Raw genomic sequence first — 141,913 nt, forward strand, 5'->3', positions numbered from 1 at the left:
TTAAAAAAATAAATTTTAATCAAAAAGAAAAAAAAAATGATAAAGGAGTGTACTTTTTGATTGAAATTTATTTTTTAATGAAAAGAGGGAGAGAGAGGACGGTAAAGTGTCCCCTCTGTATCATTTCTCTCTAGAACAAATTATCTTTTGTTTTGGGCGGTCACCATAATCTAATGTTGCTTAATTAAACTGTCATAAATAAGGGGTACCACTCGTGTTCAGGTCAAGTTCAAGTTATATCAAGACATGGATATAAGAATATATAGATAAATTTTACCCGACCCATTTAATTAAACGAGTTAGATCCTTCAACCCTAACCTACTAATTTCATATTAGCTTCATATTGGGTTTGTGTCAAAAATTGCCGACACTAAATGTCACGTGTCAAATTCGAATTGTGTTAAGACATGATAATAAAATTATATAAGTCAATCATAACCCAATCTATTTGATTAAACGAGTTAAACCCCTCAATCTTGATAAGCTAATTCCTTGTTAGATTCGTATTAAGGTCGCAAGTCGTATAAAAAATTATTAACCCAATCATACATCTAGCTTCCGTTTGACACTGACTGTTACGAGTTTGGGCCCGTCGCTTGAATTAATTGAAGGAACCACTAAAACAAATTCATCCAAAAAAAAAAAAAAAAATTCTCACCGGCGCTCAAGTTTTTACCTTGAGTATCAATAGTAAAAATACTATATCTTAACCGTAGCTCTGGGGCAGTTGCATATATGGAACGTTTATATGGAAAGAAAGAGAATTGAAACAAATTTCCCTTCCAGGAGTTGCTACATCAAGATTACTGATTCAATATTTTTACCAAACTCTAATAACAGATATGTACATTTATTTAATCTCTAAAGTATTCACCCCACATGTTCTAAGGATATAAAAAGCAGCATAAACGCATGCTTGAGGAACAACAACACAAGCATGCACAGTGAATTTCAAATTTAACATTGAACGGGCCTATCATAATTAGGAGGTAAGGAGGGGCAATTCTCATTCATGCTGGCATATGGCTCTACCGTGTTATACTGAGGCAGTTCCATCCAATACTCACCAAGAATCTGGCAGAATGGGAGCCGTCCATCCTCATTGTTGCACCAACTTGGTAGCCGTGTTTGATTATCATCAAAAATCTTAAGCATATATGCGTCGCGAATCTGCAATTAATTGATAAAGCCCATGTCATATACAGTGACCATGATGAGAAAACATTCAATGGTGGAATACAACTCCAAAAACAAAACATTACAGAATAGAGAGAGAGAGAGAGAGATTCAGAAATATGACTCACAGTAAACTCCGTTACTTGAATAGAACTAGAAATAGGTCCCAAAATTCCAGCCTCTTTATACATTGCAAGGATAAATGCGACACAGGTTGTCGATTTCCCATCGCTATACACCCATTCATCTTGTTCTGGAATGGTAAGCAATTGATCAAATGCTATGCCACGCTTTTCAGTTTCAGCTAGCATGTCATACAAGTCCAAATCCTGAAAGAAAACAATGGAGCAAGAAGCTAATAAAGGCAAAATTTGACAATGAAAAGTTACTTGAGAATTTTAAACTAAGACTAGCACAGAGTTAAGAGAATACTTCTGGCAAACCATTTTGACAATTAAACAGATCGGTGCTGCTTAAAATTTCCATCCTGTGTGTATAATCATCTAGTCTCAGAAAAATGCTCATACCATCAACTTGCTGTGGCACTCGAAGCAAATCATATATACAAAACCAAGAGCACAAGAACTCAAAACCTCTTGAGCAACAGCTTTAAAAAACCAAATAACCCTTTTTATAAGTGGATAATTTTTCAATATGAAATTCCATCTGTGTATTTTTCAACTATAAGGAAGCTAGTCAACGTTCAGGAAAAAAAAAAGATTAGGCACACTAATTCCTAACGAGATCCATGGACTGGCATAAATTATTAAAAGAGAAAAAAAAAAAAAAAAAAAAAGCTCACGCACTGGCACTGCTCATTATCCATCTTTGATCAATATCAAATATCCCTTCATATTGCCTTGTTGCAGATGACTTCTTTGGTGCAGTGTCAAAACACTATATTCCACAGAACATAAATATGATCTTCAAATACAGCAAATCAGCAATGGATGCCAATTACAAATGATCCCCCCATAATAAGGAGATAGAACTCATGATAGATATGTTAAATAGTCTATCAACATTTCAAAGCAAGATACTGATTGGCTTATAAGCAGTTTTTCTCTTAATACTGCATTTGTAGGTTTCTGGATGATGCATCATACACCCAGGTTGACTAATTTTTATTTGAAATTGGAGCAAAACAATATGGTTTAGAATTGAGACTAATGTTGAATAAATACCCATAAACAGTAAAATGAGTGACATAAATGAGCGCAACTACCTCAGTCCCTAGTCGCTTGTTTAGAGCTTCATTCCACATATTTGCAGCATATGCTGGCTGCATTCTAGTCCACATAGACATGACAGAAATGACCTGCAAACAGAACCAGTTAGTGTAAAACTACTGCAAAATTCTCCATGCACAATCCTATGGATTACATGCTTAACTGTACAAGAGGTGCATACTATGAAAAGTGTAGCGGGGAAATGGAGAAGTGATACCTACTATGAACGTGAGAGGAACATTGACAATAATATATGGGTAAGATAATCATGCAACACACCTTTTTCATATATCAAATTGTTGACAAAAGATTATAACAATAAGGTACTGTATGAATCAATATATTCCCCTCTAACAAATATGAGGATATGGACATGCACGCATAAACTCAACTATTGCAGTCATTCAGAAATACCTAAACAAACACCACCTGAGCAATAAATTAACCACAATGCCAAAGCAGAGAGAAACAACGTGTCACAATAGCCTTAAAACGTTAATAACTCTATATATGAACCATTTGTTTAGCAAGGATGTGCAACATATTTTCATAGCACACAATACCCTCCCATGGAAACACAAGTTCAATAAAGCATATTTATATTATAATTAGTGAAGATGCATACCAAGTGAGCATCAAGAGGTGGAGGATAGTTGTCAGTCACAGTGTCAATCCAACTAAATATCATGTTGTGATAGCCATACGGCTTGCCTGCCATGCTCCGAGCATATTCCCATGCTGCAGTGGAGTTGAACTTTGCACGCAACTCCGGATGCAAGGGAAGCAAGGCTATCTGTGGATTAGAACTATCCTTTAGTGCCAACTCCCACCATTCATCCCATGGAATTACCACAATAATTTCTTCACCCTGCAACGTCAGCAGAAGTATGGTGTAAAGACAAATCAATCTGTGGGTGACTGAAAAAGAAGAGGAGAATACGCCAAAATAATGTTGAATCCAAAATCCATTAAAATAATTCAAAAATACAATTGAAGGAATGGATAAAAATCAGAATGATATCCACCTAACACAGTACTCCTGAAGCAAACATCATCTACAAGCAAGTGTCCACATGCTAAAATATATGAATGAACTCAAAACACACATTTTACAAATTTTACATATATTAAGTGGTAATGTATGCTTTATGTCATTTATGTCATACCTCTTCATTCTCATGCCCGGATTCACCAACCCAAAGATTACCCATTTCATCCTTCAAACAAACAGCTGTATGACCAGCAAAAGCACCAGTTACCCATTTTTCTAATGTCTCAAATCCACCCCACCGACCACGGATCTTTGATACGGCTAAGAAATCACCAGAATGAACATCATCAGGATTTATAGTTGCAACCCAAGGCTGAGGACGTTTTTCAAATGAGGCACCCATGTGATTCTTCAAAAAAGCTAGGTTAGCATTCTGACCCCATACAGTGTTTGAAAACAAAGGCAAGACATCCACTAAAGAAAGCAGGGTCCCAAGCATTCCTGATGGCATAAGAAATACAGAAATCCCATGCTGCTTAACCTGCTCAGTAGAGTCAAAAAGATCACCTTTATGCAATGATGCTCAAAAGCACAAGATCTAAACAAACAACAGAGAAAACAAGCATACATATTCTAACTCTGCATGCTCTTCCCATGAATCAAATTTCAATGTATGTTCTCTAGCAGAGAAGTAGTAATCCCATGTAATCCTGTAGGGCGTTGCAAAGACATACAGATCCATGCAGCTCCAGCTGTGCGCTGCAGATGTCTGTAAAGGAGCAGAAAGTCAATCCAGGGAACCTTAGCATACTGTCAAGATAAAAATAAAAAATTTGAGAGGTTGGTTGATTAACCAATCTACTAAACACTTCCCTGTACTTCTGATGTGCATTTCCCAAGGAAAATCAACACAGCTTCAATGAAATAAACATGGGTCCTTTAAAACCTTTTAGTACTAGCTGATTCAACTTGATAGCACCACCAGTTATAGTTCTAACTTATGCCACATGTGACGCAATCTATTTAAGTGTGAAATTATATTTTTGGTCACTCCCCAACATAGGTGATACATCAAACTAGATGGTTTTACAATAGGCCAATGAGCAATCCGTTTCAGCTACACACCTTATCTCTCTCTACTGCATGTCACAGCTAATTTTTTTTTTTTTTTTTTTGAGGCCTAAAATCAGAACATGGAAGTTGAAAAGATTAATACAAGACGCTACCTAAATCCGAAACTAACTCCGATAAGATAAGATTAACAATCAGAAGGCATCAAATTTAAAAAAAAAAAATGTCCTTATTTTACAGCCCAAAATAACATGAGAATCTAAACATTTCAACTAATTGATTTATTTACGCTGCTTCTATAATTATTTTAAGGAAACAAATGCTCTCAGGAAATAACAAATTTAATAACTTTCCAAAAAAAGAAAACAAATGCCTTATAACTGGCCACGAGTATTTAACTTTCTTAAAAAGCAATCTTGAATCGGTATCCAATTCAAGTTTCGTAATTGCAGCGAACTACAACTCACAATCCCTATTCAACCAAATTATACAATACAACACATAAAACAGCGCAAAAAACCACGGTAACAATCACGATCGTCAAAAACCCTGACCTTGAGATAGAGAACGCCGCCTCCCAAGCCCTCCGGCTCGTCCCGGTCGCCTTCGGTGAACTCTAGGCGAGCCTCGTTGCCGTAAAAGCACGCTCCCTTCCACTCAGCCGTGCCGTTGTATGGACTCACCGATCCCACGAAAGCCGGCAACAAGTCCACGGCGCTGTGGAAGTTGTTCAGCACCGGCCACGATATCTCACGTGGGAGCACGGGAAGCACATCCTTGACCCGAAACGGCACCTTCAGAGCGTGCCCGAAATCCGACCCGAACCCTATCCCCAAAACGCACAGTATCAGCGGCAGCCATACGGAGGATCGGTGGGGGAGGAGGGACATGGATAATAGAAAACCCTAGGACTTGCGAATTGGGAAAGGGAAGGACTGGGATTTTGATCTTCTACTCTTTCCGTGCTGGACTACTTCCCTTTGTTTTTCTCGTTGTTATTGCTGTCGTCGATGTCGTTTGTCGTTGTGAGTTTAGAAGGAGGAGGAACTAGGAAGTTTCATTCTTTTGGTCCACGTCAACGGCAATTACGATTTCTATTTTTTTTTTTTTTTTTTTTGAAATGTTGTAAATTACATCTTTATCCCACAATATCGGTGTTTTAATCTCAACCAACACTTAAATGTTTATATTTTAACTGTGATTGATCTAAATATTCGTTAGTACTCATAGTTCAATAATATGAAATAGTTGCAAATAAAAATATAGTTTTTAGTATTACTCTTCTTCTTCTTTTTATCTTCGGCAATTTTGTAGGCATTATTTTTTTTTAAAAAAAATTAAAAAAAACATCCCATTGAAAAGTGCATGTGAAAAAAATTAGCTTTCAATTTCTTTACGTTTTTAAATTACAGACAATTTAATACATATTTTTAAAATGTATAGTGTTGAATTACCAATTTTACCAAACACTTGAAAGGCATTTTTGAAAATTATATTTTTATTAAATGCGTTTTAAAATCACTAATTTCTTAAAGTCTTTCAAAACTCCTAAACCAAAACGGACACATAATTTACGAATTTTCATACGCACTTGATCATTGCTTGATATCGAGATGATAAAAATAACAAAAAAACCTGAATAATTTCCTACCAAGTTGTGGCAATAGTTTATACTACCGGTTTGCGCTTTGGAAGTAAGCTAAAAATACAAAGAAAAATCCCAAACGTCGTCACCTTCAACCAAATTCAATTGTTCTTTTAGAATTTGGACAGCTTAAATTAGTATTACATAAGAAAGGTACTCATCCAAAAAAGTATTACATAAAACAGGTTTAAGTTTGAAAGGTCAAGTATGGTGGGAAAAAGGCCCTTTGTGTAGCATAAAAGGGAGAAAAGGAGAAACAGATTTAACAGCTTTGATTTGTCCAAAAGTCGCTGCAACAGGTAAGAGCCAAAGAACCATTGGTCGCATATCAATCATGCCCAATGTTGAGAAACTTCCTTTGATATCTGTCTTCTTTTCTTTTCTTTTTTCTTTTTTGGATTGGATAGATAAGGTTGCATCAAGACTCTTGATCTTGATCTTGATCACCAGAGTAAGGCAGGCACATGGTGATCACTTGCAACAGCCCTTCATAAAACCTCCAGACTGCAACATCAGTGAACATGTCTTTATATGCATTGATAACCCAATGGAGTGATGGTTTGATTCAAGAGTTCCGGAAATCCATCTGAAGAAGTCAAATGACCAGTCCTCAAACTGACGTTTAAGACCATTTCAAATCCCGAAAAGGAAGCAATTACTATAGCAAGGAAGAAATAGAGCACTGTTTTCAACCACCATTGGCTGCCTGAATGGGTTTAATTGAATCTACAAGGCAGAAGCATCATTTGGAATCAAATCAAATTAAGCAGCAAAATTCAATGCTTTTGAATGCAATGATACAGTAGCTTAGAGAGAGAGAGAGAGAACAGAGAGAAACAATGGAGCAACATGGACATACAGGAAATGTGGGAGGATGCCCAGTTACAGTGCTTATGCAACAAGCTCCAAGATGACAAGCTTCTTCACAGTAATCGGAGAAGACTGCTGGGACATTTATCTCCTTTATTAGCTCCTGAAGTGCTCATCCGAGCAACCAGAAGGATTGAGAGAAAAAAAAAAATATATAAGGCTAATTCAGTTCTTTGTTCACTGACAAAGGTAACAGCTTCTAGGTAGGTTAGCTAACACAGCCAAATATATACAAACAGTGAGACTGAGATGTTCAGAGTATCAAAGGCATACAATTGTTGGCAACCAACTTGAATAAGCAGCAATGCCAGCATTTGGAGCAATCACCAAATGAGGAGAGAAATCCTGTTTAAAGAAGTCAGGAATTACTGCCAAAAGGAGAATCAAGCAGACAAAAAAAGCCTAAATGATAGAGTTTAGACAGACAACTTGAGTACAAAAGACATAATCTAACATGAGTTTTTGAGTGTATGTGTGTATGTGTCTGTCTATCGAGAGATAGATCAAGAAAGAGACCTTTGCTATATCCTTATAACGGTCATGATAAAAACCTCTTCGAAGCTGCAATGTCACTTTTGACGTTCTACGAGTCTGTACATCCCAGCTCAAATTCTCACTTAAAGATTTGCAAATGCAATCTGTCTCAAGGCAATGAGCATAATTGCAAAGATTAATCCTCTCACCATCCCTATTTTTATCCCAGTGCAGGAAAAAGAAAAAAATGATGGTTAGCAATAATGTTTTTAAGTATCACAGTATTTTTCAATAATGGTTTTAAGTATCAAAATGGTTAACAGAGAAGGAACACTTCAAATGCTAACTAAATTTATCTTCATGGGCTGAAGTTCTAATAAAAACTACTCAACTAAATGAATCCTCATAATACATCCATTACGAAGTGCATAACTGACCTATTTTGTGGAATTTCAGGTCCAACAAGCTCTATATGTACATGCACGCCAGGAAAAAGTGCATGCAACTCAGCAAAGACAGCGAGCTGCAAAAGCTCTTTCTCAGGCCCTGTAAATAACAAAAGTTTCAGTGAAACAATGATGATATTATAGATGGTCAATCACCTCGTCATTACCAAAAAGGCACATAAGACTGTTCCAACGGATGCCATCAGCATTTTGTAGAAATCTTAAGCTTAGCACAGGATTAACATCATACTTCAATAAAACATTCGTACAAACATTTTTTGCCCCAACTCAAGAAAGTTCTGTACTTGTTACAGTAAGCGTTATAGCAGCTGTAGGGAGGTTGGGCACAAATCTTATCTCCTATAAACCCAGTTTCACGTCCATAAGCATAAAACCATTATATTAGAACACTTTTCACCCCAGCTCAAGTAAGTGCCGTACTTGTTACAGTAAGACTTATAGCAGTTATTGGGAGGATGGGCCCAAAGTTCATATCCTATAAACCAGTCTAGCGTCCATAAGCATAAAACCATAATATTAGAAGAATCGTAAGAAATTTACCGCTTGCAGAGTTGACAATTGAAGGCAACATACCAAGATAGTGTATATAAAGTTTGTCCCTTATTTCAGGAGTCGAGCTTCCCAGAATAGCTTGAGTGGCATGATATATCGTAAGTGGCTGGAGGAAGAAAAAAAAAAAAAAAAAACTTATGTATATGATTCTGATGAAAATTTCAATATCCAAGAAATAGCAATTAGTTAAGATTGTGCTTGGATTCATAAATCTTTTGGTTTGGATGTGAAATCAACTTTTTGGCATAATTAGCAGCCAAAACATATACCACAATTCTGAGGATTGAAATATAGCAGAGAGCAAATTGTAATCCAAATCACAGATTTTAACATTATAATATTATATTCCAAGAAGGATCCTAGCAACCATAAGCAACCCAACAAATTAATGATTCCAAAAAGAACATTTTTCTTCACATGTAGCAAAAACACTTAGGTGTTGATCCCTCAAGAATATTTACATCTTTGCCACATAAGAAATAGTGTAGACTGGTCTTTCAAAAGTAAAAAGGCCATAGTTGAACATGAGTGATATAAATTCCAACTCAACCGACTGTAACACAAAATATCATACCCAATGAAGAAGCAAAGCAGCAAGGGAATGAAGTGGAATGCACCTCCACTCATAGTAGTCTTTCCAACTACTTAACTGCTTTGATATTGGATATTCAGGCTCTGCATGTTCATATGTGAATTAAAAAACATCAACTTCTACTCCAAAACAAAGAGCCAGAAGCAAAAGCTGATACCATTACATGGGCACAAGATTCTCGGAAGATGCCAAACATCATTTGACCTGCTAATTAAAAAAAAAAAAGTTGGCCAGAATTAAGAAAAAAAGCATGACCAAATAATGTTGATAATTCTATATGTACGATGCAGATATAAAAGATTAAAAAAATAGATAACCTGGAACGATCAGAGGAAGTAACTGACTCCCCACAACAGCATTCATACAACCACATTCCCTCTTTATGGACGCCCCTTTTGCTCAAGAATAAACATCGACTCTCCTTTTCAAGGACCTAACAGATTTGATCAAAAGAAGTACATAAATAAAGTCACAAAATTATCACGAATACAACGTGAAATAATTACCTGAAGTGTAGCTTCTTGAGAAAATGTGAAAGGAAAGTCATTCAAGACATCTACGCATTTCATTTGTTGTTCTAATCTTTTGCACTCTTCTTTATGATCATTCCAGTGCAAAATCTAAAGGCAGAAGTTGAATCTTTCAGCCAAAGAAAAGAAAAAAGACAATAGCATAAAATTTTAAGAATTAAGAAAAAATCATGATACCCATATAATTTTTTTTTACCTTTTTTCTTTTTCTTTTGGGAAGCAACCATATGAAAGTCTTGTAAGATAAACTACAAAATCAACATAAGTAAATAAACATTGAAAAGTGGTGGAATAAAACAACAACAGGTCCCATAGGTATGATGGGAAGTGTTAACAGCAGATTGTGGGCAGTCCAGGGCAGTCGTTGAAGACACATGCATAATTCTATTAAACCAAATAAGTAATCTCTATCTGAAAAAGTTTCAGTCCAGTAATTAAATCACCTTAGTAGTCATATTGATACTGAAGTAACTTTTCACCCCCAATAAATCAATGTAGACTAGTAGGCAGTGGGAAGTTACGGATTGTGTAATATAGTTCATTTCCTTTTAGGCTTTGAACATGACCGATTGCATCTTCAACGTAGATATTGAAGTCATAGCAATTTTTCATCCCACATAAGCCAATATAGGCAAGAATTTGAATTAGGTAATAAGCACTCAGTGTCCAGGAAAAAGCATGTAACCAGCTATCTCACATTCAAAACCTCGTACGAGCATTACCCAGGAGGGTAAAAGCATGAGAAATACTAGGTTGCACCAAAAACATCAATTCTAGTTTCTTTTCAGCTGAAGAGTTTACTCTTCTCATGTGGGCATGCGCGAATAAACCGTTTCAGACTAATGAGCGTAACTTGCAATAGTATTCTTTTTGTGGGCACGAGCTAAGTCTAACGCAAATTAGGAGCCAATTTTCCTTTTCAAGCAGAAACCAATTCTGCTCAAACTGAGACAGACCCAATTGTTCCTACACGCTAAAACAATTACCACTGACAACAAAAAAGTACAACATGAAATCCAATTGGGTGTTTTGTAGAACAACCAAGTTCAGACAAGGAAGTGATTAAAAAACACACAAAATCTAAAGTAAAAAGCGCTTGTGTATATTGGGAACCTGGTGAGAGGCGGAACAATAGGCAACGGCTCCGCACCGGTCACAGCGCCTTCTGGGTGGGCCTAAACACCGAGCTCCCCTCCCTTTTCCGGCACACTCCATGGTCACTTCCTTCACAGCCAAAGTCATCCCTCTATCGCTCTTTCTGTCTATATATGATTCCGATGGTGCAGAATTCAGAGTGGAGAAGCTTGGGCCTGTCTAACTGCTGAAATCCACCTACAACTAGCCCAAAATTATTACCCAGCCTATTTAGACTTTTTTTGCCTGCAGAATTTGGGCCCCAACGAAAAAAAAAAAAAATATGGACAATTGGGTTAAGGTTACTCACTTTCATACACAGGTTTTAACCATGGCGACTTTATTGTGGAACGTGACTGGGTAAGCACAAAAATTATCTTCTGGCGAGATACCACTTTCTCAAAAAATCAGACCTACAGTAGGGTTACCAAATGCTACCTCAGAGCACCCACACAACACATTTTTCTATTTTATTTACTCTTCTTTTTTTTTTAAACTACTTATATCATATTCAATATTTTAGCTATTCATTTTTTAGATGTGATTAGTGTCATTTTACTATTGTATTACGCATTTCTTGTATATTTTTTCTTTTTTGTAAAGAAAAATTATCATTGAAACAGTGAGATTCACTTATGGATTTCACATATTCAAATATAAATTTACACATTTCTTATACAGAGATATGTAAGATAATAAAAATAAACATTTTTCATCGGCTTTCACTATCCTATTAAAATATTTTTATTTATCTATTTTCACTATTTCCAAAGATAAAGCAAAAATTAGATTATTTTTTTTTTATTAATTTAACTTATGCATTATCGAGACGATCAGCAGATTTTCTTAGCACTATATGAGCTAGTCAAATCTTTAACTAAAGTTGCCGGATGAAAAGCTTTTATATATATATATATATATATATACTGGTTACAGGAGTAGCCAAAATAAATAAATGCTCTTAGCATGCAAATGGTATTCATTATACAAGGAAAAAAAAAAAAAAAAGTTACAAAAGCTCAAGATTAACATAAGGAAAGAGCATGTTTGTTAAAAGTTCCCTTTCTTAGAACAAAAAAACAAAAATTTTAAAAATAACCTAAAATACAACACTTTAAATTATTAGAGAAATGGAAATGCTATATATATTACGCCCTAATTCCACTGGGCTGATGTGACAATACCCAATAACATTTGAATTTTTTTTTTTTTTTAACAAAGATTTACGGACAAAGCAAAAAAAAAACAAAAACACTATTTGTTTTAGCATTACTCAAACTACTTTTACTTTAGCATTACTTAAACTACTTTTACGTTTATGTCATATCGTAACACTTTTTCAAACTAAAAACAAAAGCTCCATACAAAACACATTAACAAAAATACGCAATTCATAATTTTCATTCATACTTCTTTAGGAAAAATTCTTTCAGCTTAGCTTATTAAATTGATGAGTTCAAAGTATATGTAATTTTTACATACATTTTTAAAATAAACATGTAATTTTCATATGTATTTTTAAATATATGTTAGTCACATGTCATTTTGATTGATATCCTCATCAATGGGACGAATCATTTACTTGGTCAATTGGGGGTCATTAGCTCATATAAAAATAAAAAAGTAAATAAGTAATGTGGGTCATTAAGAATGGCTTCAACAATAATGTAAGAGTTGCCTTCACATTTATTATATCATATTTATTTTATACTGATTGACGTGGCATGGGACGTGAAGTCTGGCATTGCCTTATAGGATGACGTGATCAATATCCAAAATCTTGGCTTGTTTTGGGATCCACCAAGGAAAGTTTGGGCTACATTTGCTTAGCATATGCATGCACAAGATGCCATGAACTTCATGTGTGGCTAAATGGACAGTGCAATGCCTAAATGATTATTTCAACCAATGGGAGTAGGGCAAATGTTGGATTCACGACCCATCTAATGATGACTCTAAAAAGAATATATCAACGGTAAGTGATACTCATCTTTCAAGGCCATCAAACCGACCCTTTTTCTTTCATAGTCTTAACCAATACTATTATTCCCATAATATTATAGCATATCCTTAATCCTCTGATGTACCCCTCCAAATATCCTCTAGTCCTGAAGTGATAGTGTTTGAAATTTTTGGAAAGATGTTCTGATTACCTGTCTGGTAAAGAGGGATCCAAAGCTCCTGTGGATTTTGCTCGTACAACAAACAGCATGCAAAAGATGCCCCAAATCACCCTCCATTTTGAAAAAGGAGATGCCATATCTTACAAGAAAAAAGAGGGATCATTCACACGGTCATTGTTCTCTTTTTTTTTTTTTTTTTAACCTTTAAAGTTGTTGAAAAAGATGATTCAGCTCTTGCATTTGAACCTTCAACGCATGATCGGATCTGATCCATACAACTAGTTCAATTGGTCGGCCATACACTTGTACTCCTAATATATGATTTTAGTGTTGTGAACATGTAACATATCAGCTATATATACCCATTTCTCGTTAAAATAAATAATATGATATGTCTCTCTTTCGATCAAATTACCACTTTATTGGTAATGTCCCTCTCAAACCGAGTGGATTATGACTTAATGTGGGTGGCTCGGCCACCCCCTTTTAAAAAATAAAAAATAAAGAATTGAGAGGATGGTCAATCCCATTTGGCCAAGGGGGTGGATTTTTCTTTTAATATTTTATTTTTAGTTTTTCTTTTCTTTTCTTTTTGGGGATTTTTAAGGATATTTTTATCTAATTAAAAAAAAAAAAATGTCATTGTTGTCTTTTTACTAGCCTTAGCAGGTACATTGACAAATTTTAGTAGTTTGGATGGGCATTGACTTAATCAGTAATTTGTGATGGACATTAACAATATAATAATAGTTTGAATGGGATATATGTACTTTTGTCTATGATTTAGTGTTGTAACATGCAACATTAGCCATACCCATTTTTCTGTTAAAACAAATAATGTGACATCAATTTCTTCGAAACTAGGTTCTAGAAATTGTCGAACTCAGTCTATAAAATTATAATGTATCTTTTTAGTATATAAGAAGCGCATGCTTTTTTAATTAGCATGCGAGGAGCATAAAAATGAGATATAACAGTTTTCATATTGGGTTTTAGGAAATTCCTCCAACTCAGTTTAGAAAAAATTTATGCCTGAAATAATGAGTGGTGTTAGAAGTACAATAAGCATGTTTGTTAACGTGTTTTGGAGTGTATTTTTTATTTTCTGTTTGGAAAAAATGCTTTGATATGGCATAAAGGTTTAAATTGTTTTGATGTTTTGAGTTACACTAGAGTATTAATAGCAGACATCCGACCATTTTCCCTAAATTTACTTTTTACTTCCCTATCTAAAAATATTTCACAATAGTTTTTCTTAATTTTTTCCTAAACCAATAAAATATTATTTTTTTACTTTTACTTTATTTATTTATTTTTTTCTTTCATTTTATTATTATAAGCACAAGAGAGATGAGAGGTGAGAGAAGAGAGAATTAAGTTTATGATTATAATAATCATCGGGAATGCTACTATACTTCTCAATGCATTGGGAAGCACAGTAACATTCTCAATACTCATGAAACCTATATAAAATCTGCTGCAAGTGATTTTTTGTATTTTTTTTTTTTAATATATTTTTCCTATATTTAAGAAATGCAACCATGCACCTATAAGGTATATCTGCTATAAGTGCTCTTAGTATTTTTGTTTTAAAATTTAATTAATTAGTGTCTAACTTGTCAATTATACATTATTAATCATTTTACCCGTTATAAACTATTACCTAAGTTTGTAAAAAAATTCAAGCATTTTTTTTTTTCAAATAAATCTTAAGCCGTTGAACCCGGCGGTAAGTTACGGCCCCACGTAATTTCAATGGCCTCTTGGTAATCATGAAAAGGCGAACGGCGCTTTATTAAACTGTGGCTTCGTTGGTGCCCGAAATTGAGATTCTGTTTGACTAAAGTGAAAATTGGTTCTTATTTTTTTTTATTTATGTCTCCTTATAATAAGCTCTGTTTGTTTAGCTTTGCTTTTCATGATTACAAAGTCAACCAATTCTTAATACTTTTATCGAATTCTAGGCAGCAATTTCGTATGCAGGTGTTATTGATTACAAGATTTCGAGATACAAACAAAATTAGATAAAAAAGGGTGTTTGAATGCATTAATCTCCTTGTATTTTGACATGTGTATGTATTTGGTGATATCTTTATACGTAGTCATCTATCACATGACTCCAATGTATCTTACAATAAGAACAAAATGATAGTTTATTTTAGAACATTAGACCAACTTCTTTCGACATTTAGAAAGGAAAATAAAAATAAATATAAAAATGGTACCCTATGGTCCCTATCTTTGAAGCTACTATTTTACATTTTTTCTTTTTCTTTTTTATCTTCATATAAGGAATCTAGTTAATATTTTAAAAAAATTTCGCTTACTATATTATTTTTGCAATCATATATTTAAATTTTAAAAAGTGTCAATTTAGTGTATCAATCTTTCAATTTTTTTTTTTCCAATTTCAACCTTTGTTAAAATTTCCCGTTAAATCCTAACGAAGGGATGTTAGAATTCATCAAATACCCAATTTTTAAGGAAAAAAAAATTACAAAAATTTAGGTGTTGGTTAGGATTTAACAGAATTTGCAAAAATATCAATACCTGCATCTTTGGAAAAAAAAAAAAAAAAATGTAATTTTTTCTTTCTTTTTTTTTTTAAAAAAAAAAAAAATACAAGGGTATTTTGAAAATTTTGACCAAATTTAACGGAAACTCTTAACGGATTGTTGAAATTGAAAAAAACTAAAAGATTGATACATTAAATTGACATTTTTTAAAGTTTAAGAGTATGATTGTAAAAGTGATAAAAGATCGTAGGTGATAAGTGAAGTTTTTTCAAATGTTTTACTTTGGGTGAAAATTTAATTAAAAATAATATATGTTATCACATTTCATAATAATTAAGTATGACAACCGGTGAGTTTTTACAGGACACACGTTTTTTTTATCATACTTTATTTTCAATAAAAATTGGGTGTAAACTCAGTCATTTACACCCTCTAATAGAGAGCTGTCACATCAACATTTTACACAATAATAAATAAACCTCTTCTCACACAATCAAATCACTCTCTTTTCCTCCCTCACCCTCATTCCCCTTAAAAAATACGGCTATGTTGGGTAAGTTGTACACATGTGGGATTTTATATGGTTATGTCGGGTAAATAGTCAAACAATAATACTTCAAATATAAAGCAAAAACAAAAACATTGTCTATGACCACGGGCGATGTAAGGTGAAAAAGAACGTTACCGATGATTTCACTTCAACATCAATACATCATCAATTTGCAACTTGCATTGGAAATTGTCTTCATAGGTTTTTGGACAAACATTTCATATATATATATATATATGACATCATCAATTTCACACCGAAATCTTTTTATGACATGTTTTTTACGCATTTATTTAGAGAACATGGCTTTGATTTCTGACCTTGTTGGATTTTCTAGTGGGCGAATATTACTCTACAAACTTTAATTTGTATCTGTTGAGTGTTCTTGGACCTCTCTTAAATCTAAAAGTTAGCTCATGAGATGAAACTTTTCTTCACACTTATAAATTGACCACACAGCCCCTTCCACAACCGATGTGAGATAAATTCCAACATTTTCTCCTCTCACACATTGAGCATGGATCTGCTAACATCGACCTCTTTTACGGATTGGGTTGTAACTTGAGCTTTTATAATAGTGTTGAGTGGTCTTGGCCCTCTCTCAACCAAAAATTAACTCATGAGGTGATGCTTTCCTTTACATTTATAAACTGACCACTCAGCCCTTTCCACAACCAATATGGAATAAATCCCAACAGTATCATCTAGGATTTTTAGGCTATGATTTTTACTATTGACAATTGTAAGATTTGATTTATGTTATGGAGGATTTATGGTCGAGTTATGGAGTTACTTGATGAATATTATCTTACAAGTTTTAATTTTTATTATGGAGGATTTTTGGCTTAATTATGGAAAATCTCATTTGATCAAAGAACACACATTTTAAGGAAAAAGTAATGAATAAACAATCTATTTATCTTAGAAAAATATTGAAAATCACACTTTTACAAACATGTCACTGTGAATTAATTATTGGATCAATTATTATTTAAAAAATAAAAAAAGAGTAATGATTCATTATTATCTTTTGATATAATTTTTTACCACTTTGTTTATGTGGCAAGGTGGTTCTCCATCTTATTTTATTTTTAAAACTCAGAAAGTAGTAGAGAACCACCTTACCACATAAATAAGGTGGTGAAAAGTTGTATCGAAAGGTGATACCGAATGATTACTTAAAAAAAAAAAAAAAAAAAAAAAACACAATAAAAAAGAAAATGTCACAAACTGCCAAATTCTGAAATAAAGTTAGTGCAAGAAAAGAGATGTGAGAAAGATGCGAATAAAATTTATATATATATTTTGACTTTTAAAGACGGAGAAATGATGAAAAGGTTTATAAACATGGAATGAGAAAGAATATCTGACGTATTTTTTTATGCGAATGTCACTGTTTTAAAAGATACACAAGAACGGTGTTTACTGGTGAAAGAATGCGAGAGGCTCAACTCCCACTCCGAAGAACGTTGAGGACTACCACATCTACTTGTCAGAATTTTTATCATACTTTATTTTCAACGCATGAAACCCGCCCGTATCCAATACGTAATTTGTGGCTGTCATGTATTCAAATACGCGGTCCTTTTTGGGTATATATCCTTCAAGTGGAATCTCAGGGCTGTACGTGGAGGGTGATATTGTGATGACAACCATCAAATAATCGCTGTGAGATTAGCTCACCTCTGGTCCACACCAATCGCCTTAAATCGGCGATACGGGGGTGATCTGACTACGAGAGCGAAAATCAATCTTGGAAAGACAACTCGAGAGAAATATCCCAGATTTGATCTGCAGTGTCTGAAAGTATGAACTTTGGTTAGCAAAAGTCTAAGCACAGAAAAGGAATACTTGGTCCCACCTCCAGATTTCCTTGGGACTTCCAAATCTCCTCAATTCTGTCCCCTGTCGCGTTGGCTCTGCCACAAACTTTTTTCTTTTTTCTTTTTTCTTTTTGTAAGTAAACTCTGCCACAACTTAATTTCACTTTAAAATGTATACCATACTTTTTTTTTTAAAAAAAATAATAATTAATTAATATAATTAATAAATTAAAATTTAATAGTAATTTATCTCATATTTAATGATAATTTTAAAAATCATATTAATTTTGAGAGAACTTAAAATGATAATATTTCTTTTAACTCTACACTTTGTAATACGTTGCAACATCTCAAGACTCTTATCCTATACGCTTCTTTTTGTATTCTTATTTAAGCATGAGGCCATAAGCATCTTTGGTAATTTTTTATTTTATCAAACTATTATCTAGTAAATATTATGAAAACTCAATTATTTGAGTAGGTTGATTTAATAATTTTATGCATATACTAGCAATTTAAACAATATATATGAGAGATCTTACGCATTTAAGTAGGTGGCTGGACCTCGGCCAAATCTCCCACTGTCTTGAGTTAACACAAAAAATTTAATGGTTTATCACACATAAGAATATAAAGAAAAAAAAAAAAATACTAAATGCCATAATTTTATTTTATAATTATTTTAGAATATTGATATGATAGTAATATACCTCAAACTAATTCTTGTATTAATCATTTAAAAAAATTAAAATTATTTGAAATTATTTCAGGAGTATTATGAGATTTTGCTAGGGTTTGGGTTGGAAATTTTATTACTTCACGCCCTTTATCATTAAGGTTTTTAATGATATGGTTGGTGTTCACATCATTAGGTGGAAAGTGTGCGATCAAATGGAAGAGTAAATTGATTTGTATTTTTTTTGGCAAGTGGCTCACCTTAAAATCAAGTGAGGGTACATGTTTAAATGCATAGTTTATTAACGTAAGGAATTAAAATATCTTTTATTGGCAGTAAGAATCGGGTTAGGATCTCTCCTATTTTGTGGATTTTTTTAAGTCATAATTATTATTTTTAAATTAAACGATTTAAATCTTATCAACTCAGCATATATTATATTTAAAATTTAACATTGATTAAAATATTGCAGGAATTACATCTTATAGAGTAGTACCATAAAAATTTTAGAGGATATAGATCTATAAAAATCAAGCCTAAATGATAGCTAGGGAGATTTTTTTTTTTTTAATAAATTTATTACTAGCATTTAATTTCGAAAACATGTTGACAAATGTACCGTAAATGGGTCGTGCTGTAATTGTATTATTTCACTTTCTAAAAGGGAACTCTAGAGTTGAATTAATAATAAAATTGATATTCTTGTAACACTTGTAAAAATAAAACTAGAAAAAATTGAATTTCCATTTAAAATTCATAAATGCAGATCACAAAAAAGGTGGCTCAATGCAAATAATCTCGTATAACAAGCTAAACTCTCACAGCAACATTTATCTACCGGTGGCTGAAATATTTAAGGGATCAGTAAGAGCTAGAATTACGTCAACTAGTATTGTTGGAGCATTGTTTAAGAAACATTTATTATTCTAAATCAACAATTTTTTTTTCTTTCTATAATTTGGTTTGAAAATTCATAGAACTCACGAAATTTCCCTTAATAATGATTGAAAATAATTGAACCATATATACGGATTACGGACCTCACAATCCTTTAATATTTGATGAAGATCACAAGGGAAATACGGAGCACGAGGTAGCACGTGTATAAGTGTGTATGAGTCGGCGGGGGTAAGCCAGGCTCACAAGATAGGCAAAGATACTTGCCTGTGGTATCGGCCTTTATTGCAAGGAAAAGGAAAAGGAAAAGAAGGATAAGAAAGACTTGGGACGTTGGGAACTCACCTGTCAGACTGTACGAACCGCGTAGTAAATATCCACCGGCAAAAGGCGGTAAAAATCTTCCCTCTTTTTCATGCCGCCGGTTCCCGAGCCCCTCTTGTCGCTCTGTCTCATTTCTTTTTTTTCCCACCTACGGATTTGACGGCGCGGTCCTCTGTTGACCTGCGGTCAACTCCCCCACACTCAACCAACCACTGTGGCACACGTCCCTAAGATTGACCAAAATCTCGCGTAAAATATCGGTCAGGGTCTGTTCGCGATACGATCAGGACAGTCGCGAGATATGGGGGCCGTGATTTGGAGATCGCACCAAAGTGGATATCGAATCTCAGCGTAATGGCTTCAATTAAAAAAAGCAGATTTGAGATTTCTTAGAGAGAGAATGATCGGATTTCAGAAAGGGACTAATAGAGAGAGGGTGTGTGTGTGAGAGAGAGAGACCGAGACAGGTAGACCATTTACATTTGCAGCTTATAAGAGAAGATTAGCCACAGAGGCAGAGGGGAACCTTTGTTTTGTTTCTTTTTCCTCCTCTTGAAGAAAATAAAAAAATTTAGAAAGAAAAAGGAGTACGTTCGGTGAATATTTACTGACTCGGATATGGACGGTAACTTTCTCGTTTCACGGCGGATGATTGACGGTTTTGATGTTTCGTCGTCTGATTCCGATGAAGCTCACGTTCTGGCCGTTGATGACAGTCTCGTTGATCGGAAGGTCATTGAGCGGTTGCTTAAAATTTCTTCTTTCAAAGGTTTGCCTGTTGATCAGAAATTTTACTTTTTCTTATAGGTTATGTTTGTTTCATGGAATTTTGAATGGAAAAACGGTCGGAGTGTGCAGTGACGGCTGTGGATAGTGGAAGGAGAGCCCTGCAATTCCTGGGGCTGGACGAGGAGAAGAGCGCCTCCGTTGGTTTTGATGTGAGTTTGAACAGAATGAGATTAATTCAAACAAACTAGGTTGCCAAATATTTATTTCCAGTATAGGATTTTGTTGCTGTGTATTTCAGGTTCTGATTCTTAGCTCTGTGTCACCTTTAGGGCTTGAAGGTGGATCTGATCATCACAGACTACTGTATGCCTGGAATGACTGGATACGAATTACTCAAGAAAATCAAGGTTAGAAATGTTTCACATAATTCACTTTCTCCGCAGAAATTTAACCAATTCTTGTTAAATGTAATTCGATCCTGTTGTTGGAACAGGAATCCTCTACATTCAGAGAGATTCCGGTGGTGATTATGTCCTCTGAGAACGTCTTAGCGCGTATTGACAGGTACTTGAAATAAAAAATAAAAAATAAAAAAGAAGAAAAAAGTGAAGGATATTTATTAGTTAGAGAATTGTTAATTTTTTTTTAAATTTAAAATTTTTTTATGATATAGATGTTTGGAGGAAGGGGCAGAAGATTTCATAGTGAAGCCGGTGAAGTTATCGGACGTGAAGCGGTTGAAGGATTACATGATGAGAGAGGATGGAGTTGGAAGTGAGAATAGAGGAGGGATCAACAAGAGAAAGCTCCAAGATTGTTGCGATCTGAGTTCATCAGAACCGTCAAATTCATCATCACCATCATCTTCTTCATCAGAATCGCCATCACGTTCGCCTCCATCGTCGTCATCGCCACCGTCTATTCCCACACCTTTAGATTCTCCAATCAGGCGGCTTAAAATGACCACCACCGATTTGATTGATTAAGATCGTTCACACCTCTCTCAAGTCTACAGTTGGAAATCCTGCAATCTCTGCAATTACCTTTTTTCTTTTTCTTTTTTCTTTTGTTTCACTTTCTTTCTTTTGGTAAAAACTGCAATTGTCCGTTACGTGTAACGGTTTTTGTTGCATTTTTGTTTTTTCCGTTATTTATTCTGCTTGTTGGCGTGAGGGGGTGAGCTCGAGTCACTAAACCGATTCCGTGACTATACTAAAGATGAATCTCAGCCCTTTGATTTAAATTTGGTCGCTAGCTAATGTATCTTTTAGAGGAAATGGGAAATCGTGTGAACAATATTTTCCTGAAGCCAATTTTAAAATGGTGGCTTGAGAGGTGCCACGCGATTGATTTGTGCATAGAAAAAGAAAAAGAAAAAAATAAAATTGGGTTGGAATTAGGCTGTGCAGAATGTTGTATATTGGGATTGAATTGAATTGATTTGTCAGGGATTGGCTAATGGATTTGCAAGATCTTGTCTGCTAGAAAGAATATTGGAATGGATGTGAAATGAAGATAGTTTGAAATGTTCCCTTTCGCATGGACTGGAAGTGGGGCTGGGATGTACTGTAGGGTTTGTCTAGTTGTCTCTTTGGGAGTGGCGTGCTTGCATATGCCCTGCTGGCTAAAGGGCAAAAACCAATCCCACCCTACAGCCTGGGGGGGAGCCTGGGGGCTTAGCTACCTTTTCCAGATAAATCATTCGACCCGACGGAGACGGAGGCGCCTCTTTTTGTAGCAGGTTTAGGTACCTAGAAGTAGGGTTGTAATAGGATGGAGGAGTATTTAATGCTCGGATCGGAACACAGTGCGAGATACTGCTCATGAGCAGTGCTACGGAGAAGTACACTTTGCAGATGAATTTTCGAAAAAATGCTTCTCCCAACCATTACCGTTTTGCTCCTTTAGCAACTTAATTTTGATGTGCACAAAAATTGGTACATCTATTGTTGATGCTATTTTTTACTTGATGATGTGACAGCTTTTGATTCTTCTCTTCTCTCCGCCTGTAACTTGCAACAAAGCAAGCAAAGACCCGTCGAGAGTTGGCCGGCGGAACCTCTTCCGATGCTCAAGTCAGTTGAGAGAGAGAGAGAGGGAGAGGGAGAGGGAGAGGGATGCTCATATATTAGATAGATCCATACCTCTTAGATGATAGGTATATATATAGACTTCATTTTACTGTTGATGCATAGCAAAAGTCTTGTTATTGTACAGTGTGAACAGTGATCAGTAAGGTGTGAAGATATTAGGCATGTGCTACATGCTGATTTCTGACCTGATTTGACAAGTACTAAGATCCTAATGAATGCTAAGGATCCTGGTGATTCCCGAACAACCATATAATCCCGAGACTTTGGTTATTCCCGACCAAGCATATAATCCGAGTGGTCATTACCGACAGACCGCATAATCCCGACCAAACGTACCTTCCCGAGCGCATAACCCGAGTGGGGAATAATAATTCCCCAGCATCTATAATTCTTCAAAGTTGATTGGTAATATAGTTTTTGATTTGGTGACGTGTTAACTTGTAATTGAAATTTTTTAGGAATTTGTAAAATAATAAAGACTTGTCAGATATATTAATGGAGTCTCATTTCAATGCTTAAGTCAATTGACATTTTTAGGAAGTATTGAGTATAAATAAGATAATTCAGAGTTTTGTAATACTTGGAGTCGCAATCTATTTATAGGCACATAGGTGCGATTGTACTGTTCAGAGGATTCCGGATCCCTCGGGATCCATGATCTCTTCATGGAGATAGTGACTCATGATCTCAGTGGGTATTGATCTTCCGGGATTTCGAATTTTTCGGGAACACTATCTCTTAAAGGAGATAGCGCTCTTCAGATCCTGAGTCTTTCGGAATCCACGACCTCTTCAGGATAATTGAATATCCCAAAAAATTCATTCCCGAGACCGACTGGATATGGACACTGTGCATGTTCTTCTCATATCCCCGGGCACAGACCTTTCCGAGCTAGAGTACACCCCTGAAATTGGTGGACAAGCATGTATACAAGATTCTTTAATAATCTTTCGAGATCCTTATGACCGATCGGGCCTTCTTGGGTCAGTCGAACTAACAGGGCCCAAAATTTGATCGCGAGCTTACTTAGGCTTTGGGGATTATAATTACCCCAACACCGACCATATTGAGAGGTAAAGTAAATGAATTTTGACATTAGAGAAGGCATAATAACTTCATGAATCACTTTATTCCTAGAGAGCCAAATATGATACAGTAAAACTAACACTGAAAGTTGAAAAATGTGAGCTTCTTTGGGGAAATACGGAAGGAAGCACACGGGTGTAGTAAAGCTTTAGTCCAGTTGGCAGTGGGCTGTAAACTGAGAGCTGAAGTGTTCAAAGGCCAAGAGGAATTATGCCACGATCTTCTAGCAAAAGGACAACCGAAGAAAATATGCTGAAGAGTTTATTGGGGGGGAGCAAAAAGGGCAGCTAAGCATTTCTTCACTAGCATTGGGAAGAAATTCGGAGATATTGGTGAACGAGTTTGTGTTTTGAAGGAAATTGTATGTTATTGCACACTTATGTTAGTGATGGTACATAGGTATTTATACAGAGTTGCCTATACAGAAATGGGATTGCATGATTACAGGGAATTGCTTGATTACAGGGATTGAGTATTCTCTATTTATGTTGCACGCAGATTTGGGATCACAGCAGCACTACTTTCCTTGTGCTGCTGTGATGCTTTCCTTTCTTGTATGGTGTAGACAGCTGGGATGAGCGTGATGCAAGGTTGACATTGATGCTATGATGGAATGATGCGCGGGCTCTTGGGAGGCTGCATAGGTAGGACTTGCCTTGTTGGGAGGTGCTGCATGGGGAAGACTTTCCATGTGAAGCTTGGATGATGTGTGTACACTAACATCCCCCCGCAAGCGAATGGGAAGGGCAGTGACCATAAGCTTGGACTTGAGTGCAGCAAACCGAGCGGAGGACAATCCTTTGGTGAAGATGTCAGCAGTCTGATCAAGAGTGGATATGAATTTGAGAAGAATGTCGCCATTAACTACCTTCTCTCTGATAAAGTGATAGTCCACCTCGATGTGTTTGGTGCGGGCGTGATAAACCGGATTAGAAGCAAGGGCGAGTGCACTGACATTGTCACACCATAATATGGGAGCTTGAGGCAAGCAAATGCCAAGCTCCTTGAAGAGCATCCGCAACCAAAAGAGCTCAGCAGTGGTAAGTGCTAAAGCTCTGTATTCAGCTTCAGTGCTGGAGCGAGAGACCACGGCCTGTTTCTTGGCACTCCAAGAGACGAGACAAGGACCAAGGAACACCCCAAATCCAGAAGTGGAGCGGCGATCGTCCGGACTACCAGCCCAGTCCGAGTCGCAGAAGGCTTGTAGTTGAAGAGGACCTTTGGTGAAGAGTAAGCCATGGTCAATAGAGTTCTTGAGATACCGGAGGACCCTCTTGGCAGCAGACCAGTGAGTGGAAGAAGGGTTGTGCATGTGTTGGCACAACTGATTGACAGAAAAAGCAAGCTCAGGACGTGAGAGGGTGCAGTACAGGAGAGCACCAACCACCTGCCGGTATTCAGTGGGGTCTGGGAGCTGAGTGCCATCAAACTTTGACAGTTTGGAACCGGAGGAACAAGGAGATGTCGCTGGTTTAGCACCAAGCATGCGGGTGCGGTGCAGCAGGTCAGTGATGTACTTAGTCTGACTGAGGTGCAAGGCATCTTGAGACCGGTGTGCTTCAATACCAAGGAAGAAGCTGAGAGGGCCAAGATCTTTTACTGGAAATTTGAGCTGCAATGCAGAAATCAGTGAGGTAATAGCTTCCTTGTGAGTTCCTGTGACAATAATGTCATCCACATAGATTAAGAGATAGATTTTAACATCATGCAAGATGAAAATGAAAAGAGAGGAGTCGACCAAGGAGGCCACAAAACCAAGTTCCAGCAGGGTGGATGAGAGACAAGTGAACCAAGCCCGGGGAGCTTGTTTGAGTCCATAGATGGACTTGTGAAAGCGGCAGACATGGTCTGGTTGGATGGGGTCAATGAATCCCTGAGGTTGCTCCATGTACACCTCCTCCATTAGAGAACCATGTAAGAAGGCATTGGAGACATCCAATTGCCGAATGGTCCAATCAAAGTGAACTGCCAGTGCTAGAACAATTCGGATAGTAGAGGCTTTAATGACTGGACTGAAAGTTTCAGTATAATCAACACCGTGTTGCTGCTCAAACCCCTTGGCTACTAACCGAGCCTTGAACCTCTCTATACTGCCATCCGGTTTGTGCTTAATGCGGTAGACCCACTTGTTTCTAATAACTTTCTGATGAAGAGGTCTTGGACACAATGTCCAGGTACCATTGGCAGTTAAGGCATCAAATTCCTGGGACATAGCAGCCCTCCATCGAGCATCAGAGACAGCCTTAGAGTAGCAGGAAGGCTCAGTCTCAGTGGAAGCTGTAGGCAAAGAAGCTGGAAAATGTTTGGAGGTGTAAAACATTTTGTAATTAGGATAGGTTTTGGGTTTAGTAGACCCTGTTTGTGACCGAGTGAGCATATGATGGGTGGGAAGGGTAGGGAGAGGTAAAGGAGAGGTAGAAGGTGAGGATGAGTCTTCAAGTGTGTTGTTTAAAGGGGAAGGGGAAAATTCGGGTAAGGGGTTGGAGAGGGAGAGAGCAGGAGAGGCAGGGGCAGAGTTGATTGAAGAAGGAGGGGTATGGGATAGAGGTGCTATAGGAGGATAAGGGATAGGGCTGCTAGGTGACTCAGTGATAGGAGCAGGGGAGGGTAGGGATGGTGAGGATGGTAGTGGTAAGGGAGGTGGGACAGCAGGGTTGACAATGGGAAGAGAAGGTGATGTTGGTGTTACTGCAGGAGTTGCAGAATGAGAGGTATGTGGAACAGTGGGTAAATTGATAGGGGAAGAGAAATCAGGAGGAGAGAAACTTACAGACTGCAGAGATGGAACATCAGGAGCAGCAGTACCTGTGGCAGAAAGATGTGACATGGCTGTCCCCTTTGCTGGAAATGAGGCTTCATCAAAGACCACATGCCTTGAAAGGTAAACTTTTTGAGTAAGAAGATCGAAGCAGCGGTATCCTTTGTAGGAGTAGCCAAGGAAGATGCAGGGTTTGGACCGGAAATCTAGTTTGTGAGAAGTGTAAGGACGAAGCAAAGGGAAGCACTTGCAGCCAAAGACTTTGAGGAGGGAGTAGTCTGGATTTCTGTGATAGAGTTGTTCAAAGGGTGAGGAGTTGTTGAGGACAGGTGTGGGCAACCGATTTATGACATAGATGGAGGTGAGAAAGGCATCAACCCAGAACTTATTAGAGAGACCCGAGTGTGCTAGCAAGGTAAGACCAGTTTCAAGAACATGCCTTAGTTTTCTTTCAGCTATTCCATTCTGCTGGGAGGTATGGGGACAGGTTTTTCGATGAAGAATGCCATTTTGTGTGAGAAAGGTTTGAAATCGGGTGGAGTTGAACTCCCCACCACCATCAGTTTGTAGTTGTTTAATGGGAGAGGAGAATTGATTTTCTGTTAGAAGCTTAAACTTGATAAAGGTGTCATAGGCATCAGATTTATAGTGGAGTGGGTAAAGCCAAGAAAACCGAGAGAAGTCATCGATGAAGATTATATAGTATTTGCAGCCACTCATGGAAGGAGTAGGGGAGGTCCAAATGTCAGTGTGTATGAGTTCCAGGGGTTTAGTGCTCATTCGAGAAGAAGGAGAGAAAGAGAGTTGTTTACTTTTGCCAAGTTGACAGAAATCACAAAAGGAAATCTTATTGATTTTATTTGATGAAAGAGGCAAATGATGTGCCTTTATTACATGATTGACAGTAGAAAAAGAAGAATGGCCTAGCCTAGAGTGCCATACATCAGGTGTGGTTCTGAAGCCAAGTAGGGCTGTGAAGGTTGAAAAAGTCTTATTGGTGCTTGTGGGAGAAGAGCCTCGAAACCTTAAAGGGTATAAGCCATGTTCACTCCTTCCTTCCAGCAGTGTTGCATGCGTCCAAATGTCCTTCACAAAGTAATGAGATGAAGTGAGAATAAAATAACAATGATTATCCTGACAGAATTTTTGGATTGACAAGAGTTTAGTGGCAGCATGGGGACAATGCAGGACATTTTTAAGGTGAAAATGATAGTTTTGAGAGTTAAGAAAAGTGGAACCAGTATTCTCAATTTGCAGGCCAGCTCCATTGCCAACAGCCACCGAGTCATTGCCTTTGAATGGTTGCTGAAGGGAGAGGTTTTCCAACTCATTTGTAATGTGGGCATTGGCCCCACTGTCGGCAAGCCATTGCTGATTTTCAAGTTCAGAGTTGATGTGTGCCACCATTGCTGTCAACTGAGATGGAGGGTGTCTTCCTTGGAAGGAGTAATCCATCCGGTGGAAGCAATCTAAAGCTTGGTGGCTGGTTTTGCCACAAATCTGGCAAGGGGGTCGATTGGTGTTGTTGAAAGAGGAGCCAGGTGGAGGAGGGGTCGGCAGCAGTGGAGGAGCTTGGTGTCCACCAAAATTGTTGAAGGGCTTGGGAGGTCCCGGCCTTGGTGAAAATCTGTTGAAGGGTATGTTCTTTGCTTTCCTGTAGTGTGGAGGACCTGATTTGAAAGGCCGATTTTGCTTCTGCATAACAAGAGCAAAGGTGCTGCTATCCGAGGAGACTTCTTGTTGTTGATTAAGCAGCATCTCATGGGAGAGCAATTCATCTTGAAATTCAGTAAAGGAAGGTGCCTTGTCTTTGGAGGTCATGGAGAAGACTGTGACAAAGGCGTTGAAAGAGGGATTAAGGCCACTGATGATGTAGGAGATGAGATCCTCATCATCAAGGGGTTTGCCAATGGCAGCAAGTTGATTGGACCAAGATTGAGCAGTCTTCAAGTACTCAGAACAAGTTTTGGAGCCTTGCTTGAGTGTCTGAAGTTGCCGTTTCAAATGGGAGACATGGGATCGGGTAGAGGAAGCAAATTTTGTTGCCAAGGAGGTCCAAACCTGTTGAGAAGTTTGGAGTCCATAAATAGTGGAGAGGACAGATTCACTGAGATGGACATTGATCCAACTCAGAACATACTGATCCTTCTTTTGCCAAACAGAATAGGCTGCATTCAGCATTTCCTTGCCATCTTCACCGGGCAGGAATTTGGGTGGGCAGGGTTCAAAACCATCCACAATGCCTATGAGATCATGTGTTTTCAGAATAGGTGCAAGCTGAGTAGTCCAGGGGAGATAATTCGGACCCTCAAGTTTGATAGATGAGAAGTGAGTGAGGTTTGGGAGAGTGAAAGCAGGGGTAGCAGCAGGGGTTACAGATGAGGAAGCCATTTGGAGAAATTGAGAAGTAGAATAATTGAGATAGTAAAGGCGTTGGCCTATGAAGGCTCTGATACCATGAACGAGTTTGTGTTTTGAAGGAAATTGTATGTTATTGCACACTTATGTTAGTGATGGTACATAGGTATTTATACAGAGTTGCCTATATAGAAATGGGATTGCATGATTACAGGGAATTGCTTGATTACAGGGATTGAGTATTCTCTATTTATGTTGCACGCAGATTTGGGATCACAGCAGCACTACTTTCCTTGTGCTGCTGTGATGCTTTCCTTTCTTGTATGGTGTAGACAGCTGTGATGAGCGTGATGCAAGGTTGACATTGATGCTGTGATGGAATGATGCGCGGGCTCTTGGGAGGCTGCACAGGTAGGACTTGCCTTATTGGGAGGTGCTGCATGGGGAAGACTTTCCATGTGAAGCTTGGATGATGTGTGTACACTAACAATTGGTACGTACCGGCAAGATGCTCCACGAAATCCTCCAGAGTTAGAGCTTCAGCCTATATTGGATTTGCAGGGACCAAAGAAGCCTCCAATCAGTTGGAATAAGGGGGAAATTATTCAGAGAGGTTGGGGCAGAGGCCAACTCATGGGCAGACTTGACAGAAAAAATTCCATTGGGAACAGGGGTCCAAATCCAGCGGTCCAAGGAGGGGATACCGGAAAGGTGTATGGCTTTGATTTGGGTGGCTATGAGGATAAAAAATGAGTTGAATAAGGCCAGGGGTTGATTCCAATCTCTAGATGAAGAAGAAATGAGATCGGAGATATTGAGAGGATGAATAGAAGACAGTGAAAGGTTGGGTGTAGGCTTAAAACCATCCAGAATGGGGATCCAAGGAGAATCCCATATATTCAGTTCAAGTCCAGTAGACACCGATCAATAAGCACCTTTCTGCACAACATCTCTACAGTTGAGGACTCCTTTCCACAGCCAAGATGCAGAGGGGGGAACATGGGAAGACAAAAAAGTTATGGTTTGGAGGTATTTGGCAGATAGGGAGTGCACCCACAAAAAGGTATTGGTTAGTCAACAATTTCAACCAATCTTAGCCATCAGAGAGCGATTTTGCATTCCATATTCCTCAGCCCAAGACCACCAGCAGCTATAGGAGAGCATATTCGATTCCAACCAAGTAGTAAGAGGCATTTTGCGCTTGTCTTGAAGGAACCCCCACCATAATTTCCTGAGGGAAGAATCAATGTCACGACACAAAGCCTTGGGAAAGAGAAATAAAAACATAGATAAGAGTAGTGAGAGCTGCTTGTGAAAGAAGCTTGGCCTTCCAACCCGAGAGCCTATTTTGGTCTTATGGTCTTCAAAGGCAAGACTCTTATTTCTATGGAAAAAGAGAGTCAATCCAAGGTGCTTGGCATTGGAAGGAATTACACGAAGGTGAAGGATGGATTGAATGGCAGCCGAGGCAGAGGGATTGCAGTTCTTACTAAGAAATAGAGAAGACTTAGCAAGATTAACTTGCTGACCAAACCCTGCTGAGAACTTAGAAAGACAATCCATAATACAATTAGCCTTAGATATATTGCCCCTAGAGAAAGAAAAATGATTCTTTCACAAGCTTTTTGTACAACTTTTATACAATCAAGACATATGGGTGAGACTTATGCATGGCGGGACCTAAATGCATGGATCTCACTAATGTATCTTGATTGTGTGAAAGTTGTGTAAAAGGGGTTGTACAAGAATCACCCTATAGAGAAAATCATTAAGTCATCTACAAAGAGGAAATGAGATATTGGGGGACTATTTCTCAAGATTTTTATACCGTGAAGCTTGCCTGCAATCTCCTCTTTGATGACAAGTCTAGAGAGCACTTTTGATCTAAGCAATACGAGAAAAGGATAAAGAGGGTCACCTTGCCTAAACTACGATGATGGGAGAACTTGCCGAAAGGAAAACCATTTAAAAGAATAAAAAAATACACCGTAGAGATACATTACTCAATCAAACGGACCCATTTTGAACTAAACCCCATGCTAGGTTTGGTTTACTTAATTTTATTTATAACATGAGCTGGATTGAGCTTATTCTCGCTGGTTAACTTGTTTAAATTCAAGTCATTTATCTTTTTGAACGAATCGAAGTTTATTCAAGCTGTCATTCCTGTCTGGTTAGTTAAGATTTGAATTTTCAAACTAACCTAATCTTTGGTGTTCTAACTATCTTAGTATTTGGGTATGAAGCAATTCAAATGTTCAGGATTTATGTGAGTGTTAATATAAATTATAAAAAATAAAGAGAAAAATATTAAAAAGCCTCATGAATTAACAAACAGTCGATTTTAGAATAGCCCATTGAATTTTAAAGTATACTAATGTGACTCATTAAACTACCAAAATGTGTCAAAAATGCAACTTTTGTCAAAATATTCTTATAATACCCTTGTTCTCTTAAAAATTTATAAAAAACAATAAATATATTTTAAACAATATTGATATAAAACTAAAAAGTTAAAGAAATTAAGAAATTAATTTTTGTGGCTCAGTCACCACCCCCAAAGGTGGTTGGTGTTGATGTTGACATTAACAAAATTTGTGAAGTATTTTGGCGGAATTTAACTACAATGACTAATTTGTTATTTTTTGCCCACCTGAAAAACTTTTGAATTATTTTTTATTCCGCAATGAGCAATTTGTAATTTAAGTCAACCACATGGATTGATTTTGCATTTACCATTTTTTTTTTTTAAAAAAAAAATTTAGTTTAGTTGTTTTCTTTTTAAAATTTTTAAGAGAATAAGGGTATGATAGGAATATTACAACAAAAGTGGCATTTTTGGCACACTTTAATAATTTGATATATGTCACATTAGTACACTTGAAAATTCAAGAGTTATTGTAAAATTAGTTGTTAATTCAGGGCTTTTTTATATTTTTTTTCAAAAATAAATAAATATATTTGGTTTGTTTTCATCGGTACATAAGTGACCAAAGTCCAAAAGTGCCTCTTTACGAAAAAGATTCGAGGGTGTGTAAATGGCAAAAACTATATAATTGGTCCGATTGTGATATAAACTGAAATTGAAATAAAATCAATTAAAAATTAGAAAATCAAAATCAAAATCAAAATTCGGACACTCTAATTATAGGCTATGCTTATCCTCTAGCACCTGGGTATGGGTTCATTGGGTTGCTAGTTGAGTAGCATGTAGCAATTAGGGGTGTGCACAACTCACATAAGCCGACCTGATCCGAAGCCCCCTGCCCTGCAAGCAGACGAAACCTGTAATTTTTTGACGGTTTTCGGTCCTAATATAGTAAACCTGTGCGGTGTGGTGCGGTTTGCGGGTTGGGGTTTTGAAAAATCCCGAGACCCGCCTCGCACCGCATAAATAAATTAAAAAAAAAAAAAAAAAAAAAACCCTACCACTTAACCCTAGCACGCCCCCCCGCCCCCCCTTCTTTTCATTTATTTTTTTCTAGAGATTTTGCCATACTGCTGCACAGCCTCCCCTTCTCTTCATTTTTCTTTTCTCTTTCACACTGCACCAATTTTTGCCTTTCATCTTCTTTGACCTTCACCAAAACCCTAAATCAGTCACCTCCTCCCTGCAAATTATCCCTCCCTCATGAGTCCCCTCTTTCTTCATTTTTGTAATTTTTCGACTCTTCAATCTTCACTGGTGATTTTCTAGTGGTTTGTTGTTTGGGTTTGCAGGTTTTATTGGTTAAATCTTAGGGTTTGATTTTGCAGGTTTTTTGGTGGTTCTTTATTTAACTTCGATTTTATTGGTTTTGTTGTGGGTTTTGATTGGGATTTTGGGGGATTGCTTTGAATCTTAGAGTTTGATTCATCGAGCTTTTAGAGAAGATAAGAAAAACCGCTCCACTCCGCCTCGCCCCGCACCACCCCTCCCCACACCACCCTATCCCGCACGGATACAACTGATTTTCAACGGGCCACGAGTGTGAGTTTCTAAAACCGCAAGTTTGCAGGACGCGGGCAAAAAGGGTTGAAATCTGCCTTGCTCCGTCCCGTGCACAACCCCAGTAGCAATAAGATAGCGAGAGAGATAGTTGGCTTTGTTGTGGATATGGGCTGGCCCTATAAATGGAGTGCGGAAAGTGAAAAGACAGGTGGGCTTTCTAGTGGCTATCTTTGGGCTGCCTTTGATTAGTCTTTCGTTATTCTAGAAAGTGAATGGGCTGGGCCTAATATATTTAACTTATAGTATATGGATTTATAAGGCCACTATGACCCTAAAATTGGAAACAACGGTGAGGATGCCACAATGGCCATTACAATTTACATATACTTAATCTTTTCTACATATTCTCAATCTTTGATTACGTGGCAAACCATATGCCTTCGATGGAACAACATTTTTTCTTATACAGTGAACAGTAATAGGATGAAGAACTCTACAGATTACAGGGGCCCAAAGGATGAAGAACTCTGCCCGTGGAATAACCAAAAACATGATTTGGGAATGTTTACTAGTAACTTTTCATGTTGGTTATTTTCACTAATTAATTATGGGATGTTATACAAAAATTCATTGGTACTTATTTACTTGATAAATAAGTTTTGGAAGGAGGATTGATTTAATTAATAAGTTAATTAAAATTTAGAGGCGTTACATAAAGTTAATTGTTCAATTAATGACGTGAATGAGCGATGCCCATTGCCGCCACTACCAACGGACTATCTAGCGGTGGTAGTGGACGCAGCGGCAAGACGTGGAGCCACTACGCGCGTAGTTGGTGAATGGGGCTAAATAGATTAGTGTTTAGCATGTCATCCATGATGGGTTCTTTTTTATTTTTTTTAAAGTACATGAAATACATAAACAAACCAAACTAAGCAACTACCACGGGAGAGATGGGTGGGTATTTCCCACTGACAATGCGAATTGAAGGTGGTGGGGGGGATATGGGAATGCGACAATAATGTGAAATATGAGTTTGACTTTTTTGTTTTTAAGAGAAAAAAGAAGTAAATTGGCAAAGAGACTCGTTATTCGCTGAAGGTCAATTTGTTGAGCGTGTTGAGATGGCAGCTGTTTTATTATTTATGTATTTATCATTATTATTATTATTATTATTATTTTTAAGTAAATCAGTTACACAGAAGAAGAAAGAGGGGGGGTGGTAGATCTCTTTCCACAACAAATGGGAAAAGAGCGGGATATTTGCAAACGTGCAGAGTGTCAGGCGCTAATATGTCGCTATTCATCAATTATCTGACGCGTCTTTAGTTATCTGAAAGCCACTGGTGTTGGGTCTTGACTCTTGAGGGTTGAGGTATCAGCGTCTTCTGCACTACACGCTGGTTTTCTTATCAATATAGACACCCATTCAAGAACCCCCCCCCCCCCAAAAAAAAAAAAAAAAAAAAAAAGGAGAAAAAAAATTGACATGTTGATGGAGTTATGCGTAAACTTAGAAAAAAAAAAAAAAAAAGAAGAAAAGAAGAGAAAACAAAATAACTTCAACTGTGCGCGATGAGGCCCTTACATTGACAATAATTTGCATATTTACCAAATAAAGATCTTACGATCAAGGGGTTGTTTGAGTTTGCAATTTTACGAAGTGTGTTTTAAAATATATGAATTTGTAAAGTAATTTTTAAAAACGCAGTTAAGCCTTTGGTAAAATCGCAGTTCTAACCTTTAAAATTATGCGTTTTCAAAAAAGCCTTGAAAAAACATATTTTTTACGTTTTTAAATCGTAATCTTTAAAAACTCAATTTTCAAACGAATCATTTTTTATGATTTGATTGAAAATCGCACTTTTTATCTATGAAATCGTAATTCAAAAACGAACCCTAAAAAGCCTATGCACTGCCCTCTCAAACTATATATGAAAATTTCTTTTGGCACTCATTATTCTTTTAGACCTGTATAAGCTTATCCTAGATTCATGCCATTGTTTTGCTTCCATTTATGTTAATAATGGCATTATTGGTGCTGTGTGATACGAGACATTGTGTGTTAGTTTTTGTGGGCTTTGAATATATATATATGTAGGAGTAATGCTAAGAGTCACTATTTTGTCATTCTTGTGTGACTTTTAAAATTACTATTGAGCTTGTAATTAATCACTATCAAATTTTAATAAAATAAAAATTTTAAACATTACATCATTCTTGAAAGAATATAAGAAAGACATAAAAGTAACTTGTAAAATTACTCATATATGTAGTGATCATTATTTGTACTATTTGTGTGTGTTACACACTTGCATTCTATTTTCATGAATCATGTGATTGCAAGTAGCACCGTATCGGTATATTCTTGACTTGCTACTTGCAAACACATTTGGATCAGGTTGTGTCTTGGAATGCCTATTTGCCTTTTGTTCTGTGTTTAAATGAAAACAGGAGATTGTTGTGTTTATTTTCTTTTGGGTGGATTGATATAGTCATTTTATTATTGGTTCATAATAGGCTGGAGTCTGGACTCCATTTTGTAAGCACTTGAGAAATTCATGCACTTTCACCGTACATATGAATAGAGTGAGCCCATTAAAAAACCCGTCGTCAAACGATAGAGATACATTTGTCTCTTTCCCTTGTTCTCCACATGCTATAGAGAAAAAGACGTTTATTTAGTTTAATTATAACGTACTTTTCATAAGATTTCTTATCCAATTTGTTCCAAATGTATCCTCGTAATTGTCAAATCTGAACCCTTGTGGATAGATTACTTACCAAGTCCAGTCCATTTTGACATTTTGTTTTGACCAAGTTATCTAAATGACCTGATCCGAAGACAGCTTAATTATAAAAGATATATACCTTAAATTAACACTGAATAAATCGTGATTATAAGATAAGTCTAGCTTTTATTTTATTTACGAAGTTATCTAAGTTGCAAAGGCACACCGTGACCGGATCAGAAGAAAGCTTTAAAAATATATATATATATATATATATATGTGAAGCTTCTTCTCAACCACTTCATGACTCGGCGCTGGAACCCAACAAAGAAAAAGTAAATGGCGTCACTTGCAGAATGAGCCCAACTTGTCCAGAAACAATTTGGTGAGCAACTATTTATTGAGAGCCCAGAAGAGGTCCACTTTTACATCATTTTAAATTTTTTAACAACCATTTCTTTCTCTCAAGAAGAAATTTTCAAACACAATCAATCATTACATAGACAACAAAAAATAAAAAATAAAATGATGAAGTCTTCCTTCTGACTTTTGGCCGCAAGTTTTTGAAAGAGTCAACCACTCCTTCCACCGCCAACCTGTTTTTAGATTTTATTTTATTCTATTTAACCGTTTGTTTATATTTTGCCACGTTATTTATTACATTTGTAAAATATAATTTAAACTATATTTATTATGAGACAATATATATATAATAATTAAAAAAAAAAAAAAAAGTAAAATAGAAAAAAATACATTTTACAGTTCATATTTTATTTTATTTCATGTAATAATATACATAAATATCACGTTATTTATTAAATTATAAACATATGGGAAAGATACAATTTATTAATGAATAGCGGTTGAAGATAGTAAAATCTGGATATTAGAATAATTAAAACACAAGGGTATTTTGGTTATTGACCATGGAAAAACCCGGGAAAAAATATATGGGATCGCAACAAACTACCCTTTCTCGGAAATTGTCAGCAACCATACCAAATGCCTACGACAACAGATATATAAACCTCCAATGCATAAAATACAGAAAAATAGAACGAATTCAGTTTCATGAATCTTTTGCAAAACATTCAGAAACAACATGGCTGTGATGTTTCAGCCACGGCTTCCTCTGCTCCTATTCCTTGCGATACTCATTTCTGCTGTTCCTCTCTCTCATTGCCAATACGGTTCTCCCCAAAACATCGAGACTTTCTATCCATCTGATCAAGCTCCATCTCCTCCACCGACGCCGGATTCTCTCTCCCATCCTCCAGCGAAGCCACCGCAACCGCCATCTCTACAGCCGAGTTCATCGCAACCGGCACCAACAAATTCTTCAACGACCGGGAAGATTGCCATGGCTGTGGCTGCTACGGCGGCAGGCACTTTGTTTGTTTCCGGGTTGCTCTTCTTTTTCGTTCGAAGGGGCGTCGCTGCAAGACGGAGAAGAACGCAAGGCAGTACTGATTCTAGTGATGAAGGTCGGCCTCCAGTGCCACGCAATGAGTTTGCACGGGTTGATGGGGATCTCAAGGGGTTCATTGTTGATGAAAATGGTTTGGATGTGCTTTATTGGAGGAAACTTGAAGGGAAAAACTCCAGGAAGAGTAGTTTCCGTAAAGAGGTATTTCAGAAACAGAAAAAAGAAGAACAAGAACAGGAAGATCGGCGAAAGAAGTCTTCGCCTATACAAGAAGTTCCTCTGCTCCGAGGGAAGTCTTCAACTTCTCATGTTAAAGTTATGCCAGAAGTGGATGATGCGAATCGAATTAGTCCTGCCATTCTCATCAAGGATGTTGAGAAGCCAGAGCCATTAATTATCCCATCAACTCCTCCCCCTCCTCCTTCCCCACCACCAACGCCACCCCCACCACCACCCCCACGGCAGTTCTTGGCTGTTTCTACGGCAAAAAGGCCTGCACCGCCTCCCCCTCCACCAATCCCTGGGAAGAAAACTCCCACGCCACCACCTCCGCCGCCTAAGACAGGTGGTTTGAACACGTCATTAAAGCCGGCCCCGGCGCGGCCAAAAGGCGTGCTAGGGAACAACAAGCCAGGAGAGTCTTCATCTGGAACCGACAATGGTCAGGTAAAAATGAAACCATTGCATTGGGACAAGGTGAACACTGACACAGATCATTCCATGGTGTGGGACAAAATTGATGGCGGTTCTTTCAGGTAACAATAATTTGCATATTTGAATTCAGATAAAAGTCTTATGTAATATGTAATCGAAATCACCTATGGTTTGGTTCTTGCTGATTCTCAAAAATTTCAATTCGGTACTTTCAGGTTTGATGGAGATCTTATGGAACACCTCTTTGGCTATGTTGCCACCAACAGAAAATCGCCTGAAAAAAACAATAACTCGGTGGATCGAAGCAGTCACAACTCTAATCCGCCAGCACAAATATTTATCCTCGATCCTCGAAGGTCACAGAATATTGCAATTGTTCTGAAATCTCTGGCCATCTCTCGGAAAGGAATCGTTGAGACGCTCATTGACGGCCACGGCCTTGACACCGATACACTTGAAAAGCTGGCAAGAATTGCCCCAACCAAGGAAGAACTGTCCCAAGTTTTAGAATATGAGGGAGACCTCACAAGACTGACTGATGCTGAATCCTTCCTCTACCACCTCCTGAAAGCTGTTCCATCAGCTTTTACTCGTCTTAATGCCATGCTTTTCAGATTGAATTACGATTTGGAGATTCTGTACCTCAAGGAGTCAATACAAACACTTGAATTGGGTTGCAATGAGCTTAAAACACGAGGGCTCTTTATGAAGCTTTTAGAAGCAACCCTCAAGGCTGGCAATCGCATGAATGCAGGAACTACCCGAGGGAATGCCCAAGCCTTCGACCTTAATGCCCTTCGAAAGCTCTCTGATGTTAAAAGCACCGATGGAAGGACTACTTTACTCCATTTTGTCGTGGAAGAAGTAGTCCGGTCAGAGGGAAAACGGTGTGTTTTGAGCCGGAATCGTAGCTTGATCCGTAGCAGCAGCCGCAGCAGTAACGGCAGTTCTTATCCTCAGAGTTCAACAACAAATGAGGAAAGAGAGAAGGAATATAAATTGCTAGGATTGCCAATGGTAGGAGGCCTCAGTGCTGAGTTCTCTCATGTAAAGAAAGCAGCCACCATAGATTATGACACCTTTGCTAGCACGAGCTCAGCTCTCACAGCCCGTGCAGCAGAAATTCGAGAACTTGTTTCCCAATGTGCCAATGACAGAGGAGGAGGGTTTTCGAGAGAGATGAACGGGTTTCTTGGAGCAGCTGAAGAAGAGCTAAAGGCATTGAGAGAAGACCAAACAAGGGTAATGGAGCTTGTAAAGAAAACAACAGAATATTATCAAACAGGAGCTTCAAAGGACAAAGGAGCACCCCCACTTCAACTATTCGTTATAGTTAAAGATTTTCTAAGTATGGTTGATCAGGTCTGCATTGAAATTGTGCGAAGCCTCCAGAAGAGGAAGACAGTGACAGCAACTTTGGGATCATCATCACCAAAGTCACCGCCGCCAAGGAGCCCTGTCAGATTCCCAAACTTGCCGGAAAACTTCATGTCAGATAAGTCAAGGAGTAGTTCTAGTGAATTAGATGATTTTTGAATTAGACCCTTATCACAACAGGATTTGTTCTGTATAGGAGTAGCGGAAGGATTTTGTTCACTGTATATATTAAATGCAAAACGCATGAATTGTGAATTGAATAGCTTGAGTATTTTTTAATGCAGCTAGTTCTTGTCTAAATCCCTTAGTCATTAGAAGGCCAGAGGTTTGTCTAATGAACTCAAAACATTAAGAAAATGTGATCAAGAATCAAGATCAGGGAAACAGTGAATCCAAGACAAATAAACGTAGAAAACAAGTACAGTCGATTGATATTGCCATATGGTCCTTCTTGAGCCTGGATAATCTGAAGGCCTTTTACCATTCTATTACCCCCCAAGCCCAAAGACTCAACTTCTGAACAGAGATGTACTGGGAAGTTCCTGTGCCTTAAGCCTCTGTCGCATTTTGCACTGACAGCCCGCCATGATGGCATCCACCATCTTTCTGAGTTAATTCTTTATATTCTTACTTAATATTCTGGACTAATTGCCAAAAAACATGTAAAACCCTGTTCTTTGCAGAGATTTCTGAGTCGATGGGGATTACAATAAATTGAGTATGCCTTTGATTCCCACTTAAATGAAAACCCAAGCAGTTCCAACAGAAAGTTCGGTCATTCCACCATGTGCTACATGAGCAATATATAATCTTAATCAAACTTCAACGGTTCATGTAGTCCATATAATAAGGATCAAACATCATATACTTTCAACACAATAACTGAATGAAGAGTGCCAGAACAATAGAATGGCAACCAACTACAAGAATTAATGCATTTCTAACAGTTTGACACTTTATACACAGCATTTTCTTCTTTTGCTTTATCTATATTTGGTTTGCGAGAGAGGAGTAATAAGTTGTCAATGGAAGATAGCAGCTGTCCCAACCTCTTCTTTTTGCCCTACCTAGCCAGATGATATGGGTTGTCTCTTCTACCCATTCAGAAATACTGTCTGCAGCTCCTCAGTGACTAATTGCTTGTTGGCTAAGTCATATATTATGGCACGAGTCCACACTGAGAAGCAATTCCTTCAAATATATCTTCTGTCTCTACCTAAGTATTTAGCTTTTGAAGCAGATGTATTTCTTAGAACGTGATGTATGAGTCCCTAGCCAAAGAACATTGCTCACTGATGAACCTCATTTTTGGAAACTTCCTGCATAATTTGACCGAGTAACATGATTAATGGGAGAAAAGGTTAAGAACAATAATAACTTGACATATGTTGCAATAACTCGTTTAACAGAGAGAAGTTCTCATATCACATATAAAATTCTATCCCCCCCCCCAACAAAAAATAAAAAATAAAAACAAATCCCCCTCAAAGCTGATGTTCTAAATGATGTATCATGCTCTCCATATTTTTAGTCTTGATCCCAAGTAACTGAACATACAGAAAACTCTTCACTTAATGGTCTAAATGACAGGAAACTAAAATCTGACTTGGTAGGTTTGGGTGTTCATTCGGTAAAAAAGATAACATTAACTACAATGAACTTCATGGAAGAATGGCTTCTGAGTATTGCTAAAATGATTTCTAATCAGTTGTGTATTTCCTAAAGGAATAACAAAAGGCCAAATGGGCTAAAAACCCAATGTTTTTGTCAAGATCCATGGACACATTAGTCAAATTTGTGCGATACCCTAAAAAGACACACAATTGATAAAATTCTTTATAATCGTTTATATAGTCTAGAACAACTAGATCAACCAAGTATACGCCTGATATGGAATTCAACACATGCTCACATAACACCTTCATAATGCACATCCATATAATTTGGAAAACAACAAATAACTCCCATGCAAAACATACATCTTTGTTATGAGAACCCAAGTTGTGCTGGAGTATGGCCAAGCCACATGACATTATCAGGTTGGCCCTGATACTATTTTGTCATGACCGGAACACGCGCTAACCAAGCGATACCTCAAAATGACTATTCAAAATGCGATGCATGAGAATTGGTAGTTGCGAAGTTGTCAGATACTAAATTAGTGGCGCTGGAATATCATGACAGAGAAGATCAGCACAAAAATGGCAAGAATCGGCAAAATCAAGCGTAATTGGGGCAATATCGCTCAATGTGCAATAAATTGGGAATAATTTTGTCTACAAGTATCAAAATCACGCATAAGACCCCAATCCAGAAAGTTATTTTCGGTGCGCACGTCGTTTTTAGGATCAAATCCATTGTTTTAAGTTATTTTTTTTCCATTTTAGAAAATATTTCTTTTCTCGTTTCAATAGGGATTTTATTACCGGATTCCGCCAGATTTTTGGCACAATCTTTATTTTGATTCACAGTTTGATTTTATACAATAATTAGAGTTTTGCAGTTTTTGGCAAAATTCGGTTTCCCTCGGCTATCTAAGCCCATCTTATGGGATTAGTTCAGTACTTCGATTGAGAATAATATTTCAGCATAGAGAAATGATTTTTTTTTTTTTTTTTTTTTTTCCATCTGTTGCATATTTACGTACAATTTTTTTTGTAAATCAACCATTAGATTTGTTTCTCTCTCTTCCCGACTTACCTTACAACTTCAATCCACATTTTCAAATTACTAACCTATGCTGTTAGAACCATTCTAGTTATATTCAGCGTCAAAATGCCTTTAGAATCAAATCCACACAATCATGGGTACTACACATTCGGGCTAATAAAATATTTCTTCTAGTTTCTAAAACACTCATTTTGGCTTCTCCCAGAAGGGGGACAATAAAACATGCGGCATTTTCTTGTCTCACATTATCACTAATTAAATTATCTTAGCGCAGAAAAAGAAAAAGAAAAAGAAAAAAGAATGGCACTTACCTTGAATATTAAACATATAGCTAAAAACAAAAGTTTACATAGAAGTTTACATAGAAGCCATTCTTCTATGGTTCTACGAAATTGCTGCTGTTCAGAATCAAGGAACACTTCTAACAAGGCCTGATGGGTGATGTTTCCAAAGGATCGAAATATTATGATGAACTCATATAACTCCCATGCCTACAATTCTAGAACTGTTGGTACCAAATGCATCTTACTTTTGGAGGAAATAACACAAAAGTTGTACCAAATGGTCAACAGTGAGAAACCATCATGATTATTGTGGCCAACTAAATGTGAAGCCAACTTGACACAATACTTTAAACAGCAAGGCAAGACAGCACCCTCACCACTTCATCTAGCACCACTGGTGGTAACTTGTGGAACACTAGTGCTAGTTGACTTAATTAAATACTTAATTTTTCTATTAAATCACCCAAAAAAATCAAGTAAAAACAATAAAACTAAAATATGGAGAAAAAAAGGAAAACTAGCCAAAGAAAAGGAAAAAGGAAAGGCAGATCACATTTAAGTAAGGAAAGACAGAGAGATATGATATACCTTATCTGAAGTGCTTTTTGACATTTTTAGTCCCCGATAAAAGCCTGGCACGGGTGTGGCTTTGAAATTAAGGCTCTGCCTTAACTTTCTGATCTCTCCCTCTTTTTGTTCCTGTGTCAATCATAGGATGTTGAGACATGCAATTTATGTAGACTGAATAAAGTTATTCTTCTGATTAATCAATGATGGTAACAATTGCTCACAGAAAGTGAATGTTTGGGGACATTTTTGAAATTATATTATTCATTAGGAGACTGTGCAGCCATACAACAGATGATGACATAAAGGGAATGATATGCCTTTTCCAAAGAGAACTCATTGTAAAGTGTACCTTTGATTTTGATTGAAGACCAGTGCTCACTGCCTCTTTAGCATTTGGTTTTTCCTCCAATTTCTTTGAAAACTAAAATCAAATTGTTAAATAGAGATGATCACATTTGAGGTCAATAGAGGACAATATTGTATCTTTAAGATATTAAAAAATTATGTATGTGAGCATTAGTTTTTTTTTTTTTTTTTTTTTTAGGGGGGGGGGGGGGGGGGGGGGGGGGGGGGGGGGGGTGTTCATTGTGGGTACCTCCTTTGTTTTCTTTGTCCTTTCATCGCTTTTCAAGCCATAAGAAGAAGGGACCGCCTTAGCACTTCTTTTATCCACACTACCTGCTTTTAGTGACCTATTCCAGGATAATAATTAAATATTGATCATTTTATAGAAATAAAAAAAAAAAAAAAAAATCAAAGATTTCAAAAATGAACCCATCCCTAATAATTTCATTAATGCTAAACATATCAGTGGACGATATTAGGGTGATTTTGCATTGCATAAGGTTAGAGGCATTCAAAAGCATTCTTTCAGAATCTTTTCTTCATTGAATTGGAATGGATTGGACAAACTGATGAATTATTATCCAAAATTATGCTTAGTTCATTTAGGCCCAACAATTTAAAGGAAACTTATGTGCGTTGATATCAAGACAAGCCACTTTATGTAGATACATGTTGGACATGCAAGAAACATAATTCCATATAATGAGCATAATTTTAATGAGGGCATTGAGATGACTGATATAAACAAAAAATGATAGAATTAAATCTCCTTGCATTTGTGAGGTACTGGTGGCACCTACAGTTAAGATTGGACATTAATAATCACATGTAAAATATGAGAAACTATTCGGATTTCCCCTTTTCCACTTGCACTACCCTCCTTGTTCTGTTTTGTTTAGATTAGATAAAAGAACAAATTTCAAAGCAAACACTAATTAACTATGAATCAGCGATAGCAAACACAAAACCAAACAGTGTTAAAATGCAAGCATCACAACATTTAAGCAGAAATCTACAACACAAAATACACGACAACAGTATACAATGGTAAATACATTCATCATAGGAAAAGTGTGAAGCCAAAACTTTACCCTCCATTCTCTTTTCGTGAAGTCATAGAAGTGGGAACCTTTGGCCCCGTCCCCTTTGCAGGCACCTAGTCCAAAAATTTGGAAAACAAAATGTTCCACAAAATGAAAATCGATGTTAGATAAGCCAATCACTACCTTAACGGTAAGTAAAAAGGTCTCTTCTTTTAGGAAAAGATAATGTGATAAACCTGTTTTGGTACTGAAGATCTCTCTTCACCAGAAGATTTCAGCTGGTTGAAACTTTTTTCGAATGTCTTAAATGCTCGTTTGACAATGTCCTTGTCCCCCATTTTCTCCATAATGAAGGATTTTCGAGTGGTGGTAAGCGAAGTTGGATCAGAATTTGTAGGATCCAAGCTAAGGGACATGTACAGAGACTTGGGAGCAACTTTCTTGCTTTCACCAATAGAAGAATTTTTTCTCCTTGGTAAGGATGAATCAGTTCCCTTCTTTGTTGAAGATCGTGATGCAGATAATGCAGTGGAAGTTGGTGTAGGCTTTGACACTTTAGGGGTGGAAAGGTGTGATGCCTTAGTTACAGGTGATACTGGTTTCTTCTTTACCCTTGTCACGTTTCTCTCCTTACTCACTGGAGGAACCTGTCCAGGCAAAACTACGAAAAAATATGAGCCACCAGATACAACCAAACAAAGTTTTTCTGCATAAATTTAAGTTCGACAATAAAGATCAATCAGTTAAAGAAATTAATCACTTGACCTTCTTAGATTCCTTTGGATGGTCCAACTTCGCTTTTTCCTCTTTAACTTTTGGAGCATTTCCTATCGCATTATCCCAATTGTGCGAAATTTCCTTCGTGTCTTGAGATTCAACCAAAGCAGTTTCTTTTTCTTCTTCTTCTTTTACCAAAACGGCCTTTTCTGGTTTGCTTGACTCGGGGCTATCTACCGTGCTACCCATTTCTTCTTCCACTCCCTCAGATAATGACCTTTGACTTTCTGTACTGATTGCAGCATCCTCCTTCAGATCAGCCACATGGGTGCTAATCACCTCACTGATCAACTTGGTTTCTTGCTTAACAACTTCTTCTGTGGGACTGTGGCTATTAGAGGGATCAAATTCAGAACCGGCACTACTAACATTACCGGTCAGATCTCCAACATTTTGATTTTCTGACCTCAACGGATCATTGTCCATTTGATTTGCTTCATCCATTAGCTCAGCTCTGCGAGCAGCAATCTTCTTGTAATGAGCTTCGAAGTAGGCCTTCTTCTCAGCTACTGATCCGGGTGTTGCAAACTTCTCGACTTCTTCCAAGTACTTATTGGGCGAGAAAGCTGACCATTTCTCCCAAGACAGTGAATCATTCTCAAACCTACCGAATGAAACCGACACTTCCAAGTCAGGTTTCGAGGAAGCTTTCTCTCCCATCTGTTCATATATTAACTGAAAAACCAAAACCCAATCAAATTTTCAAGCAAGAAACAGCACGACAGCTCGCAATAACACAAACAGTAAAGAAAATTAGGAATTTGTAGGTGGATAATCAATCAATAAGCCTTAAAACAAATAAATAAACATGGAAAAAAAATCATAACTTAAACAAATGGGTCACTTTTAAAGGACTAAAGGACAATTTAGGTGTACCTTATCTCCATCTCTGGATACATCTACTACAGGTTCACCCATCTGAGTGTCAAAACTCAGGTTTGAATTACCAAAGAGCTACCACACAAAGACACGAACTGTGTATACCGTGGCCTGTAACGAGCATGAACATACCATCAATGCACTGGATCTCAATAAAAGACCAAGAATAAGCTCATTCAATATGGAGACAAAAGAAAACACTAAAAAAATGTAAGCAGTGCAAGGAAAAGCTCAGGAAAATATGTAGCAAGGAAAGGATCACATGCCCATGTGTTGGGTTCTACTCTTTTTCCTTTATCCCCCAATGATTCAATTACCAATTTCAACTTTGTCCGGTAATGACAAATTTGTCTGTTTCACGTACGTCTTCTGGAAGGTCCTAAATGGTAAATCCAATCAACAAGAAGAAAACAATTACACTAAAAGAGAGAGACAACCCATATCCTGTTTCCAAAGATGATTAACTGTACTGTTTCCAGTTTGATAAAAAGTTAAAAACTTTTTGAGAAAGAAAGTATGATTAATTGGTAAAAAGAGAAAAGATGGGGTAGTATTTACCAAATCTTCAATGAGGAATTAAGATTGGTTGGCATAGTTATGGAGGTTCAACAAAACAAAGTGGGCACACTGAATAAACTACGACATTACAACCAATGCGTTACGATTTGCTCTGAAAATACCTTCAAATGTCTTATTCAGGGCTTCAGAGAGAACCATACACTAAACCCAAAAGCCAAGGGCATCGAGCAGATCAGCCATGGAATTATGGAAAGTAGATGGTAAGGAAGGCCCACTTGGAAAAGCTGTGCAGTAGAGAGAGTGTCTGAGAGTGACTGACGGGTGTCCCCGAATTAGATTATAAAGACTGCTCAGGCGGTCAGGCCATGTATGGACCCTACAATGGAATTGCTTGAACAAAACGTAGAAACTTTATCGTCAAAGAAATATCGTAACGGGAAAGAAACGACATCGTATGATTTGAATGCTGAGTTCATACGGCGTTCCTTTATTAAAACAAATAAATGCATGCTAACCAAGTGGTTGGAAGATGATAAAATTTTGAAATAATATTTAAGTGACTCTTTTTTTTCTTTTCTTTTCTTTTTTTTTTTTGCAAGCTTTAAGTGAGGTCTTATATAATATGTAAAGACACTATTTTAATTCAAAAGTTTATGCTTTTGGATAGATTTATGTCTATAGAAAAATGAAAGAACTCCTTCTAGTGTTTTTTTAGTGTCTTTCTGGATGATGTAGCTTTAATTTTTATTTTTGTTAAAAATTACATTTCGTAGGTCACATTTTGAGATTTTTTATTTATTTATTAAATCTATGTCATTCAGTAAGACACCAAAATAAACTCTAGCATTTCTCATATCTATAATTCGTAATTCCTATAGTTAAAAATTGGCTATGATACTAATTAGTGGTAAGATAGACAATTTGGGAGATAATAATACCAATAAAATCTTGATTAGGAACATTATCTTAATCTAAAAGCCATATTGGGTAGTAATTGAACCAATTTTTTTTTTTTTTTTTTTTTTGGGGACTAAGATAATGTCTAAAAATGTTATATCAATGTCTCACTTAGACAGAATGGAAGACAGGAGGACCCCATATTTGAAATTTTTCCTTTTATATATATGGGCCTAGAAATTAAGTTTGGCCCATTATTCATGCTTTGATCTCTCCAATAAAAATAAACCCTTGATTTCGCCCCTATACTTCAAGAGTTTGTTTTATCTTTTTATCATCAAAATTCTTCAACATTCGTAAAAGAGTTGTGATCAAATGGGCCCAAGTTCTATGAGCTAATGAGTTTGTAATAGTCAATTAGACCACAAAAAAAAAAAATTAAATTAAATTAAAATAAATAAATAAACAAGTCGGATAAATTCCCTTAACTTGCCTTGCATTTTTCCTCTCTAATGCTCTTAAGCTACTCAATCACCTTTTCCCGACATAAATTTCAAGCTCACTAAACATCAATCTCCAACATTCGCGGTATATATATAACTTATAGTCTTTTTACTGGTCATATCGTCAAACCCAGAAACTTTCTTGTTTCATTTCAATGGAAACCAATTGCTCTTCCCCATTGCTCCAATTACTCTTCGGACTGGCTCTTCTGTTGGGCCTAGCAAAACCCGACCCGGATCCGCTTCAAGATTTTTGCATTGCAGATAACATAAGCCCACAATCTCTGTTCCTCAATGGTGCACCCTGCATTGACCCAAACCAAGCAACCGCTTCCCACTTTGCCACATCCGCTCTATCCAAACCAGGTAATACGCGCACCAACAAGTTCGGGTCCAATATCACAGTGACCAACAGCGTCAATTTGCCTGGGTTGAACACCATGGGCTTGACCATCGCCCGAGCCGACATAGAGGCCAATGGCCTCGTGCCACCACACTCACACCCGCGGGCTTCGGAAGTAACCACTTGCCTCAAGGGTGAGCTCATTGTGGGCTTCATGGACACCTCTAACCATCTCTATATACAAAAACTACAGCCCGGTGACTCATTCGTGTTCCCGAAGGGTTTGATCCATTTTCTCTCCAACCCCAACCAAAGGATCCCGGCGCTAGCCATGTCCGGGCTCAATAGCCAAAATCCCGGCGTCCAAATAACATCAATAGCCACATTCGCAACAATCCCTGGAATTCCTGATGGGGTGTTGGAGAAGGCGTATCAAATTAGCAATCAAGATGTGGCCAAGATTCGGAGGAACCTTGGAGGGTGATTATGCTTTTGGATTAAGGTGACAACTCCCACTATCAGATTCAGAACACTTATTATTTACTCTTGGAATTTATGTTTGCTTGTGGTGGTGGTGGTAGTGGTGATGGCAAGCCCCTCTTCTTTTCAAGGTAAAAAAGACTAGGCCAACTGTCACATTCTGATCCTTTTGTTTTTAAATTTACTATTACTATCAAATAGCAGATGTTTTCATTATGTATGAGATTGCGTCAATAATATCAATATGGAAATACGACAATAAATGAAGGCAAAATGGACTGATTGCTTTGGATCATTTAGGCAAAAATCAGTGGAGTAAAATGCTTTTTTTTGGGAACCTGTCACCGTGTATATTAATAGATGTAATAAAATAAAATAAAATTTAACATTAAAATAGAGAGAATCCCGAATTCAAATCGAATTCCACCAAACGAAATTATGGTAACATTAATTATGTAACTCTAATCAATAATCATCACCTTCAGATCTTTTCCGATGGATCTTTATAAATTTTGAATTATTTTGGCCGAATGAATTGGGGGCCTGGGGCATATTAATTACCGAATGAAAATGTATCAATTACCTTGGCCAAATGAACTGAACCCACAGTGACCCAAATACAAATTTCTCATGAAAAATTTGAAATTAAATATGAATCATGAGCGAAGCACTTCAGCCAAATAGGTGACACAACACCAGCCCTCACAATGCCCCAATATTGTTGTACAATAGCTCCATGATAATGACATTTGGAGAGGTATCAAAAGGATAATAATGAATTCAACTCCTGCTCTTGGGACGGAACAAAAAGAAAAAAGAAATGTGAATGCACCAAAGCCTCCAATACCTGTTCAATAACCCTAGAACCTACTGGCGTGAGAGGAATATTTCTTTTCTGATATTTTCCCATTTCTATTCATTTCTTGGTAGGTGAGAGGGATACCTCTGGCATATCTCATTTCCCTCTCTAATCTGCTTACCTTATGTCATGACACGTCGTCTTAAAGAAATTTGCCTGTCATTATCAGTAGGAACTTGAAAGAAACAGGCATGAAGCTTCCTAGCAAATTGAAAGAGAAAAGAGACATGGCTTGTTGACTTGGTCCCAACACCACACATTTATATGTTATACATACGTATAAACACACGTCCTCACGTCCGGTAGAAAACAAACAAACAAGCCCTGGGTTACTGGGTATCCAAAGTGGTTGAAAATACTTATCAATGGAGGGGCGTGTCAGGGGACCCAAGGCTGAACAAAGCCCCGTGATCGTGATCGTGATCGTGATCGTGATCGTCTTCTCGTTGGACTTGTGGGCATTGTTTCTTGTTTCTTCTCAACTTCCCATCATATGAGCTTCGAGGTCACTGTGAATCTGTGATCAATTCAATCATAAACAGATAAAGTGAATGTCTACCTTTCCCTTTTCTTTTCTTTTTTTCTTTTTCTTTTTTTCTTTTAAAGTAAAAAAAGTAGAGTAAACGACAAAACACAGACCTGTCAGTTCTGTCACGACTTGATTAGCCAAAACCAGAAAACAATACGGAATTAATTAAATAAAACAAATTGGAAACTTGAATATGGGAAACCATTTATTATTCTTCTCCTCCCCAAGAGTGTCTTTCCAGAGACCCATTACATTTTACATGAAAAGAAATTCTTTTCAACCCAGCAAAATTGTTCCAAAGAATTGGAACTCCAAGAATAGGAATCGAGATCTCAGATGTAAATACAAGAATTGAACCAAGAAATCAAAAGGATGGAAACAAGAAGGGGAAAAAAAAAAAAAAAAAGAATATAGAAAAAATTGGAAAACCCAACAGAACCCCACCAATCCTCCTCCAGTCCTCCCCAAACCCCTCTAAACCAATCTGTACACGGCTAACAAAGAATTCTCTGAACAATGTACCAAAGAATCAGAACTAGTAACCCGAATACCCAACCAATGCCGGAGACGACGCCGTAGAGGAGAACCCAGAAGGCTGATCCTTTGCTCTGTAAAGATCGTATGGCTTCCAAAGACTGTCAAGCGGGCAGGGCTTCTTGGCATCGAGGCGAACCCAGGGCTTGCCCTTCCCACTCCAGTGCAGCAAGCTGACGGGACCGGGGTGCAAAGACCTGCAGCTACCCTTGACATTGTCGCCGCCTAGACCGTGCTGGTTCCACTGGTGATCAATGGGCTCTACGTTCCCGGCGAACACTAGCAAGAACGGTGGGAGCGAACCCAGATCGTAGATCCTTCTTTTCCTTTGCAATTCCATCCAATTCTCGATCCTCCTCCTAAAGTTACCTGCTCTCCACCTCACCAGGTCCATCACCATCACGCCGGTGTTGAAATAACACGGACTTCGCGAGGCGAAGACCCGGGATAGCAACGGGTCGGACCAGAACGAGTCCGTGAAGTATTTGGTGAAGTTGGCGTGGCAGTACTCGGGCGCCCCGATGACCCGGGAGCCGGTGAGCTTGGTGCTCCAGAGCCTGTGAATGTCGTCGACCACGATGACATCCGAGTCCAGGTAGATGACGCGGTCCACGCACTGATCCAGAATGTCACCCAAGTAATTTCTCGCGTAGTTCAACGGGTTCTCGAGGGCTTGCCGGATCGACGAGGAGATGAGGTTGATCACGGTGTCCTCGCGGAAGATATAGACCTTGAAGTTGAGCGAAGGGAACGTGGATCGGACGAGTTGGGTCAGGACCCGTGGGCTCGCCGGGTCGAACTCCGCCGAGATGAAGTGGAAGAACACGTGCTCTGGGCACGAGGCGTGTCGCAGAACCGAGTGAACAGCTGCCATGGAGCCACGTAAATACTCCGAGTCCAAAGTCATCGCGATGTGGACCAACGATGTGTCACACGACGACGCGTATTCTCTGTTGGTCGACACGGGGCACTCCGCTCCGTTACGGTAGTCCGGCGCCTCATCGAATCGGGCCAACCCGTCGAGGCCCGGCCCCAATCCATCCCCACCGTCGACGACTCTAAGCCGAAACGACCGGATACCCAGACAAAACGGCGGTAACAGAAGCGAAACTAGAATTAGTAAAACGGCGGCGCTTAATCGGAACTGAACCATTTATGGCTTTCGCTTCCAAAAACGCCAAGAAGGAAATGAATGGGCTTTCTTTGTGGTTTTCTTGAAAATGAAATACAGGTTGATAGTTATAGCGATAGGGAAATGTGAATACAATGAAACGGTCAATGCGTAATCGAAACTGCTTGAAATGATAACAATGGAAAGAAAGACGAAAGAAAAGCCCCAACTTCGTCAATTTTTCTTCGTCTTCCCACTGCGTTTCAAACGCGGTTTTTGCCTTTTCTCTGATGGAGAGAAGGAAGAATACTTCATATTTGGGAAGGAAATAGGAATTACCTATTTATATGGGATTTGATTACTACCTCTACCTCTCTCATTTTATTTTTTTTTATTCTCTTTTTATTTTATTTTTTTTTTAAAGAGGAAGGGAATGGGAAAAGGAAAGGAGCTGATTTTATTTTATGAACTGAGCGGGACCTTAGGGCAGAAGAAGTAGTTATTTTATGTTGGTTCTTTTTTTTATATTTAAAGAAAATTTTATGAAAAATATTAAAAAAAAAAAAACACACATTTTACAGCAAATGTTTTATATTTAAATGAGGAGGTTAAAAATGAATTGTAAGTTTCTATATATATACATGTCTGATATTCATTCCTTATGTATTATTTTAATATAAAAATATATATTTAATTGATATAAGAAAGAAAAAAAAAGTATAAAAAAGATAAAATAATATTTAATTGATATGAGGAAAGGTAAGGAAATTTATTGTGGGATGGTTTTTTTATAGGGAAGCAAAAAGTAGTTTTATTTCATAAATATAAAAAAAAATGATTGAGAATTTGCTACTAGTGCTATTAGTTATAAAAATGCAAGGAATAATTTTTTTATTTTTTTTGTATTTTTAAATGATATTTAATTATTAATGTATTTGAATTGAGTTTACATTTGAATTAATTTATTAATTTTAACATATTTACTGTTTTAAAAAAACGAAATTAATGGAAATATTCACACGAAACAGTCGTTGTGTTTGTACTCACTATTTGTACATGGGCTGATGGGCGTGCACGCAGCTACTTCGACAGTGGAAATAAGTTCATCGATATGGAATATTTTTCAGATGTGAATGTTCGTTTTATTTTTATTTCAAAAAATAAACAATATTATTACTAAGAACAAATCCGTTTAATATAATTATTTTTTTATATATATATTTTCGTTATTAAGTATGATACTTTGAATCATACTGTGTAATTTGAAATTGAAAAAAAAAATATGGTTATTATGTATTTTGAATAGAAAAACAAATAATTTCGAGTCTCGAATTCATTCGGATTTAGGACATCAATGCTTAGGTTAGACAATAGGCATGTGTTTGGCCTCTTTGACAGTTGGATTGCAGCTCCTTTAACGCATTGATGGGCACGGGAAGTTCTATGTATAGCTTTAAATATTGCCCATCTTTTCCTCCGCTCGTACAACTCGACAATAAAAATTAAAAAAATTAAAAAAATTAAAAAAATTAAAAAAAAAAAAAAAAAAAAAGTACGATAAAAAATGATAGTTAAATAAAAACTAAGGCTTAATTTGGTTTGACGTATAAATATTTTTTCGTAGCTTGTAATGTTTGATATAATCAAAAATGATAGTTAAATAAAAAAATATTTATTTTTAAATTTCGTAAATTACTAACCAAAAAATCATCTTTAGCTTCAAAAAATAATCTTAATTTTTAAATTTCATAAATCATTTTTTCGAATTTGAACTTCTCCTTGAAGTATCGGAGTTCGCCAAACTCCGCTACTCATTTTCTATGAGTTAAATGCTAAAAGTTATTTCAACGAAGAACAATCTGAACATAAACAATAAAACAAAGTCATTCGTGTAATTTCCCTAGACGTCCGTTTTCATGAGATATTGAGAATCTGAGATGTCCTTCTTGACTAAGAAAACTCATATTCCCTTTCAAAAAAAAAAAAAAAAAAAACTCATATTCTCTAATAAAATAGTGTCGAATAAATTTAATGTTTTTTATTTAAATAATTTTAAGGGACTTGGGTCACTATTATTAAAACAAAAAGGTCCTACCTGTACAAATTTGATTATATTTAGTAAAGACATTCAAAGTGACTTAGTTAAAACATTTTTTAAGGATAAATTTTTCCCTTAAATTAGGTCATAGAAATTAAAACACATTTAAAAATTACTTATTTTACAGTTGATGTCAATTTAATATATTGAATTAAAAAAAAAAAATTGTCTACCAAACAATTTGAAACAAAATTTTGTCCGAGCTAAAACACGTTTATGACTTGGGGGGACCAAAGAAAAATTATATATATATTTATTAGGTAGATTCTCAAAAATTAATTTTCTTCCTCCCAATATTTTTTTTAAAAGTTTTACCGCTACAGTCAAATTTCTGATTTTGTCCATTATGAAATTGGACCCTTTTTTTACCATATCTGTCTTAAAAATTCTGGATTTCAATTTTGTCCAGGACTAGTTGCTCAACTTGCTCTACATTGGATTCTCGGTGAAAATACGGTAAAAATTAAAAAAAAATAAAAAAAAAGAAAAAATAAAAAAAAAAAGAAAAAGAAGAAGAAGAAGAAGAAGAAAAAGAAAAAGAGAAAGAGAGAGGAAAACTAGCCATGACAGGCAGTAATTCAGTGGCGGGTCACACAATGCAGCAAAGAGAGAGGTGGACCAGCTCAGCGGTGTGGTGAGGCAATCACTTCCTCTTGTTTCGAACAAACAAAGTAATGATATTCTTTTCCCCAGTAATGATATGCCAGCTGTGTGTCCATAGTAACCAGCTGTGATTCCTAATTGCGATTGATGCTGACGGCTGCGATGAGTGCTCTGAACGTCTGACCTCATTGGCTCCTCGGCCCATGTCATCACGTGCTCTCCAACATCGGCCTACGCTTCGTATCCTTTGCGCATTTGAAAGTTTTGGAATACGCTGTGCCCTCCACGTTATTAATAGCTGAACAGTCTCTTTCTCCTTCAAGGCTCAAGCATGCATATCCCACAAAAAAATTCAAAGTATTTGATAGATATAGTTCAATAATTACAATATAAAATCTTATAATATGCAATTATTCAGGCTCATTCCTTTTATTAAAGTCAGTATGTGTTATTCTTTTCATTATCCGACTTTTTTTTTTTCTTCTTCATGTTTTTAAGTAAAAAAATATTAACAAATAAATTCAAACGAAAACTTGTTGTCACTTTTTACGTAACATCAAATAATGGCAAAAATGCGAGCAGATTATAAACGTCCACATTCGTTATCGGTATCCGCATATCTTTTATATATAATATATATTAAATACATTTAATTAAATTCTTTAAACGACATCTCTTTTGTGTTACCTTATATACAGATAGTGATTTTTTCATTTTTATTTTTTTTATATCTATAAATAAATGATGCAGGAAGCTAAATAATGTATGAGATGAAAATTTAATGGCGAAATGTTTAGCAAGTGTGATCGGATTAAGAATATTCAACTACAAATAATGCATTTTTTCGTATTTATTGTAAACACGAATTACAATTTTAACGCTCAAAACGTTCATTCTCTCATATGTAGATAGCTGATAATAACCACGTTTAATAATCGTAATAAGTAATAACCGTGCGGATGCGGTTACAAATACAGATGCTTAAAAGTGATAACTGCATTATGCATATACAAATATTACTAATAACCGCATCAACATTCTCATCCCTAACATCAAAACAATTTTTCAAACCACAAGCAAAAAATAATTTCAAAACACATTAAAAAAATATACCCAAAGATGTCATTGTATTAGAATGTCATACCCAATAATTCTTTTATATTTTCTTAATAAGAGTTACCCATACGTAACATTATTCCTCTTTTCTTTTTTTTCTTTTTTCAGAGGTATTAACTGAAGATTAACATATATATATATATATATATTGAGATATTAAAAAAAGAGTAGTTGTGTGAATTGAAGCATTTTGTTGACTTGGGAAGAAGTCGTAGGCTTGTTGAGTGCACCCTAAGATTTGAGACATCACATCCCATTGTCGCAGTGCATCATCTATTGGAGGATGCAGTGAACTTTCCGTCTCCAACAAATGAAGAGACGGAATATTTCAATAGAATCGATCATTGATCCAATTATGTGTTTCTCTTGACTCGCTTTTAAGTCTAAATAAACACGACGCGTGTTGCTTTTATACCCCTAAAGCAAAGGAAAGGAAAAGAAAAGAAGGCGGCTGTTCCGTGGCTTGACGCTTAAGCTCCTTTATACAACCGACAGATGATCCCACCCATAATTGGTCCATATAATTGATTTTCCTGTGCAATATATATAAGAAATGATTTTAAAAAATCGTTAATAAATTATAGAATATGAAATTAAACTAAACAAATATTTGGCTTCATTTATTCTTAGACAATAGGTGAAATAAAAACGAGAAAAAACATTGAGTTATTCATTGATCATGAGCTAGTTAGTGTACCATCTAATGAGGTCTACATACATATTGATTATGATTCATTCATCGAATCCCACGATTATTAATTGTTATTTCATTTTAATGTTTTAGATTAAACGTATCTAAAAATTCTCATAAATATATAATGATTGATGAGTTGGCGGACCATAATTCCCTACAAATTATTTTAAAATTATGTGAATTTAGACTGTTCTTTATATCGGATGGTTTGAAAAACACTATCTATTAAAAATGTGACATGTATTTTCAAACCATTTCATATAAAAAAATATATAAATTCACATAATTTTAGAATATACAATTAAAATTGTAAGAGATCCTTATTCTGAATTGTCAGCTTTCAATTTCCATTAAGTATGAAAGTTAATAACAAAGATGGATTAGATTTATTAGAATTTCAAACAATTTACCATTTAAATTGTTAGTAATTTGAATAATAATCGTTAAAGATTTTTACGTACCCAAATAAAAATTAAGTTGTCATTAATCTAAATAGATAAATCTTATATAATCTCTCCCATAATTACTATCTAAATAATTACAATTTAATCAGCAAAACGGTGGACATTAATCCTAGAATAAAACAGATGCTTTGGCTACGGAACAGTCTTTAAAAATAGAAAAGCAGTGTCGGCCATCAAATTTTGTTGTTTTGTGAACAGGTATTGTAAGGTGGAGTCAGGTGAAATAATTGATAGTAATCAATTTGGGGTTGGATGGAATTAAATTCCAGCACCGACCAACTTGTAATAAATTAACTCTGAAAAAATTAAAAAGCTTACTTCCCCAATGCCTCGTTTGGGAAGCAATTGATCTTCCCTTTATAATAAAAGCAAAAGTCAGAGTCCCAACGTGGCTTCTGAAAATGGATTCCCTCGCTCTGAAATATGCTCAAAAGTCACTGCCCCCAACCGCAATATAAAATGAAACTGGTCAGGATGTTTTGAGCTTTAAAAAGAAAAGCTAAAAAAAAAAAAAAAAAAATGGAAGTGAGGTGCTGCACGTGTGGTATAAGGCAGGTAATTTTGTACTTTTGGGAGATTCAAAGGACGTAAAATAAGATGAGAGCTCTTTCTATACAGTCATGTCAGAAAATAATAGTTTTTTGCTCACCAATAAACACTCAACACGTCAGTTTAGCACACCAAAGCACCATAGTTTGAAAACACCCAATCACACCTATTAAAACCTATCCCCATTCTCCATCACCGCCTACCCAACCCAACCCGCCACCACTACCACCACAACCGACGTCGCCACTAATGGGCCGAGCGGCGAAGTCGGAGTCGGAGTTGACCCGGACAGAAGGGTTGGCCCGAAGGCCACCCCAAACCCCGGGGATGGCCGCACGGCCACCCCATGGACTGGGGGTGGCTGCACGGCCACCCCCGACCAACTTTGGGTCCAAGAAGAGCGAGCGGGATTACCCACCTCGTTCGGCTCAGTCGCATTGTCCATGGAGTTACCGATCTCGGGTGTCTAGCGTGCAATTGCCGATCTTGGGTGTTCGGGAGGAATTTTGGTTTTTGTTTAGGGTAAAATGAGGGATGATCCGGTGTTTTGCCGATATTTATTTTTTTTGTATTTTTTTAATTCCATGCTAAAATGCCAACCTCTTATTAGGGGCATTAAGACATTAACTTTTGCCACCACCGAATAGAAGTTGTACTTAAATAAGATTGTGTTGCGTCGTTCGGTGAATAATGAAAGTATTGGGTGGTGGGAAGTTGACAAAGTTAGGTGTGTGTCAGTGTCTGTGTAGGGTGTGATGCATAGGATACTCTGACACCTGATGCTAAAACTGACTCAGTAAATTAGTTATTAATTTTAGTTGAAAAAATTATATAGAGAAATGCTTGGTTGTACACTCTTATCTCATTCCTATCCCACCCTTGTCTACGTGGACCAATAATGTTGTTAAAAAAATAGGGTCCCATTATACTCTCTCTACTATCTCTCACATTATTGGTCCAAGTACATAAGGGTGGGATAGGAGTGGGTTGAGAGTGTACAATCAAGCATTTCTCAATTATATATGTAATATGTTATTTGCACAACTCTTACACAATAATTACACAATAATATTGAACACGTCAATATTATTGTACAATTATTGAGATTTAATTCCTACACAACACCACCACAACAACTGCACAACACTCCTTCACATGGGGGTGGGCCCCACCCCATATGAGGGGGTGTTGTGTAGTTGTTGTGATGGTATTGTAAATCTATCATTTTCCGCATTTATTATACAGTTAACATATATATATATATATGGAGAGAATAATGATTCACCACCATTCAAAAAATCATTTTTCATCACATTGTCTATGTGGCAAGATGGTTCCCCACTTAAAAATAAATAAAAAAACTCAAAAGATAGTGACAAACCACTTAACACATAAACAAGGTAATAAAAAGTAATTTTTCTTTTTATAGTGGTAAATCATTATATATATATATATATATATATATATATATTTTCAAAGAATAATAACGCATCTTTTACATATTCCATACACATCTATGTATAATTAAATTTTAAATTTATTATTAAATTTATATAACTCAATGTGAATACCGTAAATCCAACAATGAATTTAAAAATGAAATGTATTGATATTATTTATCTTTTTCAAAATATTTACCTTCGACTCTATTTTTGCTATATATTTACATTATTTCATTTAAATATTATTTATTTTGAAGTGAGAGTATGTTAGAAGTTAAAAAGTAAAAAAAAATGCTAAACGTGCTTATAAACTTTTAGAAAGACAACTTTATAAACTAACATGGCATGTGACGTGGCATTTTATAAATTAAAAAATTCATTTAAACTCATTTAAAAAAAAAAATCACGGTCTCTTTCTCCCGTCTCCCCCCTACCACCCTGCCAGACGGCCGGGATCCGGCCAGCCGGCCAGGATCCGGCCGTTTTGGCCGGGGAACGGGGTCGCCGAGGTGACGTGGCTGGAGGACCGGGCGGCCGGCGAGATCTGGATCTTTTTCCGGCGACGGGGAAGAAGATCTGGATCTGGAGGCATTTTCTTAGGGCTGTAGATTTTTCTTAGGCTGGTGAAGGGCATTTTCAATCTGGCGTTGGGGTTGGCCGGATCTCTGTTTCCGGGCGGATCTCCCCAGAGCTCCAGTCGCCGGCCGTCCATAGCCTTCAGGAATGGACGCTCGGCCAGATCTCTCTTTTCCTCGCCGGTTCTCTCTCTCTCTGTCGCCGGTGATCGGAGTCTGGGTCAGAGTTTTTTTCCGGTAAACCTGCCACGTCAGATTGTAAAAATACGCCAGATCACTTTTTTACCAAAAATAACATTTGGCTTGAATGAGAATGCTCTTCAATAGAACAAAAAAATTTCTGTCCGTGATGGAATGACTCTTTTTCAGTTAATCCCGTGAAACAGGCGTGTTTCGCGCTTTCTTTTCCACAAAAATTACGTGTGAGAAACTTTTATAAACCACCGAAAGATACCTTAAATTAAGCGTTTAGTGGATCGTTTTGTTATACAATTGAAGAATGCCGTAGGTTGTCATAACTCCATTTGTTGTAGTTGTTGCTATTGGTTCATTTCTCATAATTCAAAGCATGTGAAGCGGCCTCGATCTTCTAGGTTCTTTAAATTAGCATCAGCTGTCAACTTTTTCGACTATAGCTTTAAATATAAAGAAAATCCTTGCTCTACATTTAGCATTTAGGTGTTGGGAACTAAAAACCTCGTGTTTCAAAATTGAAATGGGGAATGGCATGCATGAATCCAAATGTATATTACTATTAGAGCCTTAGCAGCAATTTTCTTTAATTTTTTTGTTTTAGTTTAAATAATTAAATTGTTTTTTTATTTCTCTATTTAAATGCACTCCATAATAATTTCTCTTATATTATTTAAATATTCTTTAATTAAATGTTAAGAAAAAAATATGAAAGAGAAATCATTTAAAAATTGTTTCAAATAAACGCTAGAGAAAATAGAAAGTTTTTTATATTAAAATAAGGCTAAAAGAACCATTCTAACTCTCCTAGATTTAGGGTAGAACTTTTAGTTCCCTTAGCGTTTCCTTAATTTAATAATAGAATCTAATTCAAGTAATTTTTTTAAAAAAAAATCCCTATATGTAATGTAAGAGAAGAAAATGAGATTTAGAGAAGCTGCTGCTAGTGTTCTCATACACTAATGTGTTCTCATACACTAATATACAAGACTGGAAAATTTCTTCACTCATCTCGGATTTTTCTTCTACTATTCCATCAACAACTAACTGGTCAGCTAGTCATATCAACCGAAGTACTAACTTCTATGCCCATCATATAGGAAACTGGGCCGCAACTAAATTTATTTCTAGCTGTATTCCCAATCCTTCCTGCTTACCGATTTCTTTTCCACCCTGTTTAGTACAGAAATCTTCTACTTCTTTTTTTGTTCCTTGAGTTTTTTTGTGCTTTGTTCTTTCTGGTTGTACTTATAAAATATATATATATATATACACACACACTGTTATACCCGATTATCCACCCGACTGGCCTCGGGCTAAGAAGACTTGCCTGGGCCAAACTATTGGGTCTAACCACAGATCCCAATGGGCTAAGCACACCAGCGGCAGCTAGCCACACATCCAGAGAACAAAGGAGAGTGCACCACAGGTGATAACTATCTTGTGAATTGTCACCTCATTTCAACTGTTTAGATATTCCTGACAATGAACCAGACAACGCCCTTAACCTGCTAGCAAGTACACAACACCATATGTTCAAAAAAAAAAAAAAAAAAAAAAAAGTACACAACACCATATGATCTATTGGGTCAATTTCGGGATTTCCAGACCTTTTGGTTAAACTCATTCGGTTCGAATTTTTTACCTTACCTACTTAAGCAGAAACTGACTATTGCTTAAAACCCATGGGAACCAATACCATTAGATACCAGAATAAGATTTATTAATTTATTTTGTTTCATAATTAAAAACTGATCGATGTCTATCAGTTTTGGGTCAACAGCGCATATACCACAACCACCTCGAATTATGAAGACATCCCCCAAGGAAAAAGAAAACTAGTATGAAAAATGTCAATACCTTTTATTTTATTCAAAAAAATGCAAATACAGGATGCCCACTAGTAAATATAGGAGGCAATAAGAAAACAATCCCGCAACTTTAAACCACCCCCCACAAAACTAATGACAGAAACCGAACAATACTAACAATTAACAGAAATAAGGGAGTTGGGCAGGAAAAACTCCTCATCCTTAAATGTTTATACTCAGATATTCTAGGGCACGAGTCTATTAAAATCAATCACAGAAATATCAGATTGTAGGCTCCCCAAAAAAAGAAGTCAGAATGTAGCAATTCTGCCACATAGCTACAAGAATCAGTTCCCTATACAAAGAGTAAAATTCAAAAAACCAGGAAGAGATTACCATCTTCACTCAAACCTCTTATTGTTCCTAATTTAGCGGGCTTGGTTTCTCCGGGTGTTCAAGGGGCTTTGGCAACTTCCAACATAAATGTCAAATTATGGAAGCACAGCTCTGACTTCTTTCCGATCTGCTCCAAAAGCCTGCAACCGAAATTAATAAAATCAACACCACAGCACACAGAAAGTTTGATCAGGAGATCTATAGCTTCATCCATAAATGCATGATCCAGAAACCAATTTGTAAAGGGGGGAAAAAAAAAATCTTCATTCCAAGGAGGTAACAAGTCACACATAGATGATCAATGGATTTATATCTTGATAAATTGATACCTCATTGCATTAAGTGATTGGTTTCAATATTCAGGTCTTAAAATGGAAGAAACCAGGAACAATAACAATAAAGAAAGTGGACAACAAAAAAAAACAGGAATGGTGGAAAGAAAGAGTACCTCAACTCCATAACCTTTCGCATACACATTGGTAAAGAGTTCAGAAGGATCAGGCATTGGACTCTCCTAGAAATATTGGAAGGATTAAAAAAAAAAATCACCATCAGCAGTTTGAAAATATTCAATAATGTATCTTTAGAAATTGCAAAAGATATAAGTACGCAAGCTACAAATAGGAACAACTGCAAAAAAATTTCAAAACTACAACTGTAATCATGCTTCTTACCTTGGCTTGAGCAATGGCTTCATCAACTTGTTTTCTTATTTCCTTCTCCATATCCTGCAGGGGGACAAAAATTAATTCAGTTCTGTTCAATCATTATATCCAATTTTCTAACTTCATCCCGAACATGAAGTTTACTTCCAGGAAGACAATGCTTGTCAGGAACATCCCCAAACATCAAGTATGATGAGGAAAAGGGGAAATTCAAAAATTGCATCTAAACCCCAATCATTGAAATTTTAACACCAAACCAAATTTCAAAACATTGAATCCCAATCATGCAAAATAAAGTACGAATTTAAGTGTCATAAATTACCTTTAGCTCCTTTTCAGTAGCTAGATCATGAGATAATACCAGCTTTCTTACTCTTTCAACTGGATCACGCTCCTAGAATCAGATTGGCAAATTGAGAACTCTAAGACACGAATCCTTCTGAATAAAATTAACAGATGTTTCCATTAAGGGAAATGAGTGTCAACCAAGAATCAACCTGTCTCACACCAGTAATCTCATCGCGAGTGCGGTATGTGCTTCCGGGATCAGACATGGAATGACCGTGGTATCTGTAAGTGTCCATTTCAAGAATCTGACACCAGCATCACAAAGAATGAACCAGTTAACAAGTCTGTAGATTGTAGAAGGAACTAAATATTGCAGAATTAAAATAAAAATTCATGCATCAACTTTCACTTCTAAGCCAAGTGTTTATATAATGACATTTTATTTTATTAAGTGCATACATCATTTTTTTCTCGAGAAATGCTACATGTATTTAAACTTTTACAAAGGGAGCCTTACTAAGATGATGTGGAGCTTATTCATTGGTACTCGTAACATTTCTTTTTATTAATTATTTTGATCATCTCCAATGAAGCTCCACATCAATTAGTAAGGCCCCTTTGTAAAAGTTTTAGTATATGTAGCATTTCCCTTTTTTATCACTAGTAGAAGTGCAAATAGAAGACTAATAAAGTCGGGAATGAGCATTCAATTTTGTATTAGTAGCAGAATGCAGTAATTTGATTTATGATCAAATGTAACCATATCTTGTGCAATTGGTGATCTAAATCGAAGCCCAATCAATACCTTAAAAGTTCAAGGTGCATCCAGCCCAAACTTACAAAATCCTAACCCCAGGCCTAAGTGACTCAACAAGTTGCAGTGTATCAAATGCCCCAAATCCCAAAATCCATTCCCGAAGAAATCATGCTTTCTCTCCTCTACTAAAACAAAGCTGCAAAGGCAGCTCTTAAACATAGAGGATCCGGAATTTTTGGCTCTTCAGTAGCTTCCCAAATTATCTTTCGAGGAGATAAATTCTACTGGCACAAACAATTGGCATCACCTCCCTCCAAACCTCAATCAAGATCAGGTAAAAGATATTCAACAGAGTCCAAAACTCCCAACAAATTACATGTTTTGCATTCTAGCAGCCAAGCTACAAAAATAAAGTTGAAGTACCTATGAGAAGCCTTCCTACAAGGCATTCTAATCATAGAGTTTATTCAGAAGTATTTGCTTTCTTAGCTCGTACATCGGGAATATTAACACGAGAACAAAGAGAATCTAATGAGTCATAGGCCACCATATCTTGTTGAATAAGGTAAGGACAATCAAAAAAGTTATTTTCCAACTGAACAGGCATATGTCAGGCTAGACTCGAACCAATTGATTATCCTACAACTAAATATACAAATATGCTTCAGATTTAGCAGTATAGCAGAGAAGGATTTGTGTAGCCTATACCAAGAAGTTGGATCGAGATTATCTAGTGCATGATTTTTTTTTTTCACATATATAAATATTCTATTCAATTGTGCTACATCTGCCGCAAGTAATGGTATCCACAATTGTGCTACAGTGGTTAAGTGGAAAGATCCAGTTCCTACGAACTATCGTTTCCAAAAGGAACTGTCAAAGAACATAATAGCAGAACAAGTGAAGAAAAACTCACAATGGGCCCATTCTTCAAAGCGTGCTCCTTGGCAAATTTGCATGCTTGTTTCACAGCAAGGACATCCATGCCATCTACCTGTTACAAGTATAAAAGTATTTGACAACCAACAGCAATATTTGATTCGAGAAAAAAAAAAGGGCAAGATAAGTGATTCTCCCCCCCCACCCCACCCCAAGAAGGCACTTTTCTCGTAGCCAAAGCAACAACTCCAGAATGACCAACAAATTCAGAACAGATATACAAAACTGAATATATTAAGCATACGTCATAGATTCACTCTATCAAAAACTTCAATTCATGCACTCACCATACAGGGCCCCTAAATTAGCTTCGATCTCCGAACCAGTGTATAACATATATAAAATCAGCTAACATAAGCTGTTAAATACTGCATATAGTGCAATTTATACTGACCGGATTTTTGCAACATTTTATTAAAGAAAGAAAATACACATCAAAGTGTAGAGCTCTCCAATCAGGATTTAGTGCTCCTTGACTACCACAGTTTGATTCCAACAAAGAGAGGAAGGGGAGAAAAGCGTCAATGTGGGGGGGGGGGGGGGGGGGGGGGGGGGGGGGTGTTGGGGGGGGAAGGGGCATGAAGAAAAATAACCGTAATAAGACAGACGACAACCAAAAAACAAAATACTCGTGTGTACAAGTTAGAGGAGTAATACTTGTATTGGATTTATCATAAGCTAACAGCATACCAGCGTCTTGATAAAATCTTTTATCATGAACAGAGGCTACTCTCAAGATGAGAATTGTAAAATATGTCCAACAAATATATAAAGTATGAATCAATATTAACTTCTCCTTTTTTGTTCTTAAAAAAAGGCCAATTATATGTCACAGAAGAGAGCAACCCTCTAAAATCTATACATGGCCAGCCAAATCAGCAGAGAGAAAACGAGATTCTTGAATATATATCCCTTGGACAACCTTTAACCTAATAACTCATTTCCTACATTAAATACCAATGCAGTTTCCGATCTAGAGTACAAAAATTTCCACTGTTATCACGAAGGTTGGGGGTGGGGCGGGCGAATAGTCAAACGCTCACTCGAAATCTCCCCACATTAACAAAACATAAAGCATTCAACACATAATGTTGGCTTCCATGAGCTGTTTTCACTGAATCCTAGTTAAGTTGCATATGGTATCTTAACATTACACATGAAACTAATAAGCACTTTAGTGTCATAAATATTCAATGTTAAAGCAGCCTAACTTCATCTAAAATGCACTAAAATTCACAATCCATAAAACATTCCCCTGTACTGTTCATGAGTGAGCCACAACACTTGGACGATGAAGGTAAAAAACATTCACATCCTTGCATTGGTCTTACCGAAACAATAAATGGGGCTCTAAGAAAAGCAGTTGAGAACTGATGTCACACAACAGGCTCAGCCACTAAAATAATCAAAATATCGATGAAGAGGATTACAAATTTACAGAATTAGAAAGACTTCTAACAGATTATTCAAAGATAAATCACATATCACTGTATTAAATACCAAAAACTGAATGGTCGCTGGAACTTTGAGAACATAATCCAAACTCTCAAAACACTCATACTATTAACACCATGGTGATCTGATATTTTATACCACGTAGTTACTTCCTAGACAACAGAACACTATTTTTCACTTATCACAAAAATCCAACATCTGATTCTGAAACTAGCAAAACAAAAAAAATAAAAAAAATAAAAAAAAAAAAAAAAAAAATAGTAACAACATAAGCAGAACTAGAAGCCAATAAGATGCAAAATTGAATGCACCAATCAAAAAGAACGTGAATTAAACTCACCTTCAAACCAGGAACATAATCCCCACGCTTGTAATAGGACGGACTCTTCGCTGCTCTCCACTCCGCCGTTCCCATACCATCTGCAATAACCAAACAAATCAAAATCAAAATCACACAGCAAAAACAAAAACCACAAAACATACAAACAAAAACTCAAATTTCAACTAAACTCAATTTAACCCCAAATCTACCATTTCCTTACAATGATTGTTCTCGCAGACCAAAATCGCCGGCAGATCCCAAAGCGCGGAAATATTCAAGGCCTCGAACAATTGTCCCTGATTCGCCGCACCGTCACCGTATAGCGCGAACGAAACCGTCCCGTCCTTGGAGTACTTCTGCGCGAAGGCCAAGCCACAACCTAGCGGCACTTGAGCCCCGACGATGCCGTGACCGCCGAAAAACCCAGCCTCCTTCTTGTAGAAGTGCATAGAGCCTCCCTTTCCTCTGGAGCACCCGGCCTGGCGTCCCATGAGCTCAGAGAAGATCTCGAGAAGGGTCCCGCCGCGGCCGAGGAACGTGCAGTGATCGCGGTAAGCAGTGATGATGCTATCCTTCTTTGTGATCGCGGCCTCCATGCCCACGGCCACGGCTTCTTGGCCGTCGTAGAGGTGGCAAAACCCGCGGATCAGCTTCGCCTTGTAGAGCGAGTCCGCTGCGATCTCCATGCGCCGCATCGTCGCCATGTCGCGAAAGAAGGAGAGGAGCTCCTTCGGGTTGGTGTCGACGGAGCGTGACGGCGCATCGCACTGGTGCGCGGTGAAGGGAACGGATGTCTCGATGGTGATTGTTCTGCTGTCATCGGCGGCAGCGGAGGAGATTGGACGGCGGAGAGATAAGGCGGAGAGTGGTTTTAGGAGATTGGAGCGAGATGAGGATGAGGCTAAGTGCGATAGGGCCATCTCGATCGTCGGATCGTTCTGGCCGGTGAGCAGAGAATTGTTAGGGCCTTAGGGGCTTTGGGGGTTTGGTGGGGGAGAGTGGTTGGTGACTCGAGGCAAAAAGGGAATGCCGGACCGAAAATGTATGAAATGCTGACTTTCTTTTCTATTTTCTGAAGTATTTTTCTGGCCAGTTATTAGGGTTGACTATTCTTACTGTTATAATTATTAATTTTTTTTTTTTAAAAAAATATATATATATACACGCACAAAATCAGTAGGGGTTTACTTGTTTTGCAGTTAGAATAATTAGAATAATGATATGACCATCTTTTATATTTATATTTTAAAAATTAATATGACCTTTAAAATTATAGTTATACCAAAGTTTAATTATTATTTTGAGCATGTGTTGTTATCAAGGTGTGTAGGGATGGCATATTTGCTAGGTAAAGAAGAGTAAGGGTGCGTTTGAGATTGCGATTTTGTAGATAATAAGGTTGAATTTAAATTAATTCGTATAACATAAATCATTTGAGAACTACATTTTTAAAAATTGCGATTTGAAAACACAGAAAATTTGCTTTTTCAAATCGCATATAAGATGATGCTTTTTTGAAAACGTATAATTTTAAAGGCTAATTTACAATTTTGTCAAACACTTAACTGCGATTTTAAAAATTATATATTTTGAAATCGTTATTTTAAATCGCAAACCCAAACGGACCTAAAAAATAAATAAAAAAATAAAAGAGCGATTTGGTTATAGGAGTAGAGCAAGCCTTCAATGGTGTCAATAGTATACCTACACCGGATTGGTAATTTGGTAACTCTAGCAATTGATCCCTCTGAAGTAGGGGTGTAAACGAGCTGAGCTACTCGTGAGCTTACTCGAGATCGGCTCGAATAAACTCGACTCGTGCTCGAATCGATTATTAAATGAGTTACTCGTGAACACGAAAATCAAACTCGATTATTAAACGATGCAAACTCGTATAAACTCGACTCGACTCGACTAAAGCTCGTGAACCCGCTCGTATAAGGATCGATTCGTTTATTAAGGCTCGAATCGTGTATATATATATATATATATATATATAACTAGTTTTATAATATACTATATTAATAAATAATATACTATATGTAAGCATAAATTAAGTAATAAATAACAATAGTTATTAGTTAGTATATATTAATTGGTTATAGGTATATAAAATAATAAAAGTGAATAATATCAATAATTAATTATTAGTCATATGATATAATGACAATTTGTATATTTAATCATATTATTCATGTTATATAATAAGATTATATGGCTATATGATCATATAATAATATAAAATTGTGCCATATGACATGTAAATATAAAATATGCAATCACTTTATTATATGTTATGAGTTTATCATTAAATACTTAATAATCATTACATCACGTGATCTAATATCTAAGATTTAAGATCATACGAGTTGTTAAATCATGTTAATACATTAAATATGCTATCATATGATAATACTTAGATCGTATGATCATATAATATTAGTATTATTAGTAGGTAATTATAAATTATGATTTATGACTCATAAATTCATAATGATCAATTTGACCATATTTAATTACTTATTATAGATTCATAGATAATTGTAATTCAGATTCTAGACTCATTGGCAATTGTCTTATTGTTTGCTTTGCTAAAGTCAATAATTTAAATTATGATACGAGCCGAGTACTCGAGCTCGGGATCGACCAAAATGGCCGAGCTCGAGCTCGAACAATAGTTTTTGTTACGCGAGCCGAGCTCGCACAAGATTTTTCAGCTCGTGTCGAGCTCGAGCTTTACTGTTTGTTAAACGAGTCGAGCCCGAACAGGCAATATCCGCTCAGGATCGGCTCGTTTACACCCCTACTCTGAAGTATGTGGACGATGACAAACCGAACCGGAGTGACCCGTTGGGTTACTTTGGTCCTAGTACTGGTTCCTATTTTAAGCCACTGCAAGGGTCTCTAGCTCCCTCTAGGGGTGGCTTGTGAGCCATCCTACCATTGGGTGGATCGACCACCCTTATTTCAGTTCCTTTTTGTTCTTTTCTTTTTCTTTTTTTTTTTTTTTTACTTTTTACTTTTTAATTTTAATATATTTTTATTATGGGTGATACGTGTCATAATTTTATTGGCTTTTACATAATACTAAATCGGTCAAGTTATTCTTATGGAATTCGCGAGCTTGAAGTAATTCATTATTTATGCATACTCCAGGGAGCTCTTATAACATTTTGATACCATGTAAAAATAATTACAAATCAGGTAAATTACAATAACTAATTTTATATTTTTTTTACTTAATTTTATTATGTCCCCCACCGAACCGAAGTATGTCAAGATTGTTGGTTTTTTTATTTTTTTATTTTTTTTTGTTTAAGTTCTCAAAATAAATTTATAAATAAACAGTTCAAATTACAAAACACTCTTCAAAACATAATTCCACATAAAAAAAAAAAAATTAAACGATGTGACATCATAATATACATGACGAAATAAAATAAAATATCAACTATGAAATTATTATTCTCAATGTGACTTGAAATAGAAATGATTCTATTTCCTAAAAGGGTCATTTTTTTTTATTATAATTTTATTTTGTTCTATTTAAAAGTGTACATGGTGTCACGTTATTTATAATTTTAAATAGCATAACAGCATATATATCATTGAATTTGTAAAATTTATCTTAAACATTAAATTAATCTTCTTCATTTCATTTGAAATTGACACTATCCTTTTCTTGGCTGAAGTGGGAGGCATTTCTTTTTATTTTTTATTTTTGTTTATTTTACAAAGTAATACAAGCGTCATGCTTAAAAGAATATGGGATGCAGTGGTAGATAGGAAGCAGAGGATGATAGGGGTGGGGATAGTAGCCAGAGACTCCAATGGTAAGGTCCTGGGGGCTAAGTGCTCTTTTCACCGTAACATTTCCAACTCGTCCATGGCGGAGGCTTTCGGAGCTAGATTGTGTGCCGAATTTGGATTGTTTCTGGGCTTGAAGTCTGTGGTGCTAGAAGGGGATGCCTTGGAGGTGGTACAGGCCATTTCCAGGAAGAGTGCCGATGCTGGCTACCTCGACAACTTTATAGGGGAAACGCATTATCTTCTGTCTTTTTTCGATCGATGGGCTGTTAGTCATGTGAGAAGGACAGGGAACATGGCGGCTCACAAGTTGGCTAAACTAGCTGTTCTTCAGCAACGGAACCATGTTTGGCTTAGTTCTTTCCCGGTCTGTCTGTCGAGTATTGTTCTTTCTGAGTGTTAGTCTGTGTCTTTCTTGCCTGGGATTATAAGCTCATTTAAAAAAAAAAAAAAAAAAAAAAAAAAAAAAAAATATGAGAAGGATAGTTGGAATATTGGGAAAAAAAAATTAAAAAAACGGAAGATTAATGCGGCCGTCAGGCTCCTTACAAATAACTTAAATAAGTCACTATCCCAGCCGAATATTGACTTCTATAGCATTTGTTGCATGGAATCGTAAGTAAACAAAAAATGTGCTGCGCATGGCGGGTAGGTGCAGCATTTGTATTGATATATTATTTAATTGTTTGTTCCAATAGACTCATAGGAGGTGGTCCATTTCATTAGATTGTCACCTATGTGAATATTGACAAACGGCCCTTTCACCTAAAAGGTCCTAAACGACCCGCATGGGTATAAGGTGTATGTGTAGTGAGTGGCAAAATCGAACGATTCTTCTTAAAATTAATAAATTGAGGTAAAATATATATATATAGTTTTTTAAAAAAATCTACCTTTGAGTATTTCTTAGTCTCAATCCTTTCAACTGATCATCTCGAACTTACTACTAGGTCGGATGAGAAGCAATTGAGGCACCGTTCGAATGTTTCGATTTCTTCACTTGATCTCAATTTTAAGGGTAGTTATTGGGGGGAGGCACTTAACCGGCTTTCTCCCTTCACTTTTAAATAAACAAACCCACTTTATTGAAAAAGAAAACATAAAATAAGAAAAAAATCAATTTTAGAATAAAATGAATTTGTTTATTCAAAAGTAGGGGGAAAAAGTCGGTCAAGTGCCTCCCCCAATCACTAACCCAATTTTAAATATGCCGTTCAGACGCTAACCAAAGGCCACTTTGAATGAGACTCCTTTGAGTCGCATTTGAAGTTTACCCAAAAAAAAATTGTTTGGACGCTATTGTCTTTCACCTATCGAGGGCATATCTACATAAAAGGGTCATGATAGTAGTCTGCTCAATTGATAAGGTCATGCGAATACGAACCAAATTCTACAACAGACCAACAATTTAAAAATAAAAATAAAAATACAACTTAATTTAATTGATGTAATTTCCAGAATATGAGGAATTGATACTAAAATTAGGAGTGCAATGTGATCCTCGAATATTCGAAGATCCAACAAATTTGAGTTCTCTGGATTGAAGAGAGTTTTATTTGTACTAAATCAGAACTGAATTTGATATTCAAGAAGTAATCAAGTTTAATTGTGTTATCAAACATTACTAATTTTAATATTATGCGTTGTTACAACATAAAATAATTGATGTATAACACTTGAACATTGGATTATCTTCTTCTTCTTTTTTTGTTTTTTGGGAAATAGTTATATCATACCGAATAAATTATTTAGATATATTCACCATTTGGGCACATATATTAATATGTTTACTAAGGTCGGTTTGGATTTGCGATTTTAATAAGTACGATTTAAAAACGTGATTTTTTAAAATGTAATTACGCGTTTGGTAAAATCATAATTTGGCATTTAAATTCGCAATTTGGCTTTTAAAATTATTCGTTTCCAAAAATACACTCCCTTGTATGTGATTTGAAAACGCATGAACAGTATATTTTTTTTTAAAAAAAAAAACGCAATACCAAATGCTTCATTTTCTGTAATTTTGTTTAAAATTGAACTTTCTGTCTACGAAATCGCAATGTCATACGCACCCCCTATTTTGTTTTTAAAAGTTATTTAAACTTTATTTGGATATCCTTTCCTATAAACTAAGTTATTTATGTATATAATGTATATGACATTTATAGTTGTGCTATAGTTTGATTGGTGATGATGTGTCATTTAACGGCTTTCGTCAAAAAATTAGGCAGAAATTGGGTATAGAAATCTATTTATTATTTTTGCATATTACATAAAGCTCTCATAACATTTTTATTTCACGTCAAATTTGTTGCAAATCATTTTAATTATATGGACTAATTTTATATTTTTTTTTTCTTTTATAATTTGGTTGTTTGTTGTAAATGAGCCGAGAAGAATAATGGGTTGTGACCCTTTTTCTTTTTCTTTTTTTGATAAAGTGACCCATGTTAGTTGGTAGAATGATTGTAGCCTATTAATATAAAGAGTATAATTTCATTGAGCATGATATAAAACAAGGCTTTTGTGCCCACCAATAAAAAATTAGCATATCATCTCAAAACAAAAAACTCAAATATTGCTAAACACCCTATCATAGCAAATGTCTCACCCATTTTTCATGAAAACATTGTTTTACCCCATTTCCGTATGAGAAATACTACATGTACTTAAACTTTTACAAATTGAGCATTTCTAAGATGATGTGGAGCTTATTCATTAGTGTTCGTAACATTTTTTTTTTATTAATTGTTTTTATCATCTCCAATTAATAAGCTACACATCAATTAGTAAGGCTTCATTTGTAACAATTTAAGTACATGTAGCATTTCTCTTTCCCTATTAGACAAGCTGAGAGAAAATTGACCACCGCCCTTGCCCAAATCCGCACCACCACAACCAGGCCGGACATTGCCGACACCGCCCAAGCCGGACCACATCAGAGGAGCAGCGTTTGGGGGCAACAGGTTCCAATACACGAGTCTGAATGTCATCTCCAGTGACAATATTTCTAATTGTACGAATAGCAAGAATGAGCACTGATGGGAGACTGAAAAATGCGAGCAAAGCTTAGAATTTGAATGCAACCATCAAAGTGATTTTTGTATGGAGAGCGAGGAAGAGGGGGGAAGTGGAGGAAAATTAGAGAAAATTGGCAAAACAATTTCTAGAGAGAAACATAGACGAAGATTGGGAGTATAAGAAAGTAGATTAATAACTTACTAGTGGAGGATCGAGCAACAGCTAACCCACGTCGAATGAGCAACGTTCAATGGGGTTTGGCTTGGTTGTGGCGGCGTGTTACGACCTGGGCGGTGGCAGCGTGGTTCGGCCTGGGTGGTCCCGAAAGCATCCGGCCTGGCTGTGGTGGTGCAGGTTTGGGCAGGGGCAGTGGTCTCTTTTCTCTCAACTTGTCTGAGAGGAAAATGGGAGTAAAACAATATTTTCGCAAAAAATGGGTGGGACATTTATTATGATCCGGTGTTTTAGCAACACTTTAGTTTTTTTATTATGAGATGATGTGTCAATTTGTTATTGTTTTGCACAAAAGCCTTGTTTTATGTCATGACCTCGCATAAGTTGCTCTCTAATATAAAAGGGCCAACATGTGTTTGTAGGGAATGTCCGGTTTGTGTTTTCTTTTCTTGTAGGCTAAGTTGTCTTCCAACCCAATATTTTGTCTTTTTCTTTATTTGTTTTTTTTTTTCTCTTCAAATTTTCATCAACACAATTTCCTTCGATTTTCATCTCAACACAATCAAAGTAAACTAGGATGTAGCGATTGATAAGAAAATGGGTCGTGTAGGATTCATGATCATTTTCAAGACAGCGAGGGGAATGTCTTGGCTGCTCGAAGTACTACCCTTTTTATTAGCATTGATCCCGCAATGGCCGAAGCATGGGCAACTCTCCATGTTGTTATGTTTATCAAGAAAATTGAGATTTTTGACATTATTATTGAAGGAGATGCCATGCAGGTTGTCAACAAGATCAATTCAAATAGCCATATTCTTAATAGGTTTGTGCACTTTATCGAGGGTACTAGGTATGAATTATGTTATTTGCGATCCTCTCATGTTGTTCATGTGCGAAGAGTGGCAAATTCAGTAGCTTATTGTTTATCTCGAGCGGCTGTAACTCATGTACTGTCCATCAATATTGATATATTGATCTCTCTTTTTACCAATAAGATTCAAAATTTGTTATATAAAAAAAATTAAAAAAATTAAAAAAAACAAAAAAATAACCTCAAAAATAACTTTAATAAGAAAATTTATGTTCTTTACAACTACACATGGCTAGAACAAGCCATGATCATTGAAGATGATTTTAATAATGCCCATTGCGGTAATGCGATTGGTAAATATAAATAAACTAGTAAGGGATTCTATTGTGATTTATTTATTTATTTTTGGGTAAGTAGATCAAAAAAGTTACAAGAAATAAAAAGATAAAGAATGGTAGACTTCCAAACAATAAACTCAAACGAAATAAATAATGCCAAATATGAAAACAACAAGTAGGAAATAAGTGTTTTTTTACCCCAAAAGGTAAAAATGTCATGGTCTTTTAAACCTTGAGCAAAAGTCGAGGAATAGGCCACATAAGGCAATATAGGCACCAAAACGCGCCAAAATGAATGAAGGCATGGACCCTCACAAGACTCTTCAACCCTACACGATCCCTCAATTAAGGGGACGTGAGCCAGAGCAACTTTCATGAGACCCTTCAACCTTACCCAAGCAGGTTATGACCATCGCGAGACCCTTCAATCATACCCGAATAGGCAAGAGCATGACTATTGAGAGACTCTTAAACCCTACCCAAACTTCTAGTAGGTAAAATAAACGACCTAAACAATTTTATATTAAGGGGATGGAGACATGGAGTTGGCTTTAGCCGACCCTTATAATATGGGATTGAAATTCCTAAAATTGAGAATTATAAACAATTATATGCCCTTGCAATCAAGTAAGCAATTATAGGATTTGAATAATTTGAACGAGAGAGTATTCGGTTAGTGTAATGCAAAAGGAAAATTTGTCTTTTTCACATTTTATCATTCACATTACACTAACTTGTTCGCAATTATAAGAGGCACTATTGAACTTATCGGTCAGAACAAGAGACCTTTTAAAATTGTAGGAAATTTTGCAATCTGGACATGGGATCCCTCATTTACCTAATGGATTATGATTAGGAACCTCTCAATTTATTTGTCCGAATTGAAGAGAGTTCGGACAAGTAATTGTGAGAGACAATTTATGAGACCCACCTGATAAAAAAAAAATTGAGTTGTCTAACCACTTATCCGGTTAAGTTGGTCCCATAAGTTATTTATCATAATCACCTGTCTGAATTCTCTTAAATTATCTGCACGAATTTGAGAGGATAGTAATTCATTTGACCCGACCTTTGATCAAAACTACACGTCTTCTCAAGTCCTGACCCACCATGAAAGCGAGCTGGTTTTGGTTGGTTTCTGTCTGGTGGATCGGGTGGTCGGCGTTTTTTAACAACCTTAATGGATATTGCTAGATGTGTTTTCTAACAATTATAACATAGCAAGCAATCTATCCAAAATTTTCTTAGCCTCTCGGCCCCACCTAAAAAGAAAAATTCTAAAACGACGACGAATCACTTTATCCGCTCAAAATGCAATTTCAAGGACAAACGAATATGCCGTATATAGTATATCACTATGTCCTAAGAGGCCCGAAAAATCTCTCCCGCCATGAACACCCTCTCCATCCTCTCACCTCAACACCCTTCCACACTCTCCATTATCACCTCATCTCTTTACAAAACCTCTATTTTTTCCCAAACCCTCGCTATTTCCCAGACCCTAGGGTTTTGTTCTCCCAAATCACTTCGCACACCAGCTTCACAACATTCACCACAATTCCGAGCCTCATTCAAGTCCCCGAGTTCACTCTACCCCGTAGAGCCCCAACTCTCCGACGGCGAAGAGGACGACGATGACGATGACGACGTGGCTGCCGATGAATACGACGACATCTCCGGCGACCCGTCGGGAGGAGTTGAACAGAGCGACGACGAAACCGAAATTTCTATCGCCGCAGCAGAAGAGGCGCCGATTCGGCAGGAGGAGTTCAAGTGGCAGAGAGCGGAAAGGCTTTGCAACGAAGTCAGAGAGTTCGGCGAAGATATTATCGACGCCGATGAGCTGGCTTCGATCTACGATTTCCGCATCGATAAATTCCAGGTTTACTTCTATACATATTCTCAAATCACAAGTTTTTCATTATTTTCTATAAAATTTCAGTGATTCAGTTTGAGACATTTTTAACGGTTTTTGGGTTTGTTTGAGATTAATTAATTTCTTTTGGCAGCGTTTGGCTATACAAGCATTCTTGAGAGGCTCATCGGTTGTGGTTTCGGCCCCGACGAGCAGCGGGAAGACTTTGATTGCCGAAGCCGCAGCGGTGGCCACAGTAGCCAGGCGAAGGCGAATCTTCTACACGACTCCACTCAAGGCATTATCCAATCAAAAGTTTCGCGAATTTCGGTATATTAGTCTTTTCAAATTGGTTTAAATAGAACAAATTGAAAGCTTTGTCGTTTGTGCTTAATGACATTGTATAAATAACGCTTGGTGTCTCAGTGAGACATTTGGAGACAGTAATGTTGGCCTTCTTACGGGAGATTCAGCAGTGAATAAAGATGCTCAGGTTTTGATTATGACTACGGAGATTTTGCGCAATATGTTATATCAGAGGTACATTATATCGTAATTTGAACTCTGATCACAGTAGCTTATGGGAGTTACTTAGTGAATGCAGCCGCAGTGGATTGTGAGTGTATGTATGTTGCAATGTCGTGTTGAAACATATGTACGCAGGAATATTAATGAAATCATAAGATTCAACATTTCCTATCAACTTACGGTTTTGGGATTAGAGGTTTTGAATTCGAACACTAAACTTTGACTCTAAAGCTTATCTCCCCACATGTTGGGCTTTATTTTTTTGAGAGGGAGTTTGAGCTCACATGTGACGGGCGTATTAGAATATTAACTAAATGATTAAATTGATAATTTTTCTAAAAAGAAATAATTTAAGCTTTTGAAATAACTAGTGATTTAACAATATGGATACATGATTTAATTTTTCAGATTATCTGGATAATTTTTATTTTTATTATTTTTTTCACGCATATCAGTGATTTGTGTTTATGCTATTAAAAAAAAACATTATGGTATGGTTTCTGCCACCCAGTAGCTGGCTGCTGACTGCATCCTATTTCTAGCATAAAACTATAGGAAAACGTTCTTGGCACACCTCCTTTATGCATCTTTTGCACACCTCTTATCCGTACCATTGATTTTGAATTAAAAGTTAACAGATGTAATAATTGGATCTGAGATTAACGATGTAAGTGAGAGGTGTACATACAAAATATATAAATAACACCATCCAAGACCGTATGATAATAGGAAATATGTTTGTTGATATATATTTTTCCTTCATGCAGTTACTATGTCTAGACATTATTTACAACCCCATAAATTTGTTTGTTTGTTTTTCATTGGTTAAGTTGATAGTTGAGATCAGAAGTATGAGAGTTTACTATATCTTTACATGCAGTGTTGGAATGGTTTCTTCTGATGGTGGACTTTTCCATGTTGATGTGATTGTTTTGGATGAAGTTCATTATCTAAGTGACTTATCTCGGGGTACAGTGTGGGAAGAGATAGTAAGTACATTTTCTTGTCTAGGATCCCTTTATTGCTGAAATTTTCATCACGTTTTTTCTTGATATGATGTATTCAATATATTTTAGGTTATTTATTGCCCAAAAGAAGTTCAACTTATATGCCTGTCAGCAACCGTTGCAAATCCTGACGAGCTTGCTGGTTGGATTGGTCAGGTATTGTCTTTTATTAGCTGACCTAGTCTCTTAGTATTTCAGGATTTTGTGGGATTGTAATAATGCTTTTCTCGATATACTTTAGTCTTTTAGTTTTGTATTATTTCAATGTTTTAGTGAGACCGTTGGCACATGTTGAGATAGCAAGATGGAGGCATTAATTTATTAAGAACTTATAGATTGCAGTCATGATATAATCACCACTCCTTTATTTGAAGTAAGCAACTTGAGTTTTGATGTGTAGAGAAAATATTTTTTATCGAAGACCCATTGTGATCTTTATAATTTTCTTCTTTTTCATTCCTTGTTGGGTGTTGGCTTGTCATTTCTTGCCGCTAGTTCCCTCATGCAATCATTGGTTGTCTCTTGGCATCATCAAATTGTCTTTACATATTGATTTCATTATTGGGCTTGTGTTTTCAGAAAATACATCAATTAGTAGCATTCGTTCTTTTCTGCTTGTTTACCATTGCCAGCATTGATTTGTGAATTTTTTTTGAGATGAGTGATCAATATACTTGTGAGAGGATCAACTTTTTCTAATTTTTTTAATCCTATTTCTAGATTCATGGTAGAACTGAGTTGGTAACATCATCAAAGCGTCCGGTTCCATTGACTTGGCATTTCTCTATGAAGACAACTTTATTACCTCTTCTTGATGAAAAAGGAACGCGGATGAATAGGTATTGTCTTTAGTAATCGATCCTTATATCACTTTATTCAATATAACGTACAATTTCATAAAGATTAATGCAAGAGTAGGGATGCGTTAAATTTCTTTTATTCTTTCTTTTCTCCTCTGCTTTAGTAAATCTTTTTCTGGGGATTTGTATAGCATGGACTGTTTCATATTTTTTATTGGAATAGTTGCTTCAGTTTCTTTTTAAAACATGTTTTTAATACTTAGGAAAACAAAATTACTTTGTTCAAGCCATTACTTGTATCAATTTTGCCAGCTATATTTTGCCCTGGTTATTCAGTTGAACATTCATGTGAAAGTGTGAGGTTTGGTTCAGATTGACCACGAGTATATGGTCTGTTGTAAGACATATTCTCCTTTATTAATTAATTTTGTATGTCATCGCCTCTGTCCAACCTACTATTTGAACACAGGTGGAAAGCTAGTATTGTCAATCATTTTTATTTTATTTTCTCTAAATTGGAACAGGAAGCTGTCACTCAATTATCTACAACTTTATGCTTCAGGAGTTAAATCTTCCAAGGATGGTGGGTCTAGAAGAAGAAATTCAAAAAAACATGGAAGTGACATGAGCTATGACAGTATTGATAGCATGTCTGAACCTCTTTCAAAGAATGATATAAACACTATTCGACGTTCACAAGTACGGGTTCATTGCATCTATTCTCTAATATATGATCTCTATCTACCTGACTTTTAAATTCCCTCAAAAATGACAAATCAATTTGATTATGGGAGTAAATTATTGATTTTCAGGTTCCTCAAGTTAGTGACACATTATGGCACCTTAAGGCAAGGGACATGCTGCCAGCAATTTGGTTTATTTTTAGCAGGAAAGGATGCGATGCAGCTGTTCAGTACGTTGAAGATAGCAAGCTCTTGGATGAATGTGAGATGAGTGAGGTCAAACTAGCATTGAAGAGGTTCCGTATTAGGTATCCTGATGCTGTCAGGGAGACTGCTGTAAAAGGACTGCTGCAAGGGGTTGCTGCACATCATGCAGGCTGTCTGCCATTATGGAAATCATTCATAGAAGATCTGTTTCAGCGAGGTCTTGTCAAAGTTGTGTTCGCTACAGAAACACTTGCTGCTGGAATGAACATGCCTGCTAGGACAGCTGTGATTTCATCCCTCAGCAAGAGGAGTGATAGTGGGCGAATCCAATTAAGCCCAAATGAACTGCTTCAAATGGCTGGGCGTGCTGGACGTAGAGGCATTGATGAAAGGGGTCATGTAGTGCTTATTCAGACTCCTTACGAAGGTGCTGAAGAGTGCTGCAAGCTTCTATTTGCTGGACTCGAACCTCTTGTTTCACAGTTTACTGCTTCATATGGTATGGTGCTGAATCTTCTTGCAGGTGCAAAAGTTACTAGCGCATCTAATGAATCAAATGACATGAAAGCCATACAAGCAGGACGGACTTTGGAAGAAGCTAGGAAGTTAGTTGAGCGAAGTTTTGGCAACTACGTTGGCAGCAATGTTATGCTTGCTGCAAAAGATGAGCTTACTAGAATAGAGAAAGAGATTGAGATGCTGACTTTAGAAGTTAGTGATGATGCCATAGATATAAAGAGCAGGAAGCTTTTATCAGAGGTAGCATACAAGGAGATTGCAGATCTACAGGAAGAATTGAGGGCAGAAAAACGTCTTCGGACAGAACTGCGAAGAAGGATGGAATCGCAGAGAATTTCTGCTCTGAAACCGCTTTTAAAGGAGTTTGAAAATGGACACTTACCCTTTTTGTGCCTGCAATATAAAGATTCTGAAGGGGTTCAACACTCACTCCCTGCTGCTTATTTGGGACAGGTTGACTCAGTCAGTGGTTCAAACCTTAAGAACATGATTTCTGCTGATGATTCTTTTGCATTGAATGTAGTTAGAACAGAGTCAAGTGTTAATGACCCTGAAATGAGCCCAGATGTTGAACCATCGTATTATGTGGCCCTTGGTTCGGACAACATGTGGTATCTATTTACAGAAAAGTGGGTTAAAACAATATATAGGACGGGCTTTCCTAATGTTGCTCTAGCTCAAGGGGATGCTTTGCCTCGGGAAATTATGAGGATGCTTCTTGATAAGGAGGAAATGAAGTGGGAGAAGCTTACTTATTCTGAACTTGGTTGTTTATGGCGCATGGAGGGATCTCTAGAGACATGGTCTTGGAGTTTAAATGTGCCAGTTTTGAATAGTCTTTCTGAAAGTGATGAGCTGTTTCAAATGTCAGAACCATACCATGATGCGGTAGAACGTTACAAGGAACAAAGAAATAAAGTTGCACGTTTGAAGAAAAAGATAGCACGTACAGAAGGCTTTAAAGAGTATAAAAAAATCATAGACATGGCCAAGTTTACTGAGGAAAAGATTAAACGCTTGAAGGTTAGATCAAAACGTTTGACCAATCGAGTAGAACAGATTGAACCATCTGGTTGGAAGGAGTTTTTGAAGATCAGCAATGTCATTCATGAACTTAGGGCATTGGATATCAATACACATGTAATATTTCCTTTAGGTGAAACTGCATCTGCAATCCGAGGAGAAAATGAACTTTGGCTTGCAATGGTTCTCCGAAATAAAATCCTGCTAGACCTAAAGCCTGCACAACTTGCTGCTGCCTGTGCAAGTTTAGTTTCTGAAGGAATCAAAGTTCGTCCTTGGAAAAACAACAGCTATATATATGAACCTTCCTCAACTGTACTCAATGTCATCGAGTTCTTGGATGAGCAAAGATCCTCCCTTTTGCAACTGCAAGAAAAACATGGGGTAAATATCCCCTGCTGTTTGGATAGCCAATTTTCAGGTATGGTTGAAGCCTGGGCATCTGGGCTGACTTGGAGGGAAATAATGATGGACTGTGCAATGGATGAAGGAGATCTAGCGCGTCTCTTACGACGGACTATTGATCTATTAGCTCAGATTCCTAAATTGCCTGATATTGATCCACTGCTGCAAATCAATGCAAAGACAGTATCTAATGTCATGGACCGTCCACCGATCAGTGAACTGGCTGGATAATGTTCTCTTGCCACTAAAAAGTAATTGTGAAATTGGCACAATCGTTTCCTACAGTTCCAGTATTTATTTATTTAATGTATCGAATTGAACTTGAACTTCAATCAAACAGTTGTATTGCCCTGAACCGACTTCACATATTTGTGAGGCATCCATTTATACTCCGTACCCTTGTTTGCCGTTGGAGGGAAGCCTTTGTAGCTAGGCAGAGTTGAGAGTACTGTTCCCATTAACTATGACGTAATATGACTTTCATTACTAACCCCAGAATGATATTCAGATTATTATTACTACTACTACTACCAGCCACCAGGGTGCTTTTAGCCAATAGGTTGTTTGCTACTTGTTAATCTAAAGCCCAAGTAAAATTTTCTGGCTTGGTTGTTCTTAGATGATTTGGTTTCTACTTCGCCACATTCGTTGGCTTCAATTTTTGTGGTGCAGTGATTTTGATACCCTACTTGACTGATTTATTAGTGCAATAATTTTGATATTTAACTGCAGGTCGCATGCTTCCTAATTGTACATTGGTGGGGAGTGGGGAGTGGGGAGTGGTGTATGGAAGCTGTTCCCCAGCAGAAAATGCGAAAGCTTTCTGCTTTTGCCATCCATTGGTCTCCTGAATGGGAACATTTCCAAGAGTAAGTCGACCTTCTTATGATGATATAGTTGTTAGTATCGAGTGCTGAGCTTTCCTACCTTTGTGCTGCGTGAATCTCTTGGCCCCACGAATGGAGCTTCTGGAGAAATAGGTCTGTCTCCTTTTTTGATAGCGAAGAAGAAAAATGATGGTCTGCTAGAATCATTTTAGGCATCACAAATTGGTTGAGAGAGCTGCATGGGATACCTTTCCTGAATAATCATCTTGACTCTTGGATTTCTGTTTTGCGATCTTTTGCCCTCTATTGAGCTCACTACCATTTTGCATTGGTTGTTAGATAGTCAATGTACTGGGTCAACCGCTCTCTCTCTAGATTCTAGAGAGAAGAAGCCCTCTCCTCTCCTTCCGTGAGACTACCTAAGTGAGAGGCTGAGAGCTCCCTCTTAGTTTCTCTCTTTTGTCGTCAATGGGCCCATTGCCTCTGCCCACAACCCCCACCGCCAGTCTCCCCAACACCCTGCGCAATTGAAGCTCTGAGCCTTGGTTCCCCCCTCCCCCCGAAGACCAGCACCCTTTCCTAATCCCTCAAGCACCCCCCTTCACACCCACCAAGTCGGCAAGTCCCCACTTCTCCCCATTGGGCCATGCAGCAATCTCAGAGGCCCACACATTTTGTCTCCTTTCTCCTCCACTCGGCCCACTCCCCAACCAATGCCCCACTTTAGCCTATGGAGACTGCACGATTCGATGTCCACAGCGCATCAACCACCAGCTGCCACCCTCATCGGACATTGCTGTAGTCTCTTCTTCCAGCTACGCCAGCCGAACCAACAACAATACTCCCCTTAGTGGTTTTTTTTTTTTTTTTTCAAGTCCTTGGTAACTACCGTCAGGATCTGCCCGTCATAACTCAATTGTAGAGCATGTTCTCCAGAGGAACATGTTCATCTTCCAAGCTTTTCGTTATAATTTCGTTTAATTTTATATAATGAAATTTCATCTTCTCCAAAGGGGAAAAAAAATAAAAAATAAATAGCTGATTTACCGTGTTGCTCGTTGTGCTCTCTTTCAGGTTTATTATTGCTTAGTGAATGAGAGTCACGAGACAGAACAGTTTTCCCCTTTCTCCTATGATACTTTTTGAGTCTGCATTATGTTTTTCGAAAACAATGGGATCTTTGAGATTGGCAGGTAAGATACCACTTGCCAAATTGTCACCAATTCTATTTCTTATTCTGCATTATAGGAGTTGGTTGCGCGGGGAGGTTGAACTGGGACATAACATGTTTTCTTTGTTTACACCTTTTCAAATGACAAATTTGGGCCAAGTATTACCTTGATCTAGTATGCTATTTCAAAAAGAATATCCAGTTCATGTATTCCGACCATTCACGTTTCTGAAATATCTCAATTCCATGTTGGATTAGGGCAACGAAGTGTCAACGATATAAAATTTCCACAATGATGTACTTGACCTCTAGGTTAGAAATTAGAATGCTATTTGAAAACTTCTGCCGCAAGAATTTTATCATCTGTGCCCTTCACCAATGGGATCGTGGAACAACATTTAATCACCCATGGAAAATTAGAAAAGAGAATGGTTAATATCCACACTAACTGCACGCTCATTATTTGTTGGAACTGGTGTCATTCAACTTTTGAAATAGGCATGGTAGCCAGCCAGGATATTTCTCACATTGCCAATGAAAAGGACATGAAGGTTTCGCAATAAATTCCAAATGAAATTTCCCATAGTTTAAAAAGATTACGCAAGAATATCGATAAATGGAATGAACATGTATCTCAAGTTTACAACACAAATTACCTCTATTTACACAATTGTGGCTAAACGTACAGTATACTACACCCGACGAGCGATATTCACGCCCCCACCGCAATCCCCCTCAATTCTTTATTTGCTTCGTAAGACAGAAATATTAAAACATTTGAAAGACGATTCCACGAAAGCTTTTCCCTTCGTGGCGCGCAATCTTTCCAACTCTGGCTGGCGCCTGAGTAACTAATGCGTGCAAAAAGCTACTGAAAAACGTTAACACCCAAATCATATCAGATTATTTTCATCTATTTGAACTACAGAAAACAAGCTTAAAAGGTAAAAAAAAAAAAAATCAAATGAACAACAATACCAGGTACTAGACTAGCAATTCAATTCACACTCAGAACCAACTAATTTCTCCAGTCCAAGTGCGCCTCGTGTATTTTCAATAAAAAAAAGAAAAAAAGAAAAGAAAAAAAAAAAGAGCTTTTCTGATAATTATATATAACTGAGTTACAAGCATACACAAAAAGAGGCAGAACTCCCACTGCCCAGAGACCCCCAACCCTGGCACCAGACTCGTGCATTTGTTATCCTCTGTATACAAATCCTTGAATATTGAATTGCAATTTGTGAGAAGAGGACATTCCAATACACTAGAGAAAGAAGATAAGATAGTCATTTGGATGGATAGTTTTTTGGTCAATGTAAACAATCCTTGTGACACATGGGAAAGTTCAACCATAAGAACAGTGTCATTGAGGGTGTTATGATCTAACATTGTGGTTTGGGGTGTGGGTAAAATCATATATATATATATATATATTTTGGAAGAGAAGATACCCATATTAAAAGCTAAATCACAATAGATATGTTTCACCGCAGGAACATGTTTTATTGAAATGACATATCAATGCCAAACAAACTAGATTCAGCAACAGCAAGGTTAGTACATACCATATCTACTTAGGGTCATAGGAAGTCATATTATCAGCTAGAAAGCAGTCTGTGAAATCGTTGTACTCTACTACTTGAACAACTTCTCGAAAACTTTTCCTGGTCATGGCATGAGCTGTAAGTTGTCCTTTTCCGTTTCACCCGGAACAAGAAGTCTTCTGTATCTAAAACGTACGAGACCTACAACGTACAAAATTCAAAGATTAACAGAAGTAGCAGTTCAGACACAAGGCCAGACAAACATGTAATGAATACATTTCATGTGTAACTGAACTGCAACATACCGTACAACAAAAGAAAGAAATGAATTTTATACAACATACCTTGGATGAATTGCAAGCTATCTTACACTCTAATCCATTTACAACTTGCACTCCTTCCATTGCCTGGCATGCAACAGAAAATTCATCGCCATTGGCATATTTGCGAACATTCCTGCAAACAGCAGCAGGTATTATTAGCCATGACCAATCAATTGCAATAACAGTGAATATCTTTTCCCCTTAACATACCTCTTCAAGAAGATCCCAGACTTCTCTTTTTTTTCAGGAACAACTGAGAGGAACTCATTGTGTAGATATGCTGAGAAATTAGGGTCCATGGAAACAGCAGTCACTTCGGGCTTATCATGCCCATAGTCCATGAGCTGAATAGACAAATGGGTTGGTGTAGATGACTGCAAAACAATTTATAATCATAAATTTAGGGCACAAACAAATTTTCAGATTTTATTTATTTATTTTCTTTCAAAGACAACTTATTCAAGAAAGATAAGGAGGCAAAATCTCAGAAGACTTACACATTCAATGCGATATATGTTCTCATCATGAAGAAGAACACGTGCATTTTCATGATACACTATATCAACAAATCGCCCAAGTTTTCTTGATTTTTCATACGCATATAGTTGGAGAAGCTTGTTCTCCATCTCATCAGTGGCAACTGTTTGAAGCTGAAGCAAATGCAAGAAGACTCTTGCAGGTAAGACAGAAATAATTGAAGGGAAGGAGGAGATAATTAGGACAAAATTGGAATTAAGGATCATACTTGTTTAACCAGTTTATATATCAGCTTGTCCAATGTGAATAAAACATACGATTGAGTTCCAATAATTGCTCGGCAATCATCCTCAAATTTTGTATTGTCAGAAGAACCATCAAGCAGATTGTAAAGTGCATTCATGAATCTGTAACACCAAAAACATAAAGCATTCCTGATTAATAGGCACCGACGTTAGAATTAAAGGAAAAAAAAAAACCTAAACCACCTGGCATAAAGATCAGTAGGGCTTGAATCATTTGAAGCCCTCCATTTCCTTTCAGCAGATGAAGAATTAACCTTTGCTGATTGGATTCTCTCATACAATGTCTGTCAAATCAGTGAAAGGGTACGAAAATAGTTTATGATAATAATCGTTGAATAAATTTGGAAAATTAATATTTAAAAAAAAAAAAAAAAAAAGAGGCAAAGAAATCAATTAACATATGATGAGTCTTACTTGGTGAAGCCTAAAAAGCACATAGAAGGAGTCATTTCCATAAAAAACCTGAGAATCCTTTCCTTTCTCATGTAATGCTGAAGGGACATGCTTTGCAAGAGGCTTCACAGTAAGTAGAAAACGTTCTGAATATGGTAGTGATGTCCCATCTCCTTCAACATCATGCGCATCAGCCATCCCCTCAGCTTCACCTTCACTCTCAGCCTTATTATCATGCTCATCATGGTCTCCATCTTCCTCATGCTCTTCACGAGAACACTCTTCACCATCAGCAGACTCACTTCCCGATACATCCCCATTCTCAGAAGCATTCTCAGTGTCCTCTGAAGACCTCTGAGCGCTTTCCTCCCCTTCGTCATCAGCATCAGCATCGTTTTCTCCTCCTGCCTCCCCACAACATATATCTTCTTCTCCGTGTCTGGTTGGATATTGCCTGTTTATGGCACTATCCTTTGCTTTATGCACGGCCTCCAAACCAGCATCTCTATAAACTGCAAAATTATCCTCCTCAAAATCTCCATTTGGAGATAATTCACCCTCTTCTCTTTCAACTTTGAAGTGTCCAACAGATTCTTCTTGGTATCTGTGAACTTTGCCACCATCTGACATCACCCCATTTGTGGATATAATTGGTCTTGTAGAATCGCCACCCTGTCGGATCAAAATAATAAATAAAACAAGATTTTCTCGGCGCATATTAAACACAATATCAGTAGCCATCAAGATCCAAAACCTAGCATCAAGCCAAATAATCAACCAGGTTATTATAAACCTTGGCAGCCAAACCGATTGATCATGGGAATCCTCTGCGATGATTTACTAAAAGTTTATTTCTCAATATATATATTTTATAATTGGTCAATGATACTTGCCATAGCAAACCATATACATTTTTTTTTTAATCTAAGTGAACATATCCACTTGAAAAATCAAATAGGAGTCCATAAGCAAAACCAACTCATCATACTACATAAACCAACTGCTACATACTGTTAGCTGTACCTCAGATGAAGGTAACTCGACCCCACCCTCAACAGCAACATTGCTAGGTCTGGATGGAGTAGCACTAAGCCCTTGCAACAAAAAGATGTATCTCAGAATCCATACTGAAATATAATTGGAAAATCAAAGGAACAACTAGGAATTGACAAGTTCATCATAGATGATTGTGTCAATTAATAAAAGCTTAATTAGTTTAAAGCATTCTGCAAACCTGATATGTTCTCTATGTTAGGTCTTGCATTACTTTGCTCCATTCCAGTGGCAAGCAATGCATTTGAATTGACTAACCGTTCATTGGAATTATCTTGCTTGCCGACTCCAGATAGTTCGTCAGCCATAGATGCATTGATCTGTACTTTACCATGTTGAGAGGTATTGCAAAAATGATCACTTTTATGTGCAATATGTTCTGCATCATGAGGACTATCTTCTTTAACCCCATTATCCCCATTGACTGGCCAAGCCCTGCAAGAACTTGATTGTTCAGGTGGAATACTTTCATCTCCATTTCTGGAAGGATTTGACTGTTTGGGATTCGTAGCAGTAGCACCACCACCAGGACTGAGATCACTCTCCCCAACGGTTGCGGCACCACTTTTAACAGCATGATTCTTTGCCTTAACAACATCTTCAGTATCCTCCGCACCCTGAGGCCGAGAAGGAACACCAAGCATGGGTTCCAGAAATGTTGTCCAAATCTTCATAACTTTATCCAACTGTTCAGTTGTACAAACTTCCCCACAGGAATACTTAATGAGCTGATATAGATCTTCATGAATATCTGGATCAGGGTACTCGAATTCCAAATTTGGAATGATTGGTCGTCTATTTCCAGCAGCAATAGCAAGTAGCACATCATCTTCCTTGCGCTTCCTCTCACTAATTTCTTTGATCTCTGCCAATAAGGCTGTAAAACACATGACAAATGAACCATCAAAAACTGAAGAATATTTGTATCAGGAAGTCCAATAGTAACTGGATGAGTCCATTGTTTTTGACATAATAATATTAACTACTAAATCAGTCATTTGTCATTTCTATAGTCGATTTCTTTTTCCTGATAAATAACAATTATGGTGACATTATCAGATCACACATTAACCCAGTCTAGTGCATCTTATGCACATATATTTTGTTTGAAACAAAGAGGGGAAACAAAACATAAACGATTACAAAAGAAGGGAAGAAGGTAATTATTGAAGATGCAATCATTGCTAGTTAGTATTTATTTAAATTTATACAAGGTTCTAGTATATCATGAACCTTCAAAATATTAAGACTCGTTATCTAGGAGCTGAAAGTATATCAAGATACTGATACATCAGGATGAAAATTACCTTTCGTGCTCAAGCTCTTTGTGTCCTGTTGCTTGAAATAGAAGCTACGATGGTCAAGTGATTTGTGATAGTTCTTAGAATAAATTTCAGCCCAGACTTTATTAAAATCAGAACGACACCTAGCCCACTCCTCTTGTTTCTGCTTCAAGCGCGTTAATATAACTGGCAAAGCAAGAGGAGCATTCTTCTTCAACACATCCATCACATCAAGCCCATGGTCACCATATAAACGTTCAATGCACCTGAGATTCAGTGCTGCAAGAAACACACAAGGAATATCCTATCAGAAAAACGTCTGAGGAATGAGCTACATTACATATGTCCTGGAATTTCGTTGGTTATTAATCAAGCTATAACCTGTGAAGTGTTCCTCGATACGAATTGAACCATCTGTTTTCAATGTATTATTGTTGATCTTTTCCAATAGTTCTTCTACACGCTTGGTTGTAACATTCACAGACTCTAACAACATGTCCAGTTCGAACCTGAGAGCAGGATTACAAAAAGGTCACCAACTGCGAAAGCAACAAAATGCTGGATGCTACAGCAATTAATTCAAGCAAATTGATAGTGATGTGGGGGAAAAAAGAGGTGAAAAACAGGGCATGTATTAACCCCTGATAAAGCTCCAACCCATATATGACAGCAACAATGCTATTGCTTACTCCAGAGACAGACTTAAGTTTCAGCAATAGAACAGCAAAAATAACAAAGTAGGCAGCTAAAACTAACAAGAGAAAAGCTAAAGCCCGATAAAAAAAAAGATAATTTAAACAAGAAAGCCAGCTTACCTCATTTCATATATAAATTAAATCAAAACCGAAAGAAAATAAAGAACATAGATATTATAACCTCAGTCAAGCTCTGACCTGTCATCTTCACATCGGAACAAGCTTTCTTCATACTGGTTTTTGCGCATGTGTTTAAAAGAGTAGTCCTCACTTCCTGAAGTAACAGATACCCAATGATCGTTCAATACTTCACCACCAAGCTCTGTCCTATGGCTAGCTGAAGGAATTGGATACTGCAGCATTTAAAAAAAAAACGAATGAATACAAACAAAAAAAAAAGAATCTCAATCTCCTGAAAGTGTGAAATTAAAAGGAAAAAATTCCATACATTCTTTGGCAGCAGACGGTAACTGGGAGTGCAGCGCTCACAATTAGATAAGTCAAGTTCATTAATAGGTTTTGACATGTACTTATCCTTGCTGGGAAATAATGACACCTTATGACCCCCAACATCTTTATTGCTAAAGGCAGAACTTTTATCAAGTCTATCCCTTTCCCGGTTTTCAAGTCTATCCCTTTCTCGGTTTTCACGGTCTCTATCTTTAACCCCATCATCCCTTTCACGATCTCGATCTTTTTCCCTGTCCTCTATCTTTACTGATCTGGTTAAAAGTCCATCATTCCACAAGGATTCTGTAATGAAGTAATGGTTCAGTTAAGTTTTACAGAACATGCATGATGTTTGAGAAAATCATAATGCGTCTACAATAATCTATAAAAAGGTTCTGTTACAAAAAAGGTTCTGTTATTCTAAACAATGCCAGCTGAAGTAACTCCCACAACAAGGATAACAAAAGGGAAAGAAATCATTTTACGTACTTTTACTCATGACACCAGCAAGGAGTGCATCTGCAATGCAGGACTTGATTAGATCAAAATTAACAATGCAGAAACCAGAGGACGTAAACATTAGTTTAAAGAGTTACCATTCTTCTCACAACGTGCCAAAAAATCGTTAAATCCATCCATAAGGTCCGGATATTTTCCAAGTAAATCAGACACCTGACATAAGCCAAAGTACAAATTACTGATTGTATTCCTGTCAATGCCTCTTAATAAGTGAATCACAGGGATTCCTTAGCTATACTGTGTAATTCTCAAAATAAATAAGCACATGGACAAGTCGATCCAAAAAATTTCTAATGTAAAAACTTAAAAATCTAATATTCCCAGAAAAGAAAAGAAAAAAGAAAAGAAAGAAAGAAAAAGTGATGACACCCCACATCCACTAAAAGAAAAATAACAGAAAAGAAAACAACTGCCTGAAACAATGAAAAAGAATAACAAAATCCTTATTACAAAACTGAAATTGCCAACAAAAGTAGCAATAACATTTAATTTTAAATCTTATTACAACTCAACAATGCTAAATCCCATCAACATTGCTCTCCTCCATCTAGATTCAAATCTACTCCCAGGAAACACCAAAATAGTATAATCTTTTTCTTTTTTGCTAAGTAAAAATGTATTCTTTTATTCTTTAGGCTGCAGAGAGTACAAGAAAACTCTCAGAAGTTACATTAATCATGATTTGGAAATCAATTTGCTACACTACACTGATTGTCTACCTAAAGCTACCATAACATACTAATATCCTAGCCACCCACGATCTGGAATCACTCGAACCAAAAAATGTATTATGAATCCAAGAGTTTCCGTCCTTTCATTTACTCATTGTACTGTTGAAAGACATCATTTTGAGTATAACAAATATCTATTATTATAAAGTTTGGGGCAAAACCAACCTAGAATTATACACATTTTAACTGGTAGTGTAATTCATCACATGCTAACTTCTAAAGAAACAAAACACACAAAAGTTGTACATAAATCTACTCCCATCAAAGGATTAGTGTAGTACCACATTCCATAACCCTTCTGGATACCATCCCGATCTGTTTTATAGGTAATTTAGTGTCTTAACTAACACAGCTCTACTTTGTTAGGGCCTGGGACCAACTCATATTTGTGTAAAATTCATGACAATAATTGTTCTTTAACTGACGCTACCCCTGTTATTGAACATGAGAAAAGAAACCAGGCATCCTGCTATGTTTTTGTAAGCTAGTGACTGGCCAACTTAAAGGGGCACCAACCACTATGCATGGCCATGGTATGCCCATCCTTTCATGCATACAGAGCTCCAGCCAAACACTTGTAATTTAATTAAGAATTTTAAAACCATCTTGTTCGAAATATCAATCAATTACATGTCATAAGAAATGCTTGATAAGCTTGACTATATTGATGAGAGCCCATGATACAATCAGTATAACAATTATTAGATATTTTTATCATCCATACCAAACATTGTAATTCTGCTCGTGTAATTATTTCCTTGCTATAAATATGAAGGCACTTCAAAAATTCCTGGTAATCATCAGGGTTTCGTAACTTCTCCTTCACTTTCTCGCAGAAAGCAAACTCTTGACCATACATATCTGCCAGAGCATAACCCAAGTTAAAGAAGAACCAAAAACAAGGCAGTCAGCAACAAGATTACCTAACAAAACTTCCAAGGAAAAAGTTCTGAAAAAAGTTCACTAAAAAAATTGCCATGTTATATGTAAGTAAGAATACTCAAAGCTAAGAGGACAATACTAACACAATAAGGCAAGTATGTTTAACATGCTAAGAAGTAAATGTAGGTTCAGAAATATCTTTTAATAAAAACTTTCGATTACTTGTCAAAAAAAAAAACATAAGAAAACTTTTCAACGTGTAAGTTTTATAACGACTTTTCAGGGTAAAACTAAAGGTTACTATGTATTAATGACACAGTGACAAATTATAAATTGTCCAAATGCAATTGACCTTAGTCTTGACATCTGAAGTTAATTATAACGAGTCACGTCTTTTTGAAAGACTGCCAAGGATTTGAAGAACTCAGTCACTTGTTCCCATATAGTTGATATTTCCTCCAAATTGTAAATAGCAGCAGCAGCAACAGTAGTAGTAGTAACAACAAAAATAACAATTAAACTAGTCATAGACGCATAATAATAATAATGATGATGAATTAAGTATTCTGCAATCCTCAATTATCTAATGTACAAGGATATATTATTCTCCTTTTTCCCAAATTAAAAACCAAATTCACATTGCAACAAGTTAATAAAGTTCTTGAGACACATACAGCTTTCATATATAAGGTAGGTAATAGGGATGAGGATGCAAAGTTCAACGGTATCAAAAAGACGGCTAAAAAACTCACTTTTCAAGGAATTTTTATCATCATAGGAGGATGAAAGAGGACGCACTCCAAAGTTCTCATCACCTTCCCCACCTTGATGCAATTGTTCGGCAGAGTCTTCTACCCTACGAGGAGTTTTTCGCTTGTGGGGAAATCGCTGCATGTTGAAGTCCCTATTGCCATCATGCTCAAATTCTCTATCATCTCTTTCCCGTTCTCTCCTGTCTCTGTCTTCTCGTCTATCCTTTTCACCACGCCTCCGTTGATCCTTCTCCATTCTCATCAAAGATCTATCATGGTCTGGATCAGGGCGGTCAACACTGAGGTCACGGTCACCTTGTGAAGCCATTGTCCTTTCTTTCTGATAAAAATGCTAGTAAGCCAGATGTTAGCCCAATGATCATGAAATCAGAAGTGCAACGTGAGGATAAAAGAAAACAATACAAACCTTGTCAACGTGCATTTGCCGCATTATGGGCATGGCAGAGTTTCTATCCCGGAGCATAGAATTCCTACCAGATTGATAAAGAGTGGAAGCTGTTCCTGAAGAATCAGGCAGAAAATGCGTGAACTCCTCAAGCAGGTCTGGGTGGTCTTGGAAAAGTGCAGCGACCTGAAAAAGGTGAAGGATATAATCATCAATAACAGGAACCAGAATTTCAAACTACGAAAAATTAATGCTGGAGCACCATGACAATGGACAAGAAGAAGCACACCTCCTGATAGACCTCAGTGATGGACTTGTTTTCCTTTCTGTACATATTCAAAATGTCCAAGAATGACTTGTAAACATGATCATCACCTTGAAATCGTGTCTGTGCGCACATAATTCATTAGATTACAAAACCTAAAACCAAAAGTATTACCACAAAAAAGCAATCGAATAATATCTACCTTTATCTTGTTCACAAAACTGATAGCCTCTTCAAATTCCACAGGCTTCTTTGGTGTAGGTTGCTCATCATCAAGTGGAAGGGTGATCTCATACCCCTTTGGCAAGAAGGTATTGAAACCCAAAATTAGGTCTCGATGCCCTTTAAATAATTCCTTTACTCGTGCTATCACACCCGTAGTGTCAATTCTACAACAAACATAGAAGAAATACAAATCAACAAACAATATCCATTTTTCCCCTAAGAAAATTATACACGCCAAAAAAAAAAGAAGCTAGGATAGAGCACAATGTATCATAATCAAACCTCTGAGCCTTGAAATCTTTCATTACTTCAAGAAAATCATCGTATTTGTCCCTTTTGTCTTGAAATATATCCTTCACTGCCTTGAGATACGCTAGGGCATCATTTGTTGTTAGTTTCTGAGTATTTCCTGCTCCCATCATTTGGGGTTGCCCAGACCTTCATTACCCAAAAAGAACACGTTAATAATTGGAGAAATCGAGAGATTCACAAACTCTTCCAATAGATCAATACCCAAATAATAATTTTTTCCATAGAATCAAAACTTAATTTCAAACAAATAAATATTCTCATGGCAGAGATATGAGAAAAGTGTAGATACATACAAGAAGAACGATTGCTATTTTTCGGTTCTCTATCTACACCTAAACAGAATCAATCATTTTTATAGAATTTATCATACAAAAATCTGATCTTTTCTCAGCGAGTCAAACAAATTTCACAGGTTTACTTAGAAACAAAACGATAAAGAAAACAATAACGACAATCAGAGTAAATCAACGAACATCAACTAAACAAATTCACACAAACGCCCTCCAAAAATTGCAGAAATTACCCCACTCTAATAGTTAAGAAGCTTAATCTCATCGTATACACAGTAAAACTTCAATAATCAGACACAAATAACACATACACAAAAATTGAACAAAATTCAAAAAAAAAAAAAAAAAAACAAAACAAAGAAAAAAAAAAGAAGAGAAAGAAAAAGAAAAAAACTCACGATTCTCCTCGAGAAGACACCACGGGCCGCTTGAGTTGAGAGGCCATGTAAACGTCGTCCCTAGACCTCTTCATCCCCGAAAACGCAGTTCTTCTCTCTTCACCAACAAATCATGCTTGAAACCAAAATCCTGCAAAACCAACTCGCTCATTCCAACCAAAACAACAAGCACAAAGCAGATCTAACACACAACAAGAAACAAGAAAATTTAACAACACAAGCAAGAATCGGACCTCTTAAACAGATCACCTCCGTAGAGCCAAATCGTAACCAAAAAATTACAAGTAATTCACGTTACTTGAAGATTAAGCAACGTTTGAGATAAATTGCAGGGAAAAATTTAATATTATCTTAGCGAAATTGACATAGTAACACAAGAGAGAGATCGTTAAGTCGTCCCGAACAACAAAGTCTTCCAGAACAAGCTTTCAGAAGACACGAAGAAACAAAAAATCCTCCGTATGAAAGAGTATTTTGAAGGTTACATCGATTCTCTAACATAAGGAGGAGGGAATACAAGGCCACTTTTTCAATTTTCTCGGTAGACAAACAGAAGTATGGGATACAATGTAAAAGAGGACGATGAAAATAGAGAGAAAAAAGAAAGAGAGTTTAGAATGTGATATATATGGGGATATAAAACACTCTTAAGGAGAGAAGGAGAATAGGGGTGTGGAGGGAGTCATTTTTGAGGTTCATTTGCCGGTTGCCCTATGGATGGGTTACCGGTAATAGGCGGTTAAACTAGTCCTACGTGTGCAAATTAGGGATTTTCTTTTTTCTTTTTTCTTTTTTGAGTGGCAAATTAGGGCTTATTGATCGTAATGGGAGCGTTTAACAGGCTAACCCTCGTACCAAGCACGGTCCAATTGTGATATATGAAGGTTGCTGTGTGGCATTCTGAGGAAATTAGGTTTAAATGGGGTTGGGCAAATTGTGGCTTTTTTCTGATTGCGTTGGGGTGGCCGGGTGGGAGGGGCTCGTAAAATTTGGTGGTGTTGTTGCTTTTGGGAATTAGGGTTAGCCTGTTAGGGCAAGTGCATAGGTTTTGGCTTTTGGGTCTTTGAGAGATGGTTTGGTACGAGTGGTTGCTGGATTTGGTAAATAAACGGTGGGTTTTGGTTTTCTACAAGGAACCATGAAATTAGGTTTAAGGCTGCGTTTTGCATTACTATTTTATGTATTAAATGTGTAATTTTAAATTAAATTGTAAAAAATATATTGTTTGAAACTTTTAAAAAAATTATGATATATGTGTGTATGTATTTTTAAATCGGATGAAAGGGTAATGCGTTTTTTAAGACGTATAATTTTAAATGTTAAAATACGATTTTATCAAAATTTTATGCGTTTGCATATTGCAAATCCAAATGAACCTAAGTAACGAGGGTGGTGATTTTTTTTTTTTCTTTCAGCAAAGTAATTTTGATTTTTGGGTTGTATATAATTATCTAGAATTGTGGCTGTTAATTGCATGGGGAGGTAGAGGACCAAGGTGAGGCCTTGTTCAATTTGTAACTCCAGCGCCGGCCAAGTCCACTCGCACTTGTTTTACTACGGGTGATTGGAGTTGAGACTGGTCTTCTGGGTTTGGCCTATTGAGCTCTTTTGTTTAAGATTTTTGTTGTAATGGCTTCGGGCTTTATGCGGGAGCTAAGGCCTGTCCAAAAAGCATGAATTTAGTTGACAGGCAGCTGAGCCCAACCCAACCCAACAAAAGACAACATGAATGGACTGAATAGCTCAAATTTCAGGTTGATAGACAAGTACTTTTTTTGAGGTTGGTTTGATTCGGCTCCAATACTCTTCTTTCTTTTCTTTTCTTTTAACAGTTCATTTTAAATGAATCGTCCCGAACGTACTAACAATACAAACGACCACCTCTAAAAGGATGATTTAGGGATGATTGAACCACCTCTCAGTCAAGATTGGTCCCATCATCGCACAAAAACCACCCAAATTTTTTTTTTTATTTTTTATTTTTGGCATTGTTAGCATAATCTAAACCGTTTATTTAAAATAAAAGGGTCCCATAAAAATGTACTGCACCATACAATAGCATGGGATATGAATCTGTTTGGAATCATAGTTTTATTCCTTGCTTTCTATCTTCAAATTGTTTGTCTTGTACGAGCCGATCGATTGGCACTTCTTGTCTACCTTCAAAGAAAAAGCCATGGATTCGAATCTCAAAAGGAGATTTTTAATAGAAATTTAAGGATTAGTCGTACGCACCCAATCAATGGACTGGATTGGGAGATAAACTGTACTCCACGCAAAAGAAAGAATAAAATAATGGCAGAGAAGTGAAACTTAAAATATTTGATGGACTAAACTCCTCGAGGTGTTTGGTTTGCTTATGGGATCTGCAATGTGCAAGGCCTTGATATACTCCAAGTGTGCTGCGTCAAATGTATGTTAAGGAATTATTTGAGCTTTTGGGTATAATTGCGCTGCGATTCTGGAACTGGTTATATTTCTTTATCTATTTGTGCCATGGATCTGATTCATCTGAACAAAGAAGACCCTCATGACTATTCAGAAAGATATCCAAACAGTGCAACAACACGATCAAGATGTAAGAACATGTCAAAAGAAACACAACACGATCAGGTGAAGAGTTCCAGTAAAACTCAAAGACACATGACCAGTTGTGTTGTCGTTGGCGATGACCTTTTCAAGTTTAATTTGCATGTATTCAACTGTACGGATATGATGGAATCAATTATTTTCATTGTTTTTTATTTTTATTTTTATTTTATTTTAATAATTCACTTAACACTTTTATATTTCAATCAAAGAAATAGAACAGATTGTTCTACCAAAACAATTTCACGATACATTCAATTAAGAATTTACTATATCCAAACTTGATATATGAACTGTTTAACAGCAACCTTAACTAAGTTATGCGCGGCATGTGCAATTTTATTAACGATTCTACTAATATGGTGAATCTACCGATTAGAAAGATTGATCAAGTTCATCTCATCAAACATGAGAATTGAATGATAACTTTTTCGGATAATATCAAGTTTTGTTTTACTGACAAGGTGTGTTTGCAAATATCTCATACCAAACCTAACTGAAAATAATAAAGGTTAAAGATAATTGCTTGACCACTCTCTTAGATTGAGCCCCGAATAAGAATCCGTCACTTCTAACTCAGTTTGGAAAAAACTTTTGTTGATGCAATCCGTGCAAGTGTTTCGGCATAAAATATTTTATGAAAAAAGATTTTCCTATTTTTAGAGCCTTGTTAGTTGACTAAGAAAAATAACATTCAAGAAGCGCGCGTAAAATGGTTTACGTTTCTCATTTGCGTAAACTATTTTTTCTCGCTCTCTCACACTCTTCGGCAGACAGTTGTTAGAGAGACTCTTATGGGGCCTATCTGTCTAAGCAAGTCCTAGACTGCCCGGGAAAGTGGGTCTCACAATGGTGTTTTTTCTTTTTTCCTATGCAATTTTTGTTATATTAATTTGTTATGGGCAAGGTAGTTGTAGTTTTTTATTTGGGCATTTCAACACCTTATATGGCATAACATGAATCTTCATTATACATTACGAATACATGATACTATATGTACACAATATGGAAATCTTTAAAGTTTTGTTAAAGAACTAGAAAAACTAGTTCCAGCATTAGTTATTGACTGATTTGTATTATTTTAATGTTGATTGATGACTGTGGTTCTATATTTTAAATGGTATTTCACATGTGCATGGACGATTTGTTTTGGAGTTTTTGTATTATTTTAATGTCGATCAATGATGGTGGTTATATATATATGTATAAATTTTAGGTTGATTTTTTATATGTTATGTGATTTAATGAAAATATAAAAAAATATTTGTTGATTTTTTTTTTTTTAAGAGCCAAATTTCAAAAAATATTTTCTAACAAATTTTACGCCAAAATAAACTGCCTATGTTTTTTTGTTTCTTTGTGGAGCTCGAATTGTGGTTTTTTAGTTGAGGTCCAACCAAAGTCTAATTAAGCATCTTTTTTCCATTAAGTTCGGTCTTTTTCTTTTTAGCTGTTTAAGGCTGGTCACTGCTCAGAAGCATACCCCGAAAAATCACGGCCGAATTATATAATCTCACGGGCCTTCTCGGACCGGATCAATACAAACTTGGTGCTTTTCACCTTAGGCTTTAATGGGTTTCCACGGCCCATAACTGGATGGGCCCTGCCTGGAGTAAAGGTAACCCATAAATAATGGACCGTGTGATTATCATGACCCTTAATGGTTGGCCACTAGGCCAGTATGAAGCAGCGAACTATTAGAATTAAGGTAGAACACAAAATGCATTCGATTTGGACCGCATCCAGGTTGATCCATATTCGACATTGGTAAAAGAAATCTATAGTCGATCCAAGTCCACAGGCTTATCAGAAACTTTAAGGGCTCATTTGGGTGTTCGATTTTTTATTTATTATATTTTATTATATTCAAAATTGTGAATACCTAGAAAATCTGTTTTTTAAAGTAATGTTTTGATGGTTTAAAAAACTTGAGACAAAGTAGCGATTAATACCGTGAAAAAGAAAAGGACCCCTTGCATGATAATGGGGGTGGGAGTCATAGCTTAAGACCATGCAGGATAGAGGGGGCTTCGATGCGTATTACTAAACCATATATTTTTTTTATCATGCTGTGGCGGATGTGGTAGCGGCAAGGCAGGGGGTGGAACTAAGTCATGATTTTGGCTTCGACATAAAGATGGAAGGTGATGCTTTGGAGATTGTTTTTGCTTTAGGACGGGGGGAAATATGCCCAGGCAGAAATGGAAGTGTGATGGAAGATGCAAAAACCCTCTTGAACACTTTCCAGTCTTGGACCGTGAGACACGTTAAAAGGACTGCGAATGGTGCTGCTCACAGCTTGTAAAGATGGCCAATTGGCCATTACTCATTCTTTATATCAGATTTGGATAAACTCATATCCTACTTGTATTGTTTCTACTGTATTTGCTGAGCAAGACTCTTTTGATATTTGGTATATTGAGAAGATTTTCCTTCAAAAAAAAAAAAATAATAATAAATGGACTCCTTGAGTCTTTCTAAAATTGAGATGAATTTTAAAATCATCATTAGATATGTGTTCAATAGTGATCTATTGCACATCTAAAGATGATTTTAAAAGTCACATAAATTTTTAGAGGACTTAAGTCACTAATGAGGACATCAGTTTTCATTTTAGTATTACTCGTGAAAATCACATGCTATTAAAAAAACATGTGCTTCTTAAATATTAATGACATAAGTTACATTTAGAGGCTAGTTTGTAATAAATTTGTATTGACTAATTAGTATGCACATTTTGCTCCACAATCCCCTTTATCTATCTTGTAGGATAATTTTTATCACATTTTTATTTCACAATTATTAAAAAATGATGAAGTGTCAATTCCAACTAACCCCTGTATATGACATTTTTTTTTAATAATGATTAATTCAAAAAAATAAATAATACATATCCATCCCTTACATGTCAGCATTGTAAGATACAAATATAATTTATAACATTAGTCGTTAGCATTGTTGTTGGGAGTATAAACCCTCAAATAAAGTCGATACACAAAAGGCTAGACTTTTGCGCCTTCTAGAGAGAGAGACTCCGGACTTTTCTAGAGAGAGAGAATATTCAGTGTTTCTTCTCACCGGGGGAGGGAGGTTTCACGCCACTCTCCTCCCAGTGCTTTGGTCCTCCAAGCCCCTAGGGGCTAGGGAGCGTTTTTTGTCCCTCACTGGCTTGTTCTAGTGGAAGTTGTGTTCCTCCCGGACCAGATCTGGCGGAGGTTTTGTCTCCTAACCTTATGGGCTGTGGAGTTTTGTGTTTGTTTTCTTTTTTCCTTTGTGTTATTTGATAGGAATGCTTTTACGCAACGTTTGGATTTGGGGTTTGGCCATTTCCTCATGTCGCCGGTGCTTCTTTGGCTGAGCCTCCAAAGATTGTCTTTTTCACTGACCAGATCTATGTTATTTCACCGGTTTTCTTTTGACACGCGTCTCCCAATAGTCCTTGCTGCCATGTTTTGGTCCGTCCGTAGCTTTCTGATGGTCTCACCGCTTGTTCCTGTCCGGCGTGTGGTTGGTACTTGTTGGGGATATCTCCTTAGTTTTTGGTGCGTGTGAACCACGCCTTGCTTTTTCAAGCCTTTGGTAGTGGTGGTGGTTGGTAGATTATGACGGTTGTTGGGCTGCTGGGGTCTCAGGGGACGGTGCGTGTGATGCATGTGCCGCCTCTAGTGGTGATTGCTCCTCTTCTGACGTTGGCAATGATTGTTTGGTACTTCTTATTGTTGTGTATGTTTGTGTGTATTCTCTAGTTTTTATGTAATTTACAGTGTATCTTTGTAATACACAAATATTTACTGGACTTATCTGTTAGCTTGGTAGTTAGATCAACTCTCGTATCTTACTAGGATGGGATTGATTGTAAAGAGAAGCTCTATAGGGTGTTCGTGTATTATTTGGGTATTGGTTAGACAACTGCTTTGTCAAACTTGTTTTTGACTTGAATGTAGGAGTGTCTTGTACCCTTTATCTCTCTCTGTATTACCTTTTGGTTTAAAAATGGATGGAGCACATGCTTCATCTTAAAAGAAATAATAATAAATAAATAAAGTTGATACAATGTCAAATAAAAATAATAAAAAATTGGAAATGAGTTAGATAAATTATCCAATTCAATTGCTTCTTGACCCACCTATTAAGAAATTAAATGACATAAAAAAGATAAATTGTGTAGCCGACCAAAAGATTGGCAGCTAATGGGCACACTTGACTGTTGTTTATATTTTGCCATTTTGGTCTTAGATGTTTCTTCCACCCAGCTGCCCATTATCCCAATCTAGAACAAAATTTATTTACCTTCAAATTTCTTGATCACATATTCGTCAAAATGAGCATTTTTATTTTGGGTACTTTTTTTTTAAAAAAAAATAATTAAAAAAATAAAATAAAATGAAATGAGGGTTTGATTTTAGGTAGTGCATATGATTAGTGATGGCTATCACATGGGTCCCGGACGAGAGAGTCTCTAACTCTAAAGGTTAGAATTCTATTGAATTATAGTACCCGAAGCCCGAGGCATCAAATTTGTCTGTCTTGCTTTGAAGATTTTGTACACAAAAGATTCTTCGATGAAGCTTGCCTGCTCAAGCTTGGCCTACGCAAGAACGTCATTCACGTTGGTACCATGTATGGTGGTAAAATGAGTCCAATCGCCCGCAAATTTGGCTTGGTTGAGTTTGGTTAAATTTGATTCGATTTTTGTTCGAATAATAAATGAGTTATTTATGAACATAATAATATATTCAAATATTAAACAAGATATATTCATATATACTCAATTCGGACTAGATAAACTTCTATAAACTCGTATAACTTTATTTTTATTTTTTTTCATATTATTTTCATTTTATAATAAGAACATCTTAGGTAATATGATAGATATAACTTGAATTATTGTTGTGAATTTAGTTTTATAAATTTGCGTGTACATGAGTGTTTTTGTTAATATGTATAGTTATATGTGTGTATATGCACAGTATGTGCATAATGAATTTATATACTTTCATATAAATTCGATATTATATTGTTTAAGATTCAAGTTAATTTATTTAATTAACTCAAATAATAAAATTTTAACAATATTTAATTAATTAGTGATTAAATATGGATTTAAGGAAAAGTAAACAATCTTGATATTTATTTTATATAATAAGTTAATAAGTTAATTGAGTAGCTTGTGATAAGATCGACTTCTACTCATGTTTGAAATAAAATTAAACAAGCTTAGCTTGAACAATATCTACCTCAGTGATAAGTTTAAACTCGATTCGTGTTCGAAATAAAATTAAATAAGTTAACTTAAACATTCAATACTCGACTTGACTCAGCTCAAATACAACCTTAGACTACCACCTATTCTGCTATTCACACGCAATGGAAAGAGTTGCATCAAGAATTAAAGATGTTCACTTAAAAAAATCTGAAATCCATACAAATTGTAACTAGAATCTATTATTAAAAGAGAAAATCAAAAAGATTTCGAAATATTTTTAATGGTTTTATCACATGTCATTTATGTCTTCTTCTTTTTTATTATATATATATATATATATATATATATATATATATATATATATATATATATATATATATATATATATATATATATATATATATATAAAACTTCCCATCAAATAGACAAAACAAAAAACAAAAAATAAAACACCCCATAAAAGAGAGAGGTGACAATTTAACACTCACAACCTCTTTTTTGTCCTACTTTATATTCACAACGTAAGCTTGACCTACCATTGCTCGAACTTCTAGTGTACTCTTAGCTTTTATCTCACTTTCAAGGTTAGTAATAGTTGGAATTCAATGCCTATTATTCATTAAAAATAAAAAATAAAAAAATAAAAAAATCATTACCTATCCACTTCAGAAGCTTTTGGGGTTCTTCATTAAATTTTATTGAGAAACCATAAATGCTATATACTATATTGTTACTTCAATTTATTAATATGACATTGTTAATTTTTTTTTTTACATATTTATACAAGAGGGAGGAGGGAGATTCGACCTAGTGATCTCCGCTTGATGAGGTATGATCTCCAGCCGATTGAGCTCCCTCTTGGAGACAATATGACATTGTTAATTAGTCATTATTTTTAACAAAAGTTTATTAATAGTATCATACTAATAAAGTATGATAAAAATGTAATTTTTAACATTTATCGGTACTCGATATGAATATGTATTTGTTATCATTTTCATGTGGACAATTTTTTTACATAAACTCGCCAATGTTTAGCAATAAAACATGGGCTTCACTCAAATCCACATCATCACACAAAATTTCATCCCAATTAAATTTTCCAGTAGAAATAGGCACATGGCAAATTTTTCTTGCACCCTTCTTAATAATATGGGTGTTTTGAAAACATAAGTAGATAAAATTAATTTTAAAAATAAAACAGTTATTTTTTTTAAAAAAATAAATAAATAAAAAGGAACACATTGAATGAATGTACTGTAAATTGTGAGATCTTACTATTTGTGCCACTTTCAAAGAAGATATTAATTGTAAAAAAAGAAAAAGAAAAAGTTAATGCGCCTAAAAAAATTAATGATAAATTAAAAAAAAAAATTACACCACACATGATTTTACAACGATTTGGGCATGTATGGGTAATAATTGTTTTTTTATTATTATATTTTATTATTTTTTTAAAACATGTTTGAATTTTTTTTATAATTCAAATTCTACTCCAGATTTCATTCATTTTTTTTTTTTAATTTTGTCTCAAATTTTTTAAATTATCCTAAATTAATTTTTTTTTTAATATTCGTAATTTTAAACATAATACAAAATAATAAAATATCATTAAAAGAAATCCAACACCAAAACAAGCCCGAAGAGACTGAAGAGGGTGAAAAAGCTGTCATTCCTGAGGTTTGAAACGAAAGGCTGAGTAGCGATGTTCAAAAAGTAAGTATGAATTCAACTGCGTGCAGTTTTCCGTCATTCTCTGCTGCTGTCTATTCCATCCATGTCAACCATTTCCACCACAGGAAAAAAATAAAAATAAATAAATCTCAATCATAAATAATCATTGGCATGGAATTAAGCTTGCATATTTATATAAAATGAGCACGTATGCCACACTGTATATGATAACATTTTAGCTTATTTGTTAGCTTTTTTTCTTTACTCTATTCAATTTGTTAGCTTGTCTATTTGTATTATTTGGTCATTGTAAAAGCAATAAATATCTGTGTATTTCCATAAAACCGCTGACATCTCATCATTGTCACCTTCTTTAGATCTGCTGATTAATTGACAGAGAAATTTGCTAATTATTTAATAGCAATCTGAATAAAAAAAATCTTAGCTAGATTAGGGATGAAGCCAGAGAGCAGAGTCCATGATTGTTCTGCAGCATCCATGTGGAATTATGAAGGCCTATGATAAGTATAACATGCTAACTAAAAAAGACTCTACCATGTTAGATGGCAGAGTCATGACAAAACCAGCACTAGGAAGGACAGGCCCACGCCGGTTACAGCTCCCTATACAACTCTAGGACGACAGTCGACAGGTCCACCACACAATCACGCAAACCATGAAGTCCTGTTTTATTCTTTTTCTAACGAAATTCATACATGACTCGCTTTTATTTGGACAGAATTTCTTGCAATTGTCTCTTTAAATTGTAATTATTGGTACTATTTTTGGGGTGGTGTGACAATACACTATGTAATGTTTTTCATGTTTTACGTTTGCTGCAAAATAGACAAAGTTAAGAGAATACGTTAGGGATGGGTCAACGTTTTTCCTCTTATGCTTAAATTAGTGATTGAGTGTATAGCATATTCAAGCGTAATAATATCAATTTTTTTTTTCATACTTGAGGTTGAAGTCTATTTATAAGTTGAGTGATAAGTACTTTTATTGCTTTAGGATTTCACATCCTTTATCTCTCTTGACCTAGGAGTCCCGTCAGAGTTGAATATGAACTCGAAATCCTCTTCTTTTCAAACTGAGGTTTTTTCCTTAACGGAATCAATGCGAAATTTATGACAACAAATATGAAATTAATGTCAATCTCGAATTTCTAAGGACGGGATGCGACGCGATGTGATTCCGAAATATTTGGAATCGCTTATTATAGATTTTTAGTCCGTTGTGCTTGTCTCGAGACAGTGCCTTCCTAAAGCTCCCAGATATCCATTCTTGCGGATAATATCTGGTGGGCTTCAGGCCCATATTTCCACATGGACTAATGAGGGCTTAGAGGCTCTTAGTTCCCGACGTGGGCTGGGTCGAGTGAGATCATTCTCAACAGTAATTAATCTATAGATAAATGAGACAGGATTTTGATGGATCAATGTGTTGAATAAATAATTAAATTAATTTTTTATTATCAATTTAATTTATTTAGATAAAGATTGGTTTAACGTAGTATTAGAATCAAAAAGTTTTGAATTTAAACTTTAATTCCATCATTTACTTATATTTCAATTAAATATTTTACATATTGTGTATGGCCTATTAAAATAAATCCATATAAATCACATCAAAGCTCTCTCTTATATTAACATCCGTCTATTTATAATGCTTTGCAATTAGGGTCTCTCTTATTTTTGATTTCCTTCTACTAAACAGGAAATGTTCACTCTTAACACACCTTCATGTGTGTGGGTATCGTAAAAAATGTATATGGAAGAAGAGGGGGACACGCCGGTTGTGCGCGATGCGTCTCTAGTACTGTTTGAATTGGTTACAAAATGAAGACTGATTTTGGTTAAACATTTCCATGAATAATGAAAACAAGCTTTTCATATATATATTATTGTGTGAAAGTTGCCAGTTAATTAGGACGGTCAAATTTTGACACGATCTGCAAATTCGACAAGAACTCAACGACTTAAAATTGAAATATCTAACCTGTTTAATTAAATAATTTTGGTTAAAATTGACGTAAATAAGTTCTTACATTCATGCATCAATAAGATACGAATTCGACACACAGAACTCCATGAACCTATCCCAATCCCAATAATCATCACTCAATTAAGCACATGTATGATGACAATGGCGGAATGGAGATGATTCTTTCCATTAACTAATAAAGGAGGAGTATAATTGTCTTTTCATATTTTTATAAAATGTAAAAAGACAATTATGTCCCTACTTATAACTAAATGTAGAGAAATTGAGAGGATCCAAATTCCACAATGGCACATGATTCAATTCCATTGGACCATATGCCAAGTGTCACGTGGCAACAGGCCGGCGAGATAGCGGAGAATGTTTTTCAGATTTTATGGGTATGCCTCCTGGAGTTTTATCTTCCCTAAAACCAAATAAACAAGGCCCTCATACCCACTTGAATTTGTTCCTCCCAAAACAAGGGCTGCATGTGAGAGTGTCGCCCTAGAAGGAAAACACACATGGGGGCAGATACAAGGATATTGATGACAGTTCGATGGTTTTGGTCGAGATTTCGGCCACCCCATGTGAAGGCCTAGCAATCCAAGAAGAAGCTTATCAGATGGGGTCTGCCTCTCATTCAAACAACATGGAGATGGACCATAGACCTAACATGTACACGCTTAAGTCCACATCAATTGCCATTCCCTTATCAATATTAGCAGTCAATCATTTGTCCTTGCCATGATTTTTGAATGGAAATAATAAAAAATAAATATGGGAAGCACATAATTCGGTTGGAAATCCATTTAATCAATATTCCCGAGTTCTTACGTACATGCGAGCATGGGATGGAATTAAGATTTATTATTCGGAAAGGCCAAAATATAAATGAAGGGACCCAATTTAATTTGATGGCTAAGCTTAATTTTTAAACCTAACTAAATAAAAAAAAATTAAGAAAAATTTTGAAAACCAAAGGGTCATGCCCCTTAAGGCCAACAATTTGAAGTGGGGGTGACCAATTGTGTTTGTGACGGGTCGAAATATGGGTATAAGATTATATAGATCAATCATAACTAGATCTATTTAAATATTAAACGTGTCAAACTCATTAATCGTAATCCGTTAATTTCGTATTGGGTTCGCGAGTTATATTAAAAATTATCAGCCTAAATATAGCGTGTCAGGTTTAAGTCATGTCGAGACATGAGTATAAAATTATATAAGTCAACCATAACCTAATTCATTTAATTAAATATGTTAATCCTATCAACTCAAACATATTAATTTTATGCTAAATTCATGTCTTGAGTTCTAAGAGTTGCCTAAAAAATTGTCTGCCTTACTTGTAGAAACATGCATGATGCATATTAGCTCAAATGGCTTCTGCCTTTTTGGCTTTTCTCATCCTTAGCCGCATTATATACTAAATTATCCATCATTTATTTTGTCGTTCTCGTTTGAGTATGAAAAAATAAAAAACTTTTATTCCATCATCCGTATATATGTACTTTTTGTATTGATAGATTCCCACGGCGCATCAATATAAAGAAAGTTGATATAACGATTGAAATACGAACTCTACAAAAATAAATAAATAAATAAAATCAAGGGAATTAACCACTTGTTTTAGACGATTTTACATCAAAATAAGTTTCTTTTTTCGGAATGAATAACAGCTGATGAATTTCAACTACGTCTTGTGTCCTGGCCCTCCTGGGATGGTCCAATTGCACTGACTACGACATTTATTTTATAAACGGACCCATAAGATGGGAGAATTCAGTTAATGACAAATGTATGTGCTCGCCCGGTCTTTAATTTTTGGAAAAATTGCACTTATTTTCTTGTATATCCAAATTGTAATGTATTTTTCAAACTTTTTAAAAAGGCTCAAATGTTGACCTCTCAAACAATTTAATCATTTCACTTATTCCCATTCATTAGGTTTTATTTATTTATTTATTTTTTTATTTTAAAAAAACCCAACCGAAATTTTAAAAATGACAATAATGCCCTTGCATTAGATTAAAAAAAAATAAAAACTATTGCCGGTAACCAGAGAGTCAGAGACCCACGGCCGTAGGTCTCCCTGGCTTGGTCCTGATCCATGCATGGTCGGGATTTTTTATTTTTATTTTTTTAAATATAAGAGCATAATTGAATTTTCACAAAAATGATATAATGGATATTTTACTATTTTTCCGTCGAATTTAACGAATACGAAGGAATGTTAAGTGAACGGGGTAGATGGTTTAAGGAGTCTAGAATAAGTGTATTTTCCTTTAATTATTTGGTTGCATGCCATTGTATCTGGTCCTTGGATTTTGTCTCCAAATTTAGTTTGTGTAGATAATATGATTTTGCTGAAATTAATTTGCAAACGCAATAAGTGAGAAATGACGTCAAAACCATGCATGACAATGATGACATGATTAATAAAAAAAACTATTCTCTTTCTTTGCGCCTATTCTCATGCAGAATTTCAATCATGTTGGTAGTTAAATCTAATCCAAGTATCTAACTAGAAAAAAATAAAATAAAATAAAAAATAATTAAATAAAAAGGAAGCTTACAAATTCAGACTTGATAGGCATCTTCATTAATCTGAACTGTAGCGCTGTAATCTGATAAGAACAGCACAATGCCAAAAAACTGCCAAAGTGGTTCACATGGATCTAACGTATTTAGTGTCACCATCTTCCCCCTTAGATTTAGGGATATCATATGCCATTATAACACACACTTCCCTTACTTTCTATTTCGGTTACCCTCTTCAACGTCTTCATGGTTCATATCATTACTGCATTTTTATCTTAATTCACGGGTGGCATCTTTACCCCCTTTTACACCAAATTGCTCTTTTCCCCGGCCCGTCTTTCATTAAAAAGTCTAGATGCTGTAATAGTTGCAATTGCAAGTAGTATAGGCTGGTAGCTTGGTAGGTGGATGGAGAGCGTCCGACAATCCCCACATTTTTAGGTCCCATCTAGACGACCTTAGGCATGGTGACCTGGATCATACCTTATTAACAAGCTCAACACACTCCAGCTACCTCTTCCACCCGAAATAGTAAACAGATTGGATGGGTTATGGGGTATGATTTGGTGGGTTTGGCGGATCAACCCCTCTATAATTTTGTGGGTAATCTTAATGAAATCATGAAAATAAAAATAAAAAGGTAAATTACACTTTATTCTCAAACTATCCTGCTAATTTTACTTACATATCCAAGCTACGATTCATTGTAATTCGTACTATTAAACTATTTAATTACTCCAAGTTACCTTTTGTGTAATATTTGACTGTTAGTTTGGATAGTCACATAGCTATCCCTTTGCTTTGTTGAGAGTGTGCAATCGTCCCGTAACTCTGTTGAGTGGCTACACGGCCGCCCCATGTCATACCAAAAAGGAGAATTAAACTTTATTTCTTCCACTTTCATTTATTGATTCATTCATTTTGCTAAGATTAGATACACATATTTCTATTTTACAGTAAGTCAAGATATAAATAATAATAATAAAATATTAAAACTTGGGAAGAAGGACAGGGAATGATCAATAGCTCGAAAATCACTCATTTGTGTTGGGGTCAATTTCTTAATTTCATTGCTTAAATTGGGAGTATTTTTGGTAAAATATTGGCTCATGTACATGTGATTGCCTAGTGGGTCATTTTGCATCCAAACTAGCGTCCAAATTTGACATATAGAGTAATTCGAAATAATTTGATAATTTGCGGGTATGAGCTGGAGTGGATTGTAATTTGGAGGTCCAAGTGAAATTAAAGTTATAGTTTTGGGGGATGATAGAGTATAATTCACCCAATATAAATTATCTTAATTATCTCTTGTGCAGCATGTTTGTCCATGGAGAACAAATTGGGGTAAAAAAACATGAAGATAAAAGTAAATGGCAGGCATCTTATTTCTTGACCCAGACGCCAGTTCACATAATTGAAAGACTTTTACCGTCAATTTTTGTAATTTTCAATTTTTTATTTTTATTTTTATTTTTTTTAAAAAAATGAGGTTTTATTTCTTAGTCTTTGAGAATTTTTAAGATTTTTTTAAAAGAAATATTTAATTTCAATTTTTTTTTTTTTTTTTTGCACATATTTTATCTATCTCCGTATAAAAAATATACAAATTTACCATTACATACATTAGACCACATATAAATTATACAGATTCACGCAAGAAAATGACAGTAAACCTATCTGATTTTTTAATCAACTTATGATTATTTTTTTGCTAGTATTATTAGTTAAGACATCTTTAGAAATATTTTTAGTCTGAAAATAAGCTGTTTTGGAATCTTGAAGTTGACCTACTATTAAATAATTCTAGTAATTATTGGAAATACTTCATATTCTTGTTTCTTTTATTTGCTATTATAGATCTCAAATCTCGTGGTCAAAATATTATTATGATTTAATCGTACATCAACCTTTCTTGGGCTATGATATATGTTACGTCACTTCGAATCCCACGGGCAGAGACCGTGAGCAATCCAAATGTTTTGCCTTTTGCTGGAAGGAACCTCAGTCCGGTCACTGGTGTCTCGGTCCATTGAATTATCCATCCAGTGTCACGTGATCGTCTGTGCTTCCGGCACTTTTAACAGTTTACACTTTTGCCTTGCCTCCCTTATCCCTCACATCACATGCTCCACATTCTGTCCTCCGGCTAGATCTTCCGCTTTTAGCGATTCCGCTTATCTCGTTCCTTCTTGTTTAATTTCCACCGTGGATAGGATTATACAAGGTCAAGGATCAAACCCAGAAATCGAAAACCCAAATAATAAATTAATAAAAAGAAGAAAGAAAAAGACATAAAAACAAAAAGAGATTCTCTTTCAGTCTATCTCATGTGCTGCAGCAGTGCAGCTCACCTTAATGCACACCATGTTACAATTTCATTTTATTTTATTTTATTGGAAGAACCACGTTACAAGGGTTTTTTTGATAGGCAAGTTAACAATGAAGCTGAGTCAATCCTCCAGCTTCAGATCTTCCCCTCACAAACTCATTGGCTCCAGCATCTGAGTCTCCTACCCATGTCGATCAGCAAAAGGATTCAGATTATCTTGTGCTAATTAACCCTGTGAGCCTGCGATAATCCCTTCTTCTTTTTTCCACGCTTACTCGTTGACTACAAGTACCAAAAATCCGCTGTTTGCAGTTGGCTCTTGGACTTGTAAAAAGAAAAGAAAAAGAAAAAGAAAGAGTACATTTATTCTCTTATACCTGCCAAGCAATTTGTAATGATTTATTAATTTTAATTTGAAAATGGCTCTCAAATGATCTTGAGTAATATTATGATCATTTTTATTTAATTTGATGTAATGATAATTTTAAAAGTCATATTAATTTTAAGAGGATAAAAAATTTTAAAAAAATGTTATAGGATTACTCATTTTCATTAGAATTATCATTAAAAACAATAAAATTATTCATGCTAAAAAAATTTTAAAATAAAAAATTCAAAATTCAAAAATAAAAGGTAAGAAGTTCTAATTTTTGTTTTTTTTTTTAAAAAAAAAATTATTTGCAGGAAATTTTTTTTGGAAGAATATTGTTAAGTTAGTAGTTAAACGGATAAATGTTTCTAAAAAAAAAAAAAGAGAGAAAAAACTCCAGTATAGTGCCAACTGCCAGCCCCATACCTCCCACTCAACATTTAAAACCCCACTCAACCCGTTCACCACCAAAAACTCACACCCATTATAAACGCACAAACACACGCCTCTGCCGCCAAATTAGTACCGAAAGCCGCCAACGCCACCGCTTGAAACGGCGGTGCTACCACCATAAGCACTGCGAATGCCGAAGCGCTGATCACTAGCAAAAATCACAAAACAAAAATGTCTCTTACTGCCAAACGCTGCTCACCGAGTACTCCATCCCAGCCCGCTACGTGGACTCACGATCTCAAGCTCCGAGTCATCGCGTGCCTGAACAAGCTCTCGGACCGGGACACCCTAGCCCTGGCCACCGCCGAGCTCGAGTCCATTGCGCGAGCCCTCACGCAAGACTCGTTCGCGCCATTCCTCAGCTGCCTCCACAACACGGACGCGTCGTCCAAGTCCCCGGTGCGCAAGCAATGCGTTCATCTACTGGCTTTACTCTCTCGCTCCCACGGAGACTCACTTTCTCCCTTCCTCTCCAAGATGATCTCCACCGTCCTCCGCCGCCTTCGCGACCCCGACTCCGCCGTCCGATCGGCCTGCGTCGACGCGGTCGCCGCCATGTCGTCGCGAATCACCAAACCGCCGTTCTCCGCTTTCTTCAAGCCCTTGATGGACGCGATCACGCTCGAGCAGGACCTCAACGCGCAGATCGGCTCGGCGCTTTGCCTCGCCGCGGCGATTGACGCCGCGCCGGACCCGGATGTCGAGCTATTGCGCAAGAGTTTACCGAGGTTGGGGAAATTGGCGAGGAACGAAGGGTTCAAGGCCAAGGCGGCACTTTTGGTGCTCACTGGGAGCGTCGTTGGAGCCAGTGGAGCGTCGAGTCGGGGAGTGTTGGACTGGTTGGTGCCGTGCGTGGTTGAGTTCTTGATCAGTGAGGATTGGACGGTGAGGAAGGCGGCGGCGGAGGCGTTGGGGAAGGTGGCGGTGACGGAGAGGAATTTGGCGGCGGAGTATAAGTTGTCGTGTTTGAATTCTTTGGAGAGTCGGAGATTTGATAAGGTATATATCAAGTTGGATTCTGTTTGGTTGCTGAGAAAGGGTGGGAAAAGGAAAAATAAGATTTTTAGTCGTATAAGTGTATGCGAACTCAGGTTATAGAAGTGATTGGTTGATATATGAGGCTTTGAAGCTACGGAAATGAGAACCAAAAGACAGAACACTAAAAATATGATTTTTTATTAATTTCTTTGCTTTTCTTCGTCTCAACTTCGCGGAGAATTAAATGGAATTGTAGTGAATACTTGGTTAATTATTTTTTGAAATTTTTTATCTGATCAAATTTGGTGTAACAGGTCAAGGTCGTACGGGAGACCATGAATCATACCTTGGAGTTGTGGAAGGACGTCCCTGGTGCGTTTGAGGAGGTCTCTATTTCATCTCAGTCTAAATCTTCTTCAAGAGGTAAGAATTTTAGTTATTTTCAATTGTTTTTGTCTTGCTTATGCATCTTTTATTTTAGAAAGATATAACTTCATTGATTGCAAAATGGGTTCCTTAGTTGTTCAATCTTTTGATACTGCACGAGAAGCAATTTGGTAGTTTATGACACAAAGCTGACATTATTGAAACTCTCTTTGTCATAATAACTGAAGAATCTTGCATCTACAATGAGAAATCTATGAAGTAGATAAGGAAATTGGACGTATGCACATGGGAGCATAAATTTTTTGTCATTAACCTGCATTCTGCTTTTCTGTACACTTCAGCTGTTGAAGTTGAACAACCACTGATGAACCTATCCTAATATCTAATGTATGTTTTGGGTGGTTTTGCATGGGGCCAGATAATCGTAGTGGTGGATGCTTCCCTCCTATCTCAAGAAGTCCCAATTATGACGGCTTTAAGACTCCTAAACCGAAGAAAACAGTCCCCACAAACAGGTCCCCTCCATCTGCTATTTCGTTCGTGACCACTGCCAAAAGAGAGAATCCTCCGAAGAGTAATGACAGGAATTCAAGCACAGCTATGTTCTGTAAGCTGGACCACAAGAAACCGTCTGATTGGAAATCTGAAGATGTGTCAAACTCTTTCTCATCGAAGTTGGCTTGTGAAGATGGTATTAAAAGGAGTGATTTCAGGAATTTCGAGTCGGCAGCGAACGAGAGCAGTGGGAATTCTAAGCGGGAAACAAAACGTGTCCTCTTTGGTAAGATCCGTGATGAAAAATCGCATAAATTTGGTGGTTTAAGACCTGGGTCTCGTGTGGTTCCGTTCCAAGATGATGAGAACCCTGACTTGGGTGTTGTAGTCAGCAACACAGTCAAAGAAGCCTATGAGAATAACAAAGATGTTGAGGATCTGTCTTTGATCCGTGAACAACTTCTTCAAATCGAAAATCAGCAATCCAGTCTGTTAGACCTTCTCCAGGTATGTCGCCAAAGCTTCATAACACCTGTGTCCCTACATAGGAATTGAATGCCAACTTCATTATAAGAGTGTTATTTAGGCCTAAGGGTTACTGCTGTTATTTCTTGCTATGGTTGATAAAATTTACATGATGTCAGCTCAGCTTGAACATAGTGTTTCATGCTATTCCCTTTTAAATTCTTATTTTACTCGTGAAGAATGCCCTTGACGTACTGAATTCTATTTACAGCCTTTGTTGCTGGTCTCTTCATGCTTTCCAAGACAAACATAAAATGATGGTAAAAAAATAAGCTAATGAAGCCAAGCCTCCCTTTCAATATGACGTTTTCTCATAACTTGTTTTTGCAGTACCATTTGGAACATGCAGCCTCCTTTTCTTCAGATAGAAATTTAAACCCTTACATTTGCAATCCTATCTTGAAAATATTGATAGGTAGCTTTTTCCATGTATTTTCAGTTTTTTTTTTTTTGAAAACTTGTATTTTCAGTTATTCTCCAGAAATGTCACACCCTTTTGCCTACTTCCTAAAAGCAATGTTAATAATATTCCACTGATAAATGTTAAAGATATTTCTACTCCCCAATAAGCTCTAGCTTAAATGGCATCTCCTCCTCCCATAAATAAATGGGTGGAGGGTTAGGTCGTTGGTTCAATACCTACTAAGTATATGTATAACTTACCAATTCAAAAAATATTTATTCTGCTGGCTTATATCTTCCTGCTTTACTTGAATCTAGAGATTCATTGGGAGCTCCCAGAGTGGGATAAATTCCCTAGAGACACGTGTACATGGCATAGAGATGGCACTAAACGAAATTTCATATGATTTGGCAATATCAAGCGGGAAAATCCCAAACACCGACTCTGCAGAAAACACATGTTGTAAGCTGCCAGGTGCAGAATTCTTGAGTTCCAAGTTCTGGAGGAGAGCAGAAGGCCGGTATTCTACTTCAAGGTTCCCTTCTTCTGGAAACATACCATCACCCAGTTCCATGCGTAGTGCACCTAGTAAAGATGGTATCCCCGAAACATACAGTCTGGAAAGCCAAATATTTCAACTCCAAAATCGGTTTGAATATCATGCGAAGCCACTGGTAGATGGACATGCTGACTCGAGGAGGAATTTAAGGCGATGTTTAAACAGCATGCCAAAGAACATAATCCAAGATGTTGATAGCGTACAAGTTTGCAATGCCAGTGGGTTTGACGGGGCTGCACCTGCTAGTTTTACAGTACAGTGAACCTGAGAAACAGGTAATCTTAATGTTTGATTCTAACAATCTGTGTTTTATTACATCTAGTCCACCAATTCATTTGGCATCATAACTTCTCAGTATACATACATACATAATATACAATATATATTATCTTGAAATCAGTACAACACCTGTTGAGCAATAGTTCAATGGTATTGAATAGATTACTACATATTAATAATTCCTGTAGGATGTTATGCACCTGTTAGTAATCATGCGCAAACAAATATTGTCTCATTAGGATCCTAAACCATGTTCTCAATGGTGTGGTGTGAATAAGTCCACATATTGGATTATTTTTCTGTAGTTTTTTTTTTTTTGGTGTGCAAATAGTAAGTGCAAGGGAGTTAGATGTGTCATAAATGGCGTACCATTCCCATGTCCGGTCATCATTATAGACTCAACTGCAAACAGGGATGAAATATCATTATTTGACTTGTTTACTGAAGTCCTCATTGCATTTATCTGACTAGTTGGATTGTTTGGCCCACTTCCAGTCATGTCTGGATAATAGTAGTATACGATTTGCTTTCTTTCTTTCTTTCTTTTTTATGTGATCAGAATTATTTTTCTTATGAGTTGCATGTTACACCTAAAGAATATGGTTGTTGAATTCAACTCTGTTGACTGCTATTCCAGATAATCTGCTTAGTTGGAATAGAGTTTCAATGGCCAATTTCAGCTGAGAGAACAAGCACTCTTGGTCGGCAAAACCTCAAGATGACATGAAAAAAGAATGTGGCTGTCAATCAAGTCCTGCCATAGAGGTGGATGAATGCGACATTTCTGATTCAATGCAGGAGACTAGGGCTATTTATTTTATGTAGCTTCTTTTAGAGGCAGCATTTAGTTTCAAATGCCATACCAGAGCAAGTCTTCTCTTATTTCAAAATTTGTAAATAAAAGTTTCCACCAATCTTTCCTAGGCTTCTTCTTGTTCTATATGGTAATCAAGCTTCCATTTATGCTCCGTTTGTTTCGACGTAAAATGATTTCAACGAAATTATTTTCAGAAAAAATGATTTTCTTGAAAATATTTTTCGGTGTTTGGTTCGCACGAAAAAATTACGAAATGCAAAAATCAGATTTTGGCAAATGTCGCCATCACCGGATTCCGGCGAAAAGTTTGACCGAATCCGGCCAAAATGGCCGGAATCTTTCGGATCCGGCCTGATAAATGGCCGGATCCGGCCGGAATCTTCCGGATCAATGGCCGGATCCGGTCATATCCGGATCCGTCCAGATCCGACCGGCTTGGCCGGAAACCGGTAAATTCCGGCCGGAATTTGGTCATCCTGTGGCCGGATTTCGGCGCCGACTGGATTCCGACGACTGGATGTTGTCGGACTCCGACGCCAACTGAATTCCGACGACCAATAATTGTTAAATTCTAACGATCGGATATTAAACATGCATGTAAGGACGAAGAGTTTCATTTCGGAAAACGATTTACGGTTTTAAAAATCGTAAATCGTTTTCTGAAAATTAAAGAAGCTTTTACGGTCAAACCGAAAATGATTTTCGTTGACCATTATTTTCGCCCCTACCAAACACCGAAAAATATCGAAATCGTTTTCCAGAAATCATTTTACGCCGAAACAAACGGAGCATTATTTGCACCATCTTTTCCTCTCCATCCTTGATCTAAAGATATTTCAAATGTGACAAGATGAAACTTTTCACACTGAGCAAATAGCATCCGAATACTAGGTGGGGTGCTGGCAAATTAGAGCTTGCAACATCTCATAGACATAGAGGCCTGTGTTGATCTGCTGACAAAGCAAAGGTGACTTGTCAAGGGCCAAGGCTACTATATTGTTGAGTAATGCTATAAACTACATTTTTATCTTATAATACTGACATGAAACTAACCTTTGGATTAGATATTTTAAAAAAAAATCAAAAAAAATAATAATCAAAAGTTTGGTTGGGAGTCTTGGGAGGGCTACATCACCGTTGTAAGATAAAAATGTTGTTTTCAATCTTTCTAATCATTGGTTTTCTGTCCTGCTACTAACAAACCAACTCACCCAGCCTGCCGAAGTTGAGCCCTAGTTTGAACGCAGAGAGGTGATATGCAGGGGACGGTTTCCCATCTCTTTTTTATAAAAAAAGCAAATATAATTAAAAAGTGTCCTTTCCCGTCCCCTTCCAGGCCCTTTTTTATTATAAAAAAAGCAAATATAATTAAAAAGTGTCCTTTTTTTTTTTTTTTTTTTATTAAAAATCATTTCCCTCTAACGCATGATATTGGTTTCTTTTTTTACGCCTTTGTTTAATATATTTAGTTTAAACAAATTTTACAGTGGACAATAACTCCTGAGCCCAAAACCAACAAAGCAGCATACTCCGGATGTCCACAATATAAGGCCCAAGGTGGGACAAGGTATAATTACCCAACTCGTTCGCACAAAACAGTTCTACTCTCTTCGCAAACTAGACCCAACGGGCCAACACCCCAAAGATCACCACCCCCAATGGCTTCAAGGGTGGTGGTTGGCCACCCATGACCCATGAATTGGGTTTTTGGGTGCTAAAAAAAATTATTTTTGAGGGAAAAACATTTTTAGAGCTATTCAATCACTTGGGAAATAGCTATTTTTTACCTTTTTGAAGAAAAAAAAAAAAAACTATTTCACATTATAGGACAAAACCTATTTTTTTTAATTTTTTTTTTTTTTTTTTTTTTTTTTTTTGGTTTTTGAGTGAAATTTTATAGAAATAATTATTTAAAAAAATGGTGGCCCAACTAAATAACAAAAAAATCATTCATAATATTGAGTTTATTTCTGCGTGCCAAACGTTAAGATATGACTTGGGGTGAAGGAAAGAGTTTGATATTTAACTTAGAAGGCGGTGATATGATATACTACCTGACATGGGATTTTTCGTGTCAGATGCAACAACCATCTTCCCAAGTAATTATGTGAAATTTTCGAAAATGATTAGAGAAATCAAGCCAAAAAAAAAAAAACAAAAAACAAAAAAGGAAAAAGAAAAAGAAAAATGAAAAAAAGTATCAACAATTCTAGTTCGTTGTCTCCCAGCTACTAGTGAGTATTGAGTTAGCAATTTTTGACTTCCCAACAACCCATAACTGAAAAAGTCACTTGCTACCAACAATAGAAAGCGTAATTCGTTGCAAGTGTTTCGGTGCTTGCCTAATTTTTCGCTAGGTCTAGCAATGAATATGAATGTATGGGGTTGCTTACTCAATCCTCATGACTTGGGTTTTTTTTTTTTTTTTTTTTTTTTATTTAAAAGTATGGTTGGACTAGCAACAAGCTATTGCAACAAGAGGTAACAAGTCATCGGAAACCACGGGTCCCCGAACCAATAACCTCCAATACTTAAGTTAGCTAGTATTTTAGAAAAAAAAATTGAATAGAGAGATTGAGGAAGAAAGAATGTGGGTACCAATTTTGGAGGTAGCGGGGCCTTTTTATGGCGGAGGCTCCTTGGTTCAATATGTTAATATTGGTATCAACGGTGTATTGTTTTGTTGTTGGTTGCATGGCTAACGGTAGATGATTGATAAGTTTTCATGCGAAATATATTCTGAGAGATATTGAATGAATTTTTTGAAGAGGATGATTGTTTGTAGAATTTGTCGGCGAGCTGTGGCCTGATTATTTTTCATGTAAAGGCTGCTAAAGTTGGCCGATAGTGGTTATTTATATCCCCACCTTTTTTGTTGGTTTTTTTTTTTCCCCCTTGAACATCTTCATTATTGTCTTGGATTGACATGATTAACCCGGGCATTTTGTAAAGCAACTATGCAAATGAAGAATGCTATAACTCTTTCTAGTGTCTTTTTCTTTTATGTTGATATGACACCTTATTTTTTTTTAACAAAAATAGGAGAGAGAAATCAAACTGTAGTTTTTTTTAAAAAATTAAAAATAGAGTGTCATATCAGCATAGAAGGACACTATAAAATACTCTATAACATTTCTCATGCAAATGATGTCAACACACAAGAATCGTATAAGATATCAGTCCTCCAATAATTTTCTTATTGATATTGGTATGATTTATTTATTAATTTGCCTTCCTTATATTTTGATTTTCCACACTTGGTATTAAAACGTAAAAAACTAACAACAAACAACTCAACCATTTTTTCTAGTCACCAAAAATTTAATATACCAACCACACAAAAAGAAAAAAAAAGAAAAAAAAAAAGGTGAGCTCATAGAAAAAATCAATGTTTGAATTAAACAAAAGAACATCATTAATGTGTCACTTAGGCTGCCCTTTAAAATAATCAGATTTTTTTAGTAGCAGGTAGCAGGTAGCGCTAAGCTCGGCCTTTTTCCGAGCTCAAAGAAAGGCCTTATTTGGGACTGAACTATGCTGGCAGGCTTATCACAATTTAAAAGTCCGAAATTATTGTTTTTATTATTATTATTAATTTCGGTCTTTGGATGGATTGAATTATTTGAATCGACGAAGACAACTGGGATGTCATCATGTCAATGGACTTTCTATCTCAATAAATTATTCTCTCTATTCTCAAAAATTAAGGAGGGATACCGTAAGGAATAACAAAAGAATATGTGAATCGTGATCATCATAATATTGCTCATAAGTGCAAATAAAAGCAAGTCAAACTCATCCATTGATTTCCAAAATGTCCTTATTCACATACAAAAGAATCGAAAGATCGATGATGACCCCATGCTATATATGTAGTGTCACCCATTCCCCAGTTGGATTCACACCCGTCCTCATGTAATCATCACGGGGGGATGCTTAGAGAGTACTATAATTTTTATTATAAATTGGTATGGTAGTCTATAATTAGGGAAATGAATTAAGAGTGTATGTTTGATAACTCATATGCCAATTCATTAAGTTGAGAAGTGAGATTTTTTTTTACTTAACCCTTTAACTAATTATGGACAATCGCATTGGTTTGTAAATGATTTTATAATAAAAAATTATAGTATTTCTCACAACACTCACCGAATGAAACTCAAACTTTTGCCTACCTTCAAGTCATTTATTGTCTTTTGGTAATCTTTATGAAAGTTTATTGTGTAAAGGATCCGACTAGGATTCGGCTATTATGCGGTAATTTTTGGAACGATTGAGATTCATAGTTAGCAATGACGGAGAGAGGGGGGGCCAGTGGGGGCCATGGCCCCCCTCAACTCTTAAGAAAAAAAATAATAGTTTAGGTAAAAAAAAAAAATTAAAATTAAAATTAAGGTTTTTTTTGTCTATTGGCCCCTAGCAATAATTTTTTTTGTCCCCTTAGCCATTTCCCTTTTATCATCTCTTCAACTGGTTTCATCTCATTTGGAATGATAGCTTTATTGTCAAAATTTTTTCCTTTAATATTTCACGGGTAGCAACGGGCACGTCTAAAAAGGTAACAATGGAATGAGCTATACAAAATTGTAGATGCTTTGTTAAAAGTAAATGAAAATGATTTAATAAAGCAGTGTATTGGAAGAAGACATGTGTGGATTTGATGAGTCAAATGCCTGACAAAGCTTGATTTTCAAAAGATGTGTGGCAAAAATAGTTAGATGGCATTAGAAAAATTTAGAATATATGCTATGAGAACTTAAAAATAATGATAGACGTAGGATTTTCGAGGATAACGGTGCTATTTGTTGTTGCTTACGCTGGACTTCATATTTATATTCCGTAAAATAGCTCTCGATTCTAACAAATGCCTCATCTATTTTTATTTGGATTGTTTGCATGATATCGTCAACACGTTAATATAGACAATGATTATCCATAACTTGAAGCAATGGGTTATGAAAAGTTGGCTCTAATACCATTTTGTTACGTGTAATGTAAGATGAGAACTTAACAAGAACGATATATATGATAGGATTTTCGAGGAATCCTGGACCTCCTTGGTTGAGCAATAAAATGTGCTCTTAACTCAAAAACATAAGATTTGATAATTTTCTTGAATAATTACTTTTATTCAATAACAAAGCAATATTTAAAAGAATGAAATACAATAGATAATAGAGTCTCATATGAAATAAAACTTCTATTTAACTCTTAACTCAGCAACCTAGCCTATTGTCGACAAGACTCCTAAAAAAAAAAAAAGATAAAAGGAGATAAGGAAAATGATTTTTGCACAACTCAAATGCACAACTCTTACACAACCCAAGGCGCATTGGTGAAACCCACATGTATGGATCCCACTAATGTGTATTGGGTTGTATAAGAGTTATGCATTTGGATTGTGCAATAAACACATCCAGATAGATAAATCTAATGCTATCAAAATAACAATATAAAAAAATAAACATGAGACATACTTCTACTTATACAACAATATTAAACTAATAAAACAACTAATAAAACAATAAAACACTACTGAACTAAATAAATAACCTAACAGATAATTCTTTCTAAACAGACCTACTATTTAACAATAACTACACGGAACAATTGTTGAGCCAAATCTTGGTTGAATGTGATAATTTTTTCGAGTGTGCCATCTTTGGGCTTGTTTGGCAAAGAACAGAACAGAACAGAGTAGTAGGTTGTTAGTTTTGAAATTAGTAAAAAGTGATGTGATATAAAATAAAAAGAATTTGTATAAAAAAGTGAAAAAATTTTGTATTATAGTGAATTTTTTTTATTTGAATAGTAATAAAAAATTATTGATGTGATATAAAAAATGAAAAAAATAAGAATGTTTTGATGTGAATCGATGTTGGAAAAAATAGAAAAGTAAAAAAAAGTACAGTTAATATTGCCGAGCACTATCCTGTTACGTAACAATGCTTATCAAACAAAGCCTTTATCTCCTGTCAAACTTACTACAGTAGTACAATCGATCCATGTCAGGAATGCAGTTGGAAAATTGCAGGGGTCGCAAGGTTAGGTGCCTTTGCACAGTTGCGACCGCTGTACACTATTATCTTTGTTTTTGTTTATGCTTATCCGAATAGGATTGGAATTTCATTCTGGTTTTTCTACCAAATGAGGAGTAACGCTACGATAAAATGGAAGCTTTTGGCCGATTCCCATTGTCTTAATGTTAAAGAGTCATCTTTCAAGACACGTTTCATCGAATACATCAAATTAATTAATTTATTTTTTTGGACGAATATATCCACTTGTTTTTTTTTAAAAAAAATAAAAAATTAAATGCTAATACTATCATGAAAAGCTCATTTCCACGTATTTATTAAAGGCATTTGTGGATTTATGCAATGCTTTTCAGGCAATTGAATATTTGGGTAATTACAGAGCTATTTCGATATCATTATCAAGAAAAGAAATCTTTAGTACAAAATTTATAAATCTCTACATTATTTCCATGCTACAATTATATGTACGAAGCCACCGAAATGAATTGAATTGGAGCTCATTCATAAATTAGCCCTTTGGTTTGGTGCGTGGATCGCGGGCACAGGGAACAGGGCACAGGGCAGGGCAAGGCGTATATGTCCATCGAATGTCGTGTAAGGCACGCATTGAGCTGTCTTTTTTCTTTTTTTTAGTTTAAAATATAAACTATAAACATGTTGGCTCAACCATAACCATACCACTATCTTATATTATATAATTAAGAGAGAGACAGAGAGACCCATGCTTTTAGTTGGTCAAATCTGGCAATTTAAACCCTTTTAACTCGCAGTTGTGGGCCATCCCATATTCATCTTTTTTCTTTTTAATTTTTTTTATTATTTCTTTCTATTTTTGGGTTATAAAATAATGGCAGTATGGTACCAGCAATTTAAAACCCTTTTAATTCGCTGGTAATGGTATATATAGTCCACTTTCAATCGTTTTCTTTTTGTTTATTTTTGGGTTCTAAAATACTCCCAAAAAAATGACGTGCATGAATTTTAACAATAATAAATAATAATAAAAATGACGTGCATGAAAGTAATTCCGTCTTTAAAAATTGTGCAATTTTAAATGTGCTCCTTATCTGCTGCGCAAAAATATCAGTTTTTTCCCTTTGTATTGTCAATTTTTTTTCAAACATACTCTGGACCTTTTTCTTGAGATTTTGTTTAAAAATATGTATTTAACCTGGTTAAACATACTCAAATTACAAGTTCGTTTGGGTTTAATTTCAAAAAAAAAAAAAAAAAATTGTGCAATTTTAAAATAACGAATTTTAAATGTGCGATTTGAAGAAGCGATTTTTAAAAACACAGTTCAACGTTTGATAAAATCTTAGTTTGGCTTTTAAAATGACATGTTAGCCTTTAAAATCTTGCATTTTAAAAAACGCACATCATTGTCTACGATTTGAAAATACAATTTTCTACATTTTCAAAAATGTAATTTTTAAACAATTTATTTTTTATAATTTAATTTAAAAACGCACATTTTATCTATCAAATTACAATTTACAAACGCAACGATGACTCAAAATAGCAGTTGCAAAAGTCCAAGAGCGTACAGGGAAAATGTCTCTTCTGTATCCTATTACCTGAAGAAATAGAAGAATGATGAAAAATGCCCCTTTACACCTAAGATTGTTCAAACCAGTCTAGCAAAGTGCTGAGACGGGAAAAGACGATACAATCGATACTGTTTTCAAACTAATCCAACAGATTTTTTTTTAGCAATGAGTAATCCAATTGGAGTAATATTTTTTACACAATTTTTTCATAATTTTAACTACTTTTTATTTTATTTTTTTATGATCAATTATTAGATTTGTTTTCCTACATGTGGACCTTAAATATTCAATAGTTGATCTTCAAAAAAATTGTTAGAGTTGTGTAAAAGTTGTGCAAGAAACATTATTCAATCTAATAATTGGTTGGAACTGTCACATTAACATTGTAAAATAATTATTAAATAAAAATGTGCGCTTTTAAATCAAGTGCTAAGCGGGGGCAAAAGGTTTTTGTTTGGCTTTAACGGAGATCACAGAGTTTTTTTTTTTTTTAAAAAAAAGGGTAAATATATACTGTAATTTTATTTTTTTTTTGGAGTGTTTTTTGTTTTTGATTTGAAATTAAAAAAAAAAAAAATGCAAAATTACTCCTTATAATTTACCTTTTTTGCAATTCACTGATTATGGCATCAAAATGAACTCATAAGTTTCTGTGTCAAGCCAAAAGAATAATTTACTCTATACAGTCAAATTTCATTTACTAAATTAATAGATTTAATAATTTAGTTAGTGTGACACTAACTTAAATAAGATACGTGTCATAATCCCACTTAAAAATCAAATTAATTAAAAGAAAACAACATTCTACGAGCACAAAGAAATCTCTCATATTACTATAATAACCCCAATCGCCAATTCCACGAAAACGGGAGAAACGAAATCCAGGGGGCCAACCATCAAGAGAGACAGAGAGATGTAAACTTGGTTTGGAAGCCTACAAAATGTGCAGATACCGTGACAGTAGAGTGTCACCTTCACGCGCTTATTACTGCGACATAAAGAAAATAGTAATCAGGGTAACGTCAAAGTACAACTCATTTTAATTTCTTCTATAGTTTATTAGGTTTGGCCGTTTGGGTTGGACTCCTCATAGTCATAGACTCATAGTGGAGCTTTAACTAATTCTCGGAAGCAGCCCAGTAAGCACACCAATCAAACGCGCTTCCTCAGTCCTCTCTCCGACACACACCAAAGAATCCACCAAGGTACAAAAAGGGAATAAAAATTCATTGTCGGCACCAGACCAGATCTGAACCCACCATAACTATTATCATTCACCTTCTTCTTCCTACACCCTACGATTACTTTCAGAGAAAAATGGACCCGGAGCAACGCCGCAAGCGAAAGCGGATTGGGCGGTTGTACTCCCAGGGCCACTACCTATCACTTAGATCTTTGATTGTTTGCTTCTCCTTCTTAGTCTTCCTACTCTTCTTGTACGTCGAACGCTTCTCTATTGGTCCGGCGTCGATTCGGCCGGTTCTCAGAGCCTCCACCACCTTATCCCTTTTGTCCTCGTCCACAAGCAGTTCGATTCTTGATTCTTTCAGCAAGAAGTCCCTGCCCCTGAGAGTCGACGACCGGGTTGTCTTCCCCGACCACGTGCTCCTCATGGTGTCTAGCAGAATCACTGAAAGCGAAGACTTGCATTGCGTTTACTACGATTTCTCCAACCGCTCCAGCGAGGTTCTTGGTGTTCAACCCGTGCTGTCCACCGACCAGTACGACGCGTTTCGGTCGATCGCGAGGTGCCCGCTCCCGCCGGAGAATCACTCGGCCGCCGGGGTCGATCTGAGGAGGCAGCGGAGCAGCGACGTGGGGGAGTACGATTGGTCTGTGAGAGCTAATCAGACGGCGCATTGGTGGGAGAAGGTGGCCTATGACGCGGTTTTAGATGCGAACACGGCGGTTGTGTTCATTAAGGGGTTGAATCTTCGGCCCCATAAGATATCGGATCAGACCCAGCTGAGCTGCCATTTCGGATTTGGGAATTGGGGCAGAGATGAAGGGTTTGTGCTCACGACTGAGGCGGTTTCGGCCTCGCAAGAAGTGGTTCGGTGCTTGTTGCCGCGGAGTATTAGGAATAACCCTGAGAGGACTCAGGGGATCAGGGTTACCGTTGGTCACGCTAATGCTGATGGTGATGGTGATGCTACTGCCAGACCTCCTATGCCTTCTGTGGCTAGAATTCATATTTACAAGTCTGAGGTGGAGCAGAGGAATCAGCGAAAGCACGAGCTTTGTGTGTGTACCATGTTGTGGAACCAAGCGCCGGCGCTTCGGGAGTGGATTATGTACCACGCCTGGCTAGGGGTTGAGCGCTGGTTTATCTATGACAATAATAGCGATGATGGAATTGAGGAGGTGATTCAAGAGCTGGAGTTGGGAAACTACAATGTTACTAGGCAGAGCTGGCCGTGGATTAAAACCCAGGAAGCGGGTTTTTCACATTGTGCTTTGAGAGCAAAATATGAATGCAAATGGTTGGGATTCTTTGATGTGGATGAGTTCTTCTACTTCCCAAATGCATTTCGTCGCCCCAAAGGAGACGGCCTTCCGGGTCAAAATTCGCTCAAGGCCATGGTTGCGAACTTTTCTTCTACGAATATTGCAGAGATCAGAACACTGTGCCACAGTTTTGGGCCATCTGGGTTGAGCAAACCTCCACCGCATGGGGTAACTGTTGGGTACAGTTGCCGGCAGCAGAATCCCGAGCGGCACAAATCTATAGTGCGCCCGGATTTGCTTGATATTTCTCTTCTCAATGTGGTGCACCACTTTCGGCTTAGGGAAGGATTCAAGAACTTGAATGTGCCAGAAAGCGCTGCGGTGATAAACCACTACAAATACCAGGTGTGGGAGACGTTTAAAGCCAAGTTCCACAGAAGGGTTGCTACCTACGTTGTTGACTGGAAGGAGGACCAAAATAAAGGGTCAAAAGATAGAGCTCCTGGGTTAGGGACAGAGGCCGTTGAACCGCCAAATTGGCGGCTACGTTTCTGCGAGGTTTGGGATACCCGCCTGAGGGACTTTGTTTTGGGCTATCTTGCTGACCCTGCAACTGGGTTGCTGCCTTGGGAGAGGTCTCTTCAGTAACAGATACAACAAAGTCAGGGTGCTTGCAGCTTGGTGCCCATGTAGAAGATATACCAGCAGGCAGCAGCCACTTATTCTTTTCATTGTTTTTGGTTTTTTATAAATGATTTTTTTTTTTCCTATTGTTTTTATACATGCCACTAATTCATTACAGGGATCACACACAGCTGTAAATTTGTGACAATATGAAATGAAATATTTTTCATTTTCGTCTCTAATCTTGTTGAATCCTTTATGGATTTATTTCTCTTATTCTTTGTTTTATGTTAAGGGTAAAGGGTAAAGTTTTTCATTAAAAAAAGGTACAAAAAAGGATCATTCTATTTTAAAAACTGGGAGGATATAAACCTGAGTATTTGACCTATTACAGATCTCCATATCGGATGAACACCCTGAATAGTTCAGCGAAAAATTTGTGAAGCATATAACTAGAAGCAACTAAAAATGGACAAGTACTAGACTAGCTTCACAAACTCGAGCTCCGGTGAGCTTTGAAACTCACTCCTCAGAACTACTAATGAATCTGATATCCCTCTTATCTCCCAAGTCTGGAAGTGTCCTCGTGTACAGTTCACTGGAAGTGGAAGATCAGTAAACTTCTAGTCAGTTCAACCACATTCATATTTATTATTATTATTATTATTTTACAAAAAAAGAAAAAGAAAAAAGCAAAACGTTCTTCCATACAAGAGAAACACAAGAAATTTACGTGCTCTCAAGGAAAAAGGGGGTACGTTTTGAATAATTCTGAGTACCCTTTTCTCCTTCAGAACACTGATGTTAGAATAGAAAGTGCAAAATTTTGAACAGAATCCATTTCGAAATCTGAGAAGGAAAAAATAAAGCATACCACCTCAAATAGAGAGAGGGTGCGATCTAGTGCGTGTTGAAGTGATTTTGAAGGAAAGGATAAGGCAAACAACCTGAAAAAGAAGTTTATGCTTTAACCACTGGGCAGGTGAAGCATGATTAGAGCAGGTCATGGCAAGCGGTTGGATTGAGGCCACAATTAATTTATTTGGAAATGAGTCTTTGCCTCGATTACTTTTCAGAAGAAACAATTTATATCTATCACATTAGGGATGAAGCTAACCCATGAAATAAGCCAACATATAGAAAGCATATTAAATAATTTAGCACCTATGTTTAGAAGAGTTCTAGCTGTCACCAACAACTTCGAAATTTGATATTGGTTTGAGTCTTTGTTTGCCCCTGATGTTCAAAGCTAGCTAGGTTGTTATAGGTACATCCAGACATGGAACTAATGGAAAGGACAGAGTCAAACATACAAGCTGCTAACTTTCAGACTATATTTTGTAAATGGGATTAGACCTTAGTTTTAAGGGTTAAACACCACCTTATTGGTACTTGTGGTTTGAAAATTTTATATTTTGCCCCTTGTATTTTCATTTGTATCACAGATGGTACCTGTGCTATGGGAAAGACGGAGATGGTACATGTGCTATAGGAAAGACGGAGATGGTACCTCCGTCATTTTTTTTCCGTCCAAAACTAACGTCTGGCCATGTCATCGGATAAGTGTCTGTGTAATAATGCAACACATGTCCCCAGATGCAACATCAACGCCACGTCAGTGTGGACGTGGCTATATATATATTAAGGATTTTTTTGAAATAAAAATAAAAATAAAAAATAAAAAAAATTGAAGGGGTGGCTCAACCAGCCACCCCCATTTGGCCTGAGGGTGGTTCAACCACCACCAAGGGCCAAAATGGGGGGGGGGGGGGGGGGGGGGGAGAAGAAGAAGAAGAAGAAAAAAAAGAAAAAAAAATAAAAATAAAGAGGTTTTGGCCCTTGGGGGTGGCCGAACCACCCCCAGGCCAAATGTGGGTGGCCGAACCACCCCCAAGCTGGTTTCGACCACCCCCATTTTGGCCAAGGGATTGGCTAACAATTTTGCTTTTTTTAAAAAAATATATATATGGTAGCCACATCAACGCTGACGTGGCGCTGACGTTGCATCTGGGGACAAGTGTCGCATTATTACACCGACACTTGTCTAATGACATGGCCAGACATTAGTTTTGGACCAAAAAATGGATAGAGGTACCATCTCCGTCTTTTCTCATAACACAGGAACCATCTGTGATACAAATGAAAGCACACAGAACAATAAATAAAGTTGCCAAACCACAAGTACCAATAAGGTGTTTAACCCTAGTTTTAAATATCCATTCTACAAATTCGCATTTTAATGGAATTTAAAATTTCATATCAAAGAGGTCTTTAAGAGCAGAAACTGTACTAGCGTTAATATTCTATTTTCTTTTTTGGGCTTTTATCTTTTAATTTTTTGAGTTTGCCCAACCAGAAATACAAATCACAGGAAAAACTATATATTGGAAGTAGAGGGAAAGATGCACTTTAATATAAAACTAGCACCCACCTTCTTAAAGTTCAATTGAAACTTCAAGGATCAAATTTTTCTGAAATGCACCATAAACAGGAATGAAAATTTACCTTGCTTAAAGGGCCACAACAATCTTATACACATATGACAATGGTTAGCTTCATATCAGTATTTCTTTCAAAGTTGATCTTGCACGGCCAAAGGGACGTTTTTAACATTCTTTGCAAGTGTAGCATCCAGCTTCTCTCCAATTAATGCAATCCACGCCTGTAATCATTTAGATATTTACTACAGCAGCTATCGAATAAAAACAAAAATCCACACTGGTCACAAAATTTAGTAGATTGAGTTTACAAGTTTGATCAACCAACCAGGAGTAATGAAGACATCTGATTAGTAAGGATAAAAAATTTAGCAACATGCATAATCACATGAATGAAAGACAAAATTGCAGGATCCATTCAAATGTTGATTCAATTATCCTCCATTAAAGGACCAAAAATGATCTAAGATTGAAGAAAAAATTGCAAGTATAGATTGATCTTTCCACTCTGACGGAGGAATAGTGGCTATAGAGATAAAAATGATTTGTGACTGTGAAGAGAACATGTAAAATTGACCTAATTCCATAAGCTATAAATCGATCTGATCCATAGCCCAAGGTCACCTGATTTCAGCCAAGCGACAACTACAAAATACACATCAGAACTCCAAGGTTTTCTAGTAAGAGAACAGCCATGGCTACCTCAATTTCATATTGATCAATATTTATTCAAAAACTACAGGTATGGAATGGTATTAATACCCAAGATCTATCATGCCAAGCATCTCATGATAAATAGAGTTAACAATTTGGGAGAAACCCGGGTGGGATTGGGAGAAGGGGGGGTTGGGAGGAAGCAAGCAGTCACACAGCTTATACTCTCTTTAATCAAGGAATAATTACCACAAAGGTTAAAATTTGCAGGCTAAGAGAGACTCACCTGGTCAGAAGTTGTGAAACCCCTAATTGTGTCACCACCAATTATTGCAATTCCTTTCTCTCCAAGTGGTTGCAGAATTATTGCCTAGCAAAGTGCAACTTGTATAAGTGAAACTTTGAAATGAATATTTTTTAACCGTTGCGCTTGCCTAGCAAAGTCAAGTCAAGGTCCAAGCATGACACCTGTGTATTTGAAGGCAGAAATGGCAGCTCAGACTTCCCAGGATAAAGAGATAGGTTGGCCAAGTAGCTCTCTGCAAAATTACGCCAAACAGGTTTGTTTTAAAATCATATGTTTTGGTGGACATCTTGCCGAGTTTATGACATAGTAAAGTACTTGAAACCTCCAACGAACAATATGAAGTTCATCCAAAAAACTTACGCGCCCCAGATTTTATTACACCCTGACAGAGTGATCCTTGCATTAGTTTATTGGCATCCACGGCCACAGGCTCGGCATCAACAATGGAAGATTTAGCTGCAAAACCAATTTGAAGGACACAACGGCTATCATAAACAACAATTAGAGACCTGCAGCACGTCACCTCTGACAGAGATTCCCAAACCCTGAGAATACGCAATGAAAAGCAAGGATTAAACAGACAAGCAGACTGAATTATATATCTGCTAGTCACAACAACAGTCCCCCCCCCCCCCCCCCCCCCCCCCCCAGGTTTGAAAACAGCATGACATTAGTATTCTGTAGTCCTAACTACTTAGATTAACTCCCTAATCCATGGGAAATCATGCCATTCTTTGATAGAAACAGGGATATGGGGCCTGTAGCGTTGAACGATAATGTCAAATTGAGACATCCATTTCACATTTTAAACTAACTTAAACTTAAACTACCCCATCTTTTGAAAATTAGCACTGTAGAGATTAAAATTATTTATTTGATATGCATTATCTCTCAATTGATAATCTGATATAAAAGAGGTACTCATTATTTTGTAATATAAAAAGGTTAAGAATTTTGCAAGAAAGTAGAAACCAATTGAGTCTAAAAAAATTTAAAGCAGATAATTTTAGCAAAGGTGATATAAGGTGTATTACCATATTAACTCAGAAACAACAGAATCAGGGAGATGAGAATATATTCTTCGACATTCAACCCCTTGCGGACTTACCTGAAATTAAAAACAAACTAAACTGGAAGGTATTGAAAAATAGATCTACTGAAACAATCAGCTAAATGAGAGAAAAGCCGAGGTTGAAAAAGCAGATGGGGTGCCCTCACCACAGATACAGATTTTGGTCGGATTGACAGCCACACCAGACCAGTTAGGATATTGGTGACAGCCAATCCAAGTGTCAAAAGATCAGCTCTTGACTGTGAACTGCAGGATAGATAAATCTCACATGAATAGGAGTATGTAATAATAAAGCAAATAAAATATTTTAATCTAGGGACAGTAACGCTGAACTCAGAGCAGAATAACTTTGAGGAAGTTCTATAAAAGTAAAACACAAATCATGTACCACTCAAAATCTAAAATAAGCATAATCAATTGAACTTGTATGCTTCCGGCAAAAAGAAGCAATGAGTTCTTGACTTCAACTCTGGCCGTGTCAGTGCTTTGAATTTGTACACAGCCAGTCCCAAGCCTAGAGAAAGGAGCAAAGTTGTGATACGTTGACAGCCAGTGTAAAATTTAGTCACTTTTCATGAATATTCTAGCTTGACTTCAAAAATCAGAATCCTAGTCATGTATGCATGTTTCAACTGGGTAGTAATTTTGTAGAACGGCATCTTGACTCCTGAATCTTCTCACTCTTTCCATGAGAGAACTAGATGAAAAACTAGAAGGCAATAACTGCATTGACCTGACTTAAACGTCTTTCATCCCATTTCCCCTATTTTACCGTTGTTCTCTTCTTTCCATTCTTAAAGGAAAAACACTTGAAATACCTTAATTTGATGGCTGTAGGGTAGAGACCAAACGGGTTATGTAACCCAACTCTATGTCCACTATAGAGATGCACATGCAAACACACAATTTCAGGGAGAAGGCATTACTGGAAACTGAACAAAGACTCCCAGGTATTCCAGCAGCTTTGACCCCTTTTTATCAAAATCAAAACCATCAAAGATTGTCTTGACTGCCAGAACATTCAAGCTTCTACTATTAACATGAGCCATCAATTATTTAAAGAAGACATCTATTCACGAAGCCAACAGAGTAGGTGGCAACCAGGAGTTATATGCTCCAGTTCATACACATTCTGTTTTATTGATGTCCAATGCCCTATAAAGATCCCAAACAAACTATACAACTCTGTAGCGAAGGCCATAATCTCCACCAAGAAAAAGAAGGTTAAGTTATGTATGGGTTCAAACTTTCCCTTAATAAGTAAGGCTAAACACGTAAAATATTTAATTGAAATATAAAGTTAATTTACTTAATTATGGAGAAAAGGTTCAAACTCGCACGTGAAGATAGAAAATAGTAAATTTAATCATTTAATTAAAGAAAAGCGCCGATGACACAGATACAGAAGAAAGCACTTGCTTTAGGGAGTGTTTGAGGTTGAAAATGGAGCAGATTAATTTAGAAACAAAAACAACTCATGCCTCCGAAATTCCCTTCAAATATTTAAGTGCTTCTCTCTTCCTTCCTTTGGTCCATAACTTTTAAATTGCTCTCATCAATTTTGTCAGGACCATACCATAGGAATTTGTATAAAAACTTGGACTTGAATTTAGCTAGAATACGTTATCTCCAAAATCCAGACACCATACACACTGCACACCACAATCACATGCACAAATCATACCAATTTCACTACCTGATTGGTTCGAAAGATCATTGATCCGGAATAGAGTAAAGAACATGAGAGCTCAAACATGACCAACAATGGCTAAGTCACAAGTTCTCATAAACGCCGACAATTTCGAAAATTTACGGAGAGCATTACCTGCTAGCATCAGCAACAGGAGCGATGCCCGAAACGGTGCGATTGAGGAGAACAGCCAGCAGCGACGCCCCTCCAACGTAAATCGGCAAGCTCCGGACGATGTCGTCGTTGTTGGATACCCAATCGGCGATCCAATCCCTCCTTGGCTTTGGCCCTCTGTAACCTCCCTGTGAATCTGAAGAAGAAGAAGAAGAGGAGGAGGAGGAGGAAAATGCCCTAAAGTAGAAGAAGCGCGGGAAAGTGGACCCAATACGACGACGCACTGGGAGCTTGGGGTTCCATGGAATGGGACTGTGGAGAAGACTTCCCGCTTCCATCGAAATAAATAAATAAAAGGAGTTGTTTAGTTCCCTTTTCAAGGTAGAGATAATACTGCTTGTTTGGATAATTCACAATTCACATATGAGTATCTTAAATTCAATAATTATTTTCAGATTACATATTAGTAATTGTCATTTTTATTAATTCTATTGTTTCAGTATTTTATCATATATTAAAAATAATAAATACTAATATAAAAATATTTCTCTGAAATTAAAATAATTTTATATGGTAGAATACTTTAAGAATTATAATATATCTTAATTATGAATCTTTTTAAGTGTAAAGCAATAAAGAATATTAATTCTTTAGAAATAGTTGTAGAATATTAATTAAATAATTATAATAATCTCTTTTTATCTTTTTCAATTTTTATTTTTTATAAGTGGTAATTTAATATAGTATCAAACCAAATGTTCTGATTTAGAATCTTATTTATTAAGGAGGAATTTGAGCTCACGCATGAAAATAATTGTTAAAAAATTAATTAAATAATTAAATCCACATCTTTCTATTAATTTAAATTTTTTACAAAAGTGTTTGGGATAACACTAACATGCAATATATTGTTTCTCCAGTCACAGTCTGTCTGTGTATTACTCAAATTTTATTGAAATATTTGTTGGCTAGTTGCTAGATCGGCCCTATTTTATTTTTAGAGTGAGCATTGATGCAAGAAAGGCTCAAATGTTATTCTGGTAAAGTTTGTGTTCTGCTTAAGCAGCTGTTTTTTAAGTCAGATCCTTCTAACTTAGAGTGTAAGGAGTCTTGTACCTCTTTTCTCAAAATGTCTGCCTTTGGGCCTTTTAGCAATATATGATAACTCATCTTACTTTGTCCTAAACAAATATATATATATTTATTGTTTTACACCAACCAAGAAAACATTCTAATTGTAATGCATGCACAATTTCCTTCGATTGCAATTTCTTTCTTCCTTCTTTTATTTTTCCCCTATTGTGACGCATTTTGAAAATAGTGGGGTTTTAAAGTTGGATAGCTTAACCATAAATTCAAAGGAATTTGGCATGGTTGCAGTTATATATATATATATATATATATATATTGGAGATATTCGGGGTTTTTTTTTTTTTTTCTTTCAAAAAGGTCTAGAATTAATCTCATTGTCCATTTTTCTCATAGAAAACTTGAAATTATATTTTAACCATTAAAAAAACTACAAAACATCTCCTATTATATTTCTTTGGAGCACCTAAACCAAATCCAATTCAAAGGAATGGGAACCTGCACTAATCATTTTGGCTATGAGATGAATATGGCGCTTGTGAAAGAGGGCAAAACTTAGGTTACATTTATGCTCTGTTTGTTTCGGCGTAAAATAATTTTTGAAAAATAGTTTTGACATTTTACGGTGTTTGATATGGGTGAAAATAATGGTCAACGAAAATCATTTTCAGTTTGACCGTAAAATTTTCTTTAATTTTTGGAAAATGATTTACGGTTTTAAAAACTGTAAATTGTTTTCTGAAATTAAACTCTTCGTCATTGCACGCACATTTGATATCCGATTGTCGGAATCCGGCAATAGTCGGTCGTTGGAATCTAGGCGGCACCAGAATCTGGCAACATCTGGTCACCGGAATACTGTCGGAGCCTAAATCTGGCAACATCCGGCCACCGTCGCTGTATGTCGGCGAACCATATTCCGATCGAATCTGGCCGGAATCTGGCCGGGCCTGACCAGATCTTGCCATTGATCCGGGCGGATATGGCCAAAATGGCCGAGATCCGGCCAGATCTGGATGGATCCGGCCACTGATCTGGAAGAGTCCGGTCGGAATCCGGCAATTTTGGCCTGATCTGGCCAAACATGTTCATCGGAATCCGACAACGGCCGGTCGACGTTTCCGGATTCCGGCGACAGTTGCATTTTCTTCTTTTGTAATTTTTTCATGCGAACCAAACGCTGTAAAATATTTTCGAGAAAATTATTTTTTTTGAAAATGATTTCGTTGAAAAATATTTTACGACAAAAATCATTTTACGTCGAAACAAACAGAGCATTAATCATCAGTGTTTTAAATTATGGGAATTGCAGTATTTATTAATTTGTTTATTTTAGACTCGAATAAAAAAAATTGATTTAGAAACATAGCTTAATAAATTTGGGCATTTTAATGAAGTGTGTTTATTACTATGAAATTTCCTTCAATCTTCTTAAGCATCAACATTAACACTCCTAGCTTTCTAAAAAAAAAAAAAAAAAAATCATACAAATACAAAATGTGGAATGATAGTGATTAATGCTCCGTTTGTTTCAACGTAAAATGGTTTCCGTCATAAAATGATTTCAGGAAAGTCATTTTTCTGGAAAATATTTTTCACCGAAAGCATTTTTCGGTGTTTGGCGCGTACGAAAAATCACTAATATTTTTATTCAATCATATTAACCTATAAAAATTAATTTTTATTCAAAACATATAAATATTAATGTAAAATAATATAAAAATTACTGAAGACGATATTCCGTCACTGACCGACAGGATTCCGGTCACTTTTATCGGATTCCGCCATTCCAGCTACTATAGCTAGAATCCAAGATAAAGGCTAAAATCCGAACAGTTTTGTCAGAATCTGGGTTGGCCGGATTCCGGCCAAAAATTACCGAATTCTGGCCAAAACTGTCGGATTTTGGCATACTGGCCGGAATCTGCCAGAACCGCTGGAATCCGGCCGTTTTGGCCTGATCTGTTCGGCCAAATGGCCGGAATACATTCGGCCCAGATTTCGGCGAAGATGGCCGGATTCCGGCGACATTGCCCGGATGCTGTCGGATTTCGGTATCGACAAGATTTCGATGATGGTCGACTGCTTGAAGTGAAGGTCGACTGTGTCATTTAATATGGGTCGAATGCGTCTAACGTCTTCGGAAAATGATTTACGCTTTCTGAAATTTACTAAACATTTTTTTCCGGTTGACTATTATTTTCGCCCCAACCAAACACCGGAAAATGCTGAAATTATTTTTCAAAAATTATTTTACGCCGAAACAAATGTAGCAAAAGTTTTTTTTTTTGTCTATTCTTTTTATACCCCCAAATTATAACATGCAGATGAATCTGCTTCCTAGTGTAGGTGCAAAACGTTCTATATATATATACATACCAAAACTCCCAATACTGTTTTCCCCATGTGGTGGCATGGAATATGTAAGCCTCTATGTAATGTTAAGGATCTACATTAAAGCTAAAATTTAACAGTAATGATATATATATATATATATATATATATATTTTTTTATCCTAAATTGTTGACGTGACAATTTCAAGAAACTCTTCAATTTTATCACATCAGCATTATAAGATATTTGTGGAATAAAAATGTAGTATGTATCATTATTTATTTATTGAACAAGTATGTAGCATTATTCACAATTCAATGGTTGACTAATTCAAAATGAAGCTCTATAAAATGTTAAAGGTATTAGGTCCTGTTTGGCAATCTCCTTCCCTCCTCATTTCTTATTTTCACTTCTCCCAAAAAACCATCAACTTCAAGACATTTTTTATTTTTTATATCACATCAATTTTTTTTTATTATTTAAATAAAAAAAATCTTACTACATTACAATTTTTATTTTTATTTTTATTTTTTAACTTTTTCATATAAAATTTTTCAACTTTATATTATATCAATCACATTTTATTATCGCTCAACAAAAAAATTCTCCCCCAATATGAGGCGAGGGGGCTGCCAAAAGGAGACCGAAATTCCTGAAATTTTTTGTTCAGGCAGGTGAACTTTGCAACTTTCATTTTCTATGAAATTATCCTAATTACGTGTAATTCCTGCAACAAATTCCAATAATTCTTGATTCAAATGATTTGTTATGACGTTTTTCCGTCCCTCACCCGTAACTTTTTAATAAAAAAAATAATTTTTAATGTCACATCAAATATTATTTTTTTTATTAAAAAATAATTTTTTATTAAAAACTGACGGTTGGAGAGAGGAAAATTACTGCTCTTCAAATGGTCCACAAACTCAAAACGAAGAAAGTCACATGCCAATTCAAGTCAAGAGTGTCTATTCAATGTTCTTTCCGCTCATCTGGATGCCACTAAAAATGCCTTTTTTAAAAAAAAGAAAAAGAAAACATGCCTTCTTAGTATTGAGTGACTGAACAGGCGTTATGGGTTGAGTGCTGTGACTGAGAAAGCTTGCGGCTGAATTAAGTAATGGAGCCTTGAACTTTTCCAGAAAAATGTCTATAGACTTAGACTATAGATAGTAGTATTCAGTTGCGGGTAGATCATATGTAAACAGATAATTAGCTTTTATTATCAAATAATTAGTTTAATTATGGCCGTCACTTTTTCACATGATTTACAAATTCAACACGAAAGTTTAAAGAATTAGTCTTAAGTGGCGAACTTAAACTTGATAATTAGGGGGGGCCAAATTGAAAAGAAAAAATCTAAAAGAGGCAAAACTTAAAAAAAAAAAAATAGAGGTAAAATTTTATTTTATTTTTTTTTAGATTTTTTCTTTTTTTAGAAAAATCTAGAGGCTTGGGGGGTGGGGGGCCTGGCCCCTTAATGGGTCTGCCTTTGGAGTTAGAGTTGAGGAGTATGGCCCATTTAATTAAATGAGTCGGATTAAAGTTGACATATATTGTCTTATACTTATACTTCGACATGAGCTGTGAACCCGATACGAACTCAATACAAATTAAAGGTTTAGGGTTGATGGGTTTGACCTGTTTAATTAAATTAATCGAGTTAGGGTTGACCTATATAGTCTTATAACCCATGCCTCAAACACAACCCGACATGCGAAAATAAATTGCCACCCTAATTAGCTTAATGTTAAAATATTAATTAAATAATTAAATTTATTTTCTTTATTAACTATTTTAAAAAAATAAATAAATAACAATTTAAAATGATACCGGAACAAAGTTTGGGAGTTCGAACATTGCCTTCCATAATTTAGTCTCTCTTTGAATTAAAATATTTTACATATCTTATAATTTTCTCATATTTCAATTAAAATATTTTATATATTATCTGAGAGTATAACTTCAATCAGGTTGTGACTGAAACTAGGCATTTTTTGCCTTCCAATGAGAGTTTGACATGTCAGTTTAGAACAAAAAAATGAAATAAAACCAAAACACCCGATTATCTTATTTCTTCAACGTCTGCTACAACAAAAACAAAAAAACCTCAGTCATCTCCTCATATTCTCTCACTCTCTGCATGTTCTCTGCTTCTTCCATGGTAACAAATCCAAATCTTCTGCTTCTTCCAGTTGTCTTGTCATAAATCACCAGCCAAAAAAGCAATATTTTCAAGAAAAAATTTAATCCCAAAAAAAAGGGGCAAACCACTAAATCCTGCACCAAAAAAAAAAAACAATGGGGAAAAAAACCAAATTCAAGAACCAATATCCCGACCATTTTGACATTTCCAGCGCTTTCGAACAAACCGGCGAGCTAATTAAGGACTGTCCACACTGAAAGGAAGATTACCCACGAAGCAAAAATGGAAATGGGCTTACAATGAAGCCTGAGAGAAGACAGGGAGAGGGAGAACAGAGAAACCGAAGTGGGTTTGGGATTGCAAAGAGACAGTTGGGGTTTGGCCTGGGCGTAGGCGGCGTGGTCCAGTCTGGTCGTTGGTGCAGTGGTAGCGTTCGGCCTGGGCTGTGCCACGGTGGGGCTGCAGATTTGGGGCGGTGATGGGTGCAGATCTTCCAGTGCAGCGTCGTGATTTGGGGGTTTTATTTTTTGTAGAAGGGAAAAATGGAAAGTTGTGGGAGGAATTCGGTGCATCAACATCATTTCATTTTTTGGTATTTAGCTGACGTGTTGACCGGTTATTGGTAGGCAAAAAACTCATATTTTTTGCCCTGACCGGACAAAAGGGGCTCTCATTATCTGATTACACGTGAGGATGAATGTTAAATCACAACATGAAAAATTAATTCCCATAGTTTATCGTATACTTTAGTTTGATCTATATCTATTGCCATTATATTACAAACAATGAAGAATCACGTCATTTCCATTATCAATTAAGTTACACCGTGGCTAGAGATACTGCCGGGTGCAGCCATGCACAGTAAACAAGGTTGTTGAACAAGTGGTTTCATACTCACGAGGCACGCCCATGATGAGGATGAGGTTCAGACGACCGAGAGCATTTATTGAAATTTATCTCCGGTCCATGTCATGGCAGTCTAGTTGCAAACTTGCCATGTTTGCATGCCATAAATATCTTTTTGTAATATAGATATGTAACATATGTTAGGCACCTCCAACAATAAAAGTTATAATAGTTATTGAAAAAATTCAACTCTCTACTTTAATTATTGTTTATCTTATATTCTCTCAAACAGATTCACTATTCAACTCTCTACTTGCATTTAAATATTATTTTTCATTATTTTTTTATTATTTTATTGCCAACACTCAATGAAATAAGAAATATTAAATTTCCACACATTCTTTGAGTTACATTGCACCCACTACATAAAACAATTTCCTTTCACTTTTTTTTTCTTTTTTTTTTTTAAGAACAAAAAAAAAAAAAAAAAACAAAAAACAACAATGCAAAAAGGAAAACAAAGCAACTACAAACATACAATAAGACTAATAATTCTTAAAATTGACCATGCAATTACCATAGGTGCTCGATAAGGTTGGATTGTAGCTGAGAATGAGTTTGATTGAACATATAATCGAAGGTTAATTGAATATATAACCGAAGGTTGATTAAACATATAATTATCACTCAAAACAAGGAACTTAATCGAAGGTTGATTGAACATATAATTATTACTCAAAACAGGCAACTTAATCGAAATCCAACCCAGTATCACAATGCAACACGTACACATGCATCCCGAAGCTATCATTTTTTTTTTTGGATGAATTAAAGCCTTTATAACCCAAACAAAGAGTCAATACATCCAGAAAAGACTGGATTCCACATTCTAGATAGGGACAAAACCCTCCCGAAAAGAATACCCAAAATAGTAGATTACACAATCTGCAAATACCACAACAGCAAACAGAAAAAAAACAAACTACAATCGCAATACACAATCTGCTATTAACACGGGTGGATTGCGTACAAGACAATCCAAAAATGGCAAACTAAACAAAACAGGGAACAATGCATTTACCCACCGCTCAGCTCTATCGTTCAATTTGTCTCGTCTGCTTCGTCGCTCAGCTCTGTCGCTCTCTCTCGCTCAGCCCTGTCGCCCAGCTCTCTCTCTCTCCGCTCTCTCCCTGTGAAGCTCAAGCATTTTCATTCGGGAATGTATCTTCTAGATTCTATCTCAGAAATCGATTAGTTTATTCTGATGATGGGAGAGAAATTGATTATTTTATTCTGTAACCGATGAGCAATTAATAGCCAGTGTTGGCTATTCACTGTTTATATGTTAAGAAAAAAAACTAGAGTGGCTATTCTGCTGGAAGAGAGAAAAAGTTGATAATAGTTAAATTTAACCATTTTGGTTAAAATAGCAAGTTTGTTGGAGATGCCCTTAGAAGATTAATCAAAATAATTAAATTTATTTTTGGTACTTTAAAGATAATATCAGAGAAAGGTCGTGAATTCGAAATTAGTCTTCGTCAATTCACTTCTTAACTTCTAAACATTTTATGTGTTCAGATCTACAAGTTAGGAGAAGTGTTATAATATTAATTAAAATAATTAAATTTATCAATTTTTTATGCCGATAAACTTTTAAGGCAGGGCACTTCGTGTACTCATTCATGTCGAGCAAATTCCGCACCTGTGCAAAGCCCCCTTTCTATATAAATCGGATAAAATTCCAGGGCTTGTTTGGTAAGTAATTGTATTGTGAAATATTTGTGTGTTGTGTAGTAAGAAGTGATTGATGTGATATAAAATTTGAGAATGTTTTATAGAAAAGTGAAAAAGTTTTGTTTTGTAGTGGGTTTTTTTATTTGAATAATAATAAAAAATGATTGATGTGATATGAAAAGTGTAAAAAAATTAGAATGTTTTTTTTGGAAGAAGTGAAAAAAAAATAAAGGGAGAGTTTGAGTGGTTTGCCAAACTAACCCTGGGAACTTTTGCCGACGGACATGGTCCTAAGAAATTATTTGCATTTAAAGAGATTCAAACCTTAGACTTAATGAAAATGTCATAAAGACTAAAACTCTTACCATTTTCTATAAATTTAAAACAAGTAGTGACGAACATAGGCAAGCCATATAGATGCAGAGATTTCAAAACTTTAGCCTTTCATTTGTAAAGGTAATTATAAGCCGACCTAATTGCAAGCTAGCCCTCAAGTATTGATTAGCATCCTCCTAGCAGATCGATACACTAGTGGCCCCGTTTAATAACCCTCCTCCTTCCCCTCTCCTTATTTTTACCTCTCCAAAAAAATATTAACTTTAAAACATTTTTAATCTTTTTTACTTTTTATATTACATTAAGAATTTTTTATTATTATTTAAATAAAAAAACTTACTATAATATAATTTTTTTTTATTTTATATCACATCAATTACTTTTTATTTTTATTAAAAAAAAAATTATACCATAAGAAAGAGATAAAGGAGGGAAGAGAGCTATTAAAAGCGGTCACAATCACCCTATTTTCTGTGGATTCATGCATGCATGCACACAATTTGGAGGGATCGCAACCACATAAATATGCAGAGAATCAGTACGAATCAGTAGTATCCTGGCCAAGAGGGAAGCTAGCGCCGTGATGGTACGCACAATTGGGCTGCGGCTAAAGTGAATGTGATGGACGGAGGCTCTTCAACTAATATATAAGACGACATTTTAGCCTTTTAGGATTATCTTTGAAAAAAAAAATCAGCAAATTGAACGGGCTGAGCAAAAGGGAAAGAAAAAGATATTCCAATTGGACGGACCCGATCGCTTCAAAGGCATCCCCGACATCTCGGATGGTTCTTGTTCACCAATCAGATGACAGATATATGTTCCATCAGTCTATCAGAGATTGTGACTTTCACAAGATTGCTGCGTAGACATGTTGATTATATTTATATTGAATGGCTAATGATTCTTGGAATGACATTTTTAT

At 36.3% G+C, this 141,913-nt stretch overlaps 13 protein-coding genes across 21 annotated transcripts; 6 read left to right on the forward strand and 7 right to left on the reverse strand.

Moving 5' to 3' along the window:
• Positions 1-765: 765 nt before the first annotated feature.
• On the reverse strand, positions 766-5,501 carry LOC133867275 (uncharacterized). The gene is made up of 7 exons (XM_062303997.1): positions 5,023-5,501; positions 4,026-4,166; positions 3,573-3,938; positions 3,032-3,274; positions 2,403-2,495; positions 1,306-1,506; positions 766-1,171 (listed from the first exon to the last, which is right to left on the reverse strand). Exons 1-7 carry the CDS (start codon positions 5,356-5,358, stop codon positions 959-961), a joined length of 1,593 nt encoding a protein of 530 aa, XP_062159981.1. The 5' UTR covers positions 5,359-5,501; the 3' UTR covers positions 766-958.
• A 673-nt stretch (positions 5,502-6,174) lies between these two features.
• On the reverse strand, positions 6,175-10,898 carry LOC133867285 (uncharacterized). Of its 3 annotated transcripts, XM_062304023.1 has the most exons (12): positions 10,712-10,827; positions 9,795-9,846; positions 9,575-9,688; positions 9,386-9,501; positions 9,226-9,275; positions 9,051-9,151; positions 8,498-8,582; positions 7,895-8,003; positions 7,500-7,671; positions 7,257-7,328; positions 6,973-7,086; positions 6,175-6,839 (listed from the first exon to the last, which is right to left on the reverse strand). In XM_062304023.1, exons 3-12 carry the CDS (start codon positions 9,635-9,637, stop codon positions 6,747-6,749), a joined length of 975 nt encoding a protein of 324 aa, XP_062160007.1. In that variant the 5' UTR covers positions 9,638-9,688; positions 9,795-9,846; positions 10,712-10,827; the 3' UTR covers positions 6,175-6,746. The 3 variants fall into 3 exon arrangements, with proteins under 3 accessions (XP_062160007.1, XP_062159992.1, XP_062160000.1); XM_062304008.1 differs by lacking the exon at positions 9,795-9,846 and having other exon boundaries at positions 10,712-10,898; XM_062304016.1 differs by lacking the exon at positions 9,795-9,846 and having other exon boundaries at positions 9,226-9,272; positions 10,712-10,896.
• Positions 10,899-20,042: 9,144 nt separating this feature from the next.
• LOC133867303 (two-component response regulator ARR5-like) lies at positions 20,043-21,624 on the forward strand. 2 transcript variants are annotated; one of them, XM_062304038.1, is made up of 5 exons: positions 20,043-20,373; positions 20,449-20,579; positions 20,700-20,777; positions 20,864-20,934; positions 21,044-21,624. In XM_062304038.1, exons 2-5 carry the CDS (start codon positions 20,475-20,477, stop codon positions 21,354-21,356), a joined length of 567 nt encoding a protein of 188 aa, XP_062160022.1. In that variant the 5' UTR covers positions 20,043-20,373; positions 20,449-20,474; the 3' UTR covers positions 21,357-21,624. The 2 variants fall into 2 exon arrangements, with proteins under 2 accessions (XP_062160022.1, XP_062160016.1); XM_062304032.1 differs by having other exon boundaries at positions 20,045-20,410; positions 20,500-20,579.
• A 14,715-nt stretch (positions 21,625-36,339) lies between these two features.
• On the forward strand, positions 36,340-39,064 carry LOC133867318 (formin-like protein 8). The gene is made up of 2 exons (XM_062304048.1): positions 36,340-37,509; positions 37,624-39,064. Exons 1-2 carry the CDS (start codon positions 36,431-36,433, stop codon positions 38,942-38,944), a joined length of 2,400 nt encoding a protein of 799 aa, XP_062160032.1. The 5' UTR covers positions 36,340-36,430; the 3' UTR covers positions 38,945-39,064.
• A 478-nt stretch (positions 39,065-39,542) lies between these two features.
• LOC133867329 (protein WVD2-like 7) lies at positions 39,543-46,178 on the reverse strand. Of its 4 annotated transcripts, none has more exons than XM_062304068.1 (9): positions 46,034-46,178; positions 45,351-45,464; positions 44,463-45,149; positions 43,934-44,344; positions 43,746-43,810; positions 42,905-43,001; positions 42,659-42,730; positions 42,328-42,438; positions 39,543-40,104 (listed from the first exon to the last, which is right to left on the reverse strand). In XM_062304068.1, exons 2-9 carry the CDS (start codon positions 45,390-45,392, stop codon positions 40,075-40,077), a joined length of 1,515 nt encoding a protein of 504 aa, XP_062160052.1. In that variant the 5' UTR covers positions 45,393-45,464; positions 46,034-46,178; the 3' UTR covers positions 39,543-40,074. The 4 variants fall into 4 exon arrangements, with proteins under 4 accessions (XP_062160052.1, XP_062160068.1, XP_062160059.1 ...); XM_062304084.1 differs by lacking the exon at positions 46,034-46,178 and adding an exon at positions 45,912-45,933; XM_062304075.1 differs by lacking the exon at positions 46,034-46,178 and adding an exon at positions 45,671-45,804.
• A 1,175-nt stretch (positions 46,179-47,353) lies between these two features.
• On the forward strand, positions 47,354-48,390 carry LOC133858414 (germin-like protein subfamily 1 member 1). The gene has a single exon (XM_062293883.1). The coding sequence runs from the start codon at positions 47,428-47,430 to the stop codon at positions 48,097-48,099; it is 672 nt and encodes a 223-aa protein (XP_062149867.1). The 5' UTR covers positions 47,354-47,427; the 3' UTR covers positions 48,100-48,390.
• Positions 48,391-49,662: 1,272 nt separating this feature from the next.
• Positions 49,663-51,448, reverse strand: LOC133867353 (probable galacturonosyltransferase-like 9). The gene has a single exon (XM_062304095.1). It carries the CDS (start codon positions 51,168-51,170, stop codon positions 50,019-50,021), a length of 1,152 nt encoding a protein of 383 aa, XP_062160079.1. The 5' UTR covers positions 51,171-51,448; the 3' UTR covers positions 49,663-50,018.
• Positions 51,449-60,705: 9,257 nt separating this feature from the next.
• Positions 60,706-66,548, reverse strand: LOC133867364 (pyruvate dehydrogenase E1 component subunit alpha, mitochondrial). The gene is made up of 8 exons (XM_062304105.1): positions 65,715-66,548; positions 65,513-65,592; positions 63,695-63,772; positions 62,231-62,326; positions 62,056-62,127; positions 61,743-61,796; positions 61,517-61,582; positions 60,706-61,208 (listed from the first exon to the last, which is right to left on the reverse strand). Exons 1-8 carry the CDS (start codon positions 66,412-66,414, stop codon positions 61,164-61,166), a joined length of 1,191 nt encoding a protein of 396 aa, XP_062160089.1. The 5' UTR covers positions 66,415-66,548; the 3' UTR covers positions 60,706-61,163.
• Positions 66,549-75,006: 8,458 nt separating this feature from the next.
• Positions 75,007-82,552, forward strand: LOC133867384 (DExH-box ATP-dependent RNA helicase DExH15 chloroplastic). The gene is made up of 9 exons (XM_062304127.1): positions 75,007-75,527; positions 75,655-75,830; positions 75,927-76,040; positions 76,909-77,017; positions 77,105-77,191; positions 77,756-77,874; positions 78,360-78,534; positions 78,648-80,923; positions 81,405-82,552. The coding sequence occupies exons 1-8, from the start codon at positions 75,036-75,038 to the stop codon at positions 80,901-80,903; spliced, it is 3,528 nt and encodes a 1,175-aa protein (XP_062160111.1). The 5' UTR covers positions 75,007-75,035; the 3' UTR covers positions 80,904-80,923; positions 81,405-82,552.
• A 704-nt stretch (positions 82,553-83,256) lies between these two features.
• On the reverse strand, positions 83,257-94,596 carry LOC133867374 (paired amphipathic helix protein Sin3-like 4). Its single transcript, XM_062304116.1, has 24 exons — positions 94,207-94,596; positions 93,974-94,103; positions 93,256-93,411; positions 92,951-93,137; positions 92,773-92,871; positions 92,505-92,669; positions 92,078-92,417; positions 91,168-91,304; positions 89,790-89,865; positions 89,683-89,712; positions 89,192-89,496; positions 88,942-89,096; positions 88,430-88,557; positions 88,073-88,327; positions 86,947-87,642; positions 86,736-86,806; positions 85,734-86,384; positions 85,503-85,603; positions 85,283-85,421; positions 85,035-85,187; positions 84,748-84,911; positions 84,559-84,670; positions 84,236-84,415; positions 83,257-83,541 (listed from the first exon to the last, which is right to left on the reverse strand). Exons 2-23 carry the CDS (start codon positions 94,045-94,047, stop codon positions 84,269-84,271), a joined length of 4,341 nt encoding a protein of 1,446 aa, XP_062160100.1. The 5' UTR covers positions 94,048-94,103; positions 94,207-94,596; the 3' UTR covers positions 83,257-83,541; positions 84,236-84,268.
• A 16,509-nt stretch (positions 94,597-111,105) lies between these two features.
• Positions 111,106-115,721, forward strand: LOC133867394 (TORTIFOLIA1-like protein 4). Its single transcript, XM_062304139.1, has 5 exons — positions 111,106-112,126; positions 112,420-112,528; positions 112,911-113,494; positions 114,233-114,749; positions 115,391-115,721. The coding sequence occupies exons 1-4, from the start codon at positions 111,299-111,301 to the stop codon at positions 114,734-114,736; spliced, it is 2,025 nt and encodes a 674-aa protein (XP_062160123.1). The 5' UTR covers positions 111,106-111,298; the 3' UTR covers positions 114,737-114,749; positions 115,391-115,721.
• An 8,106-nt stretch (positions 115,722-123,827) lies between these two features.
• Positions 123,828-132,870, reverse strand: LOC133867407 (protein COFACTOR ASSEMBLY OF COMPLEX C SUBUNIT B CCB4, chloroplastic). 3 transcript variants are annotated; one of them, XM_062304181.1, is made up of 9 exons: positions 132,527-132,870; positions 130,848-130,947; positions 130,664-130,737; positions 129,990-130,174; positions 129,791-129,861; positions 129,609-129,692; positions 128,736-128,892; positions 127,108-127,177; positions 126,558-126,828 (listed from the first exon to the last, which is right to left on the reverse strand). In XM_062304181.1, the coding sequence occupies exons 1-7, from the start codon at positions 132,841-132,843 to the stop codon at positions 128,803-128,805; spliced, it is 921 nt and encodes a 306-aa protein (XP_062160165.1). In that variant the 5' UTR covers positions 132,844-132,870; the 3' UTR covers positions 126,558-126,828; positions 127,108-127,177; positions 128,736-128,802. The 3 variants fall into 3 exon arrangements, with proteins under 3 accessions (XP_062160156.1, XP_062160165.1, XP_062160148.1); XM_062304172.1 differs by lacking the exons at positions 126,558-126,828; positions 127,108-127,177 and adding an exon at positions 123,828-124,146; XM_062304164.1 differs by lacking the exon at positions 127,108-127,177.
• On the forward strand, positions 124,286-126,472 carry LOC133867399 (glycosyltransferase family 92 protein RCOM_0530710). The gene has a single exon (XM_062304151.1). The coding sequence runs from the start codon at positions 124,476-124,478 to the stop codon at positions 126,252-126,254; it is 1,779 nt and encodes a 592-aa protein (XP_062160135.1). The 5' UTR covers positions 124,286-124,475; the 3' UTR covers positions 126,255-126,472.
• Positions 132,871-141,913: the final 9,043 nt, after the last annotated feature.

This window comes from Alnus glutinosa, chromosome 1, assembly GCF_958979055.1.
Source record: "Alnus glutinosa chromosome 1, dhAlnGlut1.1, whole genome shotgun sequence".
NCBI lineage: Eukaryota > Viridiplantae > Streptophyta > Magnoliopsida > Fagales > Betulaceae > Alnus > Alnus glutinosa.

What these genes read in the sequence shown, in the direction of transcription:
- LOC133867275 (XM_062303997.1), bottom strand. Translation starts at nt 5,358, where the DNA reads ATGTCCCTCCTCCCCCACCGATCCTCCGTATGGCTGCCGCTGATACTG. An exon ending in GCGGCGTTCTCTATCTCAAG is followed by an intron (nt 4,167 to 5,022) that starts GTCAGGGTTTTT and finishes GCTCCTTTACAG; the next exon opens with ACATCTGCAGCGCACAGCTG. An exon ending in CCGGGCATGAGAATGAAGAG is followed by an intron (nt 3,275 to 3,572) that starts GTATGACATAAA and finishes CTGACGTTGCAG; the next exon opens with GGTGAAGAAATTATTGTGGT.
- LOC133867285 (XM_062304008.1), bottom strand. Translation starts at nt 10,840, where the DNA reads ATGACTTTGGCTGTGAAGGAAGTGACCATGGAGTGTGCCGGAAAAGGG. An exon ending in CTCAAGAAGCTACACTTCAG is followed by an intron (nt 9,502 to 9,574) that starts GTAATTATTTCA and finishes CAAATCTGTTAG; the next exon opens with GTCCTTGAAAAGGAGAGTCG. An exon ending in CAAGTTGGTTGCCAACAATT is followed by an intron (nt 7,087 to 7,256) that starts GTATGCCTTTGA and finishes TGAGCACTTCAG; the next exon opens with GAGCTAATAAAGGAGATAAA.
- LOC133867303 (XM_062304032.1), top strand. Translation starts at nt 20,260, where the DNA reads ATGGACGGTAACTTTCTCGTTTCACGGCGGATGATTGACGGTTTTGAT. An exon ending in TAAAATTTCTTCTTTCAAAG is followed by an intron (nt 20,411 to 20,499) that starts GTTTGCCTGTTG and finishes CGGAGTGTGCAG; the next exon opens with TGACGGCTGTGGATAGTGGA. An exon ending in GCGCCTCCGTTGGTTTTGAT is followed by an intron (nt 20,580 to 20,699) that starts GTGAGTTTGAAC and finishes TGTCACCTTTAG; the next exon opens with GGCTTGAAGGTGGATCTGAT.
- LOC133867318 (XM_062304048.1), top strand. Translation starts at nt 36,431, where the DNA reads ATGGCTGTGATGTTTCAGCCACGGCTTCCTCTGCTCCTATTCCTTGCG. An exon ending in ATTGATGGCGGTTCTTTCAG is followed by an intron (nt 37,510 to 37,623) that starts GTAACAATAATT and finishes CGGTACTTTCAG; the next exon opens with GTTTGATGGAGATCTTATGG.
- LOC133867329 (XM_062304068.1), bottom strand. Translation starts at nt 45,392, where the DNA reads ATGGGTGAACCTGTAGTAGATGTATCCAGAGATGGAGATAAG. An exon ending in TATCCAGAGATGGAGATAAG is followed by an intron (nt 45,150 to 45,350) that starts GTACACCTAAAT and finishes TTGGTTTTTCAG; the next exon opens with TTAATATATGAACAGATGGG. An exon ending in TCACGAAAAGAGAATGGAGG is followed by an intron (nt 43,002 to 43,745) that starts GTAAAGTTTTGG and finishes ATCCTGGAATAG; the next exon opens with GTCACTAAAAGCAGGTAGTG.
- LOC133858414 (XM_062293883.1), top strand. Translation starts at nt 47,428, where the DNA reads ATGGAAACCAATTGCTCTTCCCCATTGCTCCAATTACTCTTCGGACTG.
- LOC133867353 (XM_062304095.1), bottom strand. Translation starts at nt 51,170, where the DNA reads ATGGTTCAGTTCCGATTAAGCGCCGCCGTTTTACTAATTCTAGTTTCG.
- LOC133867364 (XM_062304105.1), bottom strand. Translation starts at nt 66,414, where the DNA reads ATGGCCCTATCGCACTTAGCCTCATCCTCATCTCGCTCCAATCTCCTA. An exon ending in AGATTACTGGTGTGAGACAG is followed by an intron (nt 62,128 to 62,230) that starts GTTGATTCTTGG and finishes ATCTGATTCTAG; the next exon opens with GAGCGTGATCCAGTTGAAAG. An exon ending in AAGCCATTGCTCAAGCCAAG is followed by an intron (nt 61,583 to 61,742) that starts GTAAGAAGCATG and finishes CAATATTTCTAG; the next exon opens with GAGAGTCCAATGCCTGATCC.
- LOC133867384 (XM_062304127.1), top strand. Translation starts at nt 75,036, where the DNA reads ATGAACACCCTCTCCATCCTCTCACCTCAACACCCTTCCACACTCTCC. An exon ending in TCCGCATCGATAAATTCCAG is followed by an intron (nt 75,528 to 75,654) that starts GTTTACTTCTAT and finishes TTCTTTTGGCAG; the next exon opens with CGTTTGGCTATACAAGCATT. An exon ending in AAAGGAACGCGGATGAATAG is followed by an intron (nt 77,875 to 78,359) that starts GTATTGTCTTTA and finishes AAATTGGAACAG; the next exon opens with GAAGCTGTCACTCAATTATC.
- LOC133867374 (XM_062304116.1), bottom strand. Translation starts at nt 94,047, where the DNA reads ATGAAGAGGTCTAGGGACGACGTTTACATGGCCTCTCAACTCAAGCGG. An exon ending in TGATAAAAATTCCTTGAAAA is followed by an intron (nt 91,305 to 92,077) that starts GTGAGTTTTTTA and finishes ATGCTCTGGCAG; the next exon opens with ATATGTATGGTCAAGAGTTT. An exon ending in TAGCTTGCAATTCATCCAAG is followed by an intron (nt 84,416 to 84,558) that starts GTATGTTGTATA and finishes TGTACGTTGTAG; the next exon opens with GTCTCGTACGTTTTAGATAC.
- LOC133867394 (XM_062304139.1), top strand. Translation starts at nt 111,299, where the DNA reads ATGTCTCTTACTGCCAAACGCTGCTCACCGAGTACTCCATCCCAGCCC. An exon ending in AGAGTCGGAGATTTGATAAG is followed by an intron (nt 112,127 to 112,419) that starts GTATATATCAAG and finishes TTGGTGTAACAG; the next exon opens with GTCAAGGTCGTACGGGAGAC. An exon ending in GTCTGTTAGACCTTCTCCAG is followed by an intron (nt 113,495 to 114,232) that starts GTATGTCGCCAA and finishes ACTTGAATCTAG; the next exon opens with AGATTCATTGGGAGCTCCCA.
- LOC133867399 (XM_062304151.1), top strand. Translation starts at nt 124,476, where the DNA reads ATGGACCCGGAGCAACGCCGCAAGCGAAAGCGGATTGGGCGGTTGTAC.
- LOC133867407 (XM_062304172.1), bottom strand. Translation starts at nt 132,843, where the DNA reads ATGGAAGCGGGAAGTCTTCTCCACAGTCCCATTCCATGGAACCCCAAG. An exon ending in GACCAAAATCTGTATCTGTG is followed by an intron (nt 130,738 to 130,847) that starts GTGAGGGCACCC and finishes TTTTAATTTCAG; the next exon opens with GTAAGTCCGCAAGGGGTTGA. An exon ending in TGTAATAAAATCTGGGGCGC is followed by an intron (nt 129,862 to 129,989) that starts GTAAGTTTTTTG and finishes GTAATTTTGCAG; the next exon opens with AGAGCTACTTGGCCAACCTA.